This window comes from Schistocerca gregaria, chromosome 3, assembly GCF_023897955.1.
Source record: "Schistocerca gregaria isolate iqSchGreg1 chromosome 3, iqSchGreg1.2, whole genome shotgun sequence".
Lineage (NCBI taxonomy): Eukaryota > Metazoa > Arthropoda > Insecta > Orthoptera > Acrididae > Schistocerca > Schistocerca gregaria.
In genome coordinates this window covers 855,187,923-855,332,101 of record NC_064922.1, presented here as the reverse complement: position 1 = coordinate 855,332,101, position 144,179 = coordinate 855,187,923, and the positions used below count along the sequence as shown (strand labels likewise).

Below are 144,179 nucleotides of genomic sequence, written 5' to 3'. Positions count from 1 at the left end.
ATGTGACATTGTCAAATGGGAGACAGGACAGATAATCTGTGTACAAGAGTCCATAATAATGAAACTAATTGTCAATGTTGTAACCGATGGTTTCTAAACTACATGTACTTTTAACAATCACTTCCTAACTGTTGCAGAAAAAATAGGATTAAATGGTTCAGTTGAAGAAGAAAGAGAATATACTTAAAATGTCAGGCCACGAAAATTTAAGCAAGTAGATGTAGCACCAACTTCCTTTACTGACATTAACAGAATTATGGAATTTCAGACAGAATTATGGAAAGTTTTTCTAACGCAATACGCAATGTTCTTAGAGATGCCTGGAATGCAGTACTGGCACAGGGAATTATTCAAGAAGGTGAAAATATGCAACTGTTAAACCTCTTAATAAGAAAATTGTCAAGAGAGACTTAAGGAATTATCGTCCAGTTTCTTCACTGAGATATTCTTCCAAAATATTCGAAAAAGTAATGTATTCAAGAATAGTCTCACATTGTAGGAGAAACAGTTTACTTAATGTATACTTAATGTATCAGAGTTTGGATTCCAAAATTCTTATGTGACTAAATGCTATTTATATATTCACCCCCATAATATTACGTTTCAAATAATAAAATATCACCAGCTGGCATTTTTTTCTGACTTTTACAAAGCGTTTGATTGTGCAGATCATGTGTAAAGTCTCAGAAAAAGCCAAGTTGCATTTACTTGATGGCTTTCCACACAACTGGTTTGAATCACACTTAACAAACAGAATACAAAAAGTTGTGCTGAATTATTCATTGTTGGAAAGGCAAGAAATTTTAGTGAGTGGGGAAAAACCATGAACGGAGTCCCACAAGCTCCAATTTTGTGTCTACTCCTACTCCTTATAAATCTGAATGACCTTCCATTCAACATTCATCAAGCAGAATTGGTCCTTTTTGCAGACGACACTAGTCTCACATGAAATACTACTAGAGGGAAACCAATAGAAGAAACTGTTAATGATGTTTTTCAAAGAATTGTTGAATGATTCTCTAAAAATGGACTCTCCCTTAATTTTGAGAAAACAAGAAATTCAGTTCTGTACAACAAACAGCGTCATACCAGCAACGGATATAGCAACTGAACAGGAGCTAGTCAATAGGGTACAATACTCCAAATTTTTGGGCTTACATATTGATGAAAACTTGAACTGAAAGAAGCATATTACTGAGCTTCTGAAACAATTAAGTTCAGTTTCTTTTGTTCTTCGTATAACTGACAGTCTTGGAAATAAATGAATCAGCCTCCTGATATATTTTTATTTTTCCACCTAGGAGTCACAACAAACTGTGGTGTTCACTTGTGGTCTCCAAGTACATATCTCTTGAAGGAGATGGGAAATCTAATTGCAGCATCACAATACATATATTCTCTAATGAAATTCATCATAAATAATTCATCACAATTTGAGAAGGATAGTGATCTCCACACCTACAACACTAGAGGAAAAAAACTATCTTTATTATTCATTATTGAAGCTGTCAGTGTCTCATAAAGGAGTTCAGTATGTGATAAAAAATTTGTCATTTGCCCAATAATATAAAAATTCTGATGGGTACCAAAGCATATCTATACCAACAATAAAACTGTGAAGCTGTCGTGTGTATCTGTTCGTCTTTTGAACACGCTAATCTCCAAAACTACCAAACGAATTTTCATCGAGTTTTCACAGGCAACTTGAGCGTAGTCTGGGTCAACATAAAGGCTTTATTCCGTCAAAATTGGAACACAAAAGAAATCATAATTTAGAGTTTTGTCTAGAACGTCTGCTCTGTTTAGTAGCTGGGATGTTTAATCATCACGGCGTAGTACATCATAGAACCATAGATGGCGTTGTTACCTTTGTTTAACTCAATGAGAGATGTGTTTTCGAAAGTATATGTCAGTGGCAGAATTGAGCACCACAATCCTATGTTTAATAACGCAAACTAACCCTGAATTTACTTGGCTAGAATATACAGATTTATTGATTTCTATCTGAGTGTAAAAAACTTAACGAAATTGCTTTGTTTCTTTCCATATGTTTTGTTTAGATTCTTTGCTAGGAAAAACGAAATTATTAACTTTGCTCTGTGATTTGGATGCATACTCATTACGTTTTGATTTCTCTTTGTTTATGAATAAAAATGCCTAGAAACTGGCCGAATTTTTCTGAATACACCAGAACAGCTAAAAGACTGAAGAGTATGTGATCTTATGAATCCCAAGAAAATAATGAGACGAGACTTGCTGCAGTTCGAGAACATTAGCCTTAACTCGTTCACTGGAAACTCCTTTCGAAAGCGAAGAGAAATGTATCTCTCATCGAAGGCTCACGCGTTATCTCTCTCCTCAGAACCCATCCCTCACAGAGGCTTGAAGTTACTTCTCCTGAGCCTCAGCTCCCATTGTGTTTATGTTATTTCATGGCCATAAACAAAGCACAAGGCTAGATGCTGCGAGTTGGGGGCACAGACCTTAAATGTCAGATGCTTTTCGTATGACTGGTTCTACATGGTCCTCTCCCATTTCAGTGAAGAAAACAAGCTCTTCGTTCATGTCCCCAATTGTTCTACTTCAAACTTTGTATACTAAGAAGCTTTTTAAGTCAAAAATAAATTCCACATATATGAAGTATTGGGCATAGCTAGTTTCAAATATAATCTGAAATCATTTCTCCTGCACAACTCTATTCCATGTATGAACTGCTATTTAACCCTTGACTACACTAAAGGTGTAATTCCTGCAGGCATCATTCTTTTGTTTACAGTTATTTTCCTATAGCAAAGTTGCCACTCTGCTTACATGCAACCTTAGTACTTGCTGTGCTCTTGCATTGTACAGGTGCGTGCCAACCAGTGACCATTATTTCAGTAGGTATGTACCAGTTAGAGTCGAAATCGGCCTCACGAAGTTGTAAACGTTACTTTGCTGTAGCGTAAACTTATTTTTCTGAAGCCTTCAAACATCTCCAACCACTTTGTATTGTCGAGATCTTTTTCTCGGTTACGCTAGTGTACCAGCTTGCTGCCGTGTATGAGTGAGTGGACGACTGAGAAGCATCGTTCACGTCGCCCTCCACGGTCAGGCGTGTCGTGTGTCGTTGTGTTGGTAGCCGTGGGGCGGAGGCGGCCGGCCTTGCCGACACTGGACCAGGGGCAGGCAGGGTCAGTGACCGCACCGCAGGCGTCCCCGTGGTCGGAGGTCGGGAGTTTGTGCTCGTTGACTCCATTAACGTCGCCAGCTGCATGCCTGAGCAGCCTCCGGATACCTGTGGAGCGGGCTTCCCGTTGCCCTTTGCTGGTGTGGCCGTTCGTGAATCGAGCACGCGCGCCTGAGTTGCAGAACGCTGCTTCCAGCTTCCTTTCTGTCAACCGCGCTTCAAGTTTAATCGACACTCCATTATTAGAGTTGTAAAACTAAAGTAGGCCACTGCTATCGTAAGTAAGCGTAGATTATGGTAGTTTTCCTGGCAGATTTGGTTAGTGAAAGGTCCTGTCCGCATTACCAGTACGTTATGCATGTGCCATACCTATCAGGCGTTATCTCGTAACGCTAGCTTTCTTTACATATGCGATCAGTGTGTCACTAGATTCCTCTAAAAACCTGAAGCAGTAAAGTGTCTAGAATCTGAGTAAGGATATATAAAGGGCCGTGTAACCTACGGAACAGTTTTCGTACTTATTCTTCCGTCTTTTACCTAAAAATACACAATATATATTGCAAAATTGAACTTACTGGTGTTTAACTTAGTTTCATTCGAAAACAGGTGATTTTTAACGTAGAACAGAGGCATATTGTAGTAAAAAAATAAAGAAAACGATACAGATCTATGGGGTAACAGTTATCGAATTATATGAAAAAACGTAAATTACTTACAAATTACGGCGTACACACTATTTATTCAACATATAAACGTCACTACAAATATTACGACATGTTCGATATGCCTGCCATCATTGACGATGATGTGGCGCAGAGAAATAGCGAAATTCTGCATGACTCGCTGCAGTGTCGGAACATAGATGCTCCTGAATGGCTGTTTTCAGCTCAGCATCGGTGTTGGGGCTATTGCTGTGCACCGTGTCTTTAATATGGCAGCACAAAGTGACATGTGTTCAGACCTGTAGAACATGGCGGCCAACAGAGACCCACGCCAGTGTCCTCTGGGTACCCCAAAGCCAGAATGCGGTCTCCAAAATGCTCCTCCAGGACATCAAACTCTCTCCTGCTTCGATGGGGTCGAGCTCCGTGTTGTAAGAACCACATCTCGTGGAAATCAGTGTCACTTTGGATGATAGGGATGAAAATATCTTCCAAAACCTTCACCTACCGGTCGGTAGTTACTGTGCCATCAATGAATATCGCACCGATAATTCCATGACTGGACATCAGACACCACACAGTGACTCATTGAGGGTAAAGAGACATTTCGATCGAAAACTTCGGATTCTCATTCCCCCAAATCCGACAATTTTGCTTATTAACGAACCTATCCAAATGAAAGTGGGCTTCGTCGCTAATCCAAACCATATTCACGTCAAAGTCCTGTTCGCCAATTCTGTCGACAATAATGTTGGCGAAATACAACTGCTGTTCCATGGCCCTAGGGCTTAATGCCTGATGAGCTTGAATTTTGTATGAGAAGAGATACAGGTCTTCACAACAATTTGTTGCAGTGCCTCCCAGTCGGTTCCCACCTGTTGTGCAGCTCGTCTGATCTATTTCCTGGGACTGGTTTGAAACACAGCACGTGTCATCTCGATGCTTTCAGGCGTTTTCACTCTTTTTGGACTACCGACATTGCCAACACTGTTATCACGAACACTACCTGTTTTTCAAACTTGCGGCCGAACGGTTCTAGGCGCTTCAGTCTGGAACCGAGCTGCTGCTACAGTCGCAGGTTCGAATCCCGCCTCGGGCATGGATGTGTGTGATGTCCCTAGGTTAGTTAGGTTTAAGTAGTTCTAAGTCTAGGGCACTGATGACCTCAGATGTTAAGTCCCATAGTGCTTAGAGCCATTTGAACTATTCAAACTTGTGAATCAAATTCTTGATTGTTAGCATACATGGACTTCAGCTATTCAGCTTGGACTCGGTCGCAAACTTCCTTTCACTCACAGCTGGGCTCATATTGCTCGCATACTAGCCCTTCACAAGCACTATACACTGAGGCACGCGGTACCGCGACATTTTCGCGTGCAAATGGCCGACAACAACAAGGTGTGTGGGCATAGTAATTCTCATCATTCCCCATGTCCAACCGTATAGTCTGAAGTCCTAACGCAAACAGTGCAGCAGTTATGACGATTTTATTTCATATAGTTCAATAATTGTCACCCTGTATCATGTGGCGCTGGAAATAACAACAAGAAAGTAAAATTGAAAAGAAACCGCAGAACAAAAATGGGGCAAACATCGCTTCAGTTCACCGTCGAACTTATACAAAACATGTTTCTGTTATTGATGTACAACTTTCGCATTTATCAGTAATGACAGGGAACTCTTACCTTTGATGATGGTGAAAAACGTTCTATTGAGCACAAAATAACAGCGATAATTTTATATATTTTTTATGATTGTGCATGTAAACTATACTTTTATCAAAAGTAATTGCTTTGATTACATAAAAGCGCAGAATTTACACTAACAACTAATTTTTATTAGTTATAAAATGCAATTTTATACTCTGTAAGGATATGAAATGCACAACGGACAAACACCAAATGATTTTCGGTTGTAATTATGTGTATACCAAACAGAAAAGACAAATAAAAATCGCCCACTCCCAGTTTCTCTCTTACATATTCATTTATGTTTCTTTCCCCAGCAATACTTCCGGTAAACCTACCATTGGCTACGTTGCTTATGTAGTGTAGCAAATGTACCAAACCGTAGTTTTGGTAGAGTGAAACTGCATCCAGTTTTCACTATAAGGTATAGCGTCTAACTGAAGCACCTTTCCATGTGTATGCTTTAGGTAGCGGACGTCAGAATAAGATTCAGGCTTTATTCTAAGATTGTTATGTCCCAACCTAATAATGTTCTCAAATTCACTGTTCCGTCACTGCTGCAAATTCATCGTTTCAATAAATTTCGCATTTCACGCTAAAGGTTTTCGTAAATGATGAAAAACAAAGTTCAGTGACATTTACCCTTTACTGACTATTTGACGGATCGTCTATGTCAACAACCATGGTTTATTTATAATATTTGAGTGCGCGATGTAGTTCCTAGGTTTTTAATAACGCGACTGCTGAGAAGCCGACGATCGACCTGTACGGGGGAATTTCTGTGTGGTGATCCTACACTACTAAACCATCAAAAAATTTAAGAATGCAGTTGGTACCGACTCGCGGTTCCCGCCAATCTGCTAGTGTCAGTTTAGGGTGTAAAACAGGGCATTTTGTACTTATGTTGTACGTGACATACCACTGGAGACACTGTAATTGCAATAAACTTGTGCAAAACTTAAAATTGTGACTTCCTTTGAATAAAATCTAGAGTAGTAAATTTTCGGTGATTTAGTAACAATGTAACATTTCCCCCTCTTTAGGGTTCCAGGTTTAACCGTATTGTTTCAGAATACTGTAATCAGTCGGTCTACGCTGTCGTTACTGTGATAGCCGCCCATTACCGGAGAGTTTATGCGGTATCTTTTTATTATGGAGTCTTGTATTGCCTTGTCACGTATCACGTCTTGTACGCATCAGATCAGATTCGCGTGATCGAACTAGGACTGAAATAATATGGATTCATGATCGACAGTGAGACATTGGCACAACGTCTTTAAAAAAGAAGAATAACATAACGCTACTGATTTACAGCATCTAACGACTTCTGATTGATAGTTGGACTCTACTAAAGTGTGTTTATCGCGATGTTGATTGGTTTTAAGTTAATAGCGATCAGCTACATTCCTTATTGTGCGAGAAAATATTTACGTGAAAGTAACAGTTCTGGAAAATTTGGAAATTTGTGGTAAAGGCTTATGGGAACAAACTGCAGAGGTCATCGGTCCCTAAGCTTACACACTGATTAACCTAATTTAAACTAACTTACGCTAAGGACGACAAACACATCCATGCCCGAGGGAGGACTCGAACCTCCGATTTAGGGGACGGCGCGGACCCTGACAAGACGCCTGAGACCGCGCGGCTACCCCGCTACAGTTTGTTTACTCTTAGAAAGAGCTATAGACTCTGTGGAAGTTAATAATTTAGCAGTGAAGATGGTTCCAATTTCTCACCGCACTGAGCACGCAGTCATATAATTGGAGAGAATGTCCAACGCTAGTTAACTAACAGAATTGGCAAATGACTAGGGGATGTATATTTTTAGCCTTCTTTATGTAGCGTCTAGTTGGATCAATGATTTGAGTAGGTACATCCAAGTTCGTATAGGCTTTGACCTAACCATCATCATCATCATCATCATCATCATTTAAGACTGATTACGCCTTTCAGCGTTCAGTCTGGAGCATAGCCCCCTTATAAAATTCCTCCATGATCCCCTATTCAGTGCTAACATTGGTGCCTCTTCTGATGTTAAACCTATTACTATAAAATCATCTCCTTGGTCTGCCCCAACTCCTCTTACCCTCTACTGCTGAACCCATGAGTCTCTTGGGTAACCTTGCTCCTCCCATGCGTGTAACATGACCCACCATCTAAGCCTGTTCATCCTGACTGCTACATCTATAGAGTTCATTCCCAGTTTTTCTTTGATTTCCTCATTGTGGACACCCTCCTGCCATTGTTCCCATCTACTAGTACCTGCAATCATCCTAGCTACTTTCATATCCGTAACCCCAACCTTGTTGATAAGGTAACCTGAATCCACCCAGCTTTCGCTCCCATACAACAAAGTTGGTCGAAAGATTGAACGGTGCACAGATAACTTAGTCTTGGTACTGACTTCCTTCTTGCAGAAGAGAGTAGATCGTAGCTGAGCGCTCACTGCATTAGCTTTGCTACACCTCGCTTCCAGTTCTTTCACTATGTTGCCATCCTGTGAGAATATGCATCCTAAGTACTTGAAACTGTCCACCTGTTCTAACTTTGTTCCTCCTATTTGGCACTCAATCCGTTTATATTTCTTTCCCACTGACATTACTTTCGTTTTGGAGGTGCTAATCTTCATACCATAGTCCTTACATTTCTGATCTAGCTCTGAAATATTACTTTGCAAACTTTCAATCGAATCTGCCATCACAACTAAGTCATCCGCATATGCAAGACTGCTTATTTTGTGTTCACATATCTTGATCTCACCCAGCCAGTCGATTGTTTTCAACATATGATCCATAAATAATATGAACAACAGTGGAGACAGGTTGCAGCCTTGTCTTACCCCTGAAACTACTCTGAACCATGAACTCAATTTACCGTCAACTCTAACTGCTGCCTGACTATCCATGTAAAGACCTTTAATTGCTTGCAAAAGTTTGCCTCCTATTCCATAATCTCGTAGAACAGACAATAACTTCCTCCTAGGAACCCAGTAATATGCCTTTTGTAGATCTATAAAGCATAGATACAGTTCCCTGTTCCACTCATAACACTTCTCCATTATTTGCCGTAAACTAAAGATCTGGTCCTGACAACCTCTAAGAGGCCTAAACCCACACTGATTTTCATCCAATTGGTCCTCAACTAACACTCGCACTTTCCTTTCAACAATACCTGAGAAGATTTTACCCACCTAACCAACCTGGATAAATCAGAGTTCATCGGCATTATTCCATAATGTTATTTATGTGATGTCTGTTCTTTCGGACATGTCCTAAAGAACAGACACCATTTTGACCCTGCAGTCACTGTGAATCAAGACACAAGGGCATTAAAGACATTAGCTGCCAGTGAAGATTGATTTACACCAATGGGATATGTTGAACATTTGTGCTGTACTGATATCCGAATGAGCAAGGGCACTTCATCGATAGTGCATGGTATAAGTTGAGAATTTGGGTCTGTCGGGAGGCGTGCTAGGGTAGCGCGAGTAGTTACAGAGACCACTGTGTCTGGATGGGGCACTGGCAGCCCATCTGGCTAGCAAGCAGAAGACGTGGGTTTGAATCCCGGTCCGGCATAAATTTTCAGCTTATCCCATTGACATAGACCAATGTCCACTAACAGTTAATCTCTTTAACTCCTTTGTTAGTTATTCCTTAATGAGCACTTCGTTGATCGATACTCTAAAACCAACCGTACTGGAACAGTTATCTGCTGAGGGAAATGAAACTGTTACACCATGATGCAACAGCCTCATATTTGTCAAACTTTTTCGAGATTTTCATCACATCATAACGGATTTTAAGCGAATAAACTTTCATTCTACCGGAATTTGACGACATCAATATGTCTGACTCCCACAGTCACGAATAGACTCTTCTATTGGTTGTGGCATCAAAGCAAACAGTGTCCAACTCTCTTACAGAGGAATTTCTTACCATTCCTGAAACTCGTGCTATGTCGCTTCATGAAGATTCGTAGTTGGAGACTGGTATGAGGTTTTTGTCTTCCATCGCATCCCAGACTTGGACTGTGGGCCACCTGTCGGGCAAGGTGCCAGGCCTGTTAAGAATTCATAGATTCCTCGAGGCGTTTGTCGTGTGAAATGCGGTGTGAGGTGTTGCATTATCCTGCTGGAATTTGCGATTTAATACTCTGTCTATGAAGGGCTCACCACTCTTGCCACATATTGCCGAACACTCAGTAGCCGTTCATCAACCACGTACTCAGTGCTGTTGTTGTTTGGAAGAGCTCCCAACACCACGATTCCAGGAGCCGGAGAGGTGTGCGAGTCCGGAGTAGCTGTGTCCTGTGACCTATCAGCAGGTCCTCCACAGTCACGTCGCGGTCAATTTGACCGTCGCAGACAGAACCAAAGACTCAGGGCTGAACACCGCAGAACGCCGTTCTGTGTACCTGTTGGTTCTGCCTCTACACCGTGCAAGCTCCTGTCATCCGTCGTATGATCACACAGGTATGAGATAAGGATGCAAACTGGAGATCTCGACCCACTTGCAGTAGTCCCAGTAATCTTTTGCCAACGGTTCTTGGTAACCTCTGGCCGGCTTCCCCTGTTGCTGCTGTGTCCCTCCTACAAGACGGCAATCTGCAACACGCCCGTACCTCGCGGGTGGCGACGATTCAGGCGTCGTCGGCCAGAGCGCTTGCAAGTAGCGCGTGATTCAAAAAGAAGGAACAGATTTCAGTTGATTATTGCAGACGAACTGTGAAAGATAGAAGCACGTTGCTCATGTCACTGGATAGAGGAACGTTCAAAGTTTTATTTTCGCAGACACACTATGCCACACACTAAACGTCAGCACGACGCGTCGCTCGAGAATCATTGAAACGGTGGTCCGTACCATTCCACACACGAATCAACAGGTCCCTGTTTACTGAATCAACAGCTTCAACAATTGGATTTCTCAGCCGTTGAAGAGTAGCTGTCATAGACACTACATAGATTGTGTCTTTCATGTATCCTCACAGAAAAAAGTCGCAGCATGTTAGGTCTGCTGAGCTGGGTGGCCAAACGCAATGAATAACATCTTGTTGTCTACCGTAACACCGTAAATGCTGATAAAATACCTTCTTCACCATTCAAAATTTTTCATCGTTTAATATCCGTTGATAACTTGTACTGTACTTCTGATTTTGAATTTGTAAGCTTTATTCGAGAAACTATATCTAATACGTAACCAATGTAATAGTGTATTTATTTCTGACTGTAAATAATTCATTGTAAGCACAATGAAAATGTTGTAAATTGCTGCGTACTAACCAAGGGAACTTTATTTAAATGTATCGATAGCAACAACGAAATGGCAGTAGTTGTGCCGTCGTTTATCTTTGCCTATGGAGAGTCTCCGTCGCGTTGCGAGCAGAGAGGAGGCAGAACAGCTTGAGTGATGAGAGAGTGCTGAAGTGTTTGTTGGGCGCTCTGGCGGACGCGGTGTGCAGCTATGTTCGCGCCAGTGTAGACGCTCCTGATTCATTAACCCGCAAGTACGGAGAACACGGTAGGACAGGCGGAGGAAGCTGCAGTTCTAGCCGTTGCCTGTCCCATAACTATCCGTGGCTCTGGAGACGCCTCGGGGTTTTCAAACAGCAGCAACGGCAGCCCAGCACTGTCGTCGGCTACATTCTTCGTCGTCCGCACAGCCACAACACCGTAACACTGCTAACTGACAGATATACTAATGCAGAGGCTCTACCCAGCAGTATTTTTTTTACAAAGTATGGCTAACCTGAATAATAACCTGAAATAGTTAAAATCTGTAGAGCACTTGTGTTGTTATTGTATTCAGACATTATTAGCAGCCAGGGTCCCTTTCCTTTCTCTGCAGTTACCGAGTGTCGTAAGAATATGAAGAGTAATTAACTACACTCCTGGAAATGGAAAAAAGAACACATTGACACCGGTGTGTCAGACCCACCATACTTGCTCCGGACACTGCGAGAGGGCTGTACAAGCAATGATCACGCGCACGGCACAGCGGACACACCAGGAACCGCGGTGTTGGCCGTCGAATGGCGCTAGCTGCGCAGCATTTGTGCACCGCCGCCGTCAGTGTCAGCCAGTTTGCCGTGACATACGGAGCTCCATCGCAGTCTTTAACACTGGTAGCATGCCGCGACAGCGTGGACGTGAACCGTATGTGCAGTTGACGGACTTTGAGCGAGGGCGTATAGTGGGCATGCGGGAGGCCGGGTGGACGTACCGCCGAATTGCTCAACACGTGGGGCGTGAGGCCTCCACAGTACATGGATGTTGTCGCCAGTGGTCGGCGGAAGGTGCACGTGCCCGTCGACCTGGGACCGGACCGCAGCGACGCACGGATGCACGCCAAGACCGTAGGATCCTACGCAGTGCCGTAGGGGACCGCACCGCCACTTCCCAGCAAATTAGGGACACTGTTGCTCCTGGGGTATCGGCGAGGACCATTCGCAACCGTCTCCGTGAAGCTGGGCTACGGTCCCGCACACGGTTAGGCGGTCTTCCACTCCCGCCCCAACATCGTGCAGCCCGCCTCCAGTGGTGTCGCGACAGGCGTGAATGGAGGGACGAATGGAGACGTGTCGTCCTCAGCGATTAGAGTCGCTTCTGCCTTGGTGCCAATGATGGTCGTATGCGTGTTTGGCGCCGTGCAGGTGAGCGCCATAATCAGGACTGCATACGACCGAGGCACACAGGGCCAACACCCGGCAACATGGTGTGGGGAGCGATCTCCTACACTGGCCGTACACCTCTGGTGATCGTCGAGGGGACCCTGAATAGTGCACGGTACATCCAAACCGTCATCGAACCCATCCTTCTACCGTTCCTAGACCGGCAAGGGAACTTGCTGTTCCAACAGGACAATGCACGTCCGCATGTATCCCGTGCCACCCAACGTGCTCTAGAAGGTGTAAGTCAACTACCCTGGCCAGCAAGATCTCCGGATCTGTCCCCCATTGAGCATGTTTGGGACTGGATGAAGCGTCGTCTCACGCGGTCTGCACGTCCAGCACGAACGCTGGTCCAACTGAGGCGCCAGGTGGAAATGACATGGCAAGCCGTTCCACAGGACTACATCCAGCATCTCTACGATCGTCTCCATGGGAGAATAGCAGCCTGCATTGCTGCGAAAGGTGGATATACACTGTATTAGTGCCGACATTGTGCATGTTCTGTTGCCTGTGTCTATGTGCCTGTGGTTCTGTCAGTGTGATCATGTGATGTATCTGACCCCAGGAATGTGTCAATAAAGTTTCCCCTTCCTGGGACAATGAATTCACGGTGTTCTTATTTCAATTTCCAGGAGTGTATTTGCTGCCGGTTTTGTGTGTTTGCTGATTACCAGTTTCAGTCTAAATTTTGTGCTCCAGTAACTGTTCATGACAGAGGTGAATGGTTAATTGACGTCTGCAGGGAAAGGCAGCTGATAGCGGCAAACATATGCTTCAAGAACCACAAGAGGAGGCTCTACACTTGGAAATCACCAGGGGATAAACACAGAAACCAAATCGATTTTATACTGGCAGAAGAAAGATACAGGAATGGAATCAAGAAGGTGCACACATTACCAGGTGCAGATATTATTAGTGACCACAACTTACTTATGGCAGAAATAGAAATAAGAATGAAAAAACTGAAGAAGGCGACCATGGTGAAGAAGTGGGATGTAGAGAAGATAAGATCTAGCAAAGAACAAATTATAGAAATGATGTCTCGGGAGTTTCTAAACACATTACGAGTCAAAGAAGCACCTGATAATGCCAACGAGTACTGGAATATGCTGAAAGAAGGAACCATTAAAGCAGGACAGCAAAATACAAAATATAGGATATGTAAAAGGGAAAAGGTCAAAAAAACCATGGGTCACACAAGAAATGATTTCCGAAATGGAGGAGAGAAAAAATTGAAAAACAGAAACACTGAAGATGCAAGAAAGATATACCGAAGGTTAAATAATGAACTGCGAAGAGAAACAGAGCAGGCTAGGAAAAAATGGCTAAAAGAGGAATGTGATGAAATTGAAGAACTGGACAGGAAGGGAATATACGACTTCCTGTACAACAGAGTAAAGACTATGACATGGGAACAAAACAGAGCAGGAAGTGCTACTATGTAAATTTTGAGTAAAGACGAAGAGGTAGTGTACAAAGATCGTGACGATGTCCTCCAGAGATGGGAAGAATATATAAAAGAGCTATATGACACAAATAACAAACCAGAAATTATGGAACTTGACTCACACAACAGTGTAAGTGATGACGAGAAAGGACCAACCATCATAATGGAAGAAGTAAAGCCTGCCATAGCTGCAATGGAAAATGGCAAAGCGGTAGGTACAGATACAATACCGGGAGAAATACTAAAATGCTTGAACCACGATGGAATAAGAGAAATATTGAAGTTACGCAATAAAATATATGACAGTGGTGAATGGCCTGAGGACTTTCTGACAACAGTAATGATTCCATTACCAAAAAACAAGGAACCAAGAAATGCAGCGAGCACAGGACAATAAGCCTCATTTCACATGCAGGCAAAGTGATGTTAAGAATAATTAATAAAAGACTTGAAAAAGTAATGGAGGAGAATCTTGGCGAGGAGCAGTTTGGCTTTAGACGGAATACGGGCACCAGAGATGCAATAGGGCTCCTACGAATCTTGGGAGAAAGGTTTATTGAAAAAGGAAGAGACCTATATATGTGCTTCATCGATCTAGAAAAAGCATTTGACAATGTGGTTTGGGACAAGCTGGCGACTATAATGAGGGAAAAGAGAGTGGACTGTAAAACCAGAAGACTTATAAACTCATTATATCTTAATCAAAAAGTTTCAGTTAAAGTGAGAGGAGAAAGTACAAACTGGATCAGACTAGAAAAAGGAGTAAGACAAGGATGCCGTTTATCACCTACTCTTTTCAACCTCTACTTGGAAAATGTGATTGACCAATGCTCATTAGACGATAAAGGAGTAGAAATTGGAGGAAGAAGAGTAGGATGATTGAGATTTGCTGATGACGTGGTCCTTCTAGCCACAGGGGAAAAAGAATTACAGGATTTGGTGGACACCATTGCAACTAACGGAAAAAAATATGGAATGAAAATTAACACAAATAAAACAAAAGTATTGGCACTAGGAGGAAATAAAGAAATAAAAATTATGCTGAATGGACAAATACTAGAACAGGTACAAAATTTTAAGTATCTTGGAAGCAGGATAGACTCCGACTGGAAGTGCACCACAGAAATTAAAACAAAGACAGCAATGGAAAAAGAGGCGTTTTATAAGAAAAGGAGAATTTTCTGCAGCGGAGCGGTCTGGATAGAGAACTCAGAGAGAGACTCATAAAATGTCTTGCATGGAGTGTTCTTCTATATGGCGCTGAAACATGGACTACTAGGAAAAAAGGCAGAGAAAGGCTGGAGGCTTTTGAGATCTGGACATGGTGGAAGATGGAAAGAATAAGTTGGATGGACAGAGTAGAAAATGAAGAGGTACTGAGAAGAGTGGGAGAGAAAAGAAAGTTGCTAGATGTAATAAAGAGAAGAAAAAGAAATTGGAGTGGGCATATATTAAGAAAGAATGACGGACTGATAAAAACAGTTTTAGAAGGTTATGTAGAAGGGAAAAGGAAGCGAGGAAGGAAGAGATTCCAGATACTGGATGACATGATGAACGGTACAAAATACAGCAGCCTTAAGAAGGAAGCAATGGATTGCAGAAAATGGAGAGGCAAAGAACCTGCTAATATAGCAGATAATTGATGATGATGAACTGTTCATTCTTATATTGCATAAGAGAGGATGAAGAAATTTGCGATTTTGTGTATTAAGTCCATTCACTGAGAGTAATGTAATATTTCACTAGCTGAACTAATAACTAAGGATAGAGCACAAATGGAGAGAGTGCAGTTTAATTTATTCTGTATTTAGCTTTGGGAGTGACTTCTGCTGGTTTGGTATGTATCTCATTGTTGTTATTTTAAAGGTAAAATCAGTTGCTCATTTGCTTAACGTAAATTCACATCAGTTTTTCAACAAAAAAAGTAAGCTGCTTGTCATTTTGTAAGTTTTGCCTTACGTTTCACTGAGGTTACTGAAAGCCTTTTATTAAATAGCAAAATTTAAGTTAAGCCAGTCATTTATTTAACCAGTAACTCCAATCGGTCTTACTTTCAAAATTTAGTATTTCAGAATAAGTAACTGGTAACTCAGTGTTTTCTGATTTATTTTCTCTTGAACTCTTGTGCTGTGGAAAACCGTGAAACATCCTGTTGCCACGCCAGTAATTATTGCTTAAGCTTCTTTGCCATTTCCTTTCTTAGGATTCTGGAGATTCATTGCCCAAGAGAGCTGGTGACCGTTACGTGGTACCATTTTCGTGAGCGATTGCACTATATTCCACCCATTTCAAAATTATCATCAATATTTAGTTTCGGTTTACACTAGATTCTTCCTTCAGAAGAGTCTGTTGTACACCTTACTGAAACTTACTGGTATTTTTTTTCGATAAAAATGGTTCTAATAGCTCTGAGCACTATGGATGGGACTTAGAACTACTTAAACCTAACTAACCTAAGGACATCACACACATCCATGCCCGAGTCAGGATTCGAACCTGCGACCGTAGCGGTCGCGCGGTTCCAGACTGAAGCGCACAGAACCGCTTGGCGACAACGGCCGGCTTCCTTCGGTAACGGTAGCCTTACTCACTATAAAATTTGATTAGGCATATGCGATCACGGTCAGTTATATCGCAGTCCAGTAGGCTGATTAGGAAGGGGGAGGTTACACCACCTCTTCCAATCCATCGTTGTGAGATAGCGTTGTTAAGATGAAAGCGCTCCTCTAAATGAAGGTAAAGCGGGCGCCGTCATATATCAAAATAAAATCGTTCGAATCTTCTTGAAGCTGAGGAAAGAAACAATTTTGCAGCTTGTTCAGGTACTTCATTTCTGTCCCAGCATCCTCAGCAAAAAAAGAAAGATCTATAAACTTTGTGAACGGGAATGGTACAAAACATGTTCCGTTTCTGTGAGCCTGCTTTCTGTTCGACGACGACGCCAGGATTTTGGGACCCCAAAATTCGTACAGTACGGCGATTTATTTTATCCGATAGACGCAACATCGATTCGTCCGAAAATATGAGTCCTTCGTAAAAAATGTCCTCTGGTATATCCTGGAGAACTGAAATGAAAATCCGCGTGGTCTGAAGCACCTAGCCACGGTTCGCGCGGCTCCCCCCGTAAGAGGTTCGAGTCCTTCCTCGGGCATGGGTGTGTGTGTGTTGTCCTTAGCATAAGTTAAGTTAGATTAAGTAGTGTGTAAGTCTAGGGACCGATGACCACAGCATTTTGGTCCCATATGATCTTACCACAAATTTCCAAACAATCGCTGCGTAGGTAAGAGCCACCTACCCATAGAAAAGGTCGATGGTGGGGTGAAGAAAAAAAAAACGTAGGGTGCGACGCGCAAATTCCCAGACTTTACTCATCCAGTATTTGAGAGTGAAAGCACTTGCATGAAAGTTTGCACATGCTTTCAAATCATTGCGAAGTCTTTTTCTCGCTGAGAACTCCTACAGAATGATGACAGGATAAATGTTTATCCCTTACTACTTTTTCATTGTTTATGCAGTAAAAGTACTGCATGACACATGAAGTTATAATTTATTACTTCTTTACTACTAACTGTACTCGTGACACAGTATTAAAATATACAGTAGAGCGTCGATTATCCGAAGTAATTGGGGGACATGGGAGTTCGCAAAACTGATTTGTTCGGATCATCTAACTGTACATGTTTATTTGCCAAAAAGAAGTACTGTACAGTAAATTTATTCATAAGAACAGGCATCTCTTTTAGTATTACAAAGTAACATAGAAAGGCAACTTCAGTAGGAATATATAGTAATAATCTCATACTTGTCCCTGGAAAGGACAACACGTTTACGTTTAAGCATTTTGTATCGTCAAGTTCACTTCTTCACGCAGCAGCACACAAGTGGTCGTAACAGAGAACAGAAGGTGACTGTTTGCACCGTGAGAAGCTCTTCTTGGGGGCGCGCAGTCCTTCAAACTGCGCGGAGAGGCACGCCTCAACTCTAAGCTGGCGCAGCTGTTGCTGTGAACAGCTTTGATACTGCCGCTACTTCTGCCAGTGCCAAGGCGACAGGAGTGTGCTGATTGTTTAAACACAGCGACTGGCGACTCGGCCGGTCAGCAGCGCCTTCTGAAGGCCCCATTAGAAGCAATGTTTCGCCAGCGGTGGCCCAGTGCGGCGAATACAGTGGGAACTTGGTTTGGGAGTGAGGGGGATGATGGACGGTAGGGTGGGAGAGTAACAGGTGCGAGCGACTACACAGTTCGGTTAACCGGTCGTCCGGTTGACCGACGGTCGCATAATCGACGCTCTACTGTACTACTGAAAGTAAGTGCAAAATTATACCACTCTGTGATGCATAGTTCTGCAGATATGACGTCATAAACAATGGCATTCATGGAAAACTGCCGCATCGTGCATGACGTTTAAATCTATTGTATCTTTGCTACTAGCCTGCAGCTTGTGGTCTCGCGGTCGCGTTCTCGCTTCCCGAGCACGAGGTCCTGGGTTCGATTCTCGGTTGAGTCAGGGATTTTCACCTGCCTCGAGATGACTGGGTGTTTGTGTTGTCCTCATCATTTTGTCATCATTCATGAAAGTGGCGAGAATGGACTGAGCAAAGGTTGGGAATTTGTACGGGCGCTGATAACCGCGCAGTTGAGCGCCCCACAAAGCAATCATCATCATCTTTGCTACTAGCTCTGCACGCATTAAATGAGGCAGACAATGTCCACACGTGCCACTGAATGAACCGCCAGCACACCGGTCGACAGAGATGTAGCGCGAACATCGATAGTAGGAAATGGATCAAGGGCGCCTATCACGAGAGAGGCCAGAGACACACCGACAAGCAACAGGCCGCCTACGCCCTCTCGACAGCACGTATTTAAACCGCCACCGCTGACCGGCCGCACTGACTCACTATTCCAGTTTGGCATCTGTCAGTTTCCACGTAGACGACAACAGTACATAGAGACCAGATTAGTGACCATAGCGGGACTTGTAGTGAGACTAAAGTTTGTAATAGCAAGATTAACGATATTGTGTGCAAGAGGGCTAATACTGATGAGCTTGTACTACGAACATGAACTCTATTCCAGTTAAGGAAACGTTCATGTAAAGTGTGCAGTTTTGTTGCAGAAAGAGGATACCGGCCACCCATAACATCATCCTCTCACTTGCTTCCTTACGGTACAAGACTCTACATATCTCACTGTGCGGCATGTAGTTTAGGACGTATGATATCATAAACAGTTAGATACATGAAAAACTGCCACATAGTGCATGACGTTTAAATGCACTACTTCGTTGCTACTCACTCCATTCGCAACACATTTTGGAGACAATACATTTCACATATGCCGCTGAATGTAGGTACAAAATTATACCATGGTACAATACATAATTTAGGAGATATCACGTCATAAAAGACGCTGCGCGATATTGGCGTCCACACACGCTATAAATTCACTCCTGGAAATTGAAATAAGAACACCGTGAATTCATTGTCCCAGGAAGGGGAAACTTTATTGACACATTCCTGGGGTCAGATACATCACATGATCACACTGACAGAACCACAGGCACATAGACACAGGCAACAGAGCATGCACAATGTCGGCACTAGTACAGTGTATATCCACCTTTCGCAGCAATGCAGGCTGCTATTCTCCCATGGAGACGATCGTAGAGATGCTGGATGTAGTCCTGTGGAACGGCTTGCCATGCCATTTCCACCTGGCGCCTCAGTTGGACCAGCGTTCGTGCTGCACGTGCAGACCGCGTGAGACGACGCTTCATCCAGTCCCAAACATGCTCAATGGGGGACAGATCCGGAGATCTTGCTGGCCAGGGTAGTTGACTTACACCTTCTAGAGCACGTTGGGTGGCACAGGATACATGCGGACGTGCATTGTCCTGTTGGAACAGCAAGTTCCCTTGCCGGTCTAGGAATGGTAGAACGATGGGTTCGATGACGGTTTGGATGTACCGTGCACTATTCAGTGTCCCCTCGACGATCACCAGAGGTGTACGGCCAGTGTAGGAGATCGCTCCCCACACCATGTTGCCGGGTGTTGGCCCTGTGTGCCTCGGTCGTATGCAGTCCTGATTGTGGCGCTCACCTGCACGGCGCCAAACACGCATACGACCATCATTGGCACCAAGCCAGAAGCGACTCTCATCGTTGAAGACGACACGTCTCCATTCGTCCCTCCATTCACGCCTGTCGCGACACCACTGGAGGCGGGCTGCACGATGTTGGGGCGTGAGCGGAAGACGGCCTAACGATGTGCGGGACCGTAGCCCAGCTTCATGGAGACGGTTGCGAATGGTCCTCGCCGATACCCCAGGAGCAACAGTGTCCCTAATTTGCTGGGAAGTGGCGGTGCGGTCCCCTACGGCACTGCGTAGTATCCTACGGTCTTGGCGTGCATCCGTGCGTCGCTGCGGTCCGGTCCCAGGTCGACGGGCACGTGCACCTTCCGCCGACCACTGGCGACAACATCGATGTACTGTGGAGACCTCACGCCCCACGTGTTGAGCAATTCGGCGGTACGTCCACCGGCCTCCCGCATGCCCACTATACGCCCTCGCTCAAAGTCCGTCAACTGCACATACGGTTCACGTCCACGCTGTCGCGGCATGCTACCAGTGTTAAAGACTGCGATGGAGCTCCGTATGCCACGGCAAACTGGCTGACACTGACGGCGGCGGTGCACAAATGCTGCGCAGCTAGCGCCATTCGACGGCCAACACCGCGGTTCCTGATGTGTCCGCTGTGCCGTGCGTGTGATCATTGCTTGTACAGCCCTCTGGCAGTGTCCGGAGCAAGTATGGTGGGTCTGACACACCGGTGTCAATGTGTTCTTTTTTCCATTTCCAGGAGTGTAAATACCTGGGCTACGCCGCATTTCTCCTCTAGTACTTAATAAACTTGTTGTACACTGTTTACGAGAGCCCACCCTGATGGGCATCATACCACATTCACCCATCCACTCTCCACAGCCAGTCGAACAACCTGCACAATTTTCTCGGGATGTAGTCCTTGTGGAGAGGCCCGTGGCTCATCTCCTTTCCACATAGCACCCTTCAGACCGTGGAGTCATCGCGCTACTGTTGACAACCGGTGCAATGTGTCGGTATGGTGCTCCAGTGCCCCTCGTATCTGTAATTCGACCTTTTCTAGAGTCCTAAAGATGTGATTATCTGCAACAGCACGCTCGAGGACACGCTGGCTTCCGCTATCCACCTGAATGTTAGACACACCCGATAGACGTCACGTACTCACACAATTCTTCCTGTGCTGAAAATAGTGAAAAGAAATTCGCATCAGAATTAAATTTTTTATAGACAGATGTTGCCTGTGTGTAAATACCGGGGTATCAGTATGGTAGCTCGCGGTCAACGGGTGTGTGGTCTCTCACTTCGCACTTCTGCTGCCACTGTAGTCCACACAGAATATCAGATTGTTGCCACATGGTTGAGTGGTTCAATACCCTCGTTTGCATGTCGCATCTCATTTTCATCAAATCTATTACTGTTTTATGTCATTGCAGGGTGGTAACAGGCCAAGTAAGGTTATTCTAATGAGAGTATTTGTACTGAGAGCTCAAAGTACTTTTCACTTGATTTCTATGCATTTTGAGAATTATGTGGTCTTGCTTTCAGTTTCCTCAGTTATTTCCCTGGGTGGCCTGTTGCGAGGGAAGCACCAGAGGATTTGGAACAATGCATTGCCGGGAGGGGGGCTGCACTTCTGCGAATCTAACATCAATGGGCTTGAGTGCCTGGCAGGATGACTGACCTTGGTCGATTTTCGCTATTGTATGCAGGACGAAACGACATGCGAGCCATCTGCGTGTCGCCGCAGTTTGTGTATTTACTGTTCCAGTGCGTCTGCAACGAAAACTGCTGGCGCCGACTGACTGCATTGTCCTCATAATTCTGAGAATACTTGCAGACTGTGCCCTGCTGGGTGCAACTGTCTGTCGCCGGATGGCCATCGGTCTGTATATGTTGTTTTCGGAGCCGGTCAAAAGGCAAGTTCAGTGTCTCGAGTTCAATAGCAGCGGCATGATTCGTCAACTTAAACTGAGGCCAGTTGACATCATAAAGCTCTGCTCGAAATTGGAGGGAACAGTCGCTATTGGCGCGAATGATGTTCTAAGATAGTGTGGGGTAATTTTGGAATCAGCACTGAATGCTGATTCGCGGTTTTTCGAGGATAGTGGGGAGTTGAGTAATGTTGGCTTCGCTCTTGCATGGGCGCAGGGCATTCGGGATCTAATCTTCATCGTAGTTGCACGGTCTTGCGACTTAGTCGACTTTTTCGACATACTTAGAATTCTCGAACAACCTTCGAGGCCAGCGGTCGAAACAGTGTGTGAAGCAACTTAAAACATTTAATAAAAGCAAGTCTTCTGATCCAGACTGTATACCAATTAGGTTCCTTTCGGAGTATGCTGATGCATTAACTCCACACTTAACAATCATACACAACCGTTCAATCGACGAAAGATCCGTACCCAAAGACTGGAAAGTTGCACAGGTCAAACAATTATTCAAGAAAGGTAGTAGGAGTAATCCACTAAATTACAGGCCCATATCGTTAACGTCGGTATGCAGCAGGAGTTTGGAACATATATTGTGTTTAAACATTATGAATTACCTCGAAGGAAACAGTCTATTCACACACAGTCAACATGGGTTTGGAAAACATCGTTCCTGTGAAACACAACTAGCTCTTTATTCACATGAAGTGCTGAGTGCTATTGAAAAGGGATTTCAGATCGATTCCGTACTTCTGGATTTCCGGAAAGCTTTTGACACGGTACCACACAAGCAGCTCGTAGTGAAATTTCGTGCTTATGGAATATCGTCTCAGTTATGTGGCTGGATTTATGATTTCCTGTCAGAGAGGTAACTGTCAGAGTAGTAACTGACGGAAAGTCATCGAGTAAAACAGAAGTGATTTCTGGCGTTCCCTAAGGTAATGTTATAGGCCCTTTGCTGTTCTTTATCTATATAAACGATTTGGGAGATAATCTGAGCAGCCGTCTTCGGTTTTTTGCAGATGACGCTGTCGTTAAACGACTAATATAGTCATCAGAAGATCAAAACAAACTGCAAAACGATTTAGAAAAGATATCTGAACGGTACGAAAAGTGGCAGTTGACCCAAAATAACGAAAAGTCTGAGGTCATCCACATGAGTGCTAAAAGGAACTCGCTAAACTTCGGTTACACGCTAAATCAGTCTACTCTAAAAGCAGTAAATTCACCTAAATACCTAGGTATTACAATTACGGTCAACTTAAATTCGAAGGAACACATAGAAAATGATGTGGGGAAGGCTAACCAAAGGCTGCGTTTTATTGGCAGGACACTTGGAAAATGTAACAGATCTACTAAGGAGACTGCCTACACTAGGCTTGTCCGTCCTCTTTTAGAATACTGCTACTTGGTGTAGGATCCTTACCAGATAGGATTGACGGAGTACATCGAGAAAGACCAAAGAAGGGCAGCACATTTTGTTGTTATCGCGAAATATGGGAGAGAGTGTTACAGAAATGATACAGGATTGGGGCTAGACATCGTTAAAAGAAAGGCGTTTTTCGTTGCGACGGAATCTTTTCACGAAATTCCAATCACCAACTTTCTCCTCCGAATGTGAAAATATTTTTTTGACACCGACCTACATTGGGAGGAACGATCACCACGATAAAATAAGGGAAATCAGAGCTCGTACGGGAAGATACAGGTGTTCATTCCTCTCGCGCGCTATACGAGATTGGAATAATAGAGAATTGTGAAGGTGGTTCGATGAACCCTCTGCCGGACACTTAAATGTGATTTGCAGAGTATTCATGTAGATGTAGATGTAGATGTAGAGTTGCTGCACAGCAGAAGTCGGCGCCTGCGTCATCAAAACAATGCCTAGCGACAACGTGCTGCAGGTTTCAGGACTGGTGAAGTATTTTGCGGCTCCAACATTGTACGACCTATCAATTTTATACTGAAGTCTTCAGCAGCACGTGCGCTCGCTTTGCTACAAGTCCACTTTGCTTTGTTTCTCCATGTTATCCCATTTGAACTCTCACTACTAATCGCGATACTGCAATATGGTCGGTGGAGAAATATTTGATTCTTTAGGACCTCCAGTCATTATCGTCAGTCTACTGCATCACAGGGTGTAGGGGTCCCTTGCTCCCGAGCCAACCCTTATTCTCATAACAGTTCAATATGACCTACCCATTAGCCTTCAGTTTGTATTGACAGTCAAGTACCTTTGTGTTCGGATTTATAATAAATCACACTGTAATATTTAATCCACATATCATTTGATAGACAGATATAGAATCCCATTTCCTGTCGTTTATTATGATAAAATTCCCTTTTTCTGTAAGCAGTTCTTGGCGCTTCAGTGTGGAACCGCGCGATCGCTACGCTCGCAGGTTCGAATCCTGCCTCAGGCATGGATGTGTGTGATGTCCTTAGGTTAGTTAGGTTTAAGTAGTTCTAAGTTCTATGGGACTTGTGACCTCAGATGTTAAGTCCCATAGTGCTCAGAGCCATTGAACCCTTTTTCTTTACTGAGTAGATAATGATTTTTATTAAATTGTTGTGAGTGTGCACCAACCAGCAGGTCCACCATCAATTCGTTTCATTACCGTTGCGCACATAATCGATCGGGTGGTAGGCAAGGAGGGGGTCGAGTGCGTGTCCAGTAATCATGCAAAATTCGGCTGAATTAAAGAGGTTCAAACTCTTCTCCACCCCAGCACCTCGCCCAGTTCCTATGCAGAATGCTGCTGCCGAAGACATCAGAAAAGCTTTTACAGGGCCTTAACGAATTAAACGTCACTGGATGACCAACGCTATCCGTAGTCCGAAACGCTACGCACTAGCTACCTACTTGTTACTACTAAGGAAACGTGTGCGGTTTGATAAGTCTAGTAAAAAAGCAAGAAAAAATGTTTGTTTTGTGAACAACTCACCTCACGGCTCGACAAATTCTCCTCTGAGAGATAAACACTTGGCGCAGCCATTTCCAACTTTTTCATCCCATCGGAAAAAATAGGTTCTGTCAAACTCAGCAGAATATTTATTAACTGCAACGATCACTTTCTCATTTGATGAAAACTTCTTCCCAGGAAGACTAAGTTCCTAGTTATGGAGTAGGAAGAAGTCACTTGGAGCACACCGGTACCTCTAATACCCAGTAGCAAGTCCTCTTGCATTGATGCATGCCTGTATTTGTCGTGGTATACTATCCACAAGTTCATGAAGGCACTGTTGGCCCAGATTGTCCCACTCCTCAACGGCGATTCGGCGTAGATCACTCACAGTGGTTGGTGGGTCACATCGTCCATAAACTGCCCTTTTCATTCTAGCCCAGGCATGTTCGCTAGGGTTCATGTTTGGAGAACATGCTGGCCACTCTAGTCGAGCGATGTCGTTATCCTGAAGGAAGTCATTCACAAGATGTACACGATAGAGGCGCGAATTGTCGTCCACAAAGACGAATGCCTCGCTAATATGCTGCCGACATGGTTTCACTACAGGCGGAGGATGGCATTCATGTATCGCACAGCCGTCACGGCGCCTTCCATGTCCACCAGCGGTGTACGTCAGCCTCACATAATGCCACCCCAAAACAGAAGGGAACCTCAGCCTTGCTGCACTCTCCGGGCGGTGTGTCTAAGGCATTCAGCCTGACCGGGTTGCCTCCAAACACGTCTCCGACGATTGTCTGGTTGAAGGAATATGCGACACTCATAGGTGAAGGGAAAGTGATGCCAGTCTTGAGCAGTCTATTCAGCATGTTGTTGGGCCTATCTGTACCGCGCTGCATGGTGTCGTGGTTGCAAGATGGACCTCGCCATGGACGTCAGGAGTGAAGTTGCGCATCATGCAGCCTATTGCGCACAATTTGAGTCGTAACACGATGTCCTGTGGCTGCACGAAAAGCATTATTCAACATGGTGGCGTGTCTGTCAGGGTTCCTCCGAGCCATAATCAGTAGGTAGCGGTCATCCACTGCAGTAGTAGCCCTTGGCCGGCCTGAGCGAGGCATGTCATCGACAGTTCCTGTCTCTCTGTATCTCCTCCATGTCCTAACAACATTTCTTTGGTTCGCTCCGCTATCGAACCGCGGTGTTGACTACAGACAACACGAGCCGTGCACCTCCTTCCTGGTGGAATGACTGGAACTGATCGGCTGTCGGACCCGCTCCGTCTAATAGGCGCTGCTCATGCGTGGTTGTGTACATCTTTGGGCGGGTTTAGTGCCATCTCTGAATAGTCAAAGGGGCTGTGTCTGTGATACAATATCCACAGTCAACGTCTATCTTCAAGAGTTCTGGGAACCGGGGTGATGCAAATATTTTTTTTGTTATGTATGTAGTAGGTGACTATAAAGTAGAAACCATGTAAAGGGTACAGAAGGTTAACAACTGCTACCCTGCATAACAGTAGACAAATATTTTCCTTGTTTTTTTTGTTTTTTTTTTCTAACGGAAGCGGATCTAGACACACATTTTGTCAACTGGTTAATGTGCTCAGTATGGGAGTGACCACCTCTTCCATCAGTACAGGCCTTGACAACGATGGGGCATTCTTTAAATAATGTCATTAATTTCATGTTCAGCCAATAACGCCCATTCTTCTTGGAGAGCTGCTCGTAAGTCTTGGAGAGTGGTTGGTGGTTGCTAACGTGATGCAACCCGTATCCCTAGTGGATGCCAGACATACTCTATGGGATTCGAAGCGGGACAGCGACCACACCATGGCGTGCGTGTAAATTCTTCCAAGAAAATATCGACCACCCGTGCTCTGTGATGTCGATCATTGTCGTCCATCGGTGAGAAATCTGGGCCCACAGCACCTCTCAAAAACCCGAAATTACAAGACCTCGTATAAGTTCATGAAGAAGTGTTCGAGTAGTCAACATAATCCCTGCTCACATCATTATGGACCCTCCTCGCTATCGGTCTGTTTACACAATGTTTAGCCCCTAAATCGGGTTCCACGTTCCCTCAAGATGCGAATCCGTCGAGAATCACTCTCCAGACGAAATCGGGACTCATCTGTGAAAACAACATTGGCCCACTGTTCGACCGTCCAGGTGGCATGTTGATGACTCCACTCTAGACGTTCCTTTCTGTGAAATCGCATCAGAGGTACACATAAAGCAGGTTTCCGACAATAAAGGCCACTCTACAGAAGCCTTCTGTACACCGGTTGCCTCAATACAACAGGTCCGATGGATGCTGCGAGGTCAGTCGCCGTGTAGTACTAAGGTGGTACCAGCGTTCCTTTACAGCCACATAACGGTCCTCTCTTTCTGATGTCGCACGTGGTCGGCCCCGTCCTGGTCTTCGGGCTACAGTTCCAGTCTCTATAAACTGTCGCCACATCTGAGAAGCAACAGAACGGTTCACATTAAGCCATGGGGCCACACGTTTGCGACTGCCCTGCTTCCAGTCTTCCTATGGCCCTCCTTCACACAGAGTCTGGTGGGCGTTTTCTCTGTGCCGCACTGCACCATCTATGACTCTGTGCACAGCGATTGAGGATTTGCATTACCCGGCAAATACCACCCCCGTTTGATTGGTGCCCTGACGTCATCGTTGGCGTGGTCGTTCGTTGACCGTAATGCTATATTCCGTGCAGAACGCGATCGTACGGACATCTGTTGACAGTTTGTATGATTACATCGGGCATTAGAGACAGGGCGGGACAACAGTAGCTTGTTGCTTTAATTTTGGACACCAGTGTATATCTTCATCATTGCATTTAACAATGACATGACCACCTGAAGTTTCCAGATCAGTTGAAGAATTTTCAGTGTATCGTGTTTTGCTTTCCGAAGGCGAAAGACCGGCTAAAATCTTTCCTCGAATGATTTTACAGCATGGTGAAACTTGTATGAACCGCGGAAATTTTTATAAATGGGAAGGAGGTTCAGGAAGGTCGAACCTTGGTGACTGACAAGCAGCTGGCCAGTTGAAGTGTTAACACCTGAAGACGTTATTCGTGAAGATCCGATGTGTTTCAGTTCACCATTTCGCAAAAACAGTCGCATCAAGAGTTCGACAAGTTCATAACGTAATCAGTAACGAGCTCAAGTACAGAAAAAGAAAAACATGTGCAATGTGGTTCCCAAACGAGGTGATGCAACAATACAAGGAATCAAGACCCAAAGTGTGTGTGTGTGTGTGTGTGTGTGTGTGTGTGTGTGTGTGTAGACTTGAAAGAACGCTCTGAAACGAAAGGTGATCCTTTTCTAAATTATATTTAACTTGGGTTCACCATTTTGAACCAGAGTCCAAAAGACAAAGCATGGAATGGGAGCACACCAGCTCACCAGTCTCAGAGAAATTCAGAACGCGAATTATCAGCGGGAGCAGTCACATTGACAATCTTTTGTGGTTGTTAGGAAGGTGAGAGTACAACAAACAGTGCCTACAGCTCAGACATGCTGATGAACAAAGTTAAACAAGCAATGAGAGGAGAACGTCGCGGATCTGCGAGAAATGGCATGGCATTGCTTCACGACAATGCTCAACCTCACACCGCCCAGATGACCCAAGAAACCAATGAAAGAATGGGTCGGGAGATATTGTCTCATCCTCTCTAGAGTCCATATTCGGCTCCCTAGGATTTTCATTTGTCTAGTCCACTCACGGAGGCATTACGTGGAAAAAAGTTCAGCAACAACGAGGCTAAAGAATTTGTGGGAAAGTGGTCCAGATGGGTAGGCAAAGACTTGTTTGTGTAGGTATAAGAAACTATTTCACTGTTGAGAAAGGTGTATTAATATTGTTGGGGATTATGTTGAAAAGTAGTAGAATATTCATTTAGCAAAAGACTCTGTAATGTTATGTGAGCCTCACTGACCTTTTTTTAACTAATTTGTGTCCCATTTTATTCTGAGAAGCTCAGTAATGTACGTAAATACCGTAAATGCAAATGTGATTCAAAAAGTACTTGAAGTGAAGTGAAACGCAGCTGGACAGCAAGAAACTCTTTAGCGCGCAATCCTCACAACAATAGCAGTTGTGAATCTTTTAGTACGGACTCTAAAAAAAAGACAATTGATTTATTTTAAAAAAAGAGGACTGTTAAATTTTGTGGAAAGAGTGAGTGTTGCTAAGCCTTCGCTCAGAACGTATTGTTACATTTAATGAAAATTGATATTTTAGTGATAAAACCGAGTGAAGTATGTGTAAGAGTTTCCAAACATTTATGTGTACAAATTTTCTGGATATGAAGAATAGAAATATCTTGTTTTTGGAAAAGAAGGTGAACTTCATTGTCGTCGCCGTCTATCGGTCGACAGAATTGTAAGTGTACAAAGTTCACTAAAATTCAGGAAAAGAAAAGCATTCTCTATAGTTTTCATTCAATAACTAACAACCTCTCATAATATCTTAATTACAGGAATTTTGATTATGTTCTTGTACAATAATATGGTGCTGAACTCCACTGACCAATTTTGATGTAGCAGGACGTGTAGTTTGAAGGAACTTTGTGTGCCAAGCAATCTCCTTTTCTCACGATAAGCACATTGCTGTTTGATCTTATTTACTTAAAACAGTGGTCCCTTAGGTATGAAAAGCTACGAAACCTTGGGCTCAAAGCTATCCGCAATACGGCCAAGTAACTAACAGAGTCATATTTTAAACCTTAAAGAACAATAACTTCCTCCAAACTGTAATACGTCAACAACTGGTGCAGAACAGGGAATCAGCGATCATAAAGCGGTTATTGCATCGATGATTTCAGCCGTAAATAGAAATATTAAAAAAGGTAGGAAGATTTTTCTGTTTAGCAAAAGTGACAAAAAGCAGATTTCAGAGTACTTGATGGCTCAACACACAAGTTTTGTCTCAAGTACAGATAGTGTTGAGCATCAGTGGACGAAGTTCAAAACCATGGTACAATATGCGTTAGATGAGTATGTGCCAAGCAAGATCGTAAGAGATGGAAAAGAGCCACCGTGGTACAACAACCGAGTTAGAAAACTGCTGCGGAAGCAAAGGGAACTTCACAGCAAACATAAACATAGCCAAAGCCTTGCAGACAAACAAAAATTACGCGAAGCGAAATGTAGTGTGAGGAGGGCTATGCGAGAGGCTTTCAATGAATTCGAAAGTAAAGTTCTATGTACTGACTTGGCAGAAAATCGTAAGAAATTTTGGTCCTATGTCAAAGCGGTAGGTGGATCAAAACAAAATGTCCAGACACTCTGTGACCAAAATGGTACTGAAACAGAGGATGACAGACTAAAGGCCGAATTACTAAATGTCTTCTTCCAAAGCTGTTTCACAGAGGAAGACTGCACTGTGCTTCCTTCTCTAGATTGTCGCACAGTTGACAAAATGGTAGATATCGAAGTAGACGACAGAGGGATAGAGAAACAATTAAAATCGCTCAAAAGAGGAAAGGCCGCTGGTCCTGATGGGATACCAGTTCGATTTTACACAGAGTACGCGAAGGAACTTGCCCCCCTTCTTGCAGCGGTGTACCGTAGGTCTCTAGAAGAGCGAAGCGTTCCAAAGGATTGGAAAAGGGCACAGGTCATCCCCGTTCTCAAGAAGGGACGTCGAACAGATGTGCAGAACTATAGACCTATATCTCTAACGTCGATCAGTTGTAGAATTTTGGAACACGTATTATGTTCGAGTATAATGTCTTTTCTGGAGACTAGAAATCTACTCTGTAGGAATCAGCATGGGTTTCGAAAAAGACGATCGTGTGAAACCCAGCTCGCGCTATTCGTCCACGAGACTCAGAGGGCCTTAGACACGGGTTCACAGGTAGATGCCGTGTTTCTTGACTTCCGCAAGGCGTTTGACACAGTTCCCCACAGTCGTTTAATGAACAAAGTAAGAGCATACGGACTATCAGATCAATTGTGTGATTGGATTGAGGAGTTCCTAGATAACAGAACGCAGCACGTCATTCTCAATGGAGAGAAGTCTTCCGAAGTAAGAGTGATTTCAGGTGTGCCGCAGGGGAGTGTCATAGGACCGTTGCTATTCACAATATACATAAATGACCTGGTGGATGACATCGGAAGTTCACTGAGGCTTTTTGCAGATGATGCTGTGGTGTATCGAAAGGTTGCAACAATGGAAAATTGTACTGAAATGCAGGAGGATCTGCAGCGAATTGACGCATGGTGCACGGAATGGCAATTGAATCTCAATGTAGCGAAGTGTAATGTGATGCGAATACATAGAAAGATAGGTCCCTTATCATTTAGCTACAAAATAGCATGTCAGCAACTGGAAGCAGTTAATTCCATAAATTATCTGGGAGTACGCATTAGGAGTGATTTAAAATGGAATGATCATATGAAGTTGATCGTCGGTAAAGCAGATGCCAGACTGAGATTCATTGGAAGAATCCTAAGGAAATGCAATCCGACAACAAAGGAAGTAGGTTACAGTACGCTTGTTCGCCCAATGCTTGAATACTGCTCAGCAGTGTGGGATCCGCACCAGGTAGGGTTGATAGAAGAGACAGAGAAGATCCAACGGAGAGCAGCGCGCTTCGTTACAGGATCATTTAGTAATTGCGAAAGCGTTACGGAGATGATAGATAAACTCCAGTGGAAGACTCTGCAGGAGAGACGCTCAGTAGCTCGGTACGGGCTTTTGTTAAAGTTTCGAGAACATACCTTCACCGAAGAGTCAAGCAGTATATTGCTCCCTCCTACGTATATCTCGCGAAGAGACCATGAGGATAAAATCAGAGAGATTAGAGCCCACACAGAAGCATACCGACAATCCTTCTTTCCACGTACAATACGAGACTGGAATAGAAGGGAGAACCGATAGAGGTACTCAGGGTACCCTCCGCCACACACCGTCAGGTGGCTTGCGGAGTACGGATGTAGATGTAGATGTAGAAGCTGATCATTCAAGGAGGCAGCAACCAAAATTCAGGTACCAATTGAATTTCCCTGGTATATAAAGAAAAATTATGCAGAGGATTTCTCATTTCGAAATAGCATTTGAATGTTGGTTGTTAGTGAGATCATGTAACGCATCATGTAAGAAGGAGAAACCTCTAACATAGCATGTATCGGATTTGATAGGCCTAACGACAAGCCAGTTTATATTTTCGAGATATTACCGCTCGTGTTGATCGAAATCCCAGAACCGTCTTGCGAATATGGAAGCAATGACTTGTGAGCTAACAAATTTTCGGTCACTGAACTGTCAACATTCGAGCGACGGATGGAAAATAATCGCATCATCCAAAAGTAATTAATGCATAGTTTAATGCATAATAATGAAATTTCTGGAATGTACACTCCTGGAAATGGAAAAAAGAACACATTGACACCGGTGTGTCAGACCCACCATACTTGCTCCGGACACTGCGAGAGGGCTGTACAAGTAATGATCACACGCACGGCACAGCGGACACACCAGGAACCGCGGTGTTGGCCGTTGAATGGCGCTAGCTGCGCAGCATTTGTGCACCGCCGCCGTCAGTGTCAGCCAGTTTGCCGTGGCATACGGAGCTCCATCGCAGTCTTTAACACTGGTAGCATGCCGCGACAGCGTGGACGTGAACCGTATGTGCAGTTGACGGACTTTGAGCGAGGGCGTATAGTGGGCATGCGGGAGGCCGGGTGGACGTACCGCCGAATTGCTCAACACGTGGGGCGTGAGGTCTCCACAGTACATCGATGTTGTCGCCAGTGGTCGGCGGAAGGTGCACGTGCCCGTCGACCTGGGACCGGACCGCAGCGACGCACGGATGCACGCCAAGACCGTAGGATCCTACGCAGTGCCGTAGGGGACCGCACCGCCACTTCCCAGCAAATTAGGGACACTGTTACTCCTGGGGTATCGGCGAGGACCATTCGCAACCGTCTCCATGAAGCTGGGCTACGGTCCCGCACACCGTTAAGCCGTCTTCCGCTCACGCCCCAACATCGTGCAGTCCGCCTCCAGTGGTGTCGCGACAGGCGTGAATGGAGGGACGAATGGAGACGGGTCGTCTTCAGCGATGAGAGTCGCTTCTGCCTTGGTGCCAATGATGGTCGTATGCGTGTTTGGCGCCGTGCAGGTGAGCGCCACAATCAGGACTGCATACGACCGAGGCACACAGGGCCAACACCCGGCATCATGGTGTGGGGAGCGATCTCCTACACTGGTCGTACACCTCTGGTGATCGTCGAGGGGACACTGAATAGTGCACGGTACATCCAAACCGTCATCGAACCCATCGTTCTACCATTCCTAGACCGGCAAGGGAACTTGCTGTTCCAACAGGACAATGCACGTCCGCATGTATCCCGTGCCACCCAACGTGCTCTAGAAGGTGTAAGTCAACTACCCTGGCCAGCAAGATCTCCGGATCTGTCCCCCATTGAGCATGTTTGGGACTGTATGAAGCGTCGTCTCACGCGGTCTGCACGTCCAGCACGAACGCTGGTCCAACTGAGGCGCCAGGTGGAAATGGCATGGCAAGCCGTTCCACAGGACTACATCCAGCATCTCTACGATCGTCTCCACGGGAGAATAGCAGCCTGCATTGCTGCGAAAGGTGGATATACACTGTACTAGTGCCGACATTGTGCATGCTCTGTTGCCTGTGTCTATGTGCCTGTGGTTCTGTCAGCGTGATCATGTGATGTATCTGACCCCAGGAATGTGTCAATAAAGTTTCCCCTTCCTGGGAAAATGAATTCACGGTGTTCTTATTTCAATTTCCAGGAGTGTATATAAGGGGTGGTTTACTAACTTTTGGTTCAGAATATAGATTTTTTAAATTGTATTTTTGGATCCATAAAAGTGTTTAGAATCCACTCCTGAAACGGTTTTTCCGTATATGGAGCGGAAATGTTTGTTATTCGTGGTTGAACAAAAAAATGCACCTGCCTGAAATCGGCCTTTTGCACGTACCAGTTGTTTCGGGAATTTCGACTTTGTAGATACGAAAAATTATTCTATGTGCTTGCCCATGACTAAAACTGATAAACTGATCAAGGAGCTTAAGGCATACTACGGCTTGGCAATCCGATGGCATGTCAATTCGGTGAAGCAGATGAAGAAGGTAATTTGGGCAACGTATTTGACACAAGTGTTCGACAGATGACCACCCACAACACCAAAATTGTCCGGCTGGGAAAACTAGTTGGTGCAAGTGGCGCATTGCAGAGGCTACCGGACATCTGGACGAATATCAACACGACCAGCCGCTCTCCAAAGAAGTTCAAAAAGTGATTCATCCGATCTACGAGACCCTTTCGGAGGACGAGTTATCGTACCGGTGCTTGGGAGGAAATACACAAAATTCAAATGAAAGTTTGAAAGCATGTGTTTGGAAGTTAGCCCCCAAGCATTTGCATTCTGGTGCGAAGACTGTGGAGATTGCGACCTTCTCGGCAGTGAGCAGCTTCAACAAAGGGTATTCAGAAATTCTGAAGACCATGACAACGACGGACGTCACCCTGGGACTCTATTCGACGCTGTTCGCCAAGCATTCGGACGACCATCGGATTCAAGTGGCCGAAAACCGCTTGTCACCGGCCGTACGAGCGGCTCTGGAGCAGCGCAGGATGGCTCAGATCGAGCAGAACGCCCTCTGTGAGGAAGAGGAAGTACTACTTTATGGACCCGGAATAGCAGATTGAACGTAAGTTGCATAATATTGCATTTATATGTAGCCAAAACTTCAAACGCGTTTTTCTCGAAATGACTTTTTTTTTATCGCGCGGTATGGTAACTTCAAATCTACTGAACCGATAGCCATGATTCTTTGTTTTCGACGAAGCTAACTACATTGTCTAGGAGTTGTACCACTTTTACTCCAATCCATCAACTACAAATATTTTTACTTGGCCGACGAAGTCGAAAAATCTATGAAAAAAACCAATTTCTTTTTTTTCAAATGGCCGTCATTTTGTTTCCTATGGACCAAATAACTTAAGCGATGTACAACTCCTAAAGAATCTTACATATTTCGCTATCGTCAACTCAATTTTGATTTCGGAGGAGCCAGCTGTCCTGTGACATAACGCGCGTGGAGGTCTACATTGAAATTTTGTTCCGTTCTGACGGCACTTCCGCCTTTGCTCTTAGACATTTCCGGTCGAAAAAATTCCAGTTTGTAGAGGATATATCAATAAACATTTGACCAAATTTGACATTGATATCTATAACACATTCCGAGAAAAAAATTTCTCAAAGAACATGCTTTTTTCGGGCCAAGGATAGTAAACCTCCTCTTAAGTAACTGACAATGCAAGTTCACAGGTTAGTGTAAGCGCGACACAAGCCAATGCATGGTACATTAATAACCGGTGTAACCGCCAATATGTTAAATGCAAGTACGCAGACGTGCATGTATTGTGTTATACAGGCGCCGGATGTCACTTTGTGAGATGGAGTTCCATGCCTGATGGACTTGGGCGGGCAATAAGGAGATGGTGAAGGCTTTTTGTGGATGACGCTGGAGTTCTCGCCCGATGATGCCCCATATGTGCTCGATTCGGGACAGATGTGGTGACCGAGCAGGCCAAGGCAAGATGTCGACACTCTATAGAGCATTTTGGGTTAAACCAAAGGTATGTGAGCGAGCGTTATCCTGTTGGAAAAAACCTCCTGAAATGCTGTTCATGAATGACACCAGAACAGGTCGAGGCGCCAGATTCAGGTATAAACTTGCAGTCAGTCTGCGTGGGGTTACCACGAGAGTGCTACTACTGTCATAGGAAATCACACCCCAGATCATAGCGCCAGGTATTTAGGTCGAGTGGGTCTAGCAGTGTAGCACACAGACGTGTTGGTTGGAATAACTCCACTAGCCTCCTCCTACCCATCACACGATCGTTACTGGCACCGAGGCAGAACCAGACTTCATCAGAAAACACAACAGACCTCCATAGAGCTCCTGAGCTTTCGCTTGACACCATTGAAGTCGCAAATGAGGGTGGTTTGGCGTCAGTGGACCGCACGCTACAGAGTGTCTGGCCCGGAACTGTCCTTCACGTAGCAGAGTTTTTACAGTGCGTTATGTCACTGTGGTACCGTCTGCTGTCCAAATTGCTGCTGCAGATGCAGTACGATGCTCCAAAGCCATACGCCAACACGATGGTCTTTCCACTCGGTTGTGTCACGTGGCCGTCCAGAAACCAGTCTTGTTACGACCGTACATTCTCGTGGCCACCCTTGCCAGCAATTATGTAGACTGGCTAAATTCCTGGAAAGTCTTTCTGCAGTATCGCAGAAGGAATATCCAGCTTCTCGTAGCCCCATTACACGACTTCGTTCAAACTCAGTGAGTTGATGATATTGGCTTCTTTGTCGACTTAAAAGCATTCTTAACTAACATCAGCTCACGAAGTCCAATCTCAAAGGTAACTAGCGCTCACGACCGCTACAGCGTGTATTGAAAGAAAACTTGATTTGGATCCTCATACTGGTGCTACTGGCGTCACTCTTGTGCGACTGGCGCGAAATTTGAATAGACATCATCTTTAATATGTAGAAACAGGCCTACCAACTTTCGTTTATAGCGCACAACTCTTTCTTAGCTCTGTGATTTTTTCCGTGCATTTCTTCATGTTGTTGTTGTGGTCTTCAGTCCTGAGACTGGTTTGATGCAACTCTCCATGTTACTCTATCCTGTGCAAACTTCTTCATCTCCCAGTACCTACTCCAACCTACATCTTTCTGAATCTGCATAGTGTATTCATCTCTTGCTCTCCCTCTACGATTTTTACCCTCCACGCTGCCCTCCAATACTAAATTGGTGATCCCTCGATGCCTCAGAACATGTCCTACCAACCGATCCCTTCTTCTAGTCAAGTTGTGCCACAAGCTCCTCTTCTCCCCAATTCTATTCAGTACCTCCTCATTAGTTATGTGATCTACCCACCTAATCTTCAGCATTCTTCTGTAGCATCACATTTCGAAAGCTTCTATTCTCTTCTTGTCCAAACTATTTATCGTCCATGTTTCACTTCCATACATGGCTACCCTCCATACAAATACTTTCAGAAACGACTTCCTGACACTTAAATTCATACTCGATGTTAACAAACTTCTCTTCTTCAGAAACGCTTTCCTTGCCATTGCCAGTCTACATTTTATATCCTCTCTACTTCGACCATCATCAGTTATTTCGCTCCCCAAATAGCAAAACTCCTTTACTACGTTAAGTGACTGATTTCCTAATCTAATTCCCTCAGCAACGCCCTACTTAATTCGACTACATTCCATTATCCTCGTTTTGCTTGTGTTGATATTCATCTTATATCCTCCTTTCAAGACACTGTTCATTCCGTTCAACTGCTCCTCCAAGTCCTTTGCTGTCTCTGACGGAATTACAATGTCATTGGCGATCCTCGAAGTTGTTATTTCTTCTCCATGAATTTTAATTCCTACTCCGAAGTTTTCTTTTGTTTCCTTTACTGCTTGTTCAATATACAGATTGAATAACACCGGGGAGAGGCTACAACCCTGTCTCACTCCCTTCCCAACCACTGCTTCCCCTTCATGTCACCTGACTCTTACAACTGCCATCTGGTTTCTGTACAAATTGTAATGCACAATATTGAATCCACCTGTGCTATACTACAACGTGCCCCCGAGCTGCGTACAAGCCTAGGCTCGCACGTTTTGTAACAGTTTGTCTTTTTTCCCCAGAGCAGATCCACTTCCAAATCCAGGACACCGTCCTCGAGATTAATCACCTTCTTGGTGAAACTGACTGTCGGACCAACCAATAAGCAACAATACCAACTTTAACAGCTGCCTCCCCTTCCCCATCACACACTCCTCTCCCTACATCTTAGCCAAACAAATCTCCCAGGCAGTATCGCCCACTCAGCCTTTTGCTATAACAGGTACCACTTCCAAGAATCTCAAAAGCAAGACACCCTCCGTCCCCCTTATTTCCCAGCACCTACCAGGCCTCAAATGCCTCAACACTTAACCGTGCAGAGGCCTTAAATGAGATCATCTCTCCATGGTATAATTTCCATACCACCCAGAGTCACCTTCCGTCCACCTCCTAACCCTTGTAACTTCCTTGTCAGATCAGATGACATTGCCAAGCAATCACCTGAATTTCCTGGCACTTATTCTTGCGACAGTTCCTATTGCAGAATGGGCCCCATGCATCCACACACAGTCACTTGATCCATACCCAGCACTGGTAAATCCTAGAACATAAAAGGCAGAGCAGTATGTGGAACCTATTACCTTGTTTACCAGTTAACGTTTTTCCATTGCAAGACTTTTTATATAGGAATAAACACCACCAAACTGGTTGAAAGCATGGACGGATACAGAATAAATGTCAACCTTGTGTACACTTAGGCAGGATTGCTCTTGAGTCCTGGCTGCCTGCTACAGCAGAAAGACCATTCAGACCCTCCAAGTAGCAGTTTCCCTGACGTCTGGACATAGGAACCTGCTCTCCAACAGACCCCACCAATGTTCTGAGCTTAACTTCCATTAATAAACTCTCGCCTTTCCCTATTTCTAAATGGCAGACTTTTATTATTTCCTCAATTACTTTTTATCTTTTCGCCTCTATTTGTATTTACTTTTCCCCATCCCATTTTCTGCTTTCCTCCTAGTTTTTAGCTGCACATTTTATTCCATTTCTCACTTCTCTTCCTCTTTAATCCATCTGTACTTCTCTCTCTGTCCTCCTGTGACGTTAATATTGAAGCCAGCGCAGTGTGTATTGAAATTACTATCTTTAACCTCAAACTCTCCTCCCACTTAATCTTTGCCTCCCTTGTCCTCATGACAGGTGGAACCCTCTCACACCTGGGGCCTGAGTGACATCACTCTCATGTCTTATCTACCTCTACCTTCCTTCCAACTATTGGTCAAGCATTTCTTGTTCAATGGATCTGTGGTATATTACATTTAAACAAGGGTACTTAGCTGAAAATTCTGTACATAATCTGATAAGGATTCCATTGGGCCCTGGATACTGATTTAATTTTGATGATGTTGACAGTCTCTCAGCACTATTGGCACTAAAATCTATATTACTTATCTTTGCAATGGTGCAAGAATTAAACTGGTGCAGTACTTGTGTATTTCTTCTGTTAAGGAACATTTGATGAAAGTGTTTGGCATGTCTGCTTTTGCTTTGTTCACTTCAGTTTCATTTCCTGTGTAATCCACGAATACGTGGACATTAATTTTGGTACACATGTGAGCAGAATTTGTTTGGGTTTTTTCACATGTCTTTTGATAAGATTCTGCAACAGCAGTCAATAAAGACTCCATGCATTGCCATTTTGACAACAAAATGTGTTTCATTTAATATTTCTCTCTGTGGTATTTTGTCTATTGTAAGATAGATGTAAAAGAAAGCACTCTTCCTTTAGAAGTTTTTAAAGAGAGATTGTATACTATGGACAGTCTCCTTCATCATCAATTTTTCTGCTCAGCACAAATGCCTTTTGTAATGGATTTTCTTAGTAAACACAAAAATGTCACAGAGATGCTCATCTAATGCTAGTATCAGACAAATTGAGAGAGTTATCATACATCACAGTGTGGTTTTCTCTAAAATACTAGGACCATGCATTCTTAGAAGAGTCAACCAATACATCAATTCCTTATACATACAAGTATCTCAAGAAAAGAACACTAGGTTAAAATTAGAGAGATTCAAGCCACTCTTCATGCATACTATTCACAACTGTGATAGGAAAGGGGAAAACTGACCTTGGTACTCTAAGTACCCTTGGTTACACATCACAAAGTAGCTTGGAGGGTATTGATGTAGAGGTAAGTGAAGTGAGACCAGCATGACACATGCACCTAGACGTTTTTTGGGAAAATGCTTTTATAATTATGTATTTCTGGGAATTTCAGTTTGTTAAAAGTTATGCTATAGTGCTGTACTAAGTATTAATGTAAACAAATTATTATTATTATTATTATTATTATTATTATTATTATTATTATTATTAAAGTCTGAGGTGTCTGTGCTTGTTAAAAATTGAGGTAACAACAAGTTATATTTGGGATGGAGGCAACTGTAACAAAATGTTACCTCTCCCCACCTCCAATCTCATCTGAACTCTGGATCTGTGCCAGAAACAGAACACTGCCAACAGTGTATTTACTGGTAAAGTCAGGAGCAGTTTATTATGAACATTAGAGCTGAGAAGAATTTACATCTCTGAATGCAAATATTCTGAAAAATCATAGGAGTGCCTAACAAGGCAGTCCTTTACTTTATCAACAAAAAAAAACAAATTTTTTCAAATATAATTGTATGGATAAAATAGTGCTCACCAACCTGTAGCAGGAGAAAACACGTGAAAGTTAAGAAAATGTACAAGCTTTCTTCAGGAAGAAGGGTTGAATGAGAAAGAAAAAGTATGAAGGAAAAGGGCTTTCCCCATTTTCTAAACATTGCCAGTCCTTGTTCTTTATCCCTATTACCTCCTCATCAACCCTTCTGCCAGAAAAAGCAGCCACTGGTTTCAAAAGATTGCACATTTCCTTAACTTCTCTGTGTTGATTCTCTTTTGCCACCACCTGTTGCATGGATTTTTTGTCTCTCCGATCACATTATAGTTAATGTAGGTTGATTCTTACAAAGAAGAAAACAGCAACCAGCCACTATTAATACTGCTATTCACTTAAATAAACAGCCGTATTAATAGTGGCTGGTTGCTGTTTTCTTCTTTGTAAGAATCAACCTACATTAATTGTATACAGCCACGGTCTCACCATGTCAGTTTTAGACAAAATAACATTATAGTTATTTACTTTGTTTTTTGTCAACTGGAGATTTTTAGTTTTCTGCCCCATTTCTACTCAAAATTTGCTATGTAGGTCAAAGCAGTATTTATTTAACAAAAGTGTGCAGTAATAAACTGTGTTAGGTCTGTAACCAAACTCACAGAAGACTCTTCAGCAGCCTAGAGATTCTTATATGCCAACACATATACTCTGTAATGATGTTTATGTAAATAAAATAGAAAGAAACTTCCACATGGGAAAAATATATTAAGAACAAAGATTCCAAGACTTACCAAGCGGGAAAGTGCCAGTAGACAGGCACAATAAATAAAACACACAAACACACACACAGAATTTCTAGCTTTCGGAATCGACGGTTGCTTCTTCGTGAAAGAGGGAAGGAGAGGGAAAGACGAAAGGATGTGGGTTTTAAGGGAGAGGGTAAGGAGTCATTCCAATCCCGGGAGTGGAAAGACTTCCCTTAGGGGGAAAAAAGGATAGGTGTACACTCGCACACACACACACATATCCCATTTGATGTTTGTTATTTCTAAGCTTCATAGCCACTGTTGCTTTGTTATAGTGTGTGAACAGATTTTTTATGGTATTATTGGTTGTCTATTGGAAACCGGTACTTTTTCTGTAGCAAATATTAAACATCTTTTGTTGTTGTCTACAAGATGTGTCATTCTTGTGTATTTCTAGCAGAAATCTCAATTCGAATGCTACTGACATCTGAGTACATAAAATAGAGGAAAAGAAGTCAACAAATGTTTTGCTTTTTTGTGCTGTGGACACTGGAAATTGTGGCTAGAACTTTTAGCGTGATTTAGAAGAAAATATTAGAACTTGACTTTGATATGTGTTTCACCAATTATTGTAGCAGAACCAAAGATAATTTTGATAGAGGGCCCTCATTTCTTTTGGTAGAATTACAGTTTACTACACTTCCTATCCTGCCATATTTTGTTTGCATTATTTTTAAGAGTAATATGAGATGGGGAAAAAAACGTGTTTGAGACATATTTCCTGTTCAAATGCAAGAAGTAACACAGAAGAGGTAATAGAACAAAATTGTTTATAATTTTATGTTCTGTACTTGGTGAAGGACAGCTATCTCACAACATTATGCCATAGGATTTCACTGAATGAATGCACTTTAGATACCAGCATCTTATTTCTGACTTTTTGTGTACTTATGTCACTCCTAATCCAGATTTTGGAGTGGTATTTCTTTATTTCCATCATTTTTCCTACTTTCAGAATTTTTCTTTCTTCTGATGACAATCTGCATCAAAAGTTCCAGAACCAACCTACCTTTCAACCCTGCTTACTGTGGTTGTTACAGGTACAACATGTGATAAGTATACAATGCTCTCCTGTTCAACAAGTTCAGATTATCATGACAAAAAAAATTAATTACTTAATTGTTTTTTATGTATTTTTTAAATATTTATGTAACAAACACATTATGAGAAAGTAGATAATCTTGGTGACAAATCCTATATTAATAATAACTATCCAATTTGTTTTTCCAGAGTAATTTGAGTACTGCATATAACATCAAACCTATCTATATTTATTAAATAATAATATCTTGGCTAAGTCTCAGTAGGGTTTCAGGTTCCAAATGCCAATGGTCAAAGCTGTTAAAAAACTAATATCTTTTGCCCAAACCTCTTGTAAAAAAATTATCTTGTAAAGTCACACTAGTTTACCTTGTTAAGGCTTTTGATTCTACAAACTATAAAGTATTACTGGAGAAACTGTGGCGTTCTCCCACATTGACTCATCTCAGTTACAGGAAACAAATCATAAACTGCAATAATGAAAAGTATACCTGAATGTTAAACAAGTGTTTGCCAATGATCAGTGGTTGGGCCCAACATGCTACGTATATCTGTGCTCTATTCAGATGACAACTTAAAATTTTGGAAAAAAGTGAACAAACTGCAAAATGAAGAGAACCATACTTTACTAAATACTTGGACTGAAATTAATGAATTATCAATTAGTTATGAAAAAGACTGGACATTATTTCCTATGTATCCAATCTACTAAAAATTTTAGAGTGTGTGTGTGTGTGTGTGTGTGTGTGTGTGTGTGTGTGTGTGTGTGTGTGTGTTATTCTTTTTGTTTAAGTCATATATTTTAGGGCACTGACTTAACCCTGAATTAATTTAGCATACAATGTAGTTAATTTCATTTTGTTTTCCCACTATCACAAAAATAAAAGCAACCAGCATGGGACAGCAGTGTATATAAATGAAAATATATATTTTACTACCTAATCAGACTTAACTTCAGTGAACAACTAATAGGACAGACTGCAGCTGTAAAAATCAGCTAGTTTTAACTTAGTTATTGCTATAGTTTGCCAATCAACATCTCTGTCTTTTGTCTTGTCTTAAATAAATTGATAAACTACAATCATTGCTAAACAAAGTAAATAACATAGGATGTGTTTTGGTAATTTGTGGAGTCTTCAACACTCACTCCTTTACAAAAAAAAAGGTAGAAACAGAGGGGCCCTTCTGAACATCCTGTGACTTAAATATTGCTACCTAAGTAACAGCCACTTATTGAACAGCTTTAGGTTTGTTTCTAGTCAAGAAGAGTTTTTATTGCACATCAGAAAATTTTTGCACTTTATGCTTTTGAGACCATCTAATGGAATGTTTCCTTGTTCTTAATTTCCCTAACGGTGGTATTAGGAGTGGGTGCAAAGAAGGGCAGCTCGTTTTGTATTATCGCGTTATAGGGGAGAGAGTGTGGCAGATATGATACACGAGTTGGGATGGAAGTCATTACAGCATAGACGTTTTTCGTCGCGGCGAGAGCTTTTTACGAAATTTCAGTCACCAACTTTCTCTTCCGAATGCGAAAATATTTTGTTGAGCCCAACCTACATAGGAAGGAATGATCATCAAAATAAAATAAGAGAAATCAGAGCTCGAACAGAAAGGTTTAGGTGTTCGTTTTTCCCGCTCGCTGTTCGGGAGTGGAATAGTAGAGAGATAGTATGATTGTGGTTCGATGAACCCTCTGCCAAGCACTTAAATGTGAATTGCAGAGTAGTCATGTAGATGTAGATGTAGGAGTATGTCATTGAAAAAGTCCAGCAGTCAATCCATAAATTCTGTCTGTTGCTAGGCTTTGTTTTTCCTCTTACTTTTTTTTCACTGTCACCATACAGTACCAATGCTGCAAGGATCCTGCTATTCAGTACTCTTGAACCAAGACAGCTTATCCCTCCATGGTCTTTGATCCATTGTGTCGAAGATGCAGAAAGAGAAAGTTGTTCCAGTGGAGTAACACTCAGAGAAGCTGAACTCTATGTATTTCCTACAATGTGCAACTCTAACTTCTCTTAGTGAATCGACTACACATGCATTACATTCCAGCTAGATGTTGTCATGCATTGACCTCACATGAGACTCAGAACAGTAGTAGAATAAAAACAGTATATCAATGCTGAGATGATTACTTTATCATCATGAAGGTTGCATGCACTCCACACCTTTCCCTCACAATGCCATGGAGCAAACAACGCAGCAGGTAGAAGCACCAGGCCATGACCCACATCACCGATAGCATGGGATTGGTACAGTTCTCTAAACAAGGATCCATACAACCCATTTGTCTGTCAATAATAAACAAATTGCGAACAGACAGGAAACATCTAATAATTTCCGGGTATGCAGCCGGATCCCGTCGACATTCTGCCACGATATTTCAGCCCAGAGACGTCCGGCCATCATCAGGTGAGTACACAACTACTGAAGAGCCCAGGTGCAGTAGCGGTATTTATACCGATTCTGGTATATATCGGTATAAATACTGCGACTGCACCTGGGCTCTTCAGTAGTTGTGTACTCACTTGATGATGGCCGGACGTCTCTGGGCCGAAATATCGTGGCAGAATGTCGACGGGATCCGGCTGCATACCCGGAAATTATTAGAAGAACAAATACGCCGGGAAAATTTCAGAGGTCACAGACAGGAAACAAATTCTTATGGTTGTGAAGCAAACTAAAACTTTGCTCACTAAAATTCTTCTGCAGTGAGAAAACAGTAAGTAGTGTCTGTCATGCCTATTTTAGTTATCTTAAATATGGGGTCACATTTTCAAAAACTCCAAAGCAGCCATCAGCACATTCAAACTGTGAAAAAGGCCATTATAATCATGACTGGATGCAAACCTAGAGACTCATGTAAACCACGGTTTAAGATCTGTGATACTTCACCTCTATCATGTATTTACATGTTGAGCATGATGAAAACTTATAATCTTTTAAAAATGTAATAGTTAAAGACAGTACAGTGAAGGGGAAAGAACCACCTTATATTCATGTCCCCTATTCCAGACAAAATGAAAACTTAACTTTTACACAGATCATTACTTCTGTGTCAGGAATGTATTTTTCAGTTAATCTTTATAACAATCTTCCTGAAAACAATAGCAGACACTAATGTCAAAACTTTTGAACAATATTTGGAGCAACACTGCTTTCACTCTACAGAATAATATTTAAATGTATGAAATCTGTCACACAAATGGGAAGGATTTGTAATTGGTACCAATAAAAATGTGACAACAACAAAGCTTAAGAAAACAGCATAGCAAATATATCCTACGTATAAAGCTGTCTTGTTTATTATTTTCACAGGCACATCATGAAACTGTTTAGAAACAATCTGCTTCTGTTATTTGATTGCCTGTATTTTAGTTAACAAAGTGTTGTAGTAGGCTACTACACAAAATGTAACCATACTTTTCAACATGCCAGGGAAAATGTAAAATCTGTTTTAAATGACTCATGGTAATATCCTTAAAGAGAGATGAACACATAAAATGCATTAAATAAATCCATTACAGTCCAAGAACATTTTATTTCTGGAAATTTGTGATGTTATAAAAATTGGACAAAAATGATAACACTTTTCTGTATTTGAAATACTGAACAATTTTAATGCACATTGTAATTTTTAGCATAATTTGTACTCTACCACTAATGTTTCAGCATTTCAAACATAGTACATTATCTTCATATAATGAAATAACAGTATAGTTTTCTACCTAGTCTTAAACAACACATTGTATAAAAGAAACATTTAAAATGTCGCCTTAGATACACAGCATAAATATCTTAACCTATCAAAAAATATACAGTTAGGAATTTTTAAAACTCACTGTCTCTGTTTCTAGTATTTTTAGCAATGCTTACAATAGCCTTCCAATTCTTGAAAACAGTAACACTGTCCATATAAAACAGCAACCATTGATTGTGACACACACAAGACTGCTGGTAGTCTTTTCATTTTCTGGAGACTAAACAGCCAGTGATATCAGTCCACTTTATCACCTATGAACACAAGTAAAATTCCAGTTGTGTGGTCTGCTTTTTGCTCACCAAGTTATCTGAAAGGCCACTGTGCCAATGCAGTTTCAAGAATGGCTGCAAATTCTTTAGGAAGACTGATATTGCTACTGTTGCCACTATCTAAATTTTTTCTATAATGTAGTACTGTACAATATTATAAAATAAATACAAGTTACTTTTCCTTCTTTCTCCATATTTATAGCTGCAAACCAGATCATTCAGTCTTATGCAAATTTGTGAAGGAAATATAAAACAAAGATAAGATTAATTTAATACATGTACAAATTATTGATACTGCTAAGAAGAAAAGAACAAAGGAATGATGTAAAAAGTCATATTGACTCAGGTACATATTAATTTTATCTCCAAAAATGTGTAGTAAGATTTTCTCATGCCACAGAGGTTATCTAAATTTCAGAGGTAATACCACATTAAGAAACTTTACTACAATGTAAAATAAAACAAGCCATGTTTTGTCTTCTGTAGCATATGTGTGGATACAAGTTTGAAGTGTATAAAAAGAGGAATATCAGTTACTGAAACAGTTACAAGCATTTTATCTCTTTTTCTGCTGAGCAGTTGTCTTAGAAAGAGCACTGAATCCAGTTAAATGAAGCATTAAATATCTTTACAATATCGGTCTCGTGCATAAAACTGTTATAATTTTTCACATGTTTTAAAGCAAAAGTGATAACATTGTAAAAACACTATTAGAAATTTAGTACGAAATTCAAAATAAGGGGAAGACATATTTACATTAAAGCTGGAAAAACCACATCAATGGTGCTCAACAGGAACTGAATCCTGATCTAGCGGGCACTAACAACTTATAGTTTATTCATAACAAATATATAAAACATGTCTTGCACCCTGAGCTTCCATATGTTCACAAACCGAAAGCAATACTCTGTTCCATACAAAATTTCAAATTTTGTGTTGCTCACATGCTATGTTTATCCTTCTCGCGAACAGCCTCATTTCATACACTTTATCATTATATATTCTCTGTGGATCGGTCAGAATATAATATGTATTGGACGAAAATCCCAGGCACTGAAAAGCTAGTCCTTTCCTATCAGTAAGAGCCCTACTATAAGGCACCACTTACGACATCAGCACTCTGCAGAGTAAAGCATTTTCTTAGTTTAGATTCACAACTTCATTTTGAGGCTGTCGCTGCAATCATGAGTGGGACCAGGTTTGAGACCAGCTGCTGCAGGACCTTGGCCCTCACCCTGCCGACCTCGATGACCTCCTCGTGGCACACCTCCTGGTCACCGTCGTAATTGAGGGCACACTTGTTGGTGATCAGGCTGAGGGCAAACACCTCCATCCCGCAGTGGCGTGCCACAATAACTTCGTGGACTGTACTCATTCCTAACAAAACAAGAGTATTTCATTATATTCCTATTATTACACAATGAAGCAACAGAATATTAATAACAGGTTGTATTAAAATGAATATGAAGTTTTCACTATGCAAAAGCAAGGAAATGGTGACAGTCATTAAAATCATTCTTGGAGGTGATCAGCATTTGTTTATTTCATTTTGTTTTCTTTACTTTATTTTGTTTTGTTTTGTTTTTATTAGTCTGTAGACAGCTCTCATGGTGCACAAAACATTATGCATGTTTATAATTAACAGCAAAAACTGTGGATGAAAGTATACAATAAAAAGAAGGAAAAATTCTCCAGTGAACAAGAGTTTGTGGATGAGTTGTTTGTGAGGTAACTGTCAATGTGTGGCTATGAGTTCCACACAATTCAGTTAATACAAATGTATTTGAAACCTAAGCTTTTTCCATCACTGGGTTGGTGGTCAAAGATTTTTATGGTTCATTACTTCACTCCTTTATGTACAACACAAAGGCTGAGTGATGAATTATGTAAATCATTTCTGCTTCTAGTATTAAATTCATTAATGTTGCCAATCAGTCACAGTTTGAAAGCAACATCAACAAACTTTATAACAGAATAATTTTATTGTGAGGCTGTCCTCAGTATGCCCAACTGCTTAAAGGTTTTGTAGGAAATTTCTGGCAGCATATAAATATTTCAGGAGTAAAGGAGACCAATCACTGGAAAGCAGAAGCATATAACTGTCAACTGGTGGAGAGCGGCACACTCTAAAGGTGATGTGGGGACACAAATTGGGAGGGAGTGACAGGATCACCCCCTCCCAATTAACATACCCATGCCCATTCAGCATGTGCTGCTCCCCACTGGCTCTGATACTCATGCGTTACATATCTCGTCTGTGCAACTGGCTCATCTCCCTCTCACATTCCTAGACAGCAAACCTGCTGCCTCCCTCTGAGCTGCCACCCCCCACTCTTCTTCCTGCCTCCCACCTCTCACATCCTCTACCCACACTATGACACCTGACAACTCCCATACTGGCTTAGTCCACCTCCCAAAATGCAGCACTGACATACTGTTTCCAGCTGTCTTCGTATGTGGGCATAGGTGTAATTTTCAGTGAGAGGCTTACAAGAAGTTGTAAGAGTGGAGAGCTTGTATTACTCTTAATACATGCTTCCATGCGAGAAACACATTTCCCAGAACATGATGCCACAAGAAGATGAATTAAAACAGATAAAGCAAGTCTACATTTGACATTTTCATCTTCAAAGGCTGATACTATCTCTAACACAAAATCTGCAGAGCTTAGACATTTAAGAAGATCTGTAACATGTGACTTCCAGTTTGGTGAACACCTAACAATTTAGAGTAATCTGGTTCATTAATTTGTTTATCCTCCTGCATTACTTCTAATGGTGTGGCGAGGACTTGCACTGTAGACCTGCTGAATTTTATGTATCGTGTTTCGTCTCAATTCAGTGGCTGTCCATTTTCAGAGAACCAGTTATTAATTTTCAATAAAAAATTACATTTTCACATGTTAATGTTACTCAATTAGGCTTGATTATAAAGCTTGCACCATAAGCAAACAGCACTATTTCTGACTCTTGGATATGTGAAGGCAGATTATATACAAATGCAGACCCAATATTGATCTGTGACATCCACTTAGTAATTATTTCCCATGGTGAAGTTTTGTTTCATTGTGTACACTCCCTGGCTTCCTTAATGCAATACCCTAGGGCCTTTTAGACAGGCAAGATGAAAACCAGTTCTATTAATATCTCTGATACCACAATATTAGTGTTTCTGTAAGAGAATACTGTGAACTACAAAACCAAGTGATTTTGACAAGTCATAGAAAAAAAACAATTAACAATATTTCATTTAAGTTCCATATAATTTGATTCGTAGATTGAAAAATGGCACATTCTGAAGAGAAACCTTTTTGAAATTCAAAGAGGATATTGATTAAATATCTTATTTTGAGAGGTGAGTTATTGTGCACATGTGCACAATTTTATGTGATTACTTGGAGATAGCCATGTGAAGGAAATGTTTATTTTTCATTGCCAGGTTTCTAGAAAGGGCTCACAGCGCCAGTACTTTCCAAGCTTGCTCAGTGTACATTATGTGAAAGCCAGAGCCAGTATCACATGCTGAAAGTCATGCTGGAAAACCAGGACCACATGGTCACATTATCGAGTTAGATATGAATGCATTTTAGAGTGAACCAGAGGAGACTTAATGCTAAGAGTTCTATACGACAACACCAATAAACTATGCTGTTTTTAGCACTAAAACACTCACGAGTACCAAGCCAAGTTGGCTAGCACCTGAGGTACAGAAGTTGCCTTGCAGTGCCCAAGACGTACACTCAACTATCATGATACAGCCAGCTCACTACTCTTTTAGAAACAGTAATTGTGTAAACACTAGAAAAATGAGATGTTACTGTATGTATCCATTTGGGTAGTGATTGCCTCTGCTGATTCTCGCCTTTAATATAAGATTCTCGGTTTATATCTGTAAGTGGCAATTCTTCAATTATGATGGTTTTATTAGTAATTCTACACCTCATTAGACAGACAGGGTTTTGAGCCACTGTCTATGTTAATCAAGTCCAGTGTGTCGCCACTTTCCCCCCAAATTCTCCAGAAGAATTTAAATAAGGAAGCAGAGTACCAAATACGGAAACCCCGAACCCTCTTCGTGATAAAGACATGAGGTGTATGTTTTGGAATCATGAGATGTTGAAAATATTAGCAAATATATCTCTTCAGTGCTTCACGGTGCTACACATTTAGTAAAGCACACCAACATCAGCAGTACTGAGACGTTCTTTCATGGTGTTATGAAAGAAAACATGTACCTGTAACAGTAAGAATCGTGTAATTTGTTCAGTGAGTGCCTTTTATCTGACGTACAACTGTTCCATAATACCACCTGAAGTGAGACAAACAATTAAGAGGGCCTCTATTGAATTCTGCATGCTAGACTTGAGGCTACTCAGAGCGTTTACGTGTGCCGACACTCCTGGATGACGTAGGAACTGAAATTGAGGGTAGCAAAGCAAAATCAGAAATGCTGAACTCATTCAATTTTTTTCTTAAAAACAGAAATATAGAAGTACTGCCCCAATTTAATCATCTCATGATACAGATATTAGTGTCAGTGGCATTGAGAAATAGCTGAAATCATTAAAACTAAACTAATTTGCAGGGCCCAATGGAATCCCTGTCAGATGCTATACAGTATTTGCAGCCAAGGTGTCCCAACTTTAACTGTGAAACTGTAATATAAAGGAGATCATAATTTTAAAAAAAAACTAAGCCCAATTGCAATAAAGCACAAGTCACATCCTAATGTCCATCTGTTGTAGAATCCCAGAAGACATAATGAGATATCTCTAACAAAATAACCACCTAGCAAGGATTCTGAAAACTTTGGTTGTGGGAACCCCAACTTCCACTGTTCTCACGTGGCACTCTGAAACCTATGGATCAAGACAAATGATTAAAAACTAAACTAAACTCCATCCGAACAGGCCTTGGAAGGCCCAATGGTACTGACTGGCTGCTGTGTGATCCTCAGCCCACAGACTTTACTGGATGCAGATATGGAGGGGCATGTGGTCAGCACACGACTCTTCCAGCCGTATGTCAGTTTACAAGACTGGAGTCACTACTTCTCAATCAAGTAGCTCATCAGTTTGCCTCACAAATGCTGAGGGCACCCTGCTTGCCAACAGCACTTGGCAGACCATTCCATACCAGCCCTACAGCACATAACTTGGGCGATCTGACAGGAACCGGTGTTACCACTGCGGCAAGACCGTTGGCAAGACAAATGATTAGACTCAGTATTTCTTGACTCCCAGAATGCATTTGACTCAGTACCACACTAGCACTAGTTAATGGAAATATGATCATATGGAGTTTGAAACAAAATTTATGACTGGTTTAAGGATTTCATGGTATGATGGACATGGCATATACAGATACATGTTATCACTGTTGAAATACAAGTTATATTCTTCAGTATACAGTTATGTAATTATATCCAGAATGAGATTTTCACTCTGCAGCAGAGTGTGCACTTCCCCTTCAACTCTTCCACCAGGAGGAGGAGCCACTGGCTCCGGAACCTTGTGAAAGTTCAGTACTTTTGCATGTGTGTTCCCCTGCTGCTGCTTGGTCTGTCCATTTACATTATATTATCAATTATTGATTATTTTCGTTGTTATAATACATAGTTTGCATTTACATTACTCAAATAGGGTGAAAAATCCACCTCCTTTTGTTACAAACTCATAGGAATTTTCCTTAAAGAAAATTAGCCTCCTCCTGACCAATGAATCCTTGCAGCACCTGGCAGGAACCAAGCTGGTTTGACTGATACACGAAGGCATTGAGATAACCTCTGAAACTGAAGCAGACAACAGTACAGCAGTGTGAATTCACTACACCCTGTAGAAAAATGAACTCTGTGATGCTCCTAGTAACAAACTATCCATATGCTAATTTATAATACACACAAACCACAAAATGTGCTATGTCCCCTATGTGCTGGAAGACACTGCAGTGTTTCTGCTCTTCATGTTATGGACATCAAACAAAACATGTACCTATCTCATCAGGGCTGTGCACAGTGCCAGCTTATGCAGTGTCGGCAGTGCCTCGTGCAGTGTGCTCATTTCAGCATTCGGGCCCCAACACTGTTCTGACTAGAGCTGCAGCACTCTAGTGCTAGTCAGGTAGCCTTCCTGCCACTGCTGTGGGATGAGATAGCAACTTCTTTACACTGACAGACCCAGAAGAAGCACCAGGGTTTACTGCAGCCTATGTAAAGTTTGTTCTCTTTCTGCATGCTTATAAGTACTCTGTAAACCACTGTGAAGTGGCATAACTGTGTGTTCTTAGCATTGCACCACATGTCATGGTTTTTCTTTGTTCTAATTGTGCATGGAGTGGGTGAAGTATAACTGCTCAAATGCCTCTGTGCACACTGTGCTTAGTCCAACCTTGTCATCTTGGGCCCTGAAGCAGTGATTTATAGCAGGTGCAGTATATTCCTAAGTTAATCATTTGATACTAGTTCTTGATACTTCAAGCAGACTTTTGCAGGATAATTTGCATCTATCCTCATGTGTCTTCCAGTACTAATTTTTCAAAATGCTTGTGACTCCTGCTAGTTAAACTTGTGACCATTTGTGGTGACCTCCATCCAATACTTTCAAAAATCCCGTTAGCCCTACTTGGTATGGTTCTCACATACTTCATCAGTATTCTAAGATCAAATGTACAAGTGATTTGTGTGCAGTGTACTTTGTAGACTGTGTTCTCTCAGTATTCTACCAGTGAACTGACATCTACCCCTTGCCTTTCCTATCGCATAGCCTGTGCAATTGTGCCATTTTCCCACAAACTGTTACACCCAGGTATTTGTATGAGTTGTCCGTTTCTGACTTACTCATTGTTGCTGTAGTTCACAGCACACAAAATTTTTGCATTTTGTGAAGTGAAGTGCACAGGTTTGCATTTATGAACATTTGAAGCAAAATCCACTCAGGATCTGTAGATGTGTTTTTTTATTCATTTTATTTTATTTTATTTCATTCAGATAATAAATCATTATAGATAACTGCATCTGTAAAAATATATTTGAAGTACAATTACGTATGAAACTTCCTGTCAGACTAAAACTGTGTGCTGGACCAAGACTCAAACTCGCGATCTTTGCCTTTCACAGGCAAGTGCTCTACCAACCGAGCTACCCAAGCATGACTCACAACCTCTCCTCACAGCTTCAGTTCTGCCAGTACCTCATCTCCTACCTTCCAAACTACACAGAAGCTCTTCTGCGAACCTTGCAGACCTAGCACCACTCCACTGCAGAGTGAAAATTTCATTTTGGAATCATCCCCCAGGCTGTGGCTGAGCCATGTCTCCACAATATCCTTTCTTCCAGCGGTGCTAGTTCTGCGAGGTTCACAGAAGAGCTTCTTCGAAGTTTGGAAGGTAGGAGACGAGGTACTGGCAGAACTGAAGCTCTGAGGAGCACTTGCCCATGAAATGCTAAAGTCCCAAGTTCAAGTCTCATTCCGGCACACAGTTTTAATCTGCCAGAAAGACTTACTGGATGGCACAAGAAAGAAAGACCTTCTCATCCCATCCACCTCCTCTGACCTGGGGTTCTGGATGTCTTTTCTAAACTGTACCCTTTCCCTAAACCTCTCTAGTACCTTTCCTTCGCCCCTCTTCCTTCCCCTCAACTCATCCACCAGAAGGAGCCACTGGCTACAGAATCTTCTGAAAGTTCAATCCTTACGCATGCATGTTCCCCTGCTGCCACTTGGTGAGTAGACTTTTTTTATCTGTCTATTTAAAATGTAGTATTAGTTTGGTGAAATGACTGATGCTTACAGATGCACAAAATGGTGAACATTTTAAGAACATATAAATTATGGTTTTCACGGCCTATCAATGTAACAAAATATTCTCAGAGTCTTTTGTCTTCTGGTCAGAAGATGGAAGTCATGTATGCCACACAACAAGAAACCCACAAAATTTTTCTGAACATCTTAATGTTATGTCACAATATGTTCCAGTGATTAGTTCTAATCAATGTGCAATCCACTGATGACATAAGCAGAAGCATATCATGTCATAAGGAAGCCCAACTTTACAAACTGATCATTAGCAAGAATGACCTGACATTTGCTGTTCATAGCAGCTTTGGAAAACAACAAATACTGAAAACTTCCTGGCAGATTGAAACTGTGTGCTGGACCAATACTCAAACTCAGGACCTTTGTCTTTCGTGGGCAAGTGCTCTACCGTCTGAGCTACCTAAGCATGACTCACGCTCTGTCCTCACAGCTTCAGATACTGGCGGAAGTGAAGCTGTGAGGGTGGGACGTGAGCCGTGCTTGGGTAGCTCAGATGGTAGAGCACTTGCCCGCGAAAGGCAAAGGTTCTGAGTTTGAGTCTCAGTCTGGCACGCAGTTTTAATCTGCCAGGAAGTTTCATATCAGTGCACACTCTGCTACAGAGTGAAAATCTCATTCTGGAAACAACAAATCCTTTTCAAGCATCTCTTTCTGATGTAGTTTCACATTCTATGATTTCTACTATTTACATTTCATCACTCACTGTCATACAGCCCAGAAATTCACAGAATAAAACTGAGAAAGTCAAGTTACTGTAAGCTGAATAATATTTCTTACCAATAGCATCCACTCCCATCAATTTGAGGCATCTGTTTTCTGCAACAGTTTCGTAGTTTGGTCCACCTATGCAGCAGTAAATGCCTTCCTTCACAACATCTGAAATACCCATCTGCTTGGCCACTTCATGGGCTTTCTTGCGGAGATTTACATTATATGCTTTGTTCATAGACACAAAGCGTGGTCCAAACCTGTGAACATTAAATGGATATTGCTTTATTAAGGATTCATGCCTTTTTTGTGGATTTATCATCCCATTTGCCCTCCCTACAAAAACAGAAACAAGATCTATGCAGTTCACAAAAAAAAAATTGAGCACAGTTTTCTTAGGAAGATGAACATTATAGCCTGTTCACAAATATGTATATCCAACAATTTTCAAAGCACTGTAGTGTCACAGAATAGCAAAGAGTTGGAAACGTGGAATATTGTCAAAGTTTCGTTGCCTATGCCGAGAGCCAGAGTATGGTATTAAATGGCAGTGAACCATTTGCAGCCAAAAAGATAAAGGGAAAATACTTTTATAGTTCTGAAATGTCATTTTGGATAAAATGCTGTAAGTGAAATGGACAGTGCATGAGGAAAGTAGTCATCTTAGAATCTAAGAAGGAAAAGAACTGCAGGAAAAGAATAGGGAAAACATAACGGCTGGTTCATATTTCAAAGAAATTGCACACAAAGAGGTACTGGAGGAAAGATTCCAAAGAAGAGGGAGCAGGAGAGGGAGAGGAATCCCAGATTACATTAAAAATGCACAATATCAGTTGCAGGTTCAGGAAGGGGCAACAGACAGAGGAAAGCAAAGGACAATCTGTGCCTGTCATAGAAGTCACAAAGGAAGAACTGCTGCAGGTATTGCATACAAGCCAAACTGCATGTATGTCTCTAAAGCAAATTCCATAAGAGACAAATACGCAAAAGGAAATCACTCTCCTTGACAGCACTCACCTTTCATCATTTGGACCAATAAGAGGGCCATTCCCAGCAAATCCCATCAGACTGATGTGGTCCTTGATTAGCATGATGTCACCAACATTCAGGTCATCATTGATGCCTCCAGCAGCATTGGTGGCAATCAGATGGGTCACCCCTATCAGCTTCATGACCCTCACAGGCATGGCACACTGCACAGATCAAAATCTGTCTTTAAGCTACCATTCGAGTTATCAATAGCAGCAGTTACACACACAGAATAAAGATCATCAATCTCTCTAGTTTAGATACAGTAACAAGCATTACAACCGTTATTAGTTTTGGCCATCTTCAGAATCTACAATATTAAATTTCAAGATTTTGATTTAGCCTATGATTCCTTTTCCTATTGTAGATCCTGAAGGAGCTAATGAATGGCTGAAAATAGTCGTGATAGTAATCAGTCTGTAATAGTTTCTAAAACAAAAGGGAGGTATAATATATCACTCTTCTCCGCTGATAAAATGTAATTTTTTCCAGAAATATTTATCTTATATTTAAACAAAATGCCATGGCTTTTATTCAAAGGATGCAACATGATAACAGCCTTTCTCAGTGTCCTTATTACTTTCATCCTCCAGAATCAGTTCTTTTCAACTCGTCAGATCAAGGCTCTGGTTTTAAGGGGTTTTTCTGCCAGACTCGCAGCCAACTCATCAATTTTCTGGCTAAAAAATATTCTGTTTTGTGTATCAAGTTGTGTTATTGCTGCACACTGCAGGTCGTCATTTGCTACACTATCACATTTAATTATTTCAGTTTTATTCTAAGGTGCTATTCCACAATCTATCTAACTGATTTGGTTTGTTCCATTCTTTTATATGGTTATAGATTTTTAGCTTACATTTTCTCGTACCTGAATAATGTTTGTACACTTTTTTCCTTCATTTTATCAGCTTTAAGGCCATGCCCACTCAGCCATCTCAATAGTAATGTTAGTTACGGTGATATGAAAGCAAGGGAAACACAACACTGAGTCCCTGCGCAGAGGAAAAGTCTCCGAGCAACCCCCCCTGCTACTGCATAGCTACCAAAGAAGATGTTGGTATACTTTAATTCCTTAACTATTCTTAGTCTATACATTCTTTCTTAATAATCATTTGAACCTAAACTTTTCCTTATTATTTTTGATTTGCTCTTCTGGATTTCTCTTCGCTGTACCTCTGTTTGGAAAGACGATTCATCTGCACAAGGAGACACTGGTTTGATGGCTGTGGTGTCATGTCTCAGTTTTATGTTTTTTGAGGTTTTTTTTTCCTTTGTGGATTTTTTTTTAAGTCTACAGGCTGTTCCCATTTTCTGGAACTGAGTTTTGTAACTGGTCTTTTACAGGCCAGCCTTCTGAATGCTTCATTACATAATCCATACTGGACTGCAACAGGTGTAAACTTTTGGTCTAAAGTTAAGGAAGATATTCTTTACATATATTTCATCATCAATTACCTTCCAAATTGGGTATCCCTCATAGGCGTGGAAACGCCCCTGCATGCACATGACTTCAACACCTTCAAGAAATCCAAACACAAGTTGGCCAGCATGGCCAGCAACTGTCGAGTGGGGGAAGCCGGGGATGTCCGAGTAAGGAAATGCCTGCCGCTTTGTAAGTGTGTTTGCTAGTTCACCTGGAGAAAAATAACATCAGTATTACAGATGTATACAAAAGCTTTTTACAGTGAAGTACTGCTTCACACGCGAGTCTGATCCAGCAGAAGAACTGTATCAAACATTTTGGATCATGCTGTGATGAAATGACATGATCTCATATTATAAGAAAGATGGGTTTGGTTGTCATTAAAGATACTTACTCTGCCTAAATTATTCTTGTCTGGAGGTAAAGTCAACACAAAAACTCTTTTGAATAAACTGCTCTATGTCGATAAGCTCATTTACCAATAAATTAGTCGCCTCCATTCTAATAGAGTGTACCACTTCCACAAACTTTGGTTATGTTTTCAGACTTATTGTTTCCATAAAGTATCTAAAACCAAGTGGTGTTGTGGTGTTTGTAATCAGATTAGCCCATGGAAGCTGTCCAGCCAAAAAACTGATAATCTTACTATGAATAAAAGGTGCTTCTCACTATCCAAGATTAGAAAAAGGACACCAAAAGTGAAAATTTTAATATTAAGTTTACAGCTGATTGAGTAAAGATATGTAAAATGATTTGAGTGAAATGAAACATGAAAAGATGCATGAATAGTAGTAAGTACCGTAAATGCGACAAGGTTCTACCAATGCTGATAAAAAAAAAATCTTCGAAAAATACCATTGCAATCACATAAATATTAACTACCAAATAGCAGCTATTTAACATAACTGACACGACAGTAGTTTTTTCCACATTAGCAGCTTGCCTTCTAATTTACTCTATCAAATTTTGGTGGCATAATGAACAGAATTAAGAAGTACAATTTTAGTTTACTGTTGTGAAATGATATGTACCCAGTCGTCTGAGTAGTGCCACATTACTCTTGTATGATCTTTTGTTTCACAATTTATGCTAAAAGAGCAGAAAAATAGGAAGACCACTGAGAGACACATTGCTGGATGGCAAAAGGAGACAGCACAGTACAAGTGAGAAGGAGAAGTAAGACTTAGCAAACAAGTTGTTACTGATCTTTTCTTACTGACTGATTGAGAATGAACTAAGTACACACTGTATAAATACATCTTAGAACAGTACTACTTTCAATAGCTTTTCATGGAACGGCCTGGCATTTCACCCACTTGCCCCATCTCATCTACATCCACGCTCTGAAAATACTGTTAAGTGCAAGGCAGGGGGTACATCCTACTGTAGGCACTTTTCATCCATTCTGTTCAGGTATGGAGCACGGGAAGAATAACTGCTTAAATGCCTCTGTGCACGTTGCAATTAGACTAAGACTGTCTCCACAGTCTCTATGGGAATGACACATAGGAGACTGTAACCTATTCTTAGATTCATTACTTACACTGATGGGTCTGTATCTGCATATATTCACTTTATATTTACTTTGTGGTTAAAAGTTTACTGGCAGTGTGTTGGTTTTAGAAAACTATCTGAGTAGGTTTTCATGGGACAGTTTGCTTTTATCTTCAAGTGTCTGCCAGTTCAGGTTTTCCAGGATCTCTGTGACACTCTCCCATGAGCTGACAAACCTGTGACCATTCATTCTGCTCTTCTCCGTTTCCATTCGATATCCCCTGTTAGTCCTGTTTGGCACAGTTCCCATATACCTTAGCAATACTCCATGATAGGCCACTCAAGTGTTTTGTACGCTGTCTCCTTTGTAGACCGATTGCTTTCCCTAGCATTCTACCTGCTTCACACACATCATAATTCCATTTCATATACCTCCAAATTGTTAGACCTAGGTATTTGCACAGGCACACCTAATTCCAACTATGACTCGCCGATATTATAGTCTTAGGATACAATGTTTCATCCTCTTGTGAAATACACAGATTTAGACAATTTCTGAACATTCAAAGCAACTTGCCTGTCTTCACACTACTTTGAAATGTTATCATTTGTGTCACTTCTTTCAGACAGTACTTCACTATAGATAACTAGTCCATCTCCGTAGCTTAGTGATAGCGCTACCACGCATGGGGGGCCAGGTTCGATTCTCAGCAGGGGACTGCGTGTTGTGTGTTCATCATCATTCACACAGAAGTCGCCGAAGTGGCGTCAACTAAAAAGACTTGCAAAGCAGCGGCTGAACCCCGAAGGGGATATCCCAGCCAATAAATGCCATACAATCATTTAATTTCATTTATAGATAACTCCATCATCTCCACACAGTCTGAGGTTACCAATAATACTGACACAAAAAAAAAAAAAAAAAGCACCGGGCGAGGTGGCGCTGTGGTTAGCGCAATGGACTCGCATTTGGGAGGACGACGTTTCAATCCCACGTCCGGCCATCCTGATTTAGGTTTTCCATGATTTCCCTTAATCGCTCAAGGCAAATGCCCTTTGAAAGGACACGGCCTACTTCCTTCCCCGTTCTTCCCTAATCCGATGAGACAAATGATCTCGCAGTTTGGTCTCTTCCCCCAGAACAACCCAAACAAACTCTAGCAACAGATTTCGCCTGATACCACCTACAGTTAGTAAGCATTGATGTGGTACCGAGTAAAATGCTTTTCGGTAATCTACCTGAGTGCCTTGCCCCATGGCTTTCAGTACGCCATGCGAGAAAAGTGTATGTCACACTGGCATATGTTTACAAAGTCGACGCTGGCTGGCATGGAAGGGGACATTCTATTGCCTGCGGCAACATCACTCAATCATTATGTGATTACTGCCTTTTTTCGTGTTTTGTTGTTCCGATTAACATAAATCGTTCACCAAGCATTGCACTAGAACAATTTCGCTTTACACTATGGAAAGAGCACGTAAAATTACACTTTAAGAAGCCATTTCGTTTGTAACAACAAACATACCAACGTTATCTGTTGACAATGGGATTATATGACAAGATGGGCAGTTATTGTTAGTGCTGAATCCTAAGATCCGTTCTGACGCTTCGGCAGATAAATGTAATTTAGTTTTTACGGTGAATATATGGAGTCACCTCGTTATATATGTCATACAACGCCATTGTTAATAGAAAATATCATACGTAATTTTCACCTCCCCCAACTGCAATTTTCATGTGCACTTCTCGAGAATAGATAAGTCTGCCAGTCCTAGTAAAACAGCAGCTCAGTAAGGAGTGATGAATCGGCGAATTTCCATTGGGCGCGTCGAAGGTCACTGAACGGACAATCACTTCTTTATTTATCACCATCTCCTACATCGTCCTCGTGGACCATATCGTACTTGGCAAAAAGATACCAGCTCAATGAGCATTACACTCCCCCCCTACACTTTCCAACCCATTCACCTCCTTTCCTATAACACACGTGTTCTTCGCACAGTGGCAAGCGGAGTATGTATGGGTTGTAGACGCAGGTAACTAAAGTTTCTACCAAGTTGGCCACGCCAGGTAACATAACTTTTTGTACTATGCGTAGAGGTCTACGCTGATGGGTTTGTATCTGCAGATATCCGCTTTATAATTACTTTGTGATTAAAAGTTTACTGACAGTGTCGATATTTTCGTCTGTTTGCCCCTCAGAGGCGTTACAATTATTGTTTTAAGGCAGTTTTATCAATCATTTGCGACGCGGTGCCACTATATTAGCTTAAATGCGCAGTGTCCTGAAAAGCGTAGATGCAGTGTTGACAACTGCAAGATCCTTCTTCCTGGTTGTGGCCGCACAAAAAATCGCTTCCTCAAGTCTGGTTTGCAGTAACAGAGGTCAATTCTGAGTATTACGGACCGCTGTCACCAATCTACACGAAACTCTTAGGACACTGTCGATTCAACCTTTCACTTCATGATCCGATTACTATTTGTGTATCAAACACGTCACATATAATGTTCGGCATGAAATTGGTGAATTTACCAACGTTCCTCTTAAATACACATATCACCCCAGTTCCCAGAACTTGCGAACATAGACGTAAACAGTGGATATTGTATCACAGACACAGTCCCTTTGACTTTTCAGAGATGTCACTAAACCAGCCCAAAGATGAAACAACCATGCATGAGTAGCGCCTATTAAATGGGGGGGTTCCGACAGCCGATCAGTTCCAGTCAATCCACCAGGAAGGAGGTACATGGCTCGTGTTTTCTGTTGTTCAACCATGCCTAAATGGTCAATACCGAGGTTCGATCGCGTCGGCATTGTTACTTTGTGGCATGAAGGGCTCTCAACAAGGGAACTATCCAGGCGTCTCGGTGTGAACCAAAGCGATGTTGTTCAGACATGGAGGAGATACAGAGAGACAGGAACTGTCGAGGACATGCCTCGCTCAGACCGCCCAAGGGCTACTACTGCAGTGGATGACCGCTACCTACGGTTTATGGCTCGAAAAACCCTGCCAGCAACGCCACCATGTTGAATAATGCTTTTCGTGCAGTCGTGTTACGACTAACTGTGCGCAATAGGGTGCATGATGCACAACATGATGTCGCATATGCCTTCAACCAGATAATCGTAGGAGACGTGTTTGGAGGCAAACCGGTCAGGCTGAACGCCTTAGACACTCCATCCATCGAGTGCAGCAAGGTGGTGGACCCCTCCTGTTTTTGGGTGGCATTATGTGGGGCCGACGTATGCCACTGGTGGTCATGAAAGGCGCCGTAACGGCTGTACGATGCGTGAATGCCAGACTCCGACCAATAGTGCAACAATACCGGCAGCACATTGGCGAGGCATTCGCCTTTATGAACGACAATTCGTGCCCCTATCGTGCATATCTTATGAATGACTTCCTTCAGGATAACGACATCGCTCGACTAGAGTGGCCAGCATGTTCTCCAGGCATGAACACGCCTGGGATAGAGTGAAAAGGGCTGTTTATGGATGACGTGACGCACCAACCACTCTGAGGAATTAACGAGTATTTGATAAATAGACTGTATAACAGCATGGTATATGTGGTAACTTATAACAGGGCCCCATTTGACTTCCCAATGTTTGGAATATATTCTGCAAAAAAAATTCACTAAATCTGTTTCATTAATAAGGGCAGAATGTTGTAAGTTGCGGAACGTATCAAGAACATGACAGGCTAATCATGCGCTACAGTATGGTCATGATCGTCTTTTATATCCTTAGTCAATGGAATTTAAATGCCAAGATTCGGCTGCAGCAGACGAAAATTTAGAGCAAGGGCAGTCCAATCGTTAAAGCATCAGTGGATTGTAGTGTTCAAATGGTTCAAATGGCTCTGAGCACTATGGGATTTAACATCTGTGGTCAACAGTGCCCTAGAACTTAGAACTACTTAAACCTAACTAACCTAAGGACATCACACACATCCATGCCCGAGGCAGCATTCGAACCTGCGACCGTAGCAGTCACGCGGTTCCGGACTGTGCTCCTTAACCGCGAGTCCACCGCGGCCGGCGATTGTAGTGTAAAATGCTAAAATGAGTATCTGTTTGTTGGTCTTCTAAGCATCCTACACCAGTCATCCGATTGCGATGAAACTTTAATAAGTTGTCCGTACGTCCGCGAAAGTTCCTGCACGGGTAAGGACCACCTAGCACCAGTAACGGTGAGGGTGGAGGGGGGGGGGGGGGGGGGGGGAGGCCGCACATAGAAGCTTAACTCCAGGACATCTGCTGAAATTCCAAGCAAATTCTGTATATACACGATTCATTATTTGTCACGCAACGACAGCTACATATCAGCGTGTATCTCTGAAATGCCTCATCGAATATGTACCATAACTAGTACACGCATCACATAAAACCTAAAAAAAATACTGCGACAGTAAGACACCCTTACATTGGTTAGGGTTTGGAAATGGAAAGACTTGACATAAAATCGTGACTCAGGAACGCCTAGAGCAATTATTTCTATAAAAATTCTGTGGGAATAAGATAGCCCTACTATTGCTCTGCGCATGCGCGAATCTCGCAGCTTTTCCAGATAGCATCTGGCAGCTTGTTACTGCGGATACAGCTAACAGCCACACTTCAAGTACTGCAGCCAGAACCGGAAGAAGATGCTGCTCATACACGACCCAACTGTGAAAGTGCAACAGCCCGTTGGCAAGTGTTGAAACAAACCTAATCTTAACAGTTGTGACGTCACGCTCATCGGAAGCAGTTTGTGGTTGTGATGCTTAGTCTCCGTCCTAAAGCCTTAGACCCGTTTTGGTTTTTGCAGACGCTTGTGTGTGCACTGTGTTTCGCTGTTGTAAATGGGCATTACCATTGCAACTTAAGCGAGACAAAAAAATCAAAATAAAACTTATGTTCTATGGCCGCAGTATTTTTCTGCAGAGTGGTAGGATACAGTAACATTCTTTGTCCGAGTATCAGTTCTTACCAGTAAAAATTACAAAAATTTAAATGAAAACTAAAACAATGAAAAATTCCCGGAATTCTAAAAAATTCCCGGGTTTTTTCAGGATTTCCCTGTTGTCCCGGGGCTTATACGCCCAGTCGCATACATTTAACCTCTCCTCCAGAGTCGCAAGGTATAACCGAAGACTAATACATACAGTCGCGAAACATTCTGGTGCGAAAGTTTTTCTCGTTTGACAGCTAGAGCGACACTAGCGCTTCAAGCGGGGAGAGAGCAGACAGTTACCTAAGCCGTTAGGGCAGTGTTTCTTGTTAATTATTTCTCTATTTAGTTGTTATACTTTTGCGTTCCATACATTAGTATCATCAAGACACAAATTATTGTGAAATAAATGTAAAACCAGCCAAATATCACTAACTCAATGACAAACAACTTATTCATGAACAGATACTATCTAGTAGCCGGCCGCGGTGGTCTCGCGGTTCTAGGCGCGCAGTCCGGAACCGTGCGACTGCTACGGTCGCAGGTTCGAATCCTGCCTCGGGCATTGATGTGTGTGATGCCCTTAGGTTAGTTAGCTTTAAGTAGTTCTAAGTTCTAGGGGACTAATGACCACAGCAGTTGAGTCCCATAGTGCTCAGAGCCATTTGAACCGCTATCTAGTATCTCTACAATTGCAGCTTACTCCACTGTAAGCAAAATGATATAAACACATATTTCTACATCTACATCTACGTCCATACTCCGCAATTCACCTGACGGTGTGTGGCGGAGGGTACCCTGAGTACCTCTATCGGTTCTCCCTTCTATTCCAGTCTCGTATTATTCGTGGAAAGAAGGATTGTCGGTATGCTTCTGTGTGGGCTCTAATCCCTCTGATTTTATCCTCATAGTCTCTTCGCGAGATATACGTAGGAGGGAGCAATGTACTGCTTGACTCTTCGGTGAAGGTATGTTCTCGAAACTTTAACAAAAGTCCGTACCGAGCTACTGAGCGTCTCTCCTGCAGAGTCTTCCACTGGAGTTTATCTATCACCTCGTAACGCTTTCGCGATTACTAAATGATCCTGTAATGAAGCGCGCTGTTCTCCGTTGGATCTTCTCTATCTCTTCTATCAACCCTATCTGGTACGGATCCCACACTACCGAGCAGTATTCAAGCAGTGGGCGAACAAGCGTACTGTAACCTACTTCCTTTGTTTTCGGATTGCATTTCCTTAGGATTCTTCCAATGAATCTGTCTGGCATCTGCTTTACCGACGATCAACTTTATATGATCATTCCATTTTAAGTCACTCCTAATGCGTACTCCCAGATAATTTTTGGAATTAACTGCTTCCAGTTGCTGACCTGCTATTTTGTAGCTAAATGATAAGGGATCTATATTTCTATGTATTCGCAGCACATCACACTTTTCTACACTGTGATTCAATTGCCATTCCCTGCACCATGCGTCAATTCGCTGCAGATCCTCCTGCATTTCAGTACAATTTTCCATTGTTACAACCTCTCGATACACCACAGCATCGTCTGCAAAAAGCCTCAGTGAACTTCCGATGTCATCCACCAGGTCATTTATGTATATTTTGAATAGCAACGGTCCTATGACACTCCCCTGCGGCACACCTGAAATCCCTCTTACTTCGGAAGACTTCTCTCCATTGAGAATGACATGCTGCGTTCTGTTATCTAGGAACTCTTCAATCCAATCACAAAATTGGTCTGATTGTCCATATGCTCTTACTTTGTTCATTAAACGACTGTGGGGAACTGTATCGAACGCCTTGCGGAAGTCAAGAAACACGGCATCTATCTGGGAACTCGTGTCTATATGGCCCTCTGAGTCTCGTGGACGAATAGCGCGAGCTGGGTTTCACAAAACCGTCTATTTCGAAACCCATGCTGATTCCTACAGAGTAGATTTCTACTCTTCAGAAAAGTCATTATACTCTAACATAATACGTGTTCCAAAATTCTACAACTGATCGACGTTAGAAATATAGGTCTATAGTTCTGCACATCTGTTCGACGTCCCTTCTTGAAAACGGGGATGACCTGTGCCCTTTTCCAATCCTTTGGAACGCTACGCTCTTCTAGAGATCTACGGTACACCGCTACAAGAAGGGTGGCAAGTTTCTTCGCGTACACTGTGTAAAATCGAACTGTTATCCCATCAGGTCCAGCGGCCTTTCCTCTTTTAAGCGATTTTAATTGTTTCTCTCTCCCTCTGTCGTCTATTTCAATATCTACCATTTTGTCATCTGTGCGACAATCTAGAGAAGGAACTACAGTGCAGTGTTCCTCTGTGAAACAGCTTTGGAAAAAGACATTTAGTATTTCGGCCTTCAGTATGTCATCCTCTGTTTCAGTACCATTTTGGTCACAGTGTGTCTGGACATTTTGTTTTGATCCACCTACCGCTTTGACATAAGACCAAAATTTCTTAGGATTTTCTGCCAAGTCAGTACATAGAACTTTACTTTTGAATTCATTGAACGCCTCTCGCATAACCCTCCTCACACTACATTTCGCTTCGAGTAATTTTTGTTTGTCTGCAAGGCTTTGGCTATGTTTATGTTTGCTGTGAAGTTCCCTTTGCTTCCATAGCAGTTTTCTAACTCGTTTGTTGAACCACGGTGGCTCTTTTCCATCTCTTACGATCTTGCTTGGCACATACTCATCTAACGCATACTGCACGATGGTTTCGAACTTTGTCCACTGATCCTCAACACTATCTGTACTTGAGACAAAACTTTTATGTTGAGCCGTCAGGTACTCTGTAATCTGCTTTTAGTCACTTTTGCTAAACAGAATTTTTAATATTTCTATTTACGGCTGAAATCATCGATGCAGTAACCGCTTTATGATCGCTGATTCCCTGTTCTGCATTAACTGTTTCAAATAGTTCGGGCCTGTTTGTCACCAGAAGGTCTAATATGTTATCGCCACGAGTCGGTTCTCTGTTTAACTGCTGAAGGTAGTTTTCAGATAAAGCCCTTAAAACACTTAAAAATATTTCATGCTTAAGCAACATATATTCCTGTTGTTCTGTGTTCTTATTACGATAGGAACTTTTCTTGACACATAAAAGATGTTTTATGAAGTCTAATGATTCGCCCATTCATACACTTCCTTCTGCTTTCTAATACGGTACATGAATATTCCAGTAAATGTAAATAATTTAGCTTCAGAAGCCAATATGCTTAAGATTCTTGTCATTTGTGGTTCTGATGTAGCAACTATTGTGGAATTAAGACACATAGGAATTACAACCATTAGCTACAAGTGAGCAGTGACAAATCGCTAGGGAAAGTTGAAAATTTATGCCGGGGCGGGATTCGAACACAGGTCTGCACCTTACTAGACAGATTCACTGACGACTGCACTGGCTGGACAAAGTTGTCATTGCAACTGCACGGGCTATCCTAGGACGCCTCCCGTCAGACCAAAATTCTCATGCTATCTACATTCCTCATTACATATGACATTCCGCCGATTCCAGAAGACTTCGAGCCTTCTGCACTGAAAAGATCATTGGCCGTCCTCGCCTTAATTAGATATATATATATATATATATATGGCGTCTGTTGTTTCAGACACGTTCGAAAGAACAAACACGACATCTACATTATGGAATTTTGTTTTTTTTTTTTTTTTATTGGGAAACCGTTTTATTTCCTTTGACTTTTATTATCAGGTCTGTCTGGCTTTCCGTTCAGTTACAGGCGTGGTGGCTTATTTTGTACGTTACGTAATGTAGGTATTACATTCCGTACAAGTTTCCTGCGTTTCACATTCACTGCTTTGGATGAAAGCGTATCAAACGAAACTTCGCGTTGTTGGGTAGATGATGACGTCTTTCCGCAAAAGATCAGGTCTTCTGGTGTTTACTGGCATGGAGACGAACATTCTTCAGTACGTTAAAAGATAATCGGAAATAAACTGTCCTGTGAGATGCCATTTCATACCTACCAGGATTCCTAGGAAGCTAAGGAAATACAAATGTGCTCATTTTTTAGCTATTGTCGATTTTTATTGCATTGCATGCGCTCTCTGTGTACACTACGTTACAACTCGATATAAACGATAGTATTCGCACTCACGCCATATTGCATTCAGAAGTGTTGCTTGCTGGCCGCTTGGTGCGCTGCAATAGCAGCGTATAATAAAAGACTGTCGCATTTGTTATGTTAGACTGCGGCGTAACACAGCGGACAATCATACTGTTGCCAGCGATAGTCTTTTTTCTGTATACGCCTGCCAACTGCAGATACGCTTGTCAACTGCCCGCTGAATTTTAAGTTTCTTCAGAATTTAAATGATACCGCAGGGTGAAATTCAGGCAACGATACATTTGAAATATGTTAGATGTATGTGAAACACTTACTTCTGTGTGTGTAAAATATAAGTAACATTTCTGTACCCGGACAAAAAGCTAATCGCTTATAAAGTTTCATTATCCGTTAATGCTGATGAGAAAGACTTGGGGATGCGTATTTCACAACGGTGCTTTTATCTGCACAAACCTCTGATTATCGACAATTATTATGATATTTCCACTGAATGAAGGCAGAAACGTTGTAATATTTGTTTGAATAAGTTATCAGAGAGAAGACGCCATCACCGACTTACCAAGTCCCGAACCGCAGATGATGCCAATCTTCGGTCGGATTGTCGTTCTGTTCAGCAGGAACTGCGCTATCTCCATAACGGATTCATAGGTGTAGCTGAAAAACAGAAAAATCACAGGTTACAAACAATTCAGAGGGAAAGAGCTCGTACGTGACTAATCTACCTACACTCCTACATAGCAAGCAGACCTTGTGGAAAAGCGGCGGTACACGAAACTACACGCTTGACAAGCGTGCACGACCAAGCAATGTGTGCAAATGCGCTTGAGCGTCTGAATTATCATTTTGGTTGGCGAGTTTTCAATTATGCAAACTTGCATAAGGCTCCCAACCATGACCGAGTGCATCAACAATGTACAAGCTTCTTAAGCAACCGTCAGTTGTCAAATAGTCATGGCGACATGTCTTACGGGCCCCACACAGGAACGGATAGCAGCAATCCGTCGCAAGCTCGCGCCATCTGTTTATAGATTGCACATGTGTGAGCAGATCACAAAGACTGTATTCCCAACCAATCTGATAAATCGCATGCGATGTGCAATAGTATGGCTAACTATCTGCACTTCGCGTGTCGTGTCATTGAGCGTAGTTGCGTGGCTTTGTTTCGTGTCGCTATGCACACTCGGAGAAATAACTTCGAGTTAGAAGTTACAGTTGATCAGGGTCCAGAAAGCACACTCAGAATTGAAGCTGAACCCCGAGCTGCCGCTTAAATTAATACTGAAAATAAAAATACAAAACATCGATAGCCCAAGATTTTTCAGTGATTGGCTCGTTGAAGCTTGTCCTGCGGAAGCACATATTCTTGGGAACTTCTTGCCAGGTCAAGATACATATTCTTCCATCTGGTGACTTTTTCGTTATTGATGAAACTACATATAGATTTTTTAAACTTCTTAACACAATGAGGTGGTATAATAAGTGGGCACTTTAATTGAAATGTTTAGTGTATAGTTATTCGGCAGCTTAAGTCTCTTGTCGTACATTATAACTTAATTCTCCCTCAAACAATTTACAAGAATTATGAAAGCCACTGCTGCTGCTGATAACATCCCAATTGTTGTTGTAGCTTCAGTGCAAAGACTAGTTTGATGCAGCTCTCTATTCTACTCTATCCCTATACACACATCGAAATCACGAAGACATTGCTTAAATTTTTGTGGATAAACTACAAGACTAACAAATGAAAAAGGAATTGACAACTAAGTTTTATTTGCGAAATACACACTACAATGATGCACACAACACATTTAGTGTCAATGATAAACAAAGTATTCTGTAACAAAGCCTACTATTTCCAAGAAAAGCGCTTTGAAAGTACTTTCATAAATTTTAATTAGAAATCTTTTAGGTTTTTTTGTCAACTATTGGTATACGAACGGAAATGAATTTCCAATGTTACCAAACACAGTAATTCACTTTCCATAACAGAGCTTCGACAAAATGACGACCGAGCGAGGTGGCGTAGTGGTTAGCACACTGGACTCGCATTCGGGAGGACGACGGTTCAATCCCGTCTCCGGCCATCCTGATTTAGGTTTTCCGTAATTTCCCTAAATCGTTTCAGGCAAATGCCGGGATGGTTCCTTTGAAAGGGCACGGCCGATTTCCTTCCAAATCCTTCCCTCACCCGAGCATGCGCTCCGTCTCTAATGACCTCGTTGTCGACGGGACGTTAAACACTAACCACCACCGCCGCCACAAAATGACGTTGAAAGTGCTCAGTAAACCGCTTGTGTGTGCAGGAGTCGAAGCGAACGACGAATTGCAAATGATACGTCACTCGTGTGGGGCCCTACAAGCACAACAATCGCCAACTGGCGAAAATTGTATTCGCTCTTAAGAAAGCCGCCTTGATTTGAAATATCAGAACAAAAGCCTTTTTCCGGCCGGGGTGGCCGAGCGGTTCTAGGCGCTACAGTCTGGAACCGCGCGAACGCTACGGTCGCAGGTTCGAATCCTGCCTCGGGCATGGACGTGTGTGATGTCCTTAGGTTGTTGTTGTCTTCAGTCCTGAGACTGGTTTGATGCACCTCTCCATGCTACTCTATCCTGTGCAAGCTGCTTCATCTCCCAGTACCTACTGCAACCTACATCCTTCTGAATCTGCTTAGTGTACTCATCTCTCGGTCTCCCTCTACGAATTTTACCCTCCACGCTGCCCTCCAATGCTAAATTTGTGATCCCTTGATGCCTCAAAACATGTCCTACCAACCGATCCCTTCTTCTAGTCAAGTTGTGCCACAAACTTCTCTTCTCCCCAATCCTATTCAATACCTCCTCATTAGTTACGTGATCTATCCACCTTATCTTCAGTATTCTTCTGTAGCACCACATTTCGAAAGCTTCTATTCTCTTCTTGTCCAAACTAGTTATCGTCCATGTTTCACTTCCATACATGGCTACACTCCAAACAAATATTTTCAGAAATGACTTCCTGACACTTAAATCTATATTCGATGTTAACAAATTTCTCTTCTTCAGAAACGCTTTCCTTGCCATTGCCAGTCTACATTTTATATCCTCTCTACTTCGACCATCATCAGTTATTTTACTTCCTAAATAGCAAAACTCCTTTACTACTTTAAGTGTCTCATTTCCTAATCTAATTCCCTCAGCATCACCCGATTTAATTTGACTACATTCCATTATCCTCGTTTTGCTTTTGTTAATGTTCATCTTATATCCTCCTTTCAAGACACTGTCCATTCCGTTCAACTGCTCTTCCAAGTCCTTTGCCGTCTCTGACAGAATTACAATGTCATCGGCGAACCTCAAAGTTTTTACTTCGTCTCCATGAATTTTAATACCTACTCCAAATTTTTCTTTTGTTTCCTTTACTGCTTGCTCAATATACAGATTGAATAACATCGGGGAGAGGCTACAACCCTGTCTCACTCCTTTCCCAACCACTGCTTCCCTTTCATGCCCCTCGACTCTTATTACTGCCATCTGGTTTCTGTACAAATTATAAATAGCCTTTCGCTCCCTGTATTTTACCCCTGCCACCTTTAGAATTTGAAAAAGAGTATTCCAGTCAACATTGTCAAAAGCTTTCTCTAAGTCTACAAATGCTAGAAACGTAGGTTTGCCTTTTCTTAATCTTTCTTCTAAGATAAGTCGTAAGGTCAGTATTGCCTCACGTGTTCCAACATTTCGACGGAATCCAAACTGATCCTCCCCGAGGTCTGCATCTACCAGTTTTTCCATTCGTCTGTAAAGAATTCGCGTTAGTATTTTGCAGCCGTGGCTTATTAAACTGATAGTTCGGTAATTTTCACATCTGTCAGCACCTGCTTTCTTTGGGATTGGAATTATTATATTCTTCTTTAAGTCTGAGGGTATTTCGCCTGTCTCATACATCTTGCTCACCAGCTGGTAGAGTTTTGTCATGACTGGCTCTCCCAAGGCCGTCAGTAGTTCTAATGGAATGTTGTCTACTCCGGGGGCCTTGTTTCGACTCAGGTCTTTCAGTGCTCTGTCAAACTCTTCACGCAGTATCGTATCTCCCATTTCGTCTTCATCTACATCCTCTTCTATTTCCTTAATATTGTCCTCAAGTACATCGCCCTTGTATAAGCCTTCTATATACTCCTTCCACCTTTCTGCCTTCCCTTCTTTGCTTAGAACTGGGCTGCCATCTGAGCTCTTGATATTCATACACGTGGTTCTCTTCTCTCCAAAGGTCTCTTTAATTTTCCTGTAGGCAGTATCTATCTTACCCCTAGTGAGATAAGCTCCTACATCCTTACATTTGTCCTCTAGCCATCCCTGTTTAGCCATTTTGCTCTTCCTGTCGATCTCATTTTTGAGACGTTTGTATTCCTTTTTGCCTGCTTCATTTACTGCATTTTTATATTTTCTCCTTTCATCAATTAAATTCAATATTTCTTCTGTTACCCAAGGATTTCTAGCAGCCCTCGTCTTTGTACCTACTTTATCCTCTGCTGCCTTCACTACTACATCCCTCAGAGCTACCCATTCTTCTTCTACTGTATTTCTTTCCCCTATTCCTGTCAATTGTTCCCTTATGCTCTCTCTGAAACTCTGTACAACCTCTGGTTCTTTCAGTTTATCCAGGTCCCATCTCCTTAATTTCTCACATTTTTGCAGTTTCTTCAGTTTTAATCTACAGGTCATAACCAATAGATTGTGGTCAGAGTCCACATCTGCCCCTGGAAATGTCTTACAACTTAAAACCTGGTTCCTAAATCTCTGTCTTACCATTATATAATCTATCTGATACCTTTTAGTATCTCCAGGGTTCTTCCACGTATACAACCTTCTTTCATGATTCTTAAACCAAGTGTTAGCTATGATTAAGTTGTGCTCTGTGCAAAATTCTACTAGGCGGCTTCCTCTTTCATTTCTTAGCCCCAATCCATATTCACCTACTATGTTTCCTTCTCTCCCTTTTCCTACACTCGAATTCCAGTCACCCATTACTATTAAATTTTCGTCTCCCTTCACTATCTGAATAATTTCTTTTATTTCATCGTACATTTCTTCAATTTCTTCATCATCTGCAGAGTCCTTAGGTTAGGTAGGTTTAATTAGTTCTAAGTTCTAGGGGACTGATGACCTCAGAAGTTAAGTCCCATAGTACTCAGAGCCATTTAAACCATTTTGAACAAAAGCCTTTTACCCTAACGCGAAAAGGGATCACATGTCTGTGAAAGATATATCTCTGGCAAAATCTCCGACGCTAAGACTTTGCCAGCTGAGCTGTCCCATCTGGAAGTTATGTTTCGTCAAAATGGTTATAGTGATAGATTGACCGTGCGTTGCGCTATCGGCCAACTGTACGTCGAGTGATTGATGATAATTGTTAGTGGACAACTAAGTCTACTGCCTTTTTGCCTTACGTAGGAAACACTTCCAACAAGATCGGTCGTATTTTACGAAAATATGATGTGAAATGTGTTTTTCGACCTCCATCAAAAATTAGAGTGCTTTTGAGTTTTGTTAAGGATGATCTTGGTCAGCGTAAGGCGGGTGTATATCGCATTCCTTGTAGCTGCGGTATGGCATATATTGGTCAAACTATCAGGACCGTGGAGGACCGATGTACTGAGCATAAACGGCACACACATTACAGCAGCCAAGTAGATCTGCTGTTGCCGAACATTGCCTGAATACTGGTCACACCATGTTATATAATGACACCGATATATTGGCATGCACAGAGCCTTTCAGCCCATATTTCACCCCCTTAGGGATGGAATATCGAAAAATCCCTTCTTTAATGACGCCTGCAGCATAAGATCAACATCCTCTGCAAATTTCAAGTTTCCATCCTTATGATTTGGGCTGGGCAATGATGAGTCAGTCAGTCGGGACGGTCTTTTATACAGGGTGTACCAACAAGAATAATCAGATTTGGTACGTCCATATTTCTGAAACTAATAAACACATACAATGAATTTTGCTTTTCTTTATAAATGGGAAACTCAATAAGCTTTTTCTTTCATAGCATTTCATAGGTGTTCAATATGACCCCCTTGAGATGCACGCCATATGTCGATGCAATATTCAAATTGTTCCCATACTGCAGCGAGCATGTCTCGAGTTACAACTTCCGCAGCCGCCGTGATGCCATGTCTCCGTTCATTCATTATTGTTGGTAAAGGAGGCACAGTCTTTTATAAACCCCTCGCTCCCACACGAAATAACCGGATACATCAGGTCCGGTGACCTTGGAGGCCAGTAATGTAAGGCTGAATCATTTGATCCAGTGCGATCCATCCATCGTTCAGTAATCCTTTAATTTAAAAATTCCCGCACTTCCAGATGCTAGTGTGGCGGTGCGCCCTCCTGTTGGTAAACGAAGTCGTTCGAATCCGCCTCCAACTGTGGGAAAAGAAAGTTCTCAGGCTTATAGAGATATGTGCTTCCTGTATAACAGTGTTCTCGGCAAAGAAAACGGGACCTTTTCCCGTGCAACTGCACAAAACATTAAATTTTGGAGAGTCCCTCTCAAAATGTTCAAATGTGTGTGAAATCTTATGGGACTTAATTGCTAAGGCCATCAGTCCCTAAGCTTACACACTACTTAACTTAAGTTATCTTAAGGACAAACACACACACCCATGCCCGAGGGAGGACTCGAACCTCCGCCGGGACCAGCCGCACAGTCCATGACTGCTGCGCCTTAGACCGCTTTTTTTTCTTTTTTTCCCATTTTGTTCGTTATGGTTCGTTGTATTTCGTCGTAGCGGACGTCAGATGACATCCGTCGAAGCTCGTTAATCTTTCCACTCAATTTTTTTACTACCGAGGCCAGACCGAACACGCTGAGCTACCGTGCCTGCTGATAATGATGATGAAATAACACCCAGTCATCTCGAGGCAGGTGAAATATCCTTGACCCCGCCGGGTATCAAACCTGGGACCCCGTGCTCGGGAAGTGAGAACGCTACCGCGAGACCACGAGCTGCGGACGACCGCTCAGCTAATCCCACGCGACTGTACAACTTCATGTGTGTATTCCGTACCCCATATTCTCGCATTATGACAGTTCACCTTTCCATTTAAAAGGAGCATTGTCTCGTCACTAAACACTAAGCGTGGCAGAAAACTGTCATCCTCCATCCTGCCAAGAACGAAATTACCGAGCTCCACACGTCGTTGTTTGTCACCTCAACGAAGATCCTCCAGTCACTGCAAGGGTCCCACATCCTTGAGCAGCGTTCTGAGATTAGGATGGGACACTTTTATACCTCACAATAGTCACGAGGACTACAGATAGTTTAGAATTAATAATTCCCGCAGGAAAATACGTTTGGTTAGGGGGGAAAGGTTAGGGGTAAGGGGAGGGCGTTAGAAACCTACAGCGATCAGCTGAACCCGGCTAGCAAGTTGTCACCCCGCCTCTGCACTACGCACTTGCGCGTCAGTCGGCGATCGCAGTTGACAGCTAGCTGGCTTATCAGAACACTTGAACGTCGATGCGAGAGGGACGAACAAGCCGCGTCACTGCACAGCTTCAGAACAATGCCGCGGCGGTTCTTATGGTTTTGCGGCCTCGGGCGAAATGAGTCGGGATAGGCTAGGAGCATTAGGAATCGGGAAACGGCAGGAGGCGAACACACACACACACACACACACACATACACACACAGCAGCAGCAGCAGCAGCAGCAGCTGATGAGCCTGTCTACTGCGAGCGACAGGGACGCTAGCTGGCCTACCTGATGACGCCACGTTTTAAAGAGCGTTAATGGAAACAGCCGCGCAGTGTACCAAACTGCGGGAATCCGCGCCGCTGCGAGGTAGGTACGGTAATTTGAAGGGGCGGAAAAAATACGAGAGTTGTGTGTCTGACGGAATGGCAGTGAGTCGGCTTATACGGAGCCAGGCGCCTCCACAGCCGCCGGCGCCGAGTGATGGCTGTGGAGTGGGAGGTGGAGGGGGGGGGGAGGGGGGGGGGAGAGCGGAGCGCGCTCTCGCGCAATTAGACGGGGCAGGCGGCGGGGTGACTGCAGCGCCGCCAAACCGCGAGCCGGTCAATTAGCGGCAGGCGGAGCTCTGCGGATGAATCTCGTTCGCATCGCCCTCTACCCCTTCCTGCTCAGGCATGCGTATCCTCATTGGGCGCCCCCGGGCCACAGGAAATTCTGCGCCCTCATTAACTGTACACCGTGTCACACAAGGGTGTCTCCTCTATCACCGACATTACGTAACTTTCATATGAAAGTCGTTCGTAACTTAAAAAAAAAATCTTAGCTTCTGAAATAAAAGATTGAGCTACATAAGACTCAGTAATCATACCAGAATTAAAAATATTTTTAAGTGGAAACATTTTCCTGTAAGAAACTGCTTTCTATTTTAAATTTAAAATAAATCCTATTTCATTATTAGATAATAGTGAAATCAGCCCACCAATATACCATGAACCTTGCCATTGGCGGGATGGCTTGCATGCCTCAGCGATACAGGTTGCAGTACCGTAGCTGCAGGGTATCTGTTGAGAGGTCAGACCAATGTGTGGTTCCTGAAGCCTTTTCAGCAGTTGCATGGACTGGTGTCTGTATGACTGACAGATCCGGCCTTTTAACATCAACCAAAATGGGCTTGCTGTGCTGGTACGCGGAGCGGCTGAAATCAAGGGGAAACTGCACCCTTTTTTTTTTCAGCACTACAGTATGGTTGAATGATGATGGCATCCTCTTGAGTAATTTATTGTGGAAATAAAATAGTACCCTATTCGGATCTCCGGGCGTGGACTAATCAGGAGGACGTCGTTATTAGGAGAAACAAAACAGGCGTTCTACGATCGGGGCGAGGAATGTAGTACCTTAAAAGGAAAATTAGATACAGTGGAAATTAGTGAAGTTCGGCGGCAGCAGGAACAGGACTTCTGGTCAGATGAATACATAGTGGTAAATACAAGATCAAATAGGGATAACGCAGGAGTAGAATTAACAATGGATAAGAAAATAGGAATGCGAGTAAGCTACTGAGTGCGTTGTCGTAGCCAAGATACACAACAAGCACACGCACCACAGCTGTACAAGTGTACATGGAAACTAGCTCCGCACATGAAGAGATTGAAGATATGTATGATAAGATAAAAAATTATTCAGTTAGTTACAGGAGAAAGAAATTTAATTGTGATGGGGACTGTAATTCAATAGTAGGAAAAGGAAGAGAAGGAAAAATAGTAGGTGAATAAGGACTCGGGGGAAGTCATGAAAGAGAAAGCGGCCCAATAGAATTTTGTATAGAACGTAGTTTAATCATTGCTAACACTTGGTTTAAGAACCATAAAAGAAGGTTGTACACATGGCGACACCGGAAGGTTTCTGAACGACTATATAATGGTAAGACAGAGATTTGGGAATAAGACTTTAAATTATGTGAACTCTGGCCACAATTTATTGGTTATGAACTGTAGATTAAAACTGTATCAATTACAAAAATGTAGGAAATTAAGGAGATGGGATCTGCATAAGTTCAAAGAAATTATGCATTAGGAAATGATTCACTACAAATACAGTAGAAGAAGAATGGGTAGCTTTGAGGGATAAAACAGTGAAGGCAGCAGAAGATCAAATGGGCAAAACGACAAGACCTAGTAGAAATCCTTGGGTAATACAAGAGATACTGAATTTAACTGGTGAAAGGAGAAAATATAAAAATGCAGCAAATGAAGCTGGCGAAAGGGAATACAAACGTTCAAAAAAATTAAATCGACAGGAAGTGCAAAATGGCTAAGTAGGAATGTCTAGAGGACAAAAGTAAGGATTTAGAAACATATATCACTAGGGGGAAGATAGATATTGCCTACATGAAGATTGAAGAGGTCTTTGGAAAATAAGAGAAGTAGCTGTATGAATATCAAAAGCTCATATGGGAAACCAGCCCTAAGCAAAGAAGGGAGAGTTGAAAGGTGGGAGGTATATATAGAGGTCTACACAAGGGAGGTAAACTTGTAGGTAATATTAGGGAAATGAAAGAAGACCTAGATGAAGTTTTGATGGGAGACATGATACTGCGAGAATAAATCGTCAAGAGCTTGAGAGACTTACGTCGAAACAAGGAGTAGACGACATTACGTAAGACCTCCTGATAGGCTTGGGAGAGAAGGTATCTTATTGTATGTTTATGCAATTTGCGGGTCAGAACATTTGATCCAAAATATTGTGATCCGTAAATGCAAAAAATACAAAATAACCATTCGTGGATCGCTGTGGATTTTTGTTTGGGACTATGCTTCAAATTGCGAATCAGAAGATTATTTACAAAAAGAACAATCCATAAATTGCAGCTATGAACAGAGCCATCTAATTCCAAAATATTTGGACACAAAATTTGCGGTAAGGGCTTGACAAGAGCTAAATTATCGATGTATTACACATCTGATTAATAGATTTAATCTTTTAAATACCTATGGTTATAGTTTAATTTTAGGCAATTCCGGACATACTGAGACCAAAATTAAATTTTTCTGTAACTTGCGTGACATAACTAAAATGCGTTTATAGGACAAATCCAGTATTGAGTCGTCTTTAATTTTTATAGGACTTTGGCATTTTGTACAAGCCTTTTGTGTCCCAGTGCTGAACAGTAATCGAAAAGAAAACGCGAACGAATGATCCAAGCAGCTGGAGTGAGGTTTCTACGTTTGATTTCGGGATAAACGAAAGCTTACTGGATCCAAAATTAAGTTATAAAGTTCCTTTGCGTTCCGTACGTCCCACAGCGTTGTCTCTGTTGTGGAAAGGAAACCAAAATGTACATTTTGTGTAAATGTAACCACAATGAAAGACAAAGTTATGAAATATAAAACTGCTTACGTGAACTACAATAGAAAGAAAGACATCGAAGCAAAAGCGCTTCTTTCTCGTTTCCAATAATTCCAGTACAGGTTTTCATCAACGGAATCGAAAAGACCATTAAAACAGCCTTATATAATTCATTTTTAATTTCCGCTACTCTTCTCCAAGACGTAAAAATGTGTTGGCAAGTTTTCGAATACTTGTGTTGATCTGCTCAAGTTATTGAGTTGCTTCTGAAATAACTTACGATTATGTTGGTATTTTGATCCCTGTCCCTCTCAGCCGAACTAATACTTTTAATCACAGCGTCGGGTCGCCGCAGTAATAAAGTAACAATTAGTTAATAATTACTAAATTTTTGATTTGTTTGAAATTTTGTTTCCAATAAAGTAACGATTTGAAACCATAGATTGCCTAAGTCTATGTTATATTTATCATCATCACGACGCCACAAACCCCTACTTTGTAGTAGGGAGATAAAAATCCCTCACAATCTGTGTTTGGCGTGTGAGAACTTCGACCGAAGAAAAACTGATTTGAATTCATCGACCGTAGTTCGAAGCCTGTCTGTTCTACAGTTGAGATCGGTTGCACTGGGGAAAAAAAAGACGAAAAAAAAAAACATTTTTATGTCGGTAGCATTGTGACGACAATCTTACAGGTTATAGAAATAGAGGAGACAAATTAGACCCAAAGAAGAGAGGCTTGTTTCTTTGGAGTGTTCATTTAGTAAATGCGTTACGGAGAAGAAAGGCGTTGTGCATCATGGAGATGATTTACTGTTTTCATTCTGCGAGCGTACGCCATTATATTACTTTGCGCCACATACGTGTTGCGGGAAGTCCATGACGGGACAGTCAGAGATAATAGAGTTCGTACAGAGCCTTACAGACAGACTTGTTTGCGAATGGAAAAGGAGAAGGGGGTAACAATTAATAGTGTGCTTCCGGGAGTTGAAAAGAGCAACATGGATGAACGCTCGGGAGCAAACGGTTAATCAGACACGCCGAAAACTCGGTTCAAATGGCTCTGAGCACTATGGGACTTAACTTCTGAGGTCATCAGTCCCCTACAACTTAGAACTATTTAAAACTAACTAACCTAAGAACATCACACACATCCATGCCCGAGGCAGGATTCGAACCTGCGACCGTAGCGGTCGCGCGGTTCCAGACTGTAGCGCCTAGAGCCGCACGCCCACTCCGGTCGGCCGAAAACTCGGGAGAAATAATTGTGGGACCTGTGCTACCCTCCGTCACACACCGAAAAATTCGTTGAGGCGTGTAGGGATAAACGAAATGACTTCGGTATCCATGGGCTGTAATATCGTAACTGTCACTTCTAATTAATCGAAGCGCCGTCAGGTGGTGTTGATAACGCCGAGACTCGGTATCTCGGAATTCGCTGAGAGCGAATCGGCAAGCGCTCGGATGATGGGCGTGTGTGTGGGCTGACGCAATCTCTGGAGCAGAGGGCCCGACCCCTGGGCAGGGCGCTGACTTGTGCCTCTCCTGCTGGCGTATCTTATCGGAGGCGCCCCCTGCGGAGGTGCTGTTGCTGACGAAACGCGGCCATGACGCACTTTGCACAACAAACATTTCCTAAAGGCGCCGCGCGACAGATAACGGTTGCGTAACAATTCACCGCAGCGGTCATCGCCTGTCGTCCGTTCCCCATAATGAGAGAGATACTCCCCTGCCAAGGAACTCTGGATAGTTTGATCCAAAGAGATGGACTATCGTTACACGCTAGACCACTAAAGGACAACTCCATTAACCACCCCTACTGTTATAAAATCACTGTCATTTACGATACGATCAGCTGATTTGGGCCGGTTGTCATTTTCAGGTGCGTACTCTTACAATTGTAATTTCTACACCATCACCCTTTGACGGTGCATACAAATGCACATCTGTCCCTGTAACACGTAATCGCTGTTGTAGTAATCAAGAGCGAGAACAACATTCCAAATTCGTCAACGGTTTAAAATAACCGTCTGTGCTAAAACAAATTCTCCAGGCTTCTTTTGAATGCTACACAAAAATCCTTCTGGATTACAATATATGTATACAACTTTATGTTACGCTAATAAGGAGTGGACCTCAGCAGTGGGATCAACTTTTTGAAAGCATCTATGCAGTAATGTATGTACATCTGCCTATAGTGATGCAGCCGTTAATCCTGGCGGGTCCCCGTCTGCGAGAAACTGACTAAAAGAAATTTCGGAGTTTCGTGTGACACTTGACAATACTAACAAAATTGATATAATGTAGTGTGGTTGTGTGGTGTAATGCATAGGATAATAACTTCTTGTTCTGGAGGTTGTCAGTTCGAAATTGTTAGGGTCGTGTTTTTTATTTTTAAATCTTTATCGAAATTACTTCGGTTATTATTCTTATTCAATTAATTAGTGTAACTTTTTATCTCTGTTCATTTGTAACATTTTAACCACCATATGAACTTTTTCCATTTGTTTCATTTTCATTTATATCATTCTTTTTCAATAGGAATTTTTGTGACTATAAATATATTTATAATTATCTATAACAGTATTCAATTACTTGCAAATTCCGATCTATCAGTTGAAAACAAAAGACGAAGTCGTAGACTCGCCTCGGAAGATGTTGTCCGCAGCTGGCAACGAAACGTCAGGGAGAAGAAGTTCTACTGTTCGACCACGGCCTCTCAGCCCGGAAGTTTTAACTACGAAATAATCTATGTTTGTGCAATGGTGTGAAAAATATGTTTTTGTTACCAATGTGTAATTTTTTTGCATTGTAATCTTCATACAAACATGTAAAACATAACCTAAATACCTATTGCACTATGGACAAAATAAAGCAGATGAAAATTTAAATGAAGGACGGGTTTATAAGTAAAACTAAATTCAAGCAAAGTGAGAAATAAATATAATGAACGCAATAATGTGAACGAAAACACAGGGTGAGAAATCAAACTAAATCGAAACTAATTAAAAACACAGGAACCAAGGTTTCAAGCGGAGAAAGAATGTTAGAAGAAGAATGAGAGCAAATGAAGAAGATATTATGATTAAAATTATGTGACAAAGGAAATGAATTAAAAATTACATTCAAATCAATTAAATGAATAAAAATGATGATCGAAGTAACTTCGATAACGATTTAAAAATAAAAAAACATTGTGTTCCTGACGACATTCGAACTGACAATCTCTTGCATGTCTCCATTACTCCACGCAACCAGACTACTCAATAGACTTTTTTTTTAACGATATTGCGTGCCACACGCGAAATTCCGAATTTTTCTTTTGTCAATTACTCGCAAACCGGGGGCCCACTAGGGTGAATGGCTCAGTGTGATATACCTGGGACCTTAACCTACAACACTGTATAGATAGTTTCCAAAAGACGAGAGCACCGCTAGGTACCTCTCTTTGTAAGTCTACATCCACATCGATACTCTGCAAATCAGATTTAAGTGCATGGAAGAGGATACATCGAACTACAGTCACAGTTCTGTGTTATTCCAGTCTAGGATAATGCGCGTAAACAATGAACACCTATATTTTTCCGTGAGAGCTCTGATTTCTCTTATTTTGTCTTGGTGATAGTTTCTCTCTACGTAGGTCGACGTCAACAAAATATTTTTGTTTGCGACTGGAATTTCGTGAGAAGATTCCTCCGCAACGAAAAACACCTTTATTTTATTTCGCGATAGTACAAAACATGCTGCCCTTCTTTGAACTTTCTCGACGTACTCCGTCAGTCCTATCTGGTAAGGATCTCACACCGCGCAGTACAAGAGGACGGACAAGCGTAGTGTTGGCAGTCTCCTTAATAGATCTGTTACATTTTCTAAGTGTCCTACCAATAAAACGCAGTCTTTGGTTAGCCTTCCTGACACCATTTTCTGTGTATTCCTTCCAATTTAAGTTGTTTGTAAATGTAAGGCATTTAGATGAATTTATGGCCTTTAGATTTGACTGATATATCGTGTAACCGAAGTGTTACAAGACAGGGCATTAGGAAGTGTTTGTCCACTGTAAACAGTGGTAATTTCGTTTCTGGTTACCATCCTTAAGAATCCACATTTACGTCTATAATCCGCAAGCCACTTTGTGATGTGTAACGGAGGGTAATTTCTGTACCACTGTGACTTCTTTGCCTGTTCCAGTCGCGAATGTTTCGAGGGAAGAAGGATTCTCGTAAGTCCCCGTGTTCGCCCGAATCTGTCTAGTTTTATCTTTGCGTGGTATACAGAGGAGGAAACGGTTTATTGATTGTCTCTTGTAGGAACGTACAATCTCTAAACTTTAACAATAAACCGCTCGGTGTTGCACAACGTCTCTCTTATACCACCTGCCACTGGAGTTGGTTGATTATCTCTGACGCTTTCGCCCTTACTAAATGAACCTCTAACGAAACGGGCTGCTCTTCTTTGGATATTCCCTATTTCCTCTGTCAGTGAAATCTGGTACGAATACCACACTAACGAGTAATATTTAAATACTGGTCAAAAGAGGGTTTTGTAATACATTTCCTTTGTTGACGGAGTTCATTTCATCAGGGTTTTTCCACTGAATGTCAGTCTGGCATTGCGTTACTCACGATTAATTTTATGGGGCCACTCCACTTCAAATCGCTCCTCACGCACACAAATATTTTACGGAAGCAGCTGCTTTCAGTCATTGCTGTGCAACTTTGTAATCGTGCGGTAGGGCTCTTTCTGTCTGTGTGTTCGCAATACGTTACATTTGTTTATGTTGGCGGTCAATTTCCACTCCCTGCGCCAGCCGTCGATCGTCTGCAGGTCTTTCCGCATTTTGCTGAAATTTTCTAGCGGCACTATTTCTGGGTGAACAACGGTATCATCCACTAAAAGCCTTATGGAACCTACGACCTTAGCTACCAGATCATATACACTATGTGATGAAAAATATCCGGGCGCCTGGCTGAAAATGACTTACAAATTTGTGGCGCCCTGTATCGGTAATGCTGGAGTTCAATATGGCGTTGGCCCACCCTTAGCCTTGATGACAGCTGCCACTCAAGCAGGCATGAGTTCAATTAGGTGCTGCAAGGCTTCTTGGGGAATGGCAGTCCATTCTTCACGGAGTGCTGCACTGAGGAGAGGTATCGATGGCGGTCGGTAAGGCCCGGCACGAAGACGGCGTTTGCAAAACATCCCAAAGGTGTTCTGTAGGATTCACGTCAGGACTCTGTGCAGGCCACTCCATTACAGGGATGTTACTGTCGTATAACCACTCCGCCACAGACCGTGCATTATGAACAAGTGCTCGATCGTGTTGAAAGATATAATCGCCATCCCCGAATTGCTCTTCAACAGTGGGAAGCAAGAAGGTGCTTAAAACATCTATGTAGGCCTGTGCAGTGATAGTGCCACGTAAAACAACGATGGCTGAAAGTCCTCTCCATGAAAAACACGACCACACCATAACACCACCGCCTCCGAATTTTACTGTTGGCACTACACACGCTGGCAGATGGCGTTCACCGGGCATTCGCCGTACCCACACCTTGCCATCGGATCGCAACATTGTGTACCGTCATTCGTCACTCCACACAACGTTTTTCCGCTGCTCAGTTGTCCAATGTTTACGCTCCTTATGCCAAGCGGGGCGGTGTTTGGCATTTACCGTCGTGACGTGTGGGTTACGAGCAGCCGCTCGACCATGAAATCCAAGTTTTCTCACCTGCCGCCTAACTGTCATAGTACTTGCAGTGCATCGTGATGCAGTTTGGAATTCCCGTGTGATGGTCTGGATAGATGCTGCCTACTACAAATTACGACCCTCTTCAGCTGTCGGCGGTCTCTGTCAGTCAACAGACGAAGTTGGCCTATACGCTGTACGTGTCCCTTCACGTTTCCACTTCACAGAAGCCTCCGAAACCGTGGGCTTATGGATGTTTAGGATTGTGGAAATCTCGCGTACAGACGTATGACAAGTGACAATCACCGGACACCGTTCCAAGTCCGTGAATTCCGCGGAACGCCTCATTCTGCTCTCTCACGATGCCTAAAGGCCACTGAAGTCGCTGATGTGGAGTATCTGGCAGTAGGTGGCAGCACACTGCATCTAGTATAAAAACGTATGTTTTTGGTAGTGTCTGGATACGTTTGATCGCATAGTGTATGTGGGCTCCTTCTACATCTGAAGACTTCTCTCCGGTCAGCCAAGTTCGCTAGAAACTATTTAGTCCCATCGTGCATCTGGTCTGGTCATTCCGTATGCTCATATTTCGTTCATTAGATGGCAGTGCGGAACTGTGTCGAATGTCTTCCGTAAGTCAAGGTACACGGCCTCTACCTGGGCACCTGTAGCTACTGATTCCTTCGTCTCGCGGAGCAACAGAAAGAGCCGAGTTTCTCATGCTCCTTCTTTTCGGAACCCGCGATGGTTCCTATAAAGGGCATTTTCGACCTCCAGAGTAGAAAACATGTTCCAAAATTCTACAGCTGAGCGAAGTCAGAGATACAGGCCTATTGTTCTATGCCTGTTCGAGGACCCTTCTTTAAAACGGGAATGACTGATCTTTTCTCCAATCATAAGGAACAGTTCACTCCTCAAAAACATCTACATACACTGCTGCTAGAAGAGGGAAAAGTACTTTCGCACACTCCATGCTAAATCGTATTCGTGTCCTGTACGTCTCCCTCTGTCGAGAGATTTCAGTTGCTTTTCTGTTCCATGGTCACTTATTTCCACATCCGTCATTACGTCGTACGTGCGGCGATTTAAAGGAGCCACTACAGTTCTGGAAACATACATTTAGTATTTCGGCCTTCTCTCTATCATTCTCCGTTTCGATCCCATTACAGTCACGGCATGGGCTGCGATCCGTTTATTGACTTTAACATAACACGAAAATTTCTTAGGACATTCTGTTAAGTCGATAGACAGAATTTCACTTTCGTATTCGCTGAACGCTTCACACTGGATCTCCTTGCGGTGATTTTGGTTCCCGTCAGTTTTTATTTGTCCCTGAAGCTTTGACAACGGTTACATTTGCAGCCAAACTGTCTGCTTTCGTAGCAACTCTCTAAGACGGTTGCCGGATCACGGTGGGTCTTCCATCGGTCACAATTTTTCTCGGTACATACCTGTCTGAAGCGTATTGTACGGTGCACTTTAACTCTGTCCATTGATGCTCAACATTTCCAATACTGGAGATGAAGATTTCGTCGTGACCAGTCAGGTAATCTGAAATCTGTCTCTTGTCGTTATTGCTAAACAGATCTTGCTGCCTTTCTTTCCTTTTACACTTTCCTCGACCAGGGTTGTTTATTTAGAGTAAAAAAAAGAGGGTGCCGTGTTATTTAGCTTGCTTTACTGTCGCTTCGGTGTAGCGTCCGTTGTATTTGTTGGTTGGATCCCAACTAAATCCTGTTCAATCGTGCGAAACACCGGCGCTGAAATGCATCTACGCCGATAACGAATCCACTCACATAGCATCAAATCGGAAGACAGTTTCGTTTTTATGGCGACAAAATACTCACCTAATGACATGATTCATCCGCATCTACACCTACATCATACTCCACAAGCCACCTAATGGTGGGTGGTGGCGGGTACTTTTGGTACCACTATTTGATCCCTCCAAACCTGTTCCACTCGCGAATAGTGCGTGGGAAGAATGATTGTCGGTAAGCCTCTGTATTGGCACTAATTTATCGAATTTTCTCCTCGTGGTCAATACGCGAGATGTATGTGTGTGTAGAGGGGGGGGGGGGGGGGGAGTAATATGTTGTTCGACTCCTCCTGAAAAGTCCTGTCCCGCAATTTCAATATTAAATCTGTGATGCACAACGCCTCTCTTGCAACGTCTGCCAGTTAAGTTTGTTTAGCATCTCCGTAACGCTCTCTCGCCGTGATGCAACGCGCCGCTCTTCGTTGCGCCTTCTCTACCTCCTCTGTCAGTCCTATCTCATAGGGATCCCAGGTAATGAACAATACTCAAGAATCGGGTTACCAAGCGCCTTATAAGCCACTTCTTTCGTGGATGAGTTACATTTCAGCCGGCCGGTGGTGGCCGAGCGGTTCTAGGCGCTTCAGTCTGGTACCGCGCGACCGCTACGGTCGCAGGTTTGAATCCTACCTCGGACATTGATGTGTGTGATGTCCTTAGGATAGTTAGGTTTAATTAGTTCTAAGTTCTAGGGGCCTGATGACCTGAGATGTTAAGTCCCATAGTGCTCACAGCCATTTGAACCATTTTTAGTTACATTTCCTTAAGATTCTTGCGATGAATCTGGGTCTGGCGTCTGCTTTTCACACTATCGGTTTTATATGGTCATTCCACTTAAGGTCGCTCTGGATAGTTACGCCTACATATTTTACGGCAGACGCTGTCTCCACCTGTTTGTCATCAATAGTGCAGCTGTACAGTAGTGGATTTCTTTTCCTATGTATGCGCAATATGTTACATTTATTTACGTTCAGGGTCAACTGCCAGAGCCTGCACCAGTCATCAATTCTCTGTAGATAATTCTGTAAATTCTTACTATCTTCTGGTTGCTACTTTGGTATAGATAACTGCATTATCTGCGAATAGCCTTAAAGAGCAGCCGACACTTTCTACTAGATCATGTACATATATTGTAAACAGCAATGGTCCTATCACACTTCCCTGTGGTATTCCGGATATTACCTTTACAATTGTTGATTTAGTTCCGGTAAGAGGGACGTGTTGAGTTCTGTCTGCAAGAAAGTCTTGAATCCAGTCGCAGGTCTGCTCCGATACTCCGTAAGCTTGTTTTTTTTTTGTTTTTTTTTTTTTTGCATTAAATGGCATTGCGGGACGGTGCCAAATGCCTTACTGAAATCAAGGAACACGGCTTCAACCTGAGAGCCGATGTCCAATGCGCTGTGGATCTCATGGAGGAACAGAGCGAGCTGAGTTGATTTTTATAGAAGAGATGTTCATTTTCCTAAAACGTCATAATTCTTGAGCATAAAACATGTTCCATAATTCTACAACAGATTGACCTTAACGAAGATCTATAATTGCGTCGATCTGTCTTACGGCCTTTCTTACGAATAGCAGCCAGCCACACTGCTCTTTAATTTTTTTTTTTTTTTTTTTAAGTTATTCACGATGAGTCCATTTCGGCTTATTGCCACCATCAGCTGCTCTGTAAATACGTAATTAAGCCATGTTCTTAATACAATGATCTATAACTATCATCAGAAAAGTTATAATACATCGTTAGGTGTCTGCACCGTACATGTAATATCGTTGCTACCATGTCCTGTCTTCTTTAGAATTATTAGTTTCTCCTTAGATGTACAATGGAGATGTGCATCTGGTTTTAGTTGGCTTTTACTTATGCAATTTTTCTCTTGACAGCTTGGATGACAGTGGATCAGCGATATTACATGTTTACATAGTTACTATTATAAATGACTTTGTGGAAATTCAGTTGTTTTTCATTATTTGTATGGGTTTGGTTCTAATTTTGTTAGATTTCTATTTTATATTTTATTTATTCTTTCGTAATAATTTTGTTAATGCCTATGATTTAGGTTGGTGTTATGTCTGTTTTATAGTCTTCAAGTTGTTATCACTGTTACTATGGATGTCTGTTATTTAGCGTCCTGATTTATCACTTCACCCCTTCTCTTGATTTATAATGTGAATAAAGTTTTCTATGTAGTTTTTGTGCTTTAGGTCGGTTTGTTCGTTCAGTAAATTTGTAGGGTTGCTGTATGCATGTGAATATATCTCTATTTCCTCAAGAACGTTCACGAATGCTGCCTTCTGAGTAATACCGAGGATTTCTGGTGCTTCGTTTACAGGTTTTACGTCTTGTTTTTTCGTTTGTAGATGTTGAAAAAAATGTTGATGTGCAAGTGACATCACGTCATCACACTCCTAGAGTGTAAACTTAAAAGAATAATTAAAATTACTCTTTGGTTTTCTTCCTTCTCAGTTGCACATTTTTTATTATGATTACTAATTTTGGTGTGTGAACACCATTACATGCGCTGACAATAGGCAGCAAATAGTGTAGATATAATTACAACATTTAGCGGTGTAGTTACCTATGCAGCCAGTCCAAAATTGTATACGTGGAGATGGTGACGATAGACCGGAATTAGCAATCACCATAAAATTTTGTGAATCTGAGACAGTGCGAAATAATGAACAATTTTAATATCACATAGGTGATGCGCCTCTCTCGCGGACAAATATGTTGGCAAAGGCGTAGCGCCAGAGCATTGCGTGCTCGCGGCTTGGAGACAGTCGGTCAGCAGTTAACGACGGGACGAGGAGGGAAGAGAGCAGAGCAGAAGGCAACCACAACTTTTCCACCGACTCGCCCGCCACAGCTGCCAAACTCTCGTATACTCAGCGCTGTCGTGTTTAAACAGCTGTAGCGAGATAACTGGTCCCTGTTTCCTCTAGGAAAGTACTCACACGTAATCCAGAAACAGATAACTCTCGGCTTCTGTTGTTACTTTCGTAGCGAAGACAAAACAGCTTACTCGCAATACAACACAGCGTGGCTTTCGAAGGTGTGTGGACAGTAGCTAACTAGTATCTTCCGAGACCTGGAACAACATTCCGTAGCGGACACAGTGACATCTGCATCCACAGACTACGGTTCACTGAATTGTTTAGAAGACGATATGTTTAACGTCTGTGGTAAAGGTTTTTGCTGCATGTGAATGCAACAAGATCCTCTCTCCAGAAAGTGGACACTGTGTAGCCTCTCTGAAACGCTTCGCTCCCACTGCCATCCCGTGCAGAATTTGTGGTACACTACTGGCCATTAAAATTGCTACACCACGAAGATGACGTGCTACGGGCGCGAAATTTAACCGACAGGAAGAAGATGCTGTGATATGCAAATGATTAGTTGTTTTTTTTTAATGGAGGTTATTCCAGAAGGTATGTACTTCATTACGAACACTTATTTCACAATTAAATCCTTAATTAAGAGCTGGTTTTGTTCATTAATTTCTTACCGGAAAGCGAGCAAAAAAATTGTAAAACATGAGAGAAAAAAGTTATAGGTTCCATGGCGTTCTGCCTTCTTTACCATTCCGCTCTTAAATATGTACTATTATCTTCGCGAATAAGCGTTAAAAATCAGTGAAAAAACAGCCTAGATCGCGATTGGTACTTTATTAAAATGACCGGTTTCGAACTTTACTTGGCCGTCTTCAAACAGCACCTTCAGCTGAAGTTGACGATGCGTAAAACAGTTGACTTCAGTCGCTGCTCACCATTTATTTCAGCTCATAGTTTTTCAGTGTCAGAAGTACGAAAGTGTTGATAATCCGAAAAAATAAAAAAATAAAAATAAAACATATCACTGAAAACAGGGAGGGAAATCCGATTCTTATGTGTATTGGGAAGGTGACTACAGAGGCTGAAGCGGGTAAGAAAGAGAAGACTGAAAATTTCCATTAGAGGCTTTCTGTAGTCAAATTACTGCAGAAAGATCACAGGGGAAGGCACCAACAACTGCACAATGTTTCATTAGCTCCTGGGTACTCGCGAAGGCGGTCACTACGATGCGTAATACGAAGATGCTACTACTCAAAGAGTGATAGTGAAGATATCTGCCAGTTAAAGCAGAAGAAGTACATACAAATTTCATTCCATCTTATTGAGAATCTTACATAGGTCGTTCAACGACTGCTGCGGCTACTGATTGTTAATTACAATTTCCTTGTACGTGCCTTCCCACTGTAACCAACATGTACTTTTTGATATTGTATTCTGCACAAATATTAATGTAATATTATTCAAACGATTACTCATAAGAACAGCTCATAAAAAATTTAACTACCTTTTTCTAAGACTAGAATTAATAAAAAAGTTTGTCAAAAAAAAAAAAAAAAACTGAAGCTGGTAAGATCACAGCCGATAAAGGCCGACTTTGTGGCTCTCAATTTCAGTTAAGCAGGTAGTTTTATAATGTATTCATCTGCAGGTGACCTCTGTTATTAAATTGGAACATCATTGTCTCGAATTTGTTTCCCTGTACACAGGGTTGCCGTGCATGTATGTAGATGAGCCCTTGTGACCGGTTCGAAGAGAGCGTGGCTGAACATCACGTAAAGATTGCTTCTTTGCTAAACAGGCTTCGTATAAAGTTATACGATAAGTCTTTTCCTCTGAATTAGAAGTGATTTGTCGGGTTGTGCAAATGCGTAATATTTCTCGCAGCTGCGAGTGAGTGTGCAAGCAATGAAGCGAAGACATGTGACCCGCGCTGACGTCAATGCACCGTCGCTCTTGCGACTGACAAATAGAATTTGAAACCGCCAGACGGGGTCGATGGGAATAGATTGGTGTCACATTCATACCGCCGCGCTGGCTCGCAGATTGAACTGTTGACCATAACGCATGAGCGCAATAAGTCGCGCTGAACGTCGCATGTCAAATGAACGAAGACGTGTCGCCAAGGCAGACGCACGAATGACTGTCGGATTTTCTGCAAAGGTTGAACAACAACCGATTTTATTTTGAATCCTAAATTTCACACTTATTTTAGGAAATTAAGTGCTGCTGTGGTTGATATGGACTCGAATCCGTAAGGACATGGGTTAAAATCCTCCAGTGTCCATCCGGATTGAGGTTTCCGTGATTTCCCCTTCCACCCTCTTCCATTTACGTCTTTATTCCGTGATAATCTCAAGTGAGCTACCTGAGATACATTTTAACTTCTCGCTGTTTTCTTCATGGGTGCAAGGGGGGTGGGGGTGAATGCGTGTGTGAACCTATGTGAGTTAATATCAGATCAATTTCATCGTAACGATGAGTATGAATATTCCATTTGCGCCTTGAACTACGGTTCGTAAGATTTTCCAAGGAGGTTCTCATTTTTCGGTTGTCTGCCAGATCTGTCAAAGTTTCTGTCATCCAACAAGTCTATGATTACTCATGCCGCCATTCTAGGTATACTCCGGACGTTTCTTTTCAATCTGGTTTAACCTAGATCCCAGACACACGAGTCTTATTTCAGAATTGGGCGTCTAAGTGTTTTGTATACAGTCACTTTTGTGGATAAACTGCGCATAACCAGCATCCCACCAATGAATCTTAGGCTGCCCTTTGCTTATCTACCGCTGATACTGTGTCCCAGATCCACCTGATAGCTCTTTATTTGCTACTGCCAAACCTTTTGTCGTAACTAGGTCCTTGAGATTCATGAACCATGTACTTTACTAGGTACCACATTATTAGGTTTCGTGAACTGCATAACTCTGCATTTCTCAGCATCACTTTTTGACAGTCATCGCTCCATCTCGTTGCTTTGTGCAGTACTAACTGGAAATAGATTTAACTGCAGCTTTTACCGAGTAGAATGTCCTCATATAAAACTGCATCACGGGCGCACAATTTGAGCTTAGAACTAATATTATCACCTGTCAATGAGGGACAAAACAACAACATCGTTGTTGCACTAACCTGGAATACACCAACATTATTTCACATCGAGGATGACGTGCTGTGTCCAGCCTATCAGTGCAGTCTCATCTTAGTGGCAAACCTGGTCAGATATCGCACGCGTACGGTTTGGCTTATACTAGACGGTGTTGTGGCACTCCTCCAAAATATATATGAAGATGGTATCTGTTCTTTCGGTCATTTCCGAAAGAACAGTTACCATCTTATATATAGTTAAGGCTCACCGGCCGTTTGACCATCTGTGTGGATGCACAGACATTGCCCGAACTCTTACGGGGATCGGGAAAGCCGTGATTAAGAAGTGCAGTGCGCAGGGACACTACGAATATAGTGCAGGACAATAAGTTGGGAATGTGGGTCCCACGGGAAGCGTGCCAGTCGCACTATCCTCTGTGCCCTCGGTGGCTCAGACGGACAGAGCGTCTGCCATGTAAGCAGGAGATCCCGTGTTAGAGTCCGGGTCGGGGGCACACATTTCCAATTGTCCCCGTTGACTTACATCAACGCCTGTATGCAGCTAAGGGTATTCATTTCATTGCCTTGATTTAATTGTAATTTCACTCCCTCCAAAAACTTTGCCAAAGTCCAGACACATCGATTTGACGTGCTTACCGCGATCGATGGTGCACAGGACCTTTGTACGAACAGTGTAATTTAGGTTCCACATGACAGCTTATCAGAATTCACGCCGTTTGTCATGCGGAAAGTCGTTTGGTTCGATGGAATTTATTTAGTCTGCGCTGGAATTCTGAAACCTTCTGGCAGACTAAAACTATGAGTCAGACCAGGACTATAATTCAGACCTGGGAACTTTGGAAAATTTGGAAATTTGTTGTAAGGTCTTATGGGACCAAACTGCTGAGGTCATCGGTCCCTAAGCCTACACACTACTTAACCTAATTTAAAGTAACTCACGCTACGGACAACACACACACCCACGCCGGCCGCTGTGACAGAGCGGTTCTAGGCGCTTTCGTCCGGAACCGCGCTGCTGCTGCTGCGGTCGCAGGTTCGAATTCTGCCTCGGGCATGGATGTGTGTGATGTCCTTTGGTTAGTTAGGTTTATGTAGTTCTAGGTCTAGGGGAGTGATGACCTCAGATGTTAAGTCCCATAGTGCTTAGAGCCATTTTGAACACACCCCATGCCCGAGGCAGAACTCGAACCTCCGACAACGGGAGGGGGGGGGGGGGGGGGAGAACTTTGCCATTCGTCGGCATTGCTTACTCTTTTCCTCTTACCGCCTGGGCGGTCCTGGACGAATCGCGCCTATCCCTCGCAGCTTTACTTCTGCCAGTGCCTTGTCACAACAGCCACGTATCATAATTGAACGCTATTAAATTGATAACTCATCTAATCTTTTCAGTTCCCAGCTGCAAGTAAGAGTACAAGTATGGTTGAAGTTAACATCAGTGATTGTCATATCTAATTACTAAAATTCCACATTAATTCCTTATTCTGGTGGAATGATTAAATGAGTAGTTGGGAATCCTACTGAATGCATGTTGAGTGGAGGTTAGCAGATCCTGCGGGCAGAGAGTCAGTGTCGGGCCATTATGGGGCTGCTGTACTTTTCAAAATACGCGGGCCCCCTACTGTGAGGAGCTGGAGGTGAAGCCAAGTAGTAGCCACACAGAAGTCACAGGGCCCGAGGTCCTGTGTCTGGGTCGCAATCTGCCGGACAGGCGCCGTCTGTGTTTATGCCGTACACTACTGGCCATTAAAATTGCTACACCGAGAAGAAATGCAGATGATAAACGGGTATTCATTGGACAAATATATTATACTGGAACTGACATTTGATTACATTTTCACACAATTCGGGTGCATAGATCCTGGAAAATCAGTACCCAGAACAACCCTCTCTGGCCGTAATAATGGCCTTGATACGCCTGGTCAATGAGTCAAACAGAACGTGGATGGTGTGTACAGGTACAGCTACCCATGCAGCTTCAACAAGATACCACAGTTCATCAAGAGTAGTGACTGACGTATTGTGACGAGCCAGTTGCTCGGCCACCATTGACCAGACGTTTTCAATTGGTGAGAGATCTGGAGAATGTGCTGGGCACGACAGCAGTCTAACATTTTCTGTATCCAGAAAGGCCCGTACAGGACTTGCAACATGGGGTCATACATTATCCTGCTGAAATGTAGGATTTCGCAGGGACCGAATGAAGGGTAGAGCCACAGTTCGTAACACATCTGAAATGTAATGCCCACTGTTCAAAATGCCGTCAATGCGAACAAGAGGTGACCGAGACGTGTAACCAATGGCACGCCTTACCATCACGCCGAGTGATACGCCAGTATGGCGCTGCCGAATACACGCTGCCAATGTGCGTTCACCACGATGCCGCCAAACACGGATGCGTCCATCATGATGCTGTTAACAGAACCTGGATTCATCCGAAACAATGACGTTTTGCCATTCTTGCACCCAGGTTCATCGGTGAGTACACCATCACAGGCCCTCCTGTCTGTGTTGCAGCGTCAAGGATAACCACAGCCATAGTCTCCGAGCTGATAGTGTATGCTGCTGCAAACGTCGTCGAACTGTTCGTGCAGATGGTTGTCTTGCAAACGTCCACATCTGTTGACTCAGTGATGGAGACGTGGCTGCACGATACGTTACATCCATGTGGATAAGATGCCTGTTATCTCGACTGCTAGTGATGCTTCAAATGGCTCTGAGTACTATGGGACTTGACATCTGAGGTCACCAGTCCCCTAGAACTTAGAACTACTTAAACCTATCTAACCTAAGGACATCACACACATCCGTGCCCGAGGCAAGATTCGAACCTGCGACCGTAGCGGTCGCGCGGTGCCAGACTGAAGCGCTTAGAACTGCTCGGCCACTCCGGCCGGCGACTGCAAGTGATACGAGGCCGTTGGGATCTAGCACGGCGTTCCGCATTACGCTCCTGAACCCACCGATTCCATATTCTGCTAACAGTCATTGGATCTCGATCAACGCGAGCAGCTATGTCGCGATACGATAAACCGCAATCGCGATAGGCTACAATCCGACCTTTATCAAAGTCGGAAACGTGAAGGTACGCATTTCTCCTCCTTACATGAGGCACCACAACAACGTTTCACCAGGCAACGCCGGTCAACTGTTGTTTGTGTATGAGAAATCGGTTGGAAACTTTCCTCATGTCGGCACGTTGTAGGTGTCGCCACCGGGGCCAACATTGTGTGAATGCTCTGAAAAGCTAATCATTTGCATATCACAGTATCTTCTTCCTGTCGGTTAAATTTCGCGTCTGTAGCACGTCATCTTCGTTGTGTGGCAATTTTAACGGCCAGTAGTGTAAATGACGGAAAGCAAATGGGTAATGGAAGGCAGTTTTGAAAGCGGCGTGCGAACCAGCATTAGACAGGTACCGCAAGAGCTGACAGTTACAGTGCATGACTTATTGTAATGCACCACTTCGCTGAAGAAGTCCCTATTCTGACAACCGCTGGGCACGGGACAGTGTGAAGAGGCCATTCGGCTCTCGGGCTCGTCAGCATGGAACTCGCAGCCGTCAGGTTGTTGGCTCTGCCAAGAAACAATAAGAACAGCTATCGTTGGCTGATATAAATACATTCTGGAGTGGGAGCGCAGAACTTGCTCGTGTTACACGGAGAATGCCTTATTAGCTGAAATGCGAAATAGGACAGTGGGAATCAGTACCTGTTTCTGAGCTCCAGCACTAAAAATTCCCACGGCTGGTTAATTATATTAAAGACAGAAGTTTAAGTAATGAATTAAAATCTGTGCCGAGTCTGGGAATGAACCCCGGTCTCCTGGTTACTGGGCAGATGTGCTAACCACTTCACCACTGTGGCGTTTTGGTTACGACATCTGCATCTAATCCAATTTCCTCCCTAATACAAGCTTCAATTTTCACCTTCAGCCGGTTTTCCCGGCCTTAAATCTTCAGTACTGCCGAGGCTCTCTTATACAGAAATAGCACCCCACTTATGTATGTAACGCGCGAATCTTGCCTGTACATCAGGCGTAGGTGACCTACTGATCTGATGGAATTACGTTTTCCTGGAGACGTATGAGTCTCAACTGTCTTCTGTAAGGGTAGAAGCTGAAGCAAGGAATTAACATTTCTGTCAGGCCAGGACTTGAACCTAGGCCGTCTGATGAGGCACATGTGCTAACCACCACAATTCCTGGCTTAAATGCTTATTTGACACTACAATAGTCAAGCCGTAGTAAGAGTACACAAATTTTTTCTTAAAAAAAGGGTGAGGGGGGGTTACATTACCGTTTCGACGAACTACGTCGTCATTTTCAAATGTAAACCATGAGTCGGAGCATATATAATGGGAATATGACCATACATCTTACAAAAATTACGACAAATAATGAGACCAGGCAACCGAGGCAATGGTGGCACATCCAAGTCACTACAAGTTATGCCCATGCTCGCCCAAATGTTAATTCCATGTTCTAATGTAGAGCGGATACAAACTACACCAGGGTAAAAATTGCCAAGAATTCTTGCAATGTGTCCTGCTGTGACATAACGGTCGTATGGCTGATGCAAATTCACAAGCCGTAAGTGTATCGACCACAGCAAGCTGCCGTATGGAATGCAGCACATAATTTTACTATGTTCAAAAAAAAAAAAATCTCGAAACACACCGTACTTTGATATAGGACTGACACACTGCTAACCTGCTAACATAACATTGCTCCATTTGCCTGGTAACCCATTCTATCACTTTAAAGAAAAAATTTTATTTACTATAGTGGCAAATAAATATTTCAGTTATATTTTGGCCACACTCCTTACGACAGTGATGTCGGAATATAGGAACAAGTCCTGCCCTTTTCACAAATTTTAATTCATCACCGCGAATCAGTGTCGTTGGTGGTCAAAGGCATGCACAAATCACACTCTTGCAGAAGCAGAACGAAACTTCGGTCTCAGTCTTAGCGTATGTCTGGTGGGAGCGCTCTAAACACATTTTCAGTGCCACGATGCGAGGGAGAGGAATTTCGATTCCAGGCTCTGGGTCACAGCCGCTTGCTTAAAGTATGGCGAGCAACCGCAGCGTTCACAGACCGAGCTATGGGATGATGTTCACGAGGATTTCCGACTGATGTTAGGTCTTTCATATTTTAATTCAAGCACGTTTCTTAGCAATCGCGACCTCAATATGTCCTCAACTAAGACAGTAGGTGCATACATATTTCTTCCTCCTCCTTTCCTCCTTGATTAACATTCGGCAATACTGTGCAGCTTCCGGAAACTTCACTGTTCCCCTAATGCTGTCTTGACTCAGAGTGTTCACCTCGGACTCATTATCCCATCTTCGCCTAGGTGTCGATGTTAATATTTAATGAATGTTCAAAAATGGTTCAAATGGCTCTGAGCACTATGGGACTTAACTTCAGAGGTCATCAGTCCCCTAGACTTAGAACTACTTAAACCTAACTAACCTAAGGACATCACACACAGCCATGCCCGAGGCAGGATTCGAACCTGCTACCGTAGCGGTCGCGCGGTTCCAGACTGTAGCGCCTAGAACCGCTCGGCCACCCCGGCCAGCTTAAATGAACGTAACGGTTCCTTGTCTGTGTACTTTTGTTTCATCTGAAGTCTACAGGGACTTTTAATAAACAGAGCTCTATATTGTTTTATTCAGTAGTTTGTTGAATTCCGTGTCTTTGTCATCTTTATGAGTTACAGCACCCATGTTAGGACCAACGCTGTTCAATTAATTTTGTTTATTAAGTTATGCTTTGCGTCACACCTGTAGTCAAATTCTTGTGATCGTATGAGGAGTGCTCAGTTTACTGGTCAAGTTGTAGAAATGCTTATGCAAAGCGTACCCACTATCAAAACAGTCTTTAAATTATTTACATTAAGCAAGGAATTAATTACAAAAGAATACGGAAATAGAACAGAAGACAATATCAGTGTAAGCCTACTTTTACATCCACTAGAATATAATTTCGTTCTCACGGCTTCACTTCGGCAGTATCTCTCGTATTTCCTGTACTTAACTAAAGTTCTCCTGCCATATACCGCTGTGACATCCACAGGAGTGTGTCGATGGTTCAGCCGTAACCTTATAACATCCTTCCTATTTCCTACACTTAACAAAAGCTGTTTCTGCACGCCTTGCTGGACAAGCTCCTCACGAAGGAAGGATATTGGGTGACATCGCTTACTCACAGCCGAGGGGATCTTCCAGGAGTGCTAGTCCATCATATCATGCAAGAGAACTTCAGTTAAGTACAGGAAATACGACAGATACTGTCGGAAGTGAAGCCGTGAGAACTAAACTATATTCTTGTGGATGTAAAACATAGGCGTACTCTGATAGTGTCTTCTGTTCTGTTTCTGTATTCTTTTTTAATTAATTCCTTGCGTAGTGTAAATAATTTAAAAGGATGTGTTGATAGTGGGTACGCTTTGCATAAGCATTTCTACAACGTTTTAGTTCATTGTATTTCACCACGAGAGATGAATTTTAGTTAACAAAATACAGCTCTGTCGGTAAGAGCATTGCAAGCGGAAGGCAAAGGTGCCAGGTTCGAGTAGCAATCCGACACACACTTCTGATCTGCCAGCAATTTCAAATCGGCGCACACACTGTTGCAGAAAGAAGTGAAATATTCGTTCCGGAAGTGAGGCGGGCACAGAAGCCAGGTTAAGACGTTTGCATAAGAAGGCAGGTTTTTACTGAGCAGTGTATGAAAAATGACCAATTATGATACCGATGAATAAAAGTTAGACCGAATCCAGGAGGTACGCCAGCGCGAGTTGTAGCGGAGAAAATTTAAGAGCGCCTTGCACCCAACAACAGCCGACAGCTGAGGTTATTTGCATCACTTAGCACATTAATGGGATGGCGGGGCATTTGTCCGGTGATCATGCGGGCAGCACCTGTTCCTGTGTGTGGGCAGAGGGGCAGTGGACAGGGTTCAGGAAGCGCGGTTTGTTTTGACAGGAAAATTACTGCCAAGGACGTGGTTTTTAGCGCAATACGATCGAGACTTTATACTTTTTGTAAATACCCTTTCTCAATATTCAACAGTTTTCCCTGTTGCTTCGATGCTACCGTGTATCTGTAGCTGTTGTGTGCTAATCTGTTCATCTGTATAAAGGGCAACACCCAAAAGTATATACTCGTATACCTGTTTTACGTATTCCAAAATGAATTTTCACTCTTCAGTTGAGTGTGCGCTGATGTGGAACTACCTGGCAGATTAAAACAGTACCACACCGGGACACAGATCTGGAACAGCTGTTCTAAATATTTTAGTCTTCGTCTCTATCAATAATATTTCTCCTGTTTTGATCCTTCCAACGTCAAGTTAATTATTCCTTATACACGGAGTGCTTCGCAGCCTCCATGATTGGTAGAACGTCATTTTAAATAAAATATCTACCATGGCTGCTGTACACAACCACTTATTTTCTTGTCGAGGCACATCGGGGTAACACCCATCATTCGTAGCACTGGCTGTTAAAGATAATCATATCGAGCAGACAACGAGATTAGTAAGTCGACAAGTCTGGAAATACAAAATTAATAATATACTAAAATGCCAATTAGTGCCACATGTTGTCATGTCAGTGCATTCATCTTACCTACACGGTAACCTTATCATATAGTCTAAGCGTTATTTAACAGCCCCAATCCTATGGTATACCAAATTCTCGTAAAAATGTGCATAAAAGAAAAGTAAGTTATATCCTCACGCATAGGAAACAAAACTCACTTTATGTTTTTAGCTTATTGGGAAACGTACGTCACAAGATGCATCACGCATTTGAACGACCAGAATTAAAGATAGAATTCACTTCGAAAATGACGTGACACATCACCACCTTACAGAATCTATCCATAAATATTGGGTGGATAACCTTAAATTCTATACTACGTAATAAATTTTTTTGTGCTCGCTATAGAATCTACTTCTTGTACCATGACATGTGTCGAACTTGTGGCAACTTTATCGAAAATGCCAATTTCAGAATCCTGCATCCCTCTCCCTGCCGGAAATAATTCTGACTGAGGGGAAGGCACCAGAGACAGAAAGAAGGAAGTAAAATCACAATTTAACGTCCCGACAACTATGACATCATTAGAGACGGGTAACAAGCTCGGAATAGGGAAGAAAATCGGCCTTGTCCTTCCAAAGAACCGAGCGAGGTGGCGCAGTGGTTAGACACTGGACTCGCATTCGGGACGACGACGGTTCAATCCCGCGTCCGGCCATCCTGATTTAGGTTTTCCGTGATTTCTCTAAATCACTCCAGGCAAACGCCGGGATGGTTCCTCTGAAAGGTCACGGCCGACTTCCTTCGCCACCTTCCCTAATCCGATGAGACCGATGACCTCGCTGTCTGGTCTCTTTCCCCAAACAACCCAACCCCTCCCCCCCCCCCCCCCTTTCCAAAGAAACCCTACCAGGATTCGTCTTGAGAGGTTTAGGAAAACCGTGGAACAACTAAAACTGGACGAGACCGGATAGGAATTTTACCCCCAGCTGTCCCCAATGCAAGAAGCTACCAAACGGTTGAAAACTATCTACATCTTATGGTACTAACCGTCTCAAACTAAAGCCGAGCAAGGTGCAAATGTGTTCCTTCCACTTACACAACAACTGCCCTAATAGAAGAGACTGTCTTAAGCATTTCACAACGAAGTACGGTATCTGGAAGCAACAGAGGAGGGCAAACTGAGCTCTAAACAACCGTGCATCAAAAGCAAAGTTGACGTGGGCTTTGCTCACAGACCAACACCGAGCAATCATTTGTTTTAAAATTGATGAGGACTTCGGCACAGCGCGCCACTTTTTTACCAAAGAACCTATGTACAAAAGCACTATACCCTTCCTACTGCACGCCCCTGCCATCTGTTGACACGAGGCAGAAGTATCTTCGCGACGGACGCAGAACTCAATGCGGTCCGTGTGACGTCACACGTTGCGTGAATCTAACCACTACCTTTCACGCCGGAAGTGCTTCAACTGATGTTTCCTGCTAACTTTGGTAACTGCGGCCCAGATAGGTCCTCCACGAATGTCCAGATACTGGCGGCCTGTATAGTGCTACAAAACACAGGAATCTACGTGTTATCAGAGTAACGGAAACACCCAAACGCAACACACGGCTGGAGGCATTTCACTGGTACTGATATAGTGCAGCGCTTAGTGTAGCTACGCCACTGCTGGCGACTACATTCCACGCTATAAAACATGGGTGATCGATAATGTTTAAATTATAGTTATCTATAGCTTAAATGCGTCCATTGGACTGGCCAGAAGTGACGTTCAAGGTCTTCAGGGCGCGCCTCAACGTAACATGCAGCGTAAATACCGCTATTATTTTTATGTAAGTTGGAACATTACAGTCTTTAATATAAAAGCTGGACAACGGTTCATTTCGTAACCAGAAAATATACAACACGAAGTTTTCCTCCATTAGCGATTTAACAAGAAATATAAACTGAATCTGAATGGAGAGCTATAAAGTGTGTGTGTTTGGGAGGGGTGTGGGGGGGGGGGGGGGGCTTACATAAGAACCCTATATATATGCTACCCATAGTGATTTTAGAAAAAGACATTTGCAGACGATAAATGTAGTTGTTAAATATGTGAAATTGAGTTGAATTGGGGTAGTGGAAATATTAGCATGTGGACTACACGAAAAGGATTAGTTCATAACTGCAACAGACACAGTGCACACAGTTTCTGATGCGGAAACACTGTTGCCACAAGGTAATTAAATAACCGTTGAAGGTGAAAATTATGAATTCTGTGGAAAAGCTGTTTCGATATATTACGCTCAGGATACTATGCGGGGACCAAGTCCCAAAGGGCTGGATGGGGCAGGTACAGTAGTGTGACATTTACATGGCTTTCGATGTTGCAAAATCTTCGTGGGAAAACAATCACATCCAGTTCTGTTGAATGATTAAGGATGTCAATCAGCACTTGAGAAACAATAAAATCAAACTGCACTCACTAGTACATAATCAATTCTCTTCGCCAAGGCTTACCGATGTACTGAAATATGCCTGACACAAATCAGAATATTTCGAGGGTCACCCGCGACAGTTCGAAATCCTGCTGAATTTTGTTTTGTGTTCTCTGTCGTATATACCGTGTGAAGAAATTACCTTTATTTTATGTGCATGTTGTTATAAAACATTATGTTTTATGGATTTGTTTACATATAATCATCATTTTAATTATTTTCTATCATAATGAGTTGCTATTTTCAATTAAAATACACATATAAACCTTAAACTAAAAAACAAAAAAACAGACTAGTGTAAAACATAAAATAATTTAAAGCATAAAAAAGTAAAATAAATAATTAGACTAATAATGAATGTTGAGATATTTCAATTAGGTATGTTGAAAATACTCTGACAGCATAATGTGTACAGCTTATTTTCCAAAGACGGCATTTCAGAAACCAGCTTCATTACACATGGATGTATATAACTTGAAAGTAACAAAAGTTTCATTTTTCAAAAGTAATTAATGGGGTGGAATGTTTTGCAAAATTTCAAATTATTAGAAAATTCGATTACATAATTGCCAAGAACGTTATTTACATGTCAGCCGTTATATGACAAACATTTTTTTATTTCTCATCGTTTCGAAGATATTCCCTCCAAACCTGATATGCCAAATTACCATTCGTGGTGTGTTTCACCCTTAAAAGTGAAACTGGGCACAAAAAAAGTATTTCAATATTTTGCCCCCTCTGCACATCCGTTAAGTTTCGTCAAGATCGTTTGACACTTAGGAATGTTCCCCTTTAAGTGAACAACAAACAGAAAAAAATCTGTTGCGAAACACTGCTTTAAACACTCGTGTACCCTTGATGACTGGGTAACACAAAGCTTTACGCCTCGTCAGAGCCCGTGAACACCGATATTGGACTGTTAATGACTGGAAACATGTTGCCTGGTCGGACGAGTCTTTTTTTCGAGTCGCATCGAGCGGACAGACGTGTACAGGCATGAAGAAAACCTCAGGAATCCATGGATCCTCCATGCCAGCAGGGGGCTGTTGAAGCCGGTGGTGGCTCTGTAATGCTGTGGGGTGTGTGCAGTTGGAGTGATATGTGACTCCTGATACGTCTAGCTAGGACTCTGACAGGTGACACGTACGTAAGTACCCTGTCTGATCACCGGCATCCACTGACGTTCATTGTGCATTCTGACGGACTTGGGCAATGCGACACCCCACACGTCCAGAACTGCTACGGAGTGGCTCCAGGAACATTCTTCTGAGTTTAAAAACTTCCGCTGGCGACCAAACTCCCCAGACATGAACGTTATTGAGCATATGTGGGATTCCTTGCAACGTGCTCTTCAGAAGAGATCTCCACCCCCTCGTACTCTTACGGAGTTGTGGACAGCCCTGCAATATGCATGGTGTCAATTCCCTCCAGCACTACTTCTGACATTAGTCTCGCGGGGACACTGCACGATACTAGGTAGGTATACCAGTTTCTTTGGCTCTTCGCCGTACTTACACAATGTAGCATCTCGCTGTTGTTCATCACTAGTAACTAGATACTACCGGATTCCATCTCTGCGCGAAACCAGTTATCGAACGGCAAAAAAAGGAAAACAGAAATTTCGTCATAGTTTGCAATGGCCAAATGACAGTTTTCGCGGAGGCAATAGCCACTCTTGCATAATGAATGCTTTTTTTCCGAAAATAAAAGAAAAAAATCTTGAGTTTTCTTCCACTGCATTCACCACAGTCGTAACTAATATTACCTTAGCAATGCGACTGAAGGCCGCGTCGTAGCAAAAAGCCTATTCCTGCGTTCCCCGCAGAGGTCAACCGGTGTGTATAAACCGGCTGCTGACCGCGTCTTTGCAGCAGATATAGGGTGAGGAGCGGTTTCTCTCAAGGAGGCCATAGACAACATTTATCGCTGGACGGCTGCGAATATTCTAGTTGCAACTTATTAGGGGGGGGGGGGGGGGGGGAGTCCAGAACATCCACTCCATGCTACCAGAACCCTTTACGGCTGCTATTTCTAGTAAGGAAAAAAAAGTGTCCAAGTACACAGCCACATCGTCTGCAACGAATAGCACAGTCTAAACGTAATTACGTTCGCTCTCTTTATCCGTAATCACAAAAAGGTTTATTAAGATCACGCTTTCGTTCCTCCACAAGGTACATCGTAAATGGTAGGTTCAGTCTTCCGATATAACGAAACATGATCATACAGTGTATATTCGCAGGTACGATACTGGCGCTCTGAATTTTCACTAGTAGAACCCAGTACGATCTACAGTATGTTCAACGAGAACAACGTCTCATCAGATGTCCTCAAGAAAGCGCAATATATTCTATAATTTTTACAGTTCCCGTACACAGAAACTATTTATTAGGAAGGTTTCGTTGGCGATGCTGCTGCTGCTGCTGCCACCTATACGAAGTATCGTCCCAAGACGATCGTAAGAAAATGCAGAAAGATGTGGACACTGTTTGTACTCCGTGTAATGAATGAGAGCTCTGTTTAAATATCGATAAATGCAAGATAATATCTGTAACGGTGAGAAATAGCCAAATAATACCCGATTAAAAGACGCAACGCGAACGTCTGGAGCACGTCAAACACTGTAAATATTCAGTGGTAACACAGGAAAATTTGAGTGAATCTGGAAAGGAAATCTGTTGAAAGACGCCAGATGCCTAGTCCTCGAGTATTGGAAGACTTATCAGACTGGGACTGATGAGCAACATCGAATGTATACCAGAGACGCGCTGCAGTATCAGGTCGGTACAGTCCATTTTAAAGTGTGACAGAATCGTAATCACTGGAAGAAAGGCGTCACAGTTCTCCCGAATGCCTGTTATGTGAAATCTCTGACAACCGGTATTCTAGGAAGACTACGTGACAATGCAGGGGCCACCACCGTATACCTCGCATAAGCATCACGGGAATGAGACAACAGATATTAGAGCGAACTGAGGCTTATAGACAGTCGTTTTTCGCTCGATCAGGTAGCGAATGGCACAGAAAAGGGGTAAGACTGGTACGATGTACCCTCCACAATGTTCTGGACAGTGGATTGCAGAGTACGCCAATATAAGTGGATATAGAGATACGGGAAAGTACGTTGATCGTTCAGGTGGTTCGTATTTTCTTTAAAAAACAGTGAACATACTGATGCAATTGCCATTCTATTTAATGTTTCGAAATTTCCAAGCATACGATTCCTCCTTCAATAACAAGGCTCCATTGTTCCAGACGGACAAGATGGTCAGTGTGTTACAGCAAAACACTGCTTCAATTTTAGTCTCGTATTTACGTTTGTAAGGGAAAAAAATTAAGAATATTTCTGATTACTCGATTGTATCTCACAATTAGGTAGCGTAAAATAATGTTAAGAATGAGAAGAACTTTCACGTTATGATGTTCTCACGAACAACTGACCGACGCTTGGAAAATTATGTTCCAACAGTAATTCGGAATCTCCGAGTAAATGAAAGCTTTGCTCTTGCCTAAAGGGCGCCTAACCAACCGACAGGTGGATTAACAATAGTTGTGGATCAGCGCACCAGGTCCTATACGTCAAAGTGTTCACGTGAAATGTGTGGTGCCCTATGAGCATTTCTAATTTTTTTAGTAACCCGACACATATATTTAAGTCACTTGTAAAACCAGTGCAGCTTGTCTTTTTAAGGATAATGAGTGAAAAGTTTCTAGCCTGTGCCATGAGGAAATCCAAGAATAGCTATTACGACACTTTTGTATTTGTCCCTTGTAACGGTCCCATGGTCACAGCCGGGTGCAAAACTGAAGTGAATGCATTTATCTTGTTTGCATTGACAGAAAAGATGTGATTTCATTTTGGCTACTACGGCCACATGTTAAATACATATATAAGAAGTGACATGGCTTAAGATGGATCAAGGAACTAACAAATTAAAGGAAACGACACAGGCTCTACATGAGTGCACATCCTTGAAACCTACTAATTAAATTTATTTTACTGTCGGAATGTACCTTTCATTATGCTTCGAAGTAAACATTGTAACGGAACTAGCTGGTGTTAAAACTGTTTGCGACAAGGGCACTATCGAATGCGGTGGCTAAGGTGGTGTTCAATACACTCGACTCGCATTCTGCAGAAAAACAGTTCAAATCTTCGTCCGACCATCCAGATTTAAGTTGGTAGCGATTTATTTAAATCGCTGCAGGCAAACGTCGGGATGGGTCCTTTGAAAGGATTTTAAGTTGGACCACTGGTCAAATTAGCAGTCTTTTTTGCTGGTGCTTTGTCCCGCGGTTTCGCAGGATCGACATGGTTAAGAACAGATTTGGCAAGGTTAATTGGAAGCGGTGGTCGGATTACTGGTTAAATAAGCAGTAAGAGATAAATAAAAATCATACAAACTTAGATTACTCGACTTTATACTGTCATAGTCACTCACGTGGGAACAACTAATCAGTCAGTTAGTCGAACTCCTATATCGGCAGACAAGGGCTACACCCTAAATGTTGCTATGTTTGAACATTTCTAAAGCGTCAACGGTCAACTGCGCGATGTCATGTGTGAAGTGCAGAGCACGAAAATGTGAAACCTGCTAGCCAAATATGGAAGTTAGCGCTTTTCGGGGAAACGGATGTAGTTCGCGAAATGATACAGCAAGTGTTGGCCAGCTAGTGGTTACGGCTGATGGCAACTGACGATACACTAGCCTTAACGCCTATGCACTGGTGCCTCGACGAGGTTACGCTGTGCAAGTATAGTACCCTTTCTACCCCTCCGCACTTTTTTCTGTTACATTCGCGACTGGTGCTCGGAAAGACCGACAATAAGCTCTCAGCACAGACTCTTAGCACATACCCGAATTTGAAAATACAGGCTTTCTCTGCTTGCATTGACGAAACCTTCTCGGATTATCAACCGAATAAAACTGATGACTCAATGCAACGTTTCCGCAGGTTTTCTACTCGTCATCGTCATGAGAAAAACGGAGATCTGGAACAACGTTATATCAAGACGACTGGTATTCGGCCCATATTCCGAGAAGTTTTCCTCGAACATGAATGTACCTCTGTTATCGTTATGGTTATTTCGCGAGATGTAATTTAGGGAGGGGTGTAACCCCACTAGGGAATGTTGTGCATTTCTGTGAGGCTCCCACACCGACTAAACAAGACACTAATGAATCTTGCAGCTCTTCTCTTAATCTTTTCCATGCACTCTAACGTCATAAGACCCTGTATGAATTACACTGTTGTAGGATTTCTCCAACAAATTTTCGTGCTTAATGTCCCTTTCGTACAGCTAGGTTTCTGATATCTGCTACAGCTTAAACTGCCCCGTAGGGATACCTGCATAATTATATGGTTACGACTGAGCAGTATAGAGATCTGTCTATTTTCGCAAGTGGGAAATTTTCCTTTTATCGTTTCTGTCTTTGATATCATACGCCCCCGAACAAGTCTTTCACAGCTGAACAATTGCATAATACGTATATACCCGGAAGCTTGTGAAGCAATGAAGTTATTTAAAGGGAAAAATGAATACGTTGTAGCGGAGACGCAAAGGTAGTGTTACCTAATATGTATCTGATCGTAGTAAGGTATGGGAACACGCAGAACAAAATACGAACAGGTAGGTGACATCAGTAAACACATTCTAAATTAAAACTTTTCTCAGTTTCAGTATTCCAAATAGAACTGCAACCTTCCAATATATGATTTCTAAAACTTTTATGTGTAATCCAGTAACACAAAGGCTGTTTGACAAACAGCAGAATCTTTAGTTATTTTGCTGAGCAGTAGACTTATGTACTGGACGCACGACGATAACTGTGCGAGAATCGGGGATAATGTCGATAAGTGGAGCAAAAGTTGGTTAACCAGCAACCGTTCCTGTGCAGGCCCCTGTCCTTAGTTACGCAAGATATCTGTTCCTTATATAACTTGTTCCCACTGGGAGAAGGTCTTATGATGTCCTTCGCAAACAGGTTAAGGTCGTAACAGGAGAATCTTAAATGGGTGGAGAACGCCTGTATACAATTGCCAGACATATGCAAAAACTGATTTTAAATTAATTTTAGTTGGCGCGTAATTAGAAACTATGGGCTTCATTTACGCTGTAAATTATGAAGGACGTTACAACACACAATGCTGGAGTCAAAGGTATAAATTTTAATCTACCTCCTTAGGAATAGTTCCGAAGATGTCAGGAGGAGGACTCGAAGAAACGACGTAATGATTACGGTATCGGTCTCTTTCGGGAGCGCGAGATCCAGTTCACTGAGCTGCCTTTATTATCTTTATCGTCAAGTGTTGTGAGACTCCTATAAATCGCTTCGGAAAACGTTGTGACGGTTCTTTGGCCCAGTCTCTTCCTTCTCGTATTTCTACTGATGTAGAAAAAATAGTTCAAATGGCTCTGAGCACTATGGGACTTAACTTCTGAGGCCATCAGTCCCCTAGAACTTAGACCTACTTAAACCTAACTAACCTAAGGACATCACCCACACATCCATGCCCAAGGCAGGATTCGAACCTGCGACCGTAGACTGATGTAGAACTCAGTCTCAAATGACATCAGTATGCCAGAATGAATTTTACATTCTGCAATGGAGTGAAAATGGAAATGAGCGTTTGGCGTGATTGGCCGAGAGGCCCTTTGCGGGGCAGGTCCGGCCGCCTTGGTGCAGGTCTTATTACATTCGACGCTACATTGGACAACCTGCACGCCGGATGAGAATGGAATCATGAAGAAGACAGCACTACACCCAGTCCCTGAGCGGAGAAAATCCGCGACCCAGCCGGGAATCGAACCCGGGCCCGTAGGACCGCAATCCGTCACGCTGACCACTCAGCTATCGGGACGGACTGCAATGAAGTGTGCGCCGATTTGGAATTGGGTGTCAGAGCAGGACAGACCTATTGCCTTTGAGTGGTGTACGGACCGAGGTATCCGAGCACGACTCACGACCGATCTCACAGCCTTACTTCCGCCAGTGCCTCGTCCCTACCTTCCAAACTTCACAGAAATTCTCCAACATACTTGCGCGAATAGCACTCCTAGGAGGAACGAAATTGCGCAGAAACGACTCAGACACAGACGATTTCTCCCAAAAGTGCTAGTCCCTCGAGGTATGCAAGATGGATTTCTGTGGAGTTGGAAGGTAGGAGGAGAGGTACTGGAGGAAGTAAAGTTGCGAGGTCCGTTTCTGAGTCTACTTTGGACACGTCAGTCCGTTAAACACATTGTCGCAAAAGGCAAAAGCTCGGTGTTTGAGTCCCAGACCTGTAAACCCTTTTAATCTGCCAGGAAGTTTCAATACATATTAATACGGGCTCTACAACACTCCAGACATTTCAGCATTTTAGTAACGGTCGCGCGTGTTCTTGCGAAGTTACGACAACTGGCAAAACCAGCTGTCTCTACAGAAAATTACTGCAGCGCCACACTATTTGCTGTCTCTAATCACAACTTTAGGTGTAACAGCCGACGTAGTGTTTAGTTGGCCATTTCCGTGCACAAAAATGAAGCTGTAAATACCAGTCAAACAGCTGAAATCATCGTGATATCACATTAATAAGATATATGGCCACGCAACTACTCTTTCTGGTATGTATAATTTCAAACTTACAGCTAATTGTCGAGACCGTGTACACTCCAGTTCTGCAAATAATTTTTCTCCTCTGCGGAAACGTGCTGTGATGAAAGCAGTGTAAGGCTTTAACGTCACGTCGACGACGCGGACATTAGAGGCATGGCACCAACCCCGATAGGGGACGGATGGTCAAAGAAACCGAACGCGTCTTTTCGAAAAAGAACCATCCCGGCATTTGCCTTACGTGATCAAGGAAATTCCAGAAAATCTATCTGTATAATCAGATGGGGATTTGAACACCAATCCTCTCGAGTACGACTCCAGCGCATTCCCACTGTAGTCGCGCTCTCTACTACTGTCTGTGTGCGTGCGTCTCTACTTGCCATTCTAGCAGGAGCCTCTCTGCCCGAAAATCGTTGCAAACTTTTGTCTCAAAGCAGGCATGAAGCTAGTACAGGGAAACAGAACATGCATTGGTGTTCCTTGTACGGCGCATTGGCATTTGTGGTTTTTCTATGGCGTTTCATTGCGTACACCACATTACTCTTAGACAAAACTTGTTTTCTAGTACTCGTATTTGTAAAGGACAGGTTCGATTCATACTTAAAGAAAAAAGCTGTCTTGAATAATTCAAAACAACGTGAGGAGAAAATTTTAGTAACCCGGGAGAAATCAGCGGTCCCAGAAGGTTCACCGAGCGAGGTGGCGCAGTGGTTAGCACACTGGACTCTCATTCGGGAGGACAACGGTTCAATCCTGCGTCCGACCATCCTGATTTAGGTTTTCCGTGATTTCCCTAAATCGCTCGAGGCAAATGCCGGGATGGTTCCTTTGAAAAGGCACGGCCGACTTCCTTCGCCATCCTTCCCTAACCCGATGAGACCGATGACCTCGCAGTTTGGTCTCTTCCCACAAATAACCCAACCCAGAAGGTTCAGTTACGGGCCCAATCCTATTCCCGAATACGTGAATGACCTTCCATTTAACATGGATCAACAAGTATTGGTACTTCTTTGCAGGCGCTATTAGAGTTATAATAAATCCCATTAGAGAAAATGAGAGAAGATTCTAAACGATTTTTTTAAAAATAGGTATTAAGCGTCTTTTTGAAAATGTGCTCTCCTTAAATTTTGAGATAACAGCCTATATTCAGTTCTGCACAACGAACAGTCCTACAAACAGCTGACGCAGTACACGAACATGAGTCGGTAGACAGACAACCTCCTCCCATGTTCTGCACATCGCCTCAATTCTATAGAATGATTTTCTGGGGTAACTCACCATTTATAAAGGAAGTATTGATTGAAAGAAGGCGAGCAGTAAGGATAATATATAGCAACCTCTTCAAGGAGTTAGGCATTTTAACTGCACCATCACAATTGACATATTCGCTAATGAAGTAAGTCACAAATAATCCACCACTAATTGAAAGGCATCCATAGCTATAACACTAAGAGGGAAAAGAAATGAACCTTTCGTACCCATTGTTACAGTTGTCAGTGGTTCAAAAATGAGTTCAACAGGGAGCAACAAAAAGTTTTCATGTTTTGCCCAGTACCACAAAATGACAGGTAGCAAAGAAAGTGTTGACTCCAACGCAAAATCATTTCTCTCAGACAACTCCTATAACACGGAAGAATTTTTATTTAAAAACTTTTAGACCGTAAAAAAGGAATATAATTTTAAGGGCAGTTATAAGATTAGGGCTAAAAAATAGGTAGACTTATGTTGACATTTATCACGTATATACATTCTATATCACGTTATGTCGAAAAAACGAATCGCTTAAATGATCTATGAAACATCTAACTTGCGTGACGAAGCACTGTGGCATTTGGCTGTATTATATTCGTTTAGGAAATAAATTTAAAAGATGGTAACTTTCCTGGCTTTTGCGAGAATCAGTATTACGGACGAGTCCTCTAAAACACGTCAGTGTACAGAAAACTGCGATACTTCTTCGGTAATTGTGCACGTCTTTCCTTGAAGCAGAGAGGTTATGGGGTGGACGGGTACTACGCTACGGTATGTTATGCTATGCTATGCTCACCTCTCCCTCTCGTCCGTGTTGTAGGGCCCGCCGTTGATGGCGTCGTGCTTGCCGTGTCCGTTCTGCAGCTGGCTCCGGGCTTTGCTCGCCTTGCACGTGTCGCACCCGTTGGCGACCACGCCGTTGCTCACCGCGCCGCTCATGTCTGTCTCCTTTGCTTAAGTAGTGCTAGCAGGCTGATCGCAGAGCCAACTGGCCACATGGAGGACCAGCCGGCGTTTATATATAAACTCGGGCTGACCGCGCCGCAGCGCTGCCAACTACGGAAGCGCGAAGTCCCCAGCGGCTGCCTGTCTATCTGCCCGATAAGTGCGGGCTGTTACGTAATCGGTCTCAGCTGGACGGAAGATACGACCAGACCTCTCTCCCATCGGACGGCTGTGCAGTCCCTGAACTCTGCTGTCTGCTCTCGTCACAGGAGCAAATGGCAGGAATTGTACGAGCGTGCCACGGAAACGGCTGAAAATAACTATCGGTTATCGTCTCAATTAAAATATGCCTATTTTGTAGTGAACAACTTCTTGAATAGTTTGATGCATAAAACATAAATATTTGAGCAATTATAAGGCAAGTTGTTTGGTCTTATGTGCGCCACACTCCTTTGCACAACATTCTTCTCTCATACGTAAGTGCATTTCGCTCTGTAGAATTCGAATGTTTATATTTGCGCCAGAGATTGACATATGTGAAACAAAGGACTTTTGATATCTTACTCTGCTGCTATCGACCAAAATTCAAATGAAAGTTTTAACCAATGTGTATGGGAAAGATTGCCAAAAACCATTTTTGTGGGAAGAAATGCACTTGCTATTGACATTTATTACGCAGTTTCATATTTTAATGATGGTGTGCAAAGCAGGAAATATGTTTTAGGCAAAATGGGAACTAAGCCCAGAATGAACTGCATCAAAGCTTCATATGCGATGGACAGAGAGAAAGCAGATAAATTATTTTTGGAGGTGAGAAAATCAAGAAGAGTGCATCATGGGAATGTGAAAAGAAGAAAACTGATTTAGAATATGGAAAAGAGTCCGCCTATGATGCTGGAGAGTTCTAAAAGAATCCCAAATACAAGCAGAAACTTTAACAGCCATTTTTCACAGACCACAAATTTCTGTACTTAGGTACAGGTAACACCCAAACTTGGTATGCTTATTAAACACAAACCCCTTAATTCAAAACTATAGAATTTTCCAAATCTATTAAAAACTGTGGTAAAAATTGAAATAATTAACTATAAAATTTTAGTTTTTATCTAAACATAAAGTTTGAAATGTAACAGCTCATTCATTTTTTCATAAATTAAATAAATTCTATAGTTTTATACACTTGTAAGTATGGCTTGTGTGCTGTCCAAAATTCATCAAAGAACCTCTCTTCCTTATGAAGAAAAGTGTATCTATGACAAACATTGCAGCCAATAGTAAGTGAAAAAAATGATTTAATTTCTCATGTAAAAAAAAATATTTTGTCATGTTTTTGAACTTCTATTGCTATGAGTATTAATCTTGAATCCTTCCTGGTCGTGCTGACAAAGTTTTATGAATTTATTTGTAAAAGTATAGATAGTGGAAATTAAAATGTCCTGTGGCGTCTCCCTGCTCCAAGTCGGCCCGTTTGACGTCCTACCCCCCTTAATGGTGTGGTCATCGTGTTTGGGTACTACCGTAGACCATAGCTCACCGACCAGATATTTAAAAGCAGTCTTGATCACAGCTGATGTTAACTTCTGACAGGCTTCGGCCTTTTAATTATGGGCCATCATCAGAGTTTGCAGTGAAATAACAAAAGTAACAGTGCTATACTATATAGAGAAGCCAGTGACGTGAAAGTACACTCTAAAACGATGTATCATTACCCATCTGGATGACGCCGACGACGCCTGACCGCCTGTGGATGCCTCAGCCACTGTTAACTGATGCTGATCGTTAACCAGCCACAACATATATATGGGGTAGAGAGAGGGCGCTCCAGAGCCTAAGGCATTAAAAGCTCTGTATAAAAGAAAAGTATGGGCATCCTATTCCCCTGCGTTTGCCACCGTCCACAGTTCAGGATTGGCTGAAACCGCGCCACGTGACATTAGTAGTCTTTGTGGGCCCAAGCGTTACGTGTGAAGCACAGGAAATGTTGTAAATTTCAGAAGTTTTAAGTAGAATAATGCCTCAGTGCTGTGCTTTTGGCTATTCGTTTTGAGGCGAAAAGGGAGGAAAACGGTACAGAAGAACTGTACAGTATGGCTTAAACTTATATTTAGGATGCTCACAATAATAAATTGTACTTTTTTCCACACAATATAAGGTACAAATAGAAAAAAGTTGTACTATTAAAGTACCGAATCTACGACCTTTCATTCAGTAACCATAAATGTTACCAGCAGACGTTACCGTTTCCTGCAGCCTACATTTGATCGTAGGCCTAGTTTTATTCTAACACATTTTAAAAATATTGTATTTTGTACTTTCGTAATCATCCTTCTAATGTCATAGAACAATTTGCAGATAAAATTTTATGGAATAGACCTGACAAAAACAAAGCATGCTTAATCATATAGGCACTTTTATCAATTCTAAGGTACCGCCCATTTGTATTTAAATCCAATGCTTTATTTCGAATAACAAAAGAGACGTTGGGCTAAATTTCGTAATACCGAGTAGCAGGAACAAGAAGTAAGTCGATATAGAGCTTTAAATTAGCGATGTATTTTTCTTGCACTTGTGGACTAATATTGGTTCCCTTTTCTCCTGCTGACTATTGAACAATCCAATTTAACGATAATTACGACAACGGGTGTTAAAACTCGATACCGCAACAAGAACTGCGATACCGCAACAAGAACTGCGAAATCTGCTTTCGCTATTAATAAAGAATAGCAGAGCTAACCTAACCTATCCTAAAAAAAACTGTTTCATGCTCACCACAACAAATGCTTTTCAACTCATTTAGCTTCAATTTGTTGATATTTTTCGTTTCTAAATACCCAACATGTTCCATCTGAAGCCACTGATAAGTTTTAGCAGTGCATTAGACGGTTGAGTGCACTTCTTTAATATGTTGCAGAAGTCAATGTATCACCAGCGGCGCAGTGGGCCCAACATGACGGCCATTGGCAAGTTGGCTGTACTTTCCCTATATAATGCATCAAATAGACAACAAGTCTTACCAATTTACCTCGTTATTTTAATACTTGTGTCTTCCTTATATAAGACACGGGACAGTCGCAGAAATGTTAATTTATAATACCAGTAATGTCAAATATTTTACAAATGAAATGTGTATATAATTTCCAAATTTTGACTGCTCTTCTTAAGACATATTTTTATTCTAAGCTCCAAGTGTTTCTAAATTATTTGTAACAAATCGTTTCCTCTTGTGAACAGTGATGTATCGCAGATTTTCCACAATAATATGATGTGGCTAAACTGGCACCACTCCTGTAAACAACGCCCTTTTTACCTTTGGTGAGTGATAGACCATCGACCTCCAGAGTTACACAAGCAACAAGTATATCTTTGACAGCTGACAGATATATCTACTTGTATGTCTCCATGGAAACGGCGTCCTAATACGTTATTACAGGCATGAAGAGGTGGCTCACATAAACAACGATGCATTTAGTTTTTTCTAGTGTTTTTTAAGACTTTAAATAACTGACTACTAATACAAATAAGTCAATATGTATAATACATTTGGTTTCATTACGAATAAATAGCAGTAGTTATAGAACTAAAGATCTTATAGTGCTACTTATTTCATGTAAACGACGATCTGGACCCCAGTTAACGATTTACACCAAATTGTCATACATTTTATGAGGCTGGCTGTAATAAAGGTTATGAACCATAAATGAATATAAACTCGTTTCTTGATTAATTAAGTTAAAAAGATAAATATTTAAGAAATAAAACTCAAAATGTTATGTAAGTCGTTCCCCATTGGCTGACGGCGATGCCTTATGCTCTTGAGCTCCCTCTCTTTACCCTATACATAATTCGCGGTTGGTAAGCCATTAGCATCAATTACACTGACTGAGGCATCCACAGCAGTCAGGCGCCATCGCCGTTATCCCGATGGGTAGTGATGCATAGTTTTAGAGTATACTTTCACATAATTGACTTCTCTATGTAGTATAGCACTGTTACTTTTAATATGACAGTGCAAACTCTGATGATAGCCCGTAATTAAAAGGTGGAAACCGGTCAGACATTAACATCGGCCGCGATCAAGACTTCTTTTAAATAATTTTATCACAGTAAGATAGCTGTTCTCCAACAATGTTATACCAAATTATTAGACAAAGCACCTGAGATGCTGGTAAAAAACATATTGACAGAATTAAATGACAATTCTGATTCTGTTTGATTTCAGTAAGGCTTTTTTGATACTGAAGTTTTCAATATATCGCTTACGAGGAAGGAACAAGTTGAATTTGTCAGAAAGTACAATACCATCATCAGGTAGCTACATTGAAAACAGATATCAGTGTGTTGTCTGTGGATCACAGAAGCCGTCAAGGAAACATGTGCGCCGTCAAGTCCCTCACGGTTCCGTCTTCAATCCGCTGCTTTTCTCCCTACCCCATCAACGACATCTTACACTGTGACAAAAGTGCTGGAATACCTCCTAATCCACTGTCGGACCTCTTTTCTCCCGGCCTAGTTCAGCAACTCGACGTGTCATGCACTTGTAAACTCCCCACAAAATAAAATAATATGAATAATATTCACATTTAGTGCAACCTTCCAACAGATTTATTCTGTAATCTCCCAACAGCAAAAAATAATATAAATAATATTCTCATTTAGCGTAACTACCCAACAGTGAAAATAGCATTGACATTTAGTGTAACTTACCAATAATACAATGTGACAAACCTCTCAATAAAATTGTCGCTCACTTTTAAGCTTTCAATAATTGACTGTGAATTTAAACTGGTAAATTTTAGACGTCAGCAGTGCTGCGTCATGGCCCTGAAAGATCATTCTGAATAAACAGAAAATTCTTACCTCAATAAGGTCGCCGGATAACGCGTATATATCTGCTCCTATAAGAAATTTTTCTGGCGCAGCTCAGTGCAATGCTGGCCGATAAAAGAAACAACTGATTTTTCTTTTCAATAATCGGGATGACCAAGGATTGGAGAAATCAGTAAGTTCTTTAAATTGAAATGAATGATTGTCAAACGTTACTATTTATGAGAAGGATTATTATTATTATGGGACTTTTTTAAAAACATTTATATGGGACTTGATATAACAATACTACATATGCGCGAGGCTGCATTTACCTTATACTATAACGCTCAGGCTCCGCCATCGCTCCACCACGACTGGCCCAGCCAACACGATACACCAGACTAGTAGTAACGTCTTACTCCTACTACTACACAGTTCCTACTGCTTACGACACTTCTCTTTGGTCTGAGATTCTCTTATAACTTACATATCGCAGGCAGCGTGTGAGCAATCCATCGAAATTACATCTGCTCGAGTACACTAACAACAAATTCCTTAGTCATGGACCTCTTACATAACCCGCCACTGGGTGAGGGGGGCGGCAAAAATTTGGCAGCGATGGTGAGTCAATTGGACTTGCCATGAGCAACAAATTTTTCTATAATCTATATAGTTTACTAAGGCTACAGCAAAGCGTATATACATTATTGATAAGTGCAGAACGCATTAAGAAATGAAATAGAGTGCACATGCACTGAGTTCAGAACATATTAAGAAATGACACAATGTATACGCAATGAGTACAAAATATATTAACAAATAACATAAAGTGCACACGCACTGTATAAGTATTTAGCATTTTTTACAAGAACTGAAAACATAAACAAATGAAATAAAGTGCACATGCACTGTAAAAATATTCAGCATATTTAGTACAACTGATCATATTAACAAATGAAATTAAGTGCACACACACTGTATATATATTTATCATTTTACAAGAATTTAAACACACTGCATAAGTCTTTACCATTTTACAAGAACTAGGAAAGGAATGGGAAGGATTGTATCATTTTTGTAGCACAGTAGGTTGCACGTAGCTGAAAGTCCATATCTTTCTACTGAAGCACAACACAAAGTGAGACAATCTGAAGTTCTCTTCCTTGAATTATTTATCAGTGAAGCCAAGACACTGAAATGTTGTATTAATATTCAATGTTATCATTTTGGTAGGACATTAGGTACACCAAACAGTAGGACCATAATGACATCTCCATCGTTCAAGGTGGTGGACAGCTTGATATGTCAACACCACATTCTTGTAGAATCCATAGTCTTACATCAACGTAGAATTAGTGCAAAAACCAAATATAGTGCTCTATGATCATGACGATGGACAGGACATACGGGTATTGCAGTAATTGGAGGTAATTAGGTCAGAAGGTGAAGGACATTAAGTCTTATGCTAATCATGATTCAGAATTACACAAGTGTATCAACCGATTTGAATAATTATTCCCACTCATTGGTTAGTTACTAAACATTTCTGTACTGTGTATGAAGTATTACAGAACATTATTCATAAGTCATCTCATTACAGTAATTATTACAGAACATTATTCATAAGACATCTAATTACAGTAATCATTGGCATTCATTGGCTAGTTACTAAACATGTAGTAAGTATTGAGTATTACTAAACACAATTCATAACTCATCTCATTGCAGTAATTATTCGCATCATGTCATCTCATTACAGTAATCATTAACATTGCATTTATGCATAAGTCATCTTATAACAGTAATCATTGGTATAGCATTTATGCAGTGTTACAACATCATTCATAATACATCTCATTACAGTAATCATTGGGATAGCATTTATGCATTACTACAAAACATCATTCAGTATTACTCAGAACAAATCATTCAAGTGACGTAGGACTTAATTAAAATGTAACACACTGTAACTATTACTCAAGGTCTTTAGTCCAATAGTACATAAATATAATGGTTTCAATACATCTGAGAAATTTGAATTTTATTTAGGACTAGAAATATCTCTTCAACTGGTAGCACTATTTAGTTGTATACCGGTAATAGTTGCGACTGGTAATAATATTTTTTTTTTGCTAGCAATGCATTGTGTTGGGATCGATAATTAATTGCTGGGGCATGAAAATATTTGCTTTTGTCTTATTGCTGGAAATAAGGATTAATAACATCATTTGTCATGAGTCAGCTGTAGCAAGGTTATGAAACGAGTATATGTGATCACATTCATGAATGATACACAAAAATGGGTAAAAAAAAATGCAAGTCTTAGAACAGGTTTCATAACTGTTTATAGCATATTAATATCATGAAAAGCTTCTCCTGGAAAATATACAAAATGGATTATTGAGCTGAAAGAAGAAATGCATATTGTGCTGAAAAGTAGTGAACTTCGAATTAATAGGTAATGAAACGTGTACTTAATATGTATGTACTCTAGCTGTGTTTCCCAAAACATTCAATCATTATACTATACGACATAAGACATACTGTCAAAAGGAACTGCAACAAATACTTAAATAACTACATAGCATTTCTTAACAAATAGAAAATATATGAACTTTATCATTATCATTATCTGCAAACAAAAAACTTCATTATTCATATTACCATATTCTTCACATGACTGTTCATCATCATTTATTATCACCTGCAAAAAATAGACACTTCATTATTCATATTCATATTACCATTTACTTCATACAACTATTCATTATCATTCATTACGTCATATAGTATAGAGTTTCTTATTTCTAGAATATTTCATCACTAAAATTAACATGTGTAGTTCTGTCTGACAGCCTCATCAATTGCCTCGTATTCTGAAAGAAAAAGTAATTAGTCAAAACCGCTATCATACGATGTGTATAGTATATTCTTGTTAATGCTTGTTGATTCTGATCCAGTTAATCTTCATGACAAGGTATTGCATTTTCTTTCGTTCATTCCGATGGTTAAACTTTCATTTGATAGTAAGCCACTGTGGTTTGTTTAATTTATTTCTTTTACACGTTATTGCTTTCTGAAAATGATGAATATGGATTAATATTTTACATTTAATTCATATACCCATTAAATAAAAACTTGTTTCTAGTGATATAACTAAGCATACAGCATAGCATGACAGAAAACGTATTAGGTCAAAACCATAGACAATTTTCAAGTGCAAAAAATGTATACACAGTATCATAATGTAGTACCAAAAAAATTTAGAATAGTCAAAATATTGAGGTATCATAAGGCAAAAATGTCAAAGTCAACTGGTGTTTGTTACATTTTAAAGATTTCGTAGTGCATACAGAGAAAAATTCTACTTTCGATAGGGAAACAAACATACAAACACAAAAACACAAAAAATGGAAAATGTTCACAGTCTGATGTCTAACGACAAGAAAAGCGACCTGATAACCTTACCTTGCCGGGCACTTGCCAAGAAAAAATACGATCATCATCAGGAAGTAGTCACATAAATATCTGGAAATGGCATTACAGTGTGATAAATCATAAAGTATGTTTATTCAATAAAGGGTTTAATATTGGAGACATGGTGATTGCCTTTGCTTTTTCTGGTTCTCAAAGTTTCGACGTGTACTACATTGAGGTGAGGAATGCTGCGAATTCTGTATGGACCTGCGTATAGAAGCTCAAATTTACTGCATCTACTCTTTCCTCTGTTGGATAAATAATGCGTGCGTACTAATATCTTCTGTCCTATGCGAAAGTCACGGCGTGTACAATCCTGTTTCCTCCGGCGCTCTGCGGAACGTTTGATGTTGTTGAGTGCAATGTCAATTATTTCATGTTGGCGTAGTCGACGAGATGGAGGAAAAGATACTAATTCTTTAATTTTGTTAGGTGGTTCAACGTTTTTCAATAGAACAGTCGGATATAGCATAGTAGATTCATTTGGAATGGAGTTAATTACTTCCTGGAATGAGAGTATGCGTATACCCAGTCAATATGTTTTTTATGGCAGTATATTCTACATAGTTTACCAATTTCTTTCATCAGTCGTTCACAAGGGTTCGAAGAAGCGTGAAACTTGAATATATAGATCGGAGAAATGTTTCTAGCTCGTAACATATGGGTCCATATCGCAGATCGAAATTGTGATCCATTGTCGGAAATTACTTTCAATACATACGCGACATGAAATAGAAAATTTTTTACATATGCATTCGAAACAGATTTAGCGGTAGCTTTGCGTAACAGAGTGAAGGTAACAAATTTCGAAGTAAGTTCAACAGCGACAAAGATGTAACAAAAAACTCTATTAGTTCTGGGAATTGGACCAAAAATGTCTACGGCGGCCATATGTCTCAATTTAACAGGTACAATGGGATGTAACGGAGGAATATGTGAAGTCGTGGCTGATTTAGCTTTCTGGCAGATTTTACATGACGCTAAAACTCGTCGAATACGTTTCTCCATAAAAAAACATTTTCTGGCTCCATAATGTGCGTAACTTAAATGAGTATACCAAATTAATTTGTTAACAATCTCGTCAGGAATACTTCATAACCAATTGTTGCTGTCAGGGTGAGAGCGGCGAAACAGAATATTATTGCGTACAGGATAATGGTTTCTAACAGCAGCATCAGAACAGTCTTCGGACTGAAGACCAAAGCGACGATAACTATCACTTATATTCTGAAGGCACTTAGCTGCTGTGCCAGGCCTAAGAACATTGCCCTAGCGGTACAGGTGGGAATGACGAACTCTGTTCAGTATCATGACTGGCACAAAACTTGTGTGTTAAACATAGCCGTAAGAATTCGCAGGTTTTCCTGATACAACACCGAACGTTGGTCAGCGAACAGTTTTGTGAAATATTTCGTTGTATAGGATGAACCAAAACTCCACCGATAATCGTTTAGAAGTGGTAGTAGGGAACAAAACCTGAAAAAAATATGTTCAATAACCCCTGGCTCTAAAATGAATACCTCAAGAGCTATGAGCACTTCTTCAGAATAAGAGATCTGTTTCACAATGGCAAAGACGTACAACTGGTTCATAGCACTTGCGGCATGCACTTTAGAGCCGACGTTTACCTTTGTAATGTCCCTTAGTACCATGTCTTAAAATATGTCTCTCAGAGTACCGAAGATGAACAAGTGCTGATAGTGTATCTCTCAAGATAAGTATTTTAGAGCCCACGTTTACTACACTTTTTTCCTGTTTTGGTCCGTTACAGCACCTCTGAAAGTTGGTCGGTATAGTCCTGATGCACCCTGTATAACCCTTGATGGTATCTAGTAACCCAATCAAGAGAAAAACAAAAATATGTTAATATCGTTGGATGAACACCAGAACGGGGATGAACAAACTGCCACAGCATGCAGGAGATCTGTCTGTTGCCTCCATGGTATTAAGAACTAGTCTAGCTTTTAGTACTGCCGATTGTTCACTGATGGAATGTAGTTCAAAATGATAACATGTCGCCAAACTCTTTCATTTGTGTCACTTTCCACTTCCCTTAATGGTGTTATATGGGTTGGCTATTACATGACCAACTGTATTTGCTTTAAAGTACATTTATTCTACGATCGCCTTTTTACCCCCTTCTAGCTCAGTTTACTATTTATTTAATAAACTGGGAGCAAGTACGTAAAATGCGTTAAATAAACACTTCAAAGTGTCACCAGTAAGAAAAATTGTGCTTTAGGTCGCAAAAACGAGAAAATAAATACGCCGAAATAGCAGAAAAAAAGCACGAATTATCAGGGATATTATCGCTAATGTGTGGCAAATTCGGTGTTTTTCGGACACTTGCAAAAGTACTAGCGTAGTGTCAAGTCGTTTTACAAGACTATCACTGCAAAAATGTACGCCAGGTTCTGTAATACTATAAAGTGCCGTATCATACCGAAAACTACCAAAAATCAAGTGCATCTGAACTGTGACACCTGTCGCAAAGAAGCAGAATGCAGTATTACTTGCCCTTAAAAGTTACGTAGCTGATTTATTCCCAGTATCAAATGGATACTGTTAAAATGTCTGCGCAACATATATAAATAATCCACGACACGTACGAAAATAATCCGTCTGTACTAGGGATGTAGTGACATTCGAAATATACAGGGCGCTATACGGACAAACACATGACGTCCCGAGAACAGGTGAACAGGCCGGCAATTTATGTTAACAACACTAAATCTGTTCTGCGCATTTGAATGCTCACTCCAGAGGCATTTATGGTACCGACATGAGCCTCCGCTCGCAACTGGTTTTATGCAGGTGCTCAGAATTTTCAGGCTCATTGTTGTAGATTATGTGCTCTCTGACCAAAGATAGCACCAATACCTCTATAATAAGCAACATGGATTCCGCAAACGGAGATCCTGCAAAACTCAGCTCGCTCTGATCCTCCATCAGATTCGTAGCGCTGTAGACAACGGCGCTCAGGTTGATGCCGTGTTCAGGAGGGAATTTGACACTGTCCCGCGCTGCCGTGTAGCGAAAAAAAGAAATACGAGCTTATCGATCATCGAAGCAGATTTGTGACTGGATTCCACTTCCTTGCAGATAGAGCCCAACATGTCGCTCTTAACGGAACAAAATCGATAGACGTAAAGGTAATTACCGGAGTATCCCAAGGATGTGCAATAGGACCCTTACTGTTTACTATGTACATAAATGATATAGTAGAAAGTGTCAGAAGATCTTTATTATGCGACTGTCTATTACAAAGTAGCAACACCAGAAGACAGTATCGATTTGCAGAATGGGCTACAGAAAACTGGTGAATGGTGCAGGCTCTGACAGTTGACCCTAAAAGTACTTAAACGTAACACATTGCGCCCACGTAGGAAAATACACTGAAGCGCAAAAGAAACTGTTGCAGGCATGCGTATTCAAATACAAAAATATGTAAAGAGGCAGAATACGGCGCTGCGGTAAGCAATACCTACAGTATATAAGACAAAAAGTCTCTGGCGCAATTGTTAGATAGGTTACTGCTGGTACAGTACCACGTTATCAAGATTTTAGTGAGTTTGAACGCGGTGTTATGGTCGGCACACGAGCGACGGGACACAGCATCGCCGAGGTAGCGATTAAGTAGAAATTTTCCCGTACTACCATTTCACGAGTGTGCCGTGAATATCAGGAATCAGGTAAAACGTCAAATCTCCGACATCGCTGCCGCCGGAAAAAGATCCTCCAACAACGGACCAACGACGATTGAAGAGAATCGTTCAACTTGACAGAAGTGCAACCCTTCCGCAAATTGCTGCAGATTTCAATGCAGGGCCATCAACAAGTGTCAGCGTACTAAACATTCAACGAAACATCATCGATATGGGCTTTCGGAGCCGAAGGCTCACTCGTGTACCCTCGATGACTGCACGACACAATGCTTTACGCTTCGCCTGGACCCGTCAACACCGACGTTGGACTGTTGATGACGAGACATGTTGCCTGGCCGGACGAGTCTCGTTTCAAATTGAATCGAGTGGATGGACCTGTACGGGTATGAAGACGACCTCATGAATTCATGGACCCTGAGTGTCAGCAGGGGACTGTTCAAGCTGGTTGGAGCTCTGTAATGGTACGGGACATGTGCAGTTGGAGTGGTATGAAGACCACTTCATGAATCCATGGACCCTGCATTTCAGAAGGGACTGTTCATGATGGTGGAGGCTGTGTAATTGAGTGGGGCGTGCGCGGTTGGAATGATACGGGACCACTGATACATCTAGTTACGACAGTGACAGGTGAGACGTATGTAAGCATCCTGTGTGATCACCTGCATACATTCACGTCCATTGCGGATTCCGGCGGACTTGGAGAATCTCAGTAGGACTATGTGACGCCCCACACCTCCAGAATTGCTACAGAATGGTCCAGAAACATTCTTCTGAGTTTAAACACTTCCGTTGGTCACCAAACTCCGCATACATGAATATTATTGAGCATATCTGGGATGCCTTGCAACGTGCTGTTCAGAAGTGATCTCCACTCCCTCGTTTTCTTACGGATTTATGGACAGCCCTGCAGGATTCATGGTGTCATTTGCCTCCAGCACAACTTCAGACATTAGTCGAGTCCATGCCATGTCGTGCTGCGGCACTTCTGCGGGGTCCCTACACAATATTAGGAAGGCATACCAGCTTCTTGGCTCTTCAGTGTAAATTCACTGCTGCACAACTACACGATGGATGACAAATTGCTGAAAATGATATCTATCCTAAAATATCTAGGATTTACTGTCCAGAGGGATGTTAAGCGGACTGAGCTCAGAAAGAAAATAGTAGGAAAAGCAGATGCCAGACAGATTCATAGGAAGAATCTTAAGGAAATGTAACTCGTCTACGAAGGAAGTGGCTTACCAAAGGTGCTTAGTTGCCCGATTCTTGAGTATCGTTCTTCTTTCTGGGATCCCTGCCAGGTAGGATTGACAGAAGAGATAGAGAAGATGCAACGAAGAGCAGCGCGTTTCGTTACGGGATCGTTTAGCTTGCGAAAGAGCGTCTAAATGATCAACAAACTCCAGTGGCAGACGTTACAAAAGAGGCGTCGTGCATCATAGAGATATTTACTAATGAAATTTCGAGAGAGCACTTCCCGGGAAAAGTCGGACAACATATTACTTTTCCCTACATACGTCTCGCGTAATGACCACGAGGAGAAAATTCGAGAAATCAGAGCCAATACAAAGGCTTACCGGCAGTCATTCTTCCCACGTGTCATTCGCGAGCGGAACAGGGTGGGAATTATGGGGGGGGGGGGAGATCTGTTAATGATACATAAAGCACCCTCTGCCACATACCGTTAAGTGGCTTGCAGAGTATAAGGCAGATGTAGATGTTTTCGTAATACGAGCAGCCAAACTAAAAAATGTTAATTACAAACAGTACGATTTCGGTATTTACAAATGGAACCTCGATCTGAGTAATTTGGACGAAACACTTTTACAAATTTCCGTCTGATTGAAGACGTAAGTGATGGTTAACGCTTGTAGGTAATTTCCGGCACGATTACACACAATTTGAACAAGATATTACCTCTTTCGGCCGTTATCTTTTCTTACAACAGAGATACAGCTCAGATTCTGGGTGCATCTGGTCTGTTATTGTGTTTTTGGAATGATGACAGGTACTTCAGTTGCGATTGGAGATACTGAATAGACCAGTGAGTAAGAAGCTGATGAGGTAAATAGTGTGTGTGAAATTCACGTTGCCTGTTCAGCCACTTCCACCATTAACAGAACGTAGCAGCTGGCGTGGTCAAACAACGAAGCGTTACCCGCAAATCGTACGGTAGCGTTCATGGCTACCTCGATTCATGTGGAGTTTTCATTTTACCTACTTGCTCCCAGTTTATTAAATAACTAGTAAACTGAGTAAGAAGGTGATAAAAAGGCGATCGGGGAATAAATGTACTGTAAAGCAAATACAGTTGGTAATGTAACAGTCAACCCATATAACACCATTAAGGGAAGTGGAAAGTGACAAAAACGAAAGAGTTTGGGGACATGTTTAATAATATTTTACGCTTCTTAATCAAAGAAGATGAATGTGTACTTTGCTTAGCTGCACTATTGTGTTTTTTATTTGATTTGTGCAGAAAATGTAATTTAAGCTTAATGCAGAAATTGGTAGTAGATGCTGTGGAAAATTAAACCAACTGTTGGTATAGCATCTACCTTCGCCAACACACTTCCAAATTTTTCTCTGTCTAAACATTCCTCTTCAAAGTGTTTTGAACATACTTTGGATTGTTTTGTGGGGGCAAAATTACTCCTCCTTATTTTCTTGAGCCACATCCTTACTCGCTGTTCATCCTTCGGGAAACTAAAATATAGCCGGCCGGTGTGGCCATGCGGTTCTAGGCTCTTCAGTTTGGAACCGCGTGACCGCTACGGTCGCAGGTTCGAATCCTGCCTCGGGCATCGATGTGTGTGATGCCCTTAGGTTAGTTAGGTTTAAGTAGTTCTAAGTTCTAGGGGGCTGATGACCACAGATGTTAAGTCCCATAGTGCTCAGAGCCATTTGAAACAACTAAAATATAAATCACACATAATCATTCTCCATGTCCTAGACACACTTAACACGGTCTCCTACTGTAACTTTATAGTAAACAAAAAGGTTTGGACACACATGTTATACGAAGACAATTACAGACTCCCACTCTATTGAATTTATCTGTCTCCCGTCTTTCAAATCTATATACATAATCGACAAGTCACTGATAAATGCATGGAGGATAGTATTTGCTGTAACAACAAACCATTCCCTTTCCTGTTCCACTTGCAAATTTACGAGAGGAAGTGATTGTTTGTAAGCTTTTGTACGAGCCGTACTATCTATTATGTAGTCATAAAATCGTAGAAAAATAGGTCTACAGAATCAAGCCTCAGTTATAATGCGTCTCGAAATTTTTAAATATAGTACCCATGAAAAGTTACTATCTCTCATTTTACATATTTTTCTTTGCATCCGTAGCAACAACAGTAATCCACCATCGCTATTACACTATCAACAAACTGTGAAAACACAACAAGAACTCCTGATATTATAAACTTCAAACTCTGCGGAAAGCACACACGCACAGCGAAGTCCCGAAAACACGTGACAATCCTGGTTTGATGTTGACAACATGCGCAGAACGCAATGCTCACCCCAGAGATATTTACTCTATGGTCGGTACCAGCGATGTGTGTCGATTTTTGATCAAAAGAGATTCCATTTGGTTTCCGGCGGCTATCTGAAGTGGCAAGGACAGCCATTCTTGCTTGCAAGATAAGGGCGGAGCTCACCATCTGTAGCACCGTTGACAGTACCGATTGTTGATAGTTTTACAGAGCCAGGGTAGAGGGTTACACTCGACTACCGTAATAAATTACAATTGGTTCCTTTTTCCGACCATGGACTCAGATGATGGAATTGCTGAAAGATTCACGAAAAATTCGAATCTCATTTCGAACAAGTAGTGAACCTGACTTATACAACTGTAGTCGGAGGTGTGTTCAATCTGCCCTCGCTATGTTAGCGAAAATACGAGGTTAAAGTTGGTGGCACACATAAACCATCGTCCAAAATGTACTAAATGTTTTCTACGTAAACTATGTTCAGCAGTTAGTTCAGGAGCACACACGAAGCGAGGAAGGTCGCGTTAACATACTAGATCTATAACAAGAAACATTTCTGGGCAAACAGAGAGCGTCCTAGCGTGTACAGGGATTAGTGATCACAAGGTCGTTGCAGAGAGGCTAAACACTGTTAACATTCAAATCCATGATAATGCACGCAAAATATATCTACTAAAATATCAGATACAAAAATTTGCTTGACCCCTCCACGAGAGACAATCTCCATTCTTTGCAGACTATGAAAGGGAGTTCAGACAAATACTATTGATGGGAATTGACAGACTCATACCAAACAAATTCGTAAGAGACCGGAACAGATCCCCCATGGTAGGCACGAACAGATGCCCATATGTTACAGAAACAACGAAGTAGCATGCCAGATTTAAAAGAACGTAGAATCTCCGAGAGTGACGAAGTTTTACAGAACCTCGAAATTTAGCGCGGACTTCAATGCGAGATCCTCTTAAGTTTCCAGAATAAAACACTGTCTGGAAATGTGGTAGAAAATCAAAAAGAGAGTCTGGTCGCATATAAAGTATACCAGTCGTGAGACACAATGAATACAACTGCACAACAGCTATGGTAATGTTACTGATGATGGCGCCGGTAAAGCGGAGATACGAAACACGTATTAGCGAAATTCCTTCGACAAACAAGATGCAGTAAATACTGCAGAATTCGTATTCAGAGCAGCTGCCACCTGAGTAACTTAGAAGTAGATACTCTTGGTGTACCGAAGCAGCTTACGTCACTCAATAAAGGCAAATCTTTCTGTCTAGACGTCCGCCTCGGTAACGCAGCTGTAGCGTTACCGTCTACCACGCAATGGATCCCGGATTCGATTCCCGGCAGGGGAGAGGGTGTTGTGTATCCATCATCACTATCATTGATACGCAAGTCGCCGAAGTGGCGTCAACTAAAAAGACTTGCAATACAGCGGCCGAACCCCGAGAGTGGATATTCCGGCCAATAAATGCATACGATCATTTCATTTCCTGTCCAGACTGTATACAAATCAGGTTCCTTTCGGAGTATGCTGATGAAGTAGCTCTAGTTTTAACAAACATATACAATACTACCCGACAGAAGGTCTGTTTCTAGAGACTGGAAAGTAGCACAGGTTACCTCTATATACAAGAAAGGAAATAGAAGAAACCCACTGAATTACATATTCATATCACTTACATCAGTCAGCAGTAGGATTCTGGAACATATACTGTGTTCGAAAATCATGAAATATCACAGAAAAAACGATCTATTGATACATAATCAACCTGAATTCAAAAACGTAGTTCTTGCGAAACACAGCTTGCTCTTTATTCACAGGAAGTACCGAGTGCTATCGAGGAGGGTTCCAAACGACAACCGTTTGATGCGTAGTTTACAATGGTTGCTCCACAACCGTTCACTGTAACGCCATCGTCGATGTCAACAACATGTGAAGTTTCATAACTACACATTTCTATCTTTTCCTTAGGGCCTCCTCGTCATCTGCGTCAGTGACTGAGTGTCGTACGTCATATCCAACACCTTCTTCCGGGTTGTGAGGTTGGCAGCCTTTCCTGGCAGTATGCCCTCATAAATTGCGGAGTAAGTTGTGCCTCATTACCGATCGACGCCTCCTCTGTGTTCTGATCACTCCGTGAAACATCTGTTCAAACGAGACCTATCTTCATTGCTAGAATACTCTTTAATATCGTGATATTATACCGCTTCCACAATAAAATATAAATAACAGTCTCCCTTACAAAACTAGCGATAATGTCTCTGACCGCAGAAAGATACCTGCCAAGTTTGTGAAGGAAACAATTTCTTCCATGCCAAATAGAAATTATCTTTTAGCTCATAATACCTTGTGCTAATCTTTTCGTTTGTTCATTTCGAAAATTTTCGTTTCTCATCTCATTTTTCCCCTCCACCGCTTTTGCCAGAGACAAGCTAATCCATTAGCATATGTGTCACAAATCTGCATAGACGTCCACAAGTGTGTGTGTGTGTGGGGGGGGGGGGGGGGTGGAGGAAATGGGGGCTTACCCCTTCTTGAATCAGGGGAGTCGTCACGAAATTCTCACGTACTTTTATGAATGATTCTCTGCGAATGTGGTGAACCGCAATTACTGTAATGCTGTAGAGCGCTACGATAAATGCTGTGCTAACTTCATCCCAAAGTGTTAACAGTCAAGTGTAGCCGGCGAATTTTAGGGTGGGTTTGGAAGATTTTCTGCCTTCATCTAATCGCATACTGGTCTTGGCTTACACTTTATACAGCTTTCTAAACACGTTTTGTTGTATATTAGTAATGCCAGTCAATATTAAACAATAGAAAGTCTGATGGTTCAAATGGCTCTGAGCACTATGCGACTTAACTTCTGAGGTCGTCAGTAGCCTAGAACTTAGAACTAATTAAACCTAACTAACCTAAGGACATCACACACATCCATGCCCGAGGCAGGATTCGAACCTGCGACCGTAGCGGTCGCTCGGCTCCAGACTGTAGCGCCTAGAGCCGCACGGCCACTCCGGCCGGCGGAAAGTCTGAAATCAATCCAATAAATGCATCAGATGTGAAGTTCTTCAGGCAAACAAACTGTTCGCATCAAAACTAAATAACCTTTTTTTAAAGTTTATTCTCTGTTTCTCCACTTAGGCGAGTACTAATGTGGCATTTTCTTTTCCTTATACCTAACAGAATTTTCTCAATCGTTGGATTCTTTCTTCTGTGTAATATTTCTAATTTTCAGTTTCAACCTAAGGCAATTGGGCTATGAGTAGGTTTCTTTTGCGAAAATGTTCTGGCAATATTTCTTGATTTGTTGGATACTCTGAATTTAATCATAGTAGGATGTAATTTTAAATCTTTGAATTAAAAACTGAGCCATGTGTCGGCTCTCAACATATATCGTGCTGTTAAGATTGTTCTGAGTCCTTCGATTCCATCGTTAATTGATTCTTTCATATTTGTCGTTATGCTGCGTACGATTCTGTTGTGATTCCCCTCTGGCGGCGTGTCTGGTCTTATCGATCTTCGAGTCGTTGCTTCCTGTTAGCCATGTGTAAGAGAATAAGATCTTTGTGGGGGGGGGGGGGGGGGGAATCGGTAAGGAGAGAATGTCGTACGATGAGACCGCGGTATGGCGTGGCGGTGTAGAGTTGGCTGTTGTTCCGAGAAGCCGCGTGATCTATCCTGGCGGTGCGAGACGTGTGGGACGAGTTGACGGGACGAGGCTGTAAGCTCTTGCTGTGAACACCCGGGGGCCACGGGTGTGATTCCGAGTCACTACTTGGAGGGCGGGGCAACGGATGTCTTTAAATTTTCCGTCTGGAGGCGGGAATGATGGACTAGTAACTCGCCTAACCCGAGGAGTGGTATTTCACCGCCGTGGGTGCACAGAAGACGAGGGCTCCGGTGACAGAGCGCATGGGTGCTTGACCGTGCCCAGTTGGGTACGCTGGCGACGTGGCAACGGTCTGGTGTGAGGAACCTTTGCATCGGAGTTCACCTGCTGTTTCTCTGATAAACTGCAAGTTAAGTTGGTTAAAGGTTTAGATGTTAACTGAAGACTTTTGGTTTGCGCAACCAGCGTCTTTCCTGCCTTGTGGCCTCCTGCGTTCGGGTTTCCTGTCCCTGTCGTTGGTGTATTTATAGACAGTGATCTTTTCCGCTTCTTATTAGTACTGCCCGGTAGGAAGTGTATTTCTGGGCAGAGGTTATTGTTTTAGATTACATTGCCTTGTGGCCTCCTGCGTTCGGGTTTCCTGTCCCTGTCGCCGATGTAATTATAGACAGTGATCTTTTGACTTCTTATTAGTACTGCCTGGAAGGGAGTGTATTTTTGGGCAGCGATTATGGTTCCTGATTTGATTTCTCCTCCTCCTCTGGCCTCGCGCGAGGTCGATGTGATTGCTGAACGTGAGGCGTTGTGGGTCTGTTAGTCCGCTTCTAGCCCGAGCATCCTTCGGGAGACAATTGTGGCCGCCCTTACATCCGGTCGGTTAATTATTTCTATCCCAGGACATTTTGCTGGCAGGACATGGTATTAAAGTTGTTAGTTATTGTAAAACGTTAAATGGTTGTATTTTACTCTGTTTTTGGCCACTGTTTAAAAGGTCAAGTTTGCCTTTCATTGGTGGGTTTTTTTAAAATTACGTGGCTTTAAAATTGTTAGTTACTGTAAAAGGTGAATGACTGTATCTTTACTTTGATTGTTTCAATCTACTTGGCATCCTTTGAAAATGCTAGTTCTGTTTCCCTGTTAGCGAGCAATTGTAATTTAATATCTTTTTGTGCCAAATTTTAAAAGAAGTGGCTCCCTACATGTTCGGTAGCGAAATTGTATGCAAATTGGTATTTTTCTTTCATTACTTGGAAAGTTTTAATTTTGTTATTAAATTATTTATCAAAGTCTGTTTTAAATAAAATGGCTTGGCTGTTAACAGTAAAGTAAAGTTTTTAATTTCTTTACTTGGAAAATTTTGATTTGTTATCAAATGTTTTATCAAAGCCGGTTTTAAGTAAACTGGCTTGGCCATTAACTGTAAAGTAAATTGTTTTGAAAAGGCACTTATGCCTGCTAGCTTTTTTGGATCTGTTCCTGGTCAAGTGGTAAAGAAATGACTTTTAATGGTTGAAGTAATCAATAAAGAAATTGAAAATTGCAACTCGACAGGAACCAATTAAATTTGGCCCCGTTTCCCAACTGGGGTTTTTCCTTGATTAATTGTAACACCCGTCTCAAAAACGTAGCATCCTTCTTCTTATTAGTAACATATAAAGCTGTACTTTGCCTATAATGTTGGAATTTGTTTAACATTTACGTAGCAAATAAAACACATCTTACAAATTCTAAGGTGATGAATATCAATCATTTGGGACACAATAAGTTTTATGCACTTCTTGTCAAATTTAGTTAGAGCAGCATGAGGCGCTGAATCAGTTGTATCAGGAATGGCAGCTCTAGAGTCATGTCCCCTCTTGGATAAACTTCTACGAACGCCCATACAATTCTGTCCACTCTTAGGATTTGCGTCAGTACAGTATCTGCATCTCTACACCGTGAGATGCATGGCGGAAGTTACTTTTTATTCTGCCATATATTAGGATTCTAATCGGTTGCATTCACAGACGGAAAGTGGGAAGAATGTCTGCTTGTACGCTTCTCTACGAGCTGTATTTCCGTAATATTGTCTGCGCAGTCTCTACAGGATAGATACATATCGGGCTGAAGGATATACGTGGTTTACAATGAGGTGACAAAAGTAATTGGGTGTCGGACCTCCTTCTGCCCGTCATAGCGCAGCAACTCGACATTGCATGACGGAATAAGTCGTTGAAAGTCCTGTGTACAAATATTGTGCCACGCTGTCTCCACAACCGTCCATGACTGCGAAAGGTTAGGTTAGGTTAGTGTTGTTTAACGTCCCGTCGACAACGAGGTCATTAGAGACGGAGCGCAAGCTCGGGTTAGGGAAAGTTGGGGAAGGAAATCGGCCGTGCCCTTTCAATGGAACCATCCCGGTATGACTGTGAAAGGATTGTCGGTGCAGGATTTCGTGCACGAACTAAACTCACGATTTTGTCTCATAAATGTTCGATGGGATTCATATCGGGTGATTTGGGTGGCCAAATCGTTCGCTCGAATTGTCCAGAATGTTTTTGAAACCAATCGCGAACAACTGTGGCCTGGTGACGTGGCGTATTTTCATCAACAAAAATTCCACCGTTGTTTGGGAACATTAAGTCCATGAATTACGATTTCCAGTCAATGATCGGTTAAACTGAACCATAGGGTCCTGTCCAGTCCAAGTAAATGCAGCCCACACCAGCTTGCACAGTGCCTTAGTGACAGTTTGGGTACATGGATTCGTACGATCTGCACCACAAATATTGGGGCAAGGTGGTTCTGCCCAACTTTCCATTGTTGGCAGATGAATCCAAGATGGCGGCGATTACGTCATCAAAGATAGCGACATGTAGACTTGACAACAGCACCTGACATCATCCAAAATGGCGGCCATGACGTCAGCTAATGACACAAGTACCGTTATCCAAGATGACGGCTTTTGTCGGGAAATTGCCATGCCCCCCCCCCCTCCTCTCTCCCAGAAAAATGGCATGAAGCTCAAATTCCAACAGAATAATGCATCACACTACTAACTTAAGAAAAATCGCAGGAAGATAGGTCACTTGGGCTACCTCCACTAACCTCACCCGACTGCCACATTCATAGGAAAAGGACTCGACCAGTGCCGGATATAAGTCTTTTAAAAAAAATTTCATACAGTATGGCCATCAGTGTGTTCACCACAAGGCCTGGACTCCAACTGACTTAGTACACGGTACCTCCACCAAGAGGCGCTCTCATCTGTAACACAATCCAAGATGGTGGGAAACAGTGTGTTCACCACGAGGTCCAGACGCAAACTGACCTAGTACACAGTGCCACCACTGGAGGGTGCTATCATCCAAGATGGCAGCCACGGCGTCAGGTGATGACGCAAGTACCGTTAGACCTGTGATGTCACAGACACACTGAAAGGGTTCCCACCCCAAATCCAAGATGGCGAAGGCGGGAAATTAAAAAAGTGCCGTGCTCCCCTCCCGGGCACGAAATTCAAATTTTGTCAGATTTTCGCAAATGCTACGCCCACCTGAACTTGGAAGGAAATAGCTAAAGTCTCCACCACGATTCTCAACCGACCGCCACGTCCCCTTTCCAACCCATATTGGCAGGATAACGTGAACAAATGTGTACTAACGTGCATAGTGCATGACATCGTCCAAGATGGCGGCTGTGACGCTAGTTGATGACAGAAGTGCCGTACCCCCCTGGCAGTAACATAGGTCAACTGCGCTACCTCCACTAACCTAACCCCCCTCCCCTCCGCCTCCCCCCCCCCCGAAAAGCGGCGGGAAGTTCAAATTCCAACAGGATAATGGATCACACCACAGTTATCTCTACTAACCTAAGAAAATCGAGGAAAAATATGTCACTTGGGCTACCTCCACTAACCTAAGCCATCCGACCGCCACCTCTTCCAAATTTGAATTTTGGTGGTAAAGAAAGTTTAATTCGCGTATCTCTACTAAACTAAGAAAATGGCGTGAAATAATGGACACAGAAAGGACACTTGGACTATCTCCGACCGCCACCTCATCCTAGGAACTGGCGTCAAGTTTAAATTTTGTCGGGAAGATAGGTCAATTGGGCTACCTCTGCTACCCTAAGAAAATGGCGTGAAAGAATGGACACTTGGACTACCTCCACTAACCTAAGCCACCCAACTGCCATCTACTCCTAGGGATTCGTGGAGAAGGACTCAGACTGCACTGGGCTGGTGGAGAGAGGAAGGAGTGTACTTTATTTATTTTGGAACAGCTTATTTAGGGATGGAGTATATTTATTACACTGATACAAAACATATTCTCTGACATGCTTGGAGTCACGTTACACAGCCTACAGACATGCGAACCACTAAAACACTCTGCAAACATGCTTGCTAATCATCAACTGTCGAAATCATGCACCAGTCTTTATTTAAACAATATGAGCCACTAACGCCATCCGGTGTGTTCGCTACGAGGTCCAGAGCCCAGCTGACCTAGTGCACAGCACCACCACCAGAGCATGCTATCATCCCTCTCATCTGTTCAACCACTTTCTCTCTATCATCATTCTAACAGAACACCTCTGATGTGCGGATACTGACATCACAGATCGTGCTGTTCCACCGCTCGTGACACCTGTGTGACGCCCATACTGATGTTACAGATCGTGCTGTTCCACCGCTCGTGACGTGTGTGTGTGTGCGTGTGATGCGTATACAGACGCCACAGATCATGCTACACAAAAATTGTTCCACCGCTCCTAAATAATTCAGTACAATGATGTGCGGCCACAAAATCAACTCGTGAACTCTCCAAATCATGTATAGCACGGCCTACAGACCTGCTCGCAAAATAATCCAACAGACACATGCAAGCACCACCCACAGCTCCCAGTCCACTGTAGCGCACTGGAGGCTACCAGCGAAGTGACGCGATCATCAGATATCAAGTCATGCGCAGCTGCCCGCAATCATGAGGCAGTGACATCTCATTCATGCTCCGTACCTCAGAAATTCCTCGCAAAATAGGTGATCACTTGGGCACAGTAGCTAATGCGACCCTATCAGAGTGAAGACCTATTTTTTCAAAATCTGCTCACGCCAGATCCGGACAGTGCGCTATCGTGTTTTTTAACATTGCTGGTGCAATCATATAGCTGCAGTACGGGTCCAGTGGGAGCACCGTTCGCAATTGTTTTCTGCAGAAAAGACTTTCAGCGCTAAAATTATTTTCCACAGATCGCTAAATTGCACTCACAGCTAAACCCACAAAACTTGTCTACTGATCATCAAATACATACATACTATACTCACAAGAATATCGGATGCCAGGAACATATTTACCAGTCTAAGTACAATTAAATATTGTTACGATTGCCGTAACAGTCTGACACCAATTGATGTACATGTAATTTTCGTTCTTGACGGTTGTGGTTCGGGAACGAATATTCATATCTATAATGTACATAATTTTCCATGTAAAAAATCTCTTGCATTCCCTCGTGTCTATCTGTGTGCTAAATCTATACATCCCTCACAATAGGACACACTCATCTCCTCTAGTTATGCTACAACATAAGCCACAGTAACTTTACAATACAATATATACACATTCTACACAAACAGTGCAGTTATCATTTATCATTTATCTGTACAGCACCTGAAAAAATTATCATATGCCTACACTCACACAGGCTATATGTCACGATGCTCCTGAGCCCTAGGGAAGCTACGTCAGCCTTTCCTTTCTTCCTACAGACATGACATTCAGCGGCAATAAACTATGTTACACTGATCACCATATCGCACCGCCAACTAAACTTTTCAAAGTGCCATACATATTGTCAAATACTGAAATACTCTCAATTACACTGCTCTCCAATTGAGGACAGGAGCTTGAATATTAGAGCGTAAAACTGATCTCCATCCCAGCAATATATCACCATGTACCATGTCGATCTAGTAAACATACAATTCATATCCTCCACCACGCAGAATCACCCCTTTTACATCAAAGCACCCTCAGTGGACTGAAGTCGCACTGAGAACTTGTTGTACAAATTCAGGATCGTCACCCCTCAGCACAAACACGTTACTGTTTCTGATCCGAACCCACTTCCTTGCTTTCTCGCTTTTCTATACAAATCTCCAGCCTCAGGGATTACAAGACCACACGTATTTTTGCATGTTTCACCAGAATATTATACCAGTTTCGCGGTACTTCTCGATATCAAGCACTAGGCAGCATCCTACCGATTGCTAGAGCAACACAATGCACAAGATATAGACTGGAAATTATTTATCTACAAACCTCAAACTTTAGCAAGGTGCAGCGTGCTGCAAACCACTGAGTAATTAGAAATAATTAGAGGAAACTGATATTTCCACTCTCGAATACTGATGTCAGTGATATAACAGATTCCAAATCATTCCTATAATTCACAAGCCAACTAACGTCTTTCCCAGGGCTAGAGAACAGGCAAACGTGTCTTTCATCATGCTAGATGCACATCCCACAATCGATCTTCTCTCAACTAAATAAAGACGCGAAATGTGCAGAAGCAATAAACCGAACAATTTACATGGGAGGCAATAGCATTCCAGCGCAAAAACATACCTCCATAAACAATCTTCTCAAATTTCCACTTGATCACAAAAGCCACCCAATACATACTGAGTATTAGTTCGCTATTCGGTTGTCTAGACGATGGCAAAGTTAACTCAAATACATTCCTACACTCCAACGGGCCTCTGCATTCGGACGGGTGCTGCCATTAATGGGAAATGTGAATCATTCCCACCACATGCCATGCATACACGGAGTCATTCTAGAAAACTAGTGACATATATGTTGTATCTGTTACGATCTCAGTCTCAATTGAACAGCATTTGACAATGTGCAAAGTATCGGAAATACACCCTGCTGAAGGCTGTGAACATATCACGCACCCCCCCCCCCCCCCCCCACGCTACTACTAACTACACTCCTGGAAATTGAAATAAGAACACCGTGAATTCATTGTCCCAGGAAGGGGAAACTTTATTGACACATTCCTGGGGTCAGATACATCACATGATCACACTGACAGAACCACAGGCACATAGACACAGGCAACAGAGCATGCACAATGTCGGCACTAGTACAGTGTATATTCACCTTTCGCAGCAATGCAGGCTGCTATTCTCCCATGGAGACGATCGTAGAGATGCTGGATGTAGTCCCGTAGAACGGCTTGCCATGCCATTTCCACCTGGCGCCTCAGTTGGACCAGCGTTCGTGCTGGACGTGCAGACCGCGTGAGACGACGCTTCATCCACTCCCAAACATGCTCAATGGGGGACAGAGCCGGAGATCTTGCTGGCCAGGGTAGTTGACTTACACCTTCTAGAGCACGTTGGGTGGCACGGGATACATGCGGACGTGCATTGTCCTGTTGGAACAGCAAGTTCCCTTGCCGGTCTAGGAATAGTAGAACGATGGGTTCCATGACGGTTTGGATGTACCGTGCACTATTCAGTGTCCCCTCGACGATCACCAGAGGTGTACGGCCAGTGTAGGAGATCGCTCCCCACACCATGATGCCGGGTGTTGGCCCTGTGTGCCTCGGTCGTATGCACTCCTGATTGTGGCGCTCACCTGCACGGCGCCAAACACGCATACGACCATCATTGGCACCAAGGCAGAAGCGACTCTCATCGCTGAAGACGACACATCTCCATTCGTCCCTCCATTCACGCCTGTCGCGACACCACTGGAGGCGGGCTGCACGATGTTGGGGCGTGAGTGGAAGACGGCCTAACGGTGTGCGGGACCGTAGCCCAGCTTCATGGAGACGGTTGCGAATGGTCCTCGCCGATACCCCAGGAGCAACAGGGTCCCTAATTTGCTGGGAAGTGGCGGTGCGGTCCCCTACGGCACTGCGTAGGATCCTATGGTCTTGGCGTGCATCCGTGCGTCGCTGCGGTCCGGTCCCAGGTCGACGGGCACGTGCACCTTCCGCCGACCACTGGCGACAACATCGATGTACTGTGGAGACCTCACGCCCCACGTGTTGAGCAATTCGGCGGTACGTCCACCCGGCCTCCCACATGCCCACTATACGCCCTCGCTCAAAGTTCGTCAACTGCACATACGGTTCACGTCCACGCTGTCGCGGCATGCTACCAGTGTTAAAGACTGCGATGGAGCTCCGTATGTCACGGCAAACTGGCTGACACTGACGGCGGCGGTGCACAAATGCTGCGCAGCTAGCGCCATTCAACGGCCAACACCGCGGTTCCTGGTGTGTCAGCTGTGCTGTGCGTGTGATCATTGCTTGTACAGCCCTCTCGCAGTGTCCGGAGCAAGTATGGTGGGTCTGACACACCGGTGTCAATGTGTTCTTTTTTCCATTTCCAGGAGTGTATAATACTTGACCAATAAATGATTCCACATGATGCAAAATAGTACTGTCCTAAAATTAACGACGGATGAGCAGGTCTCTTAGGTTTTTCTTGCAAGTGCTACAACTGTGCCTTAGAGAGAGAGACGTAATCGGCCAGATGTTAAAAAGAAAGAAAAAAAACGATCGCAACAACTACTACATGTTACTGTCACAAGCTGTCTTGGTTCTACAGGTGCACACGAGCGTCCATGTTAAAAGCTATACCCGCTTTACGAATCGAGGTACGACATTACCTCTGAATGAGGCGGTTTTTTTCCGTTCAAATACCATGACAGTGATCGTAGGAATATGTATTATCAGATCAACATGTTGCCCACAATGCAACCTCGTGATGAAATTACCACATTTTGAAAGTGATTCGGCTAAGGAACGGGGTATGTAAGAGGTATTTGCTACTCCCTGACACCGCCCCAGCTATTGAATTCTATAGTATTTGTAGCGCATTCTGTCTCGATACCATATCAGAGGTTCTGTGATATAGGCGATGACTGATTGAGAAGAAACACAAACAGTGCTAGTAGATTATGTGTTGATTGAGGTCGTAAGAAAATGTACACCAGCTTCTCAGATCTCTAGTGTTACGCTATCCTCTAGAAATGATGTCTGGGATTTGGAAACAGGTCTTTCCATTCAGGCAAGTGACGAGTCACCTTCTTCGAACCTCTCTGCTACAGTAAAATTACTACCTCTTTTTAGCTAGTCCCTGCACATGTTGCCGCTGCGCCCATTTCTACAGCTTCGCGCATGTGATCGTTCCATTTTAAGCCGGAAGTGAGCAGACGTCGGAGAAAACCATACCCACCACCTTCTGCAACCCGTGTAGAAACAGATCGAATTGAGTTGGTGCGCCAGGAGCATGTTTTGACCATTCGATGGCAATGCGCGCATTGTGGTGCATCCCCAAACTACATACAAGTGCTACAGATCCTCGTTCAATCAAATCTATCACTCCAACAGGCTATCATCGTTATTCTCTACCCCCCAACAGAGAAAACTTAAGAACTATAGAAGTTCCACTAACTTCATCCGATATAGAAATCAAAAGCTGCGGTGCGGCTCCAGCGTGGAGAGGGAGATTTCGCAATGCTTCCCCAGACTAGCGCAGTATGCTGCCCTCCAAGCATTCTTAACGGTATACTCCATCCCTTACCGAATTTACACCTAAAGCTGCCGCTGATACTGCTGTATGTGCGGCACGATCCTATTAAATATACAGGCACTGCAGAGGTCACTTTAAAGTTTGATCACCTGTACTCTACGAGAATGATGGTATCCCACAGACTACACTAAGACGCAAAAGACACTCCCTCTGGTCCTGTTTGGTTGTTTGAAATACTATTCTAACACGCTTTGTACAAGACCAAACATTTCGTTTCACTGCCACGTCTTCGAGGCCTGTGCCAGGTTCTAAACTGACACTAAGAAGTTCTGATCCACGGCCTTTCGCAGGAAACTAGACGTTGCATGGTGTAAATCATGTTCTTATGGCGGATACCATAACACGCCACACATCGGCTGATTTTAAATACAAGACAGTTACAACATAAGGAAACCGGAAGAGTTTGGTAGCGTTGTGCAGAGTCTCCAAACTACAGTCCGAAGGTGATTCACGAGCTCTACATTTATACTCGCCTCTCACACTGACGGAATAGCTGATAACTTTATGTTCCATTTCGACTGATTCCTCATATTGCAGTCATGTACACGAGCACTGTTTCGGTGCTAGCAACCCCCAGAAGGTGTCGCCCATCCACAAAACTATATCCCCAACTCAAACAAGCGCTGTCAGTCAATCATTATTTGGTAACCAACAGCGCGCCATTGCACGGATGGGAACGAAAAGACACCGCCGATATACTGCAATAATAATCATCACAGTTGATAGCGAGAACAATTTTACAATTACTTCAACACTGGCCAATGATGTGACAGCATGTTTCCCCAATTCCAGTATCATAGCTAAGCCACCCCTTCTCCACTTTGCGAGTATCATTGCGAACGTGGATAGATGACTGTGCAGTACATCCGTTCAGTGTTAATTCTCGAACACATAAATCATCAAAGTATACCAAACAGCGTTCCACATATTTCTAACACCTCGAGCATAGAGATTAATTTACGACCTCTCTCTATGCGTATGGGAGTCACAGAGCATTCTCGCTGTCTTAGGGTAAAATTAGAAAGTGAAAGCTCTCCTCACACTGTCATTGACCAACCTGCCATGCAGCACAGTTACCGAATTAATCTGCAACCGTCCAGAAGAAGGCGGTACACTCCACGTCCCGTGAATGAACGGAGCTTTCCGAGTCCTCACTCATCCACGTGCATGAGATTTCTCGAGATGCGCCCAAGTTGTGGGGAAAAAAATCCTGTTCATTGCAGGAATCATACGGAAACGTAATTCATTCGCGAAAGCAGTGGCTTACAGTACACTAGATCAACCGGCTCTTGAGTATTCCTTGTTGTTGTAGGACCTTTACCAGGTAGAATCAGTACAAGAGATGCAGACATTCCGAAGAAAAGTCATGCAGTTCGTCACGTGTTCTTTTACAGAGATGGTTGTCGAGGTCCAGTGACAGACGCTACGAAAGAGATGTTGAATATTTCGGCAAGTGAAAGAGAGATATAACGACAGCGATTTTTGTGTCTATGATAAATCCCTTCTTTCGAAAATTTCCTCTCTTCATACCTCCTCTGTGTTACCACGGATGACGTGTCACGGCTCTCCTTGGTCCTAAGATTGCAGTATACGCGAGATGCCTAGTTGCTTCCACCGCCCTGAGTGGAATGCACGAGTTCTGGGTAATGTTTACCAAGCTGCACTCGTTAACAGTTGTTGTCCTCTGCGCAGAAAATACACTCCTGGAAATTGAAATAAGAACACCGTGAATTCATTGTCCCAGGAAGGGGAAACTTTATTGACACATTCCTGGGGTCAGATACATCACATGATCACACTGACAGAACCACAGGCACATAGACACAGGCAACAGAGCATGCACAATGTCGGCACTAGTACAGTGTATATCCACCTTTCGCAGCAATGCAGGCTGCTATTCTCCCATGGAGACGATCGTAGAGATGCTGGATGTAGTCCTGTGGAACGGCTTGCCATGCCATTTCCACCTGGCGCCTCAGTTGGACCAGCGTTCGTGCTGGACGTGCAGACCGCGTGAGACGACGCTTCATCCAGTCCCAAACATGCTCAATGGGGGACAGATCCGGAGATCTTGCTGGCCAGGGTAGTTGACTTACACCTTCTAGAGCGCGATGGGTGGCACGGGATATATGCGGACGTGCATTGTCCTGTTGAAACAGCAAGTTCCCTTGCCGGTCTAGGAATGGTAGAACGATGGGTTCGATGACGGTTTGGATGTACCGTGCACTATTCAGTGTCCCCTCGACGATCACCAGAGGTGTACGGCCAGTGTAGGAGATCGCTCCCCACACCATGATGCCGGATGTTGGCCCTGTGTGCCTCGGTCGTATGCAGTCCTGATTGTGGCGCTCACCTGCACGGCGCCAAACACGCATACGACCATCATTGGCACCAAGGCAGAAGCGACTCTCATCGCTGAAGACGACACGTCTCCATTCGTCTCTCCATTCACGCCTGTCGCGACACCACAGGAGGCGGGCTGCACGATGTTGAGGCGTGAGCGGAAGACGGCCTAACGGTGTGCGGGAGCGTAGCCCAGCTTCATGGAGACGGTTGCGAATGGTCCTCGCCGATACCCCAGGAGCAACAGTGTCCCTAATTTGCTGGGAAGTGGTGGTGCGGTCCCCTACGGCACTGCGTAGGATCCTACGGTCTTGGCGTGCATCCGTGCGTCGCTGCGGTCCGGTCCCAGGTCGACGGGCACGTGCACCTTCCGCCGACCACTGGCGACAACATCGATGTACTGTGGAGACCTCACGCCCCATGTGTTGAGCAATTCGGCGGTACGTCCACCCGGCCTCCCGCATGCCCACTATACGCCCTCGCTCAAAGTCCGTCAACTGCACATACGGTTCACGTCCACGCTGTCGCGGCATGCTACCAGTTTTGATGACTGCGATGGAGCTCCGTATGCCACGGCAAACTGGCTGACACTGACGGCGGCGGTGCACAAATGCTGCGCAGCTAGCGCCATTCGACGGCCAACACCGCGGTTCCTAGTGTGTCCGCTGTGCCGTGCGTGTGATCATTGCTTGTACAGCCCTCTCGCAGTGTCCGTAGCAAGTATGGTGGGTCTGACACACCGGTGTCAATGTGTTCTTTTTTCCATTTCCAGGAGTGTAGCACGTGGGTCGTGAATCCGTTATCTTGAGGCTGTAATGAAGTGTTAGCGAAGGACTGGTATTGTGTAAATAATAAAAAATTTTAACTGAATTGTTTAAACGGGGTGAAACTCGATTTTATTGGCAGAATACGAGATCTGCACACGAGAACTGTGCAAGCCTCTTCATCACCGAGTAACCACTGCAACGTACATCCTTCTGAATCTGCTAACCGATTCACGACCCACGTGCTGTTTCTGCGCAGAGGACAACTGTAGAAGAGTGCAGCTTGGTAAACATTATCCAGAACTCGTGCATTTCACTCAGAGCAGTAGCAGCAACTAAGCAACTCGCGTATACTGCAATCTTAGGACCAAGGAGAGCTCTGACACGTCATCCGTGGTAACACAGAGGAGGTATGAAGCGAGGAAATTTTCGAAGAAATGGATTTATCATAGACACAAAAATTGCTGTCGTTATCTCTCCCTTTCACTTGCCGCAATGTTCAACGGCTCGTTCGTAGTGTCTGCCACTGGAGATTGATAACCTTCTCTGTAAAAGGACACGTGACGAATTGCATGACTTTTCTTCGGATCGTCTGCATCTTCTGTACTGGTTTTACCCGGTAAAGGTCCTACAACAACAAGGAATACTCAAGAGCCAGTTGATCTAGTGTACTGTAAGCTACTGCTTTCTCGAATGAATTACGTTTCTGGATGACTCGTGCAACGAATAGGGTTGCGGCGTCTGTTTTTTTTTTTTCAACAACTTGTTTTATTTGTCCATTCCAATTTAGGTCGTTCCGGACAGATATGTCTAGGACTTCTACAGGTGCCTCCGCTTCTAGTGCTGGGTCTTTTCGCCTGTTTATACACAGCAATATGTTACATGTGTTAAAGTTGCGGGTCAACTTGTAGTTATTGTACCACAGCTAGATCCTCTTCAGGGCTTCCTGTACTCAGCTGGTGCTGTAACGTCTCTACGGGCAACAGAACCGTCTCCCGGAGCTTCCAGGTTGTTGCTAGACTTGCTGAATCCAGGGCATCGTTTTCATTCTTTCCTTTTTGCCGTCATTCTTGTTGTTGAGAGTCTGTGTACTTGTTGTTGA

General features: G+C 42.6%; 1 protein-coding gene across 1 annotated transcript; it reads right to left on the bottom strand.

Moving 5' to 3' along the window:
- Positions 1-45,244: 45,244 nt before the first annotated feature.
- Positions 45,245-111,527, bottom strand: LOC126354813 (purine nucleoside phosphorylase-like). Its single transcript, XM_050004752.1, has 6 exons — positions 111,162-111,527; positions 67,810-67,904; positions 56,761-56,939; positions 55,294-55,469; positions 54,346-54,536; positions 45,245-47,132 (listed from the first exon to the last, which is right to left on the bottom strand). Exons 1-6 carry the CDS (start codon positions 111,302-111,304, stop codon positions 46,915-46,917), a joined length of 1,002 nt encoding a protein of 333 aa, XP_049860709.1. The 5' UTR covers positions 111,305-111,527; the 3' UTR covers positions 45,245-46,914.
- Positions 111,528-144,179: the final 32,652 nt, after the last annotated feature.

Bases quoted from the DNA above. Each gene is read 5' to 3' on its own strand.
- LOC126354813 (XM_050004752.1), bottom strand. From the start codon at position 111,304: ATGAGCGGCGCGGTGAGCAACGGCGTGGTCGCCAACGGGTGCGACACG. The intron at 55,470-56,760 runs GTAATTGATGAT...TGATCTGTGCAG, and splicing joins AGGGATACCCAATTTGGAAG to TGTGCCATGCCTGTGAGGGT. The intron at 47,133-54,345 runs GTAAGAAATATT...TTGTTTTGTTAG, and splicing joins GATGGGAGTGGATGCTATTG to GAATGAGTACAGTCCACGAA.